Below are 142782 nucleotides of genomic sequence, written 5' to 3' on the forward strand. Positions count from 1 at the left end.
CTCCACCTTCGACAGCTCCCCCACTTGCTCCATCTCCCGTCGTCTTGCTGCATGTGGACAACACAGACTGCAAGTACAGAGGTCTCCAGACCCGAGAGAGCTCAGAGCAGCCTGGGTTGGGCGAGAGGCAGTTTGTTGCTGCTTTGCGGGGTCTCTGTTGAGGCCTAGAGAAGTCCTCTTCTACGGGCAAGCACACCGAGGGCAGGGCCGAGCCCCCTCTCCAGAGGCCTGAGCCCTGCTGTGATGAGAAGGCCAGAGGGAGGCGGTTTTGAGCAGCCAACATCAATTCTCTGAGAGTCTTCCCCCCCAGGTGAGAGGGTTCCTGCAGCGGAGAGAACAGGTTTAGCAGGAACACTCTGTAAGGAATGCACTCACTATCTGATTTCATGCTTGACAGCAGCAGGCAGGCGTGGTTCCCACTGGAGTCAGCCACACCATTCCTGCCCCCAGTGCGGGAGGCCTCGAGGCAGAGGTGGGCAAGGGGGGGGCAGAGGCTCCCCTGGCATCCCTGGCCCCGTTGAGGGGAGGTAAGCTGTCTGACAGTGGCATGCAGGTTGGGGATCTCTGCTTCACCTGCCTCGCCTGGGCCCTGAAGTGACTTAAGAGATAATCAATGGAATTCACCTTCTAAAAGCAACTCTTGGTATAAAGCTCAATTCTGGAGCTCTTGGCGGTTTGGGGATGAAAAGTCCATGGTTGCTGACTTTGAGATTTCATAATCTGCTTGAAATGAGTAACACACCTAAGCAACTTTGATACAACCCTGTGATAAGCGCTAAAACTCGTCTCCAAATACCCTTCAAGGGAGAGAGAAGAATTATTTCTTTCTCCGTAAAGAGGTGATTGAAAGAAACAAGGTTTGAGGGGACCCTGAAGGAAATGGAGGCGTTTAATCACTAAGTGGTGGAGAAGATTCGCAAGGGGGGTGGGGGCATGAACGGGTCATGAGGAAGCCCAAAGGTAAACTGAGGCCCAAAGCAGAAGTAGGAAGGGCATGGCCTAAGAAATATGGAGTCATCTTAGATGAGCTCGCTGGGTGGGGTGCAGGAGATGGGATTGCACAGTCAGAAATCAGCCTGTGGAGGCTGGGCTGGAGGGCTTAGAGTGCATCCTGTGGAGAGTGGGGGTCGCTGAAGGCTTTTTAAAACATATCTATACTAATAAAAGGGTAATATGCAAATTGGTCATGACACCCTCACAGTAACAACCGAACAGCAGGCTGCATGGGGCGCCAAGGCTGGCAGAAGGGGGGCAGTGAGGGGCAAACAGGCCAGCGGGGGGGGGGGCAGTTGGGGGTGACCAGGCCAGCAGAGGGGGGCAGTTGGGGGCAACCAGGCCAGCGGGGGCACAGTTAGGGGCAATCAGACTGGCAGGCAGAGGTGGTTAGGGGTGATCAGGCTGGCAGGCAGGTGAGCAATTAGAAGCCAGCAGTCCCAGATTGTGGAGGGATGTCAAAACTGGCAGTCTGACATCCCCCAAGGTGTCCCAGATTGGAGAGGGTGCAAGCTGGGCTAAGGGGACCCCCTCCCCCATGCATGAATTTTGTGCACCGGGCCTCTGTATTGATTTCAGAGAGGAAAGGAAAAGGGGAGAGAGAGAGAAACATCAATGATGAGAGAGAATCATTGATCGGATGCCTCCTGCATGTGCCTGAAACCTGGGCCTGTGCCCTGACCTCCTGGTTCATGGCTCGATGCTCAACCACTGAGCCACGCCAGCTGGGCTCGCTAAAGGCTTTTGATCAAGGGGGTGAGCAGATCAAAGCTGTGTTGCAGGAACACAGTTCTGGTGGAGGTGTGGACGGAATTGGAGAGGGGGACACACTAGAGCAGGGACTGGGGCTGGGTGTTATGAATGGAAGAGGGGGGAGGTCTGAGAACCACACGAGACGGCACACAGCCCAGAGGATGGCCGCCAGCCGCCAGCCTGTCTAGTGGAGTTCCTGACATCCAATCAACCGCAGAGTCATCGACTTGTTTGTGAAATCCTAGAGCAGACGCAGCCACAGAGATAAGCTCGGCGGCCTTATTTTACAAACAGGGAAACTCGGACTCCAGGCAAGTTCCAGTGTAATGTGTTTCACAGCAAACAGCTTTCACTCTTCTTGTCCACTTTTCACACAACCTGGAAAGGTGGTTTCTAATTAAAAATGCATTGGCTGTGCCCTGGCCGGTTTGGCTCAGTGGATAGAGCGTCGGCCTGCGGACTGAAGGGTCCTGGGTTTGATTCCAGTCAAGGGCACATGCCCGGGTTGCGGGCTCGATCCTCAGTAGGGGGCATGCAGGAGGCAGCTGATCAATGATTCTCTCTCATCATTGATGTTTCTATCTCTCTCCCCCTCTCCCTTCCTCTCTGAAATCAATTTTATATATATATATATCTATCTATGATGCATTAGATGAATGTTTTGTAAAAAGGCCAACCGAAGCATGAACAGATGGACACGGGGTTTCCAAGCAGGTGTCCCAAGGGCTCCCTGGGACCACGTCGTCTCAGTGCAGGGAGGCTCAGGCTGACATTCAGACACTGAAAAAGCACAACCTTCCCCCATTGACTTCCCTTTCCCTCCATAGGGTCCACTGTTTGCTGTTTGATTTTGTGCTTCTTTATCCTATAAAATACTGTGAGGCAAGGTCCTACCTGTCGCTGTGGCCATTTAATTCCAGACGTCGGTCTCACGGGATCCAGCCAGGAAACCTGTTGGAAAAACAGAGGCAGGGCCTGAGCGGTGACCTGTCCAGCACACGGAGACCGTAGCCAGGTTGTGTCTGAGGATCCTGGTGAGCCACCACTTCAGTAGGCCCATGCTCTCCGCCCCGGGCCAGCTGCACAGCCTCCCCACTGTGTGGAAGGTGGGACCGCCCAGGGCCGGGGTGAGCTTCTTCAGGTTCTAGTTCTAGGAGGATCTGCTTTGCCATTTCAGCCCCAAACGTCGGCCCGAGGCCCAGCTCAGACGGGAGTAGGGTAACAGGAGAAGCTCTGACTCCAGCAGCTTCCGTGGGACAGACCCTGGGAACAGGGACACTTCGACTCTTGGCAAAGGCGGATACAGGAATCTTGGAGGGAAAAAAAAAGCCCCCAAAACCTCTTATCTATGTTTCTAGCCCAAGAAGAACACAAAATCCAGAGGCAGAGAGAACCCGGAAGAATACAAATTCTATGAGACATCGAGCTCTGTGGCATGGCCTCAGACGCAGAGATGCCCTTGGAAGCCGCAGATACACACGCTGGGCTCATTATGCACCAGGTGCGGTGCTCAGCGTCTGCCTTTTGTTTGTTCTTTTATTTTTTCCAGCTTTACTGAGGTAACTGACATTCTACGATATGCTAAGTACGTAATGGAACAATTTGGTGTACATATGCACCGTGAAAGGATGAGTTCATTATATCCATCACCCTTTTTTTTTAGTGAGAACATTTAAGTTCCGCTCCTAGCAAATTTCAATGATACAATAGTGTTCTCCACTGTAGTCACCATATTGTACGTTAAATCCTCTAAGAGTTTCTTAGTCTTCCAAGCAATTCATTGAGGGAGGTTCTATGAATACCCCCACTTATCAGATAAGAAAACTGAGGCTCAGAGAAGTCAAGTTAATAGCCCAACGTGGTAAGTGGCCCCAATCTCCAGGGACGTACCCAGATTCTCCCACACACGGGTCCCCTATCTCCAGGGAAGTAGCCTGATTCTCCCACACACGGGTCCCAATCTCCAGGCAGCTGTGATTCTCCCAGGCACAGGGTCCTACCTTACTCTGTTCCAGGTTCCCTTCTCCCATTTTGCACAACTGCTTCTGGGGGTGAATAATGCTGGGGGCTGACACTGTGAGTCTCTGTGTTGAAGGAATCTTGACATTATCGAGATTCCCAGCAAATGCCACCTAGAGATGCTCACAGTGTCAGACCAGGACAGATGGAGGCCGCATGAAGGGCCTGCCCGTTTCCGGCCACTGAGATGCCGGTCAGTGTTCCAAGCGCGTCATCACCCACAGCTTTCAAGGACACACTGCTCCGTGCAGTAAGGTGTGCAAATCTAGTCCCTACGGAACAGACTTTCACAGGAAACAGGTTTCCTTCCTTCTCGTTGCCCTTAACCGGCCCTCTGGCTTTCCTCTGGGGACCTCGGCGTCTCACCAGAGTAGCATTCCATTTAAAGATCAAGGTCAGCACTGATATCCTCTGGTTACTGACAGTAAGAAAACAGAAGAAATGCAAGTAGTAAGTGGTTTTCTCTCATTTCCCTCTTTCCCAAGATTTAATTTGCTTCTGGTAACGGGTCACAAGTCCACAGGACCAGGTGGCGCATCCACCAGAAATGGCAACATCTGTGGGGAAACGCGTGTTTTCCTTGTGTCTGTGAACACAACGCACCCCTCTGGCCGCGGGCTAGAAGGAAGGGGCACTTCCCAGCCACAAGGTGAAGGCGCAAGAGGAGGAGAGGGAGGGCTCCCCTGGCACAGCCCCCATGGGGGAAGGAGAGGGGTGCCGGCTGGGCAGAGACCTGCCTGACAAACAGCCCCTTTGCCAGGCCGAGAAGGACCCCTCAGGGCCTCACGGGGGCACACTTCCGTGCAGCTCCTCGGGGCGCCAGGCCCGGCTCTGCGCTGCGTTTCAGAAACCGGTCATTTCAGGGTGGCCCTGGAGGACCGCCCGGTGCCTCCCCATGCTGCCCCCTCTCACAGCACAGCGGTCCCTGGCACGGACGGGGACGGTTCCCAGGGGTGTTCGATGGGGAACAGACCCCCAGAAGAGAACATGATTTTCCTAGGGCTCTCCAGTCAGTGAGCAGTCGGCCAGCTGTGACTTAGAGCCTGTGACCACGGAGCAGCCAGCTATCACAGACAAGAAACGTCCTTCTGCGAATACTAACTCCCCCGCTGAGCGTGTGCCGAGGGCTCAGTCACCGTTCCTTCTCCCAGGAGGACACACAGATGGACAATAGTCATATGAAAAGTGCTCACGGTCACTAACTATCAGAGAGATGCAAATTAAAACCACAGTGAGCCCTAGCTGGTGTGGCTCAGTGGATAGAGCGTCGGCCTGCGGACTGAAGGGTCCCAGGTTCAGTTCCAGTCAAGGGCACATGCCTGGGTTGGGGGCTCAGTCCCAGCGGGGGGTGTGCAGGAGGCAGCCAATAGATGATCCTCTCTCATCGTTGATGTTTCTATCTCTCTCTTCCTCTCCCCTCCTCTCTGAAATGAATAAAAATACATTTAAAAAACCCACACACAATGAGATGCCACCTCACACCGGCCAGAATGGCTACCATCAACTAACCCACAAGCAGTGCTGCGAGGGTGTGAGAAGGGCCCTGCGCACTGCTGGTGGGCATGCAGGCTGGTCAGCCATGGTGGGAAACAGTATGGAGGTTCCTTAGAACATTAAAGACAGAGCTTCGATACGGTCCAGCAATTCCACTTCTGGGTATTTGTCCAAAGCAAGCAAAATCACTAATTTGAAAAGACATATGCACCCCCATGTTTATTGCAGCATTATTTACAACAGCCAAGATACAGAAGTAGCCTAGGTATTCATTGATAGATGAATAGATAAACAACATGTCACACACACACACACACACACACACACACACACACACACAGAGGAATATTACTCAGTAAGAAAAGGAATGAAATCTTGCCATTTGCAACAACATGGGTGGACCTAGAGGGCATTATGCCAAATGAAATAAGACAGACAAAGACAAATACCATATGATCTCACTTATATGTAGAATCTAAACACACACACACACACACACACACACACACACACACACACACGTACAAACAAAACAAACACAGACTCATAGAATGAGAGAGTAAGCTGGCGGTTGCCAGAGGAGCAGGGGCGGGGAGGTGGGGGGGGTTGGTCCGTAGTCTTTTCGTACAGCTGTATCTCCAGTGTCACTGTGGCACGGGCTGGCGGAGGTCTTCGGAGGCACCACCAAACGCATCGCTGAAGTTCATGTTCCAGTGAATCCTTACTTTCCATCAACACGCAGAAGAATGTTGGGTCCCTAATCCATTGGCAACAACATTCTTCAATGAAAACAACTTCACTGGACTGATAGCTCGCTATTGTTAGGGTTCTCTTTCAGCGTCTAAGGACTGAGGCGTCTATAACACATTTTATCCCCCTGGGAGGCCTCGGGCAAAGCCCCAGCGAGTGCAATCTCTTTTCTCGGTAGCAGCACAGACTGAATCATGGTCACAGCCGGTGACATGCAGGGGGCAGACATCGCTGGCCCAAGAGGGAACAACAAATAGATATTAAAGATCACTGGGACCATGACCAGACTGAGGCGGCTCAGAGTGCAACACCTCTTTACCTTCTTGTGAGTGATTTACCCTTTCCTCCTGGAGTGTCTTCCATCTTGGGGCCCCTGCCCAGTAGCCTTCTAAAGCGTGTAAGCCGATGACATACACGGCATTCACGAAGCGTGTTCGTTTTCAGAGCAACCTCCGTAGCGGCTCACAGGGTTCAGTGCCTCATCCCCACCTGGGCAGGATCCTGACCTCCGGGAAGTTAAGTGACTTTCCTCGAGGTCACGCAGCTCGTTCAGTGCAGGGCCGGATTCAAGCCAGGAGCCGAGAGTCCAAATCCAGTGTCCCTCCCCCACGCACGGGGACTCCCGAAGGACACAGCGAGGGCAGTGGACGAGGCAGCGGAAGCCCCTGTCTGCAGGGAACAGCTTTTCTGGAGGCCCAGCTCTCTGCCGAGGACGGGGTACAGACAACCGGCCTGGGGGGCCGCTCCATGACTTCACCCTCTGCAAAGGGCTCTAGTCAGGCCTCTTGAGGTCTAGCCTTGACTTGTCCGCTGCATTGAATCTCCCTGGTCTCCGTTTCTCTGCTCATTAAACAGGGTTCATAATAATACATCAGGATTGTCGTGAGAATACGGTGAATAATGGACAGAAAGATGAATGTGCAACATGGAAGCGAGCAGAGCCTCACCGTGGTTATCTGCGCTGTCGTAAGCAGCAGGGCCAGCTGTGGCTCAGCTGCACCTGACACGTCCAGGGCCCGGGTCAATGCCGAGGGAGCTGGCAGGTATTCCTGCACCTGCGTTTCCAATCTGAAAACCCTAGGACATGTCATCTTTCTAATGTTGAAAATCGATACGGAGTGAGAAGCTGAAGTCCCCTGCCTCCCCTCCTGGCCCCAGAGCTAAGCTGCTGAGGGATTCTCCTTTCCTTCCCGTCGATGCCCTCCCTGAGCAGTAACACCGCGCCAGGCCAACGGTGGCCACGCCCGAGAGTCGAGTCGCAGGCGCTGTGAGACCAGGAACCTGAGGAGCCTCCAGCAGCCCCCGAGGGCCGGTGGTGCCTGCTTCGAGGCTGCGGGGTTAGACTAGAGGATGCGAGCCAGCCCCTGGGCCGCCACGGGAGTCTCGGCCACAAGTCCCGCAGAAATCACTGAACTGGTGGCTCACTCCAGTGAGGGAGAGAACAACGACTCTACCCCACCTCCATGAGGCACAGAGACCGGGAGGGAGAGCGAGCCGGGGTGTGGGGCCCGGAGGAAAGGCAGCCGGAGAATGTTTTATGTGGCGGTTACAGTGAAGCGCAATGTGGAATGCGATTAAAAACCAGAGAAGCAGAACTTACTCAAGGTCAAACCCCTGAAAGTGACTCACACCCATATTCTGTGGCTCCGCGGCCAAGGTCCTTTCCCAGGCTCCGCGCTGCAGGGCGGTTTGCCCTTTCAAAGAGCCGTGTGCTCTGTAATGTTTAACCAGAGTCAAGGCACTTCCTGGCCTCAAAGACACCCGGTACCGGTGACCGAGATGTGGCTGCGTGAGTGGGTTCAGAGTTCAGAGCGCGCCGTGACGGTGAGAACAACCTTGACTTCTCGGGGTGTGTCAGGTGCGAACAGGGAGGTGAGTGAAGGGTGCTTTTGTCCTATTTTCCCTCCACCCACTGAGGCTGCGCCGAGGCCCGTGGGGACCCCAGGGCCGCCCAACGCACTGGGCTTCCCCACCAGCGCGGACCAGCAGTGGCTCGTGATGCGTGGAATCTGCGTGTGCTACCGAGACACGATTGACCCTGTGATTAATAACCAATAACTGTCTGAGGGGATTTAGCTCAGCTAATGTTTCATCCACATTAGCACGGGATTTACAAGAACGACCGTGCCTTCATTCAGAGCAATGTCCTTCCAAAGGTGCAGTTGAGGTTCTTTGTGGCCGAGGGAGGTGGATTCCCGCATGACATGACCGAGGGAGGGGCGGGCCATCCCGGTGAGCACGTGGCGCTGGGTCTCCAGCCGCAGAAGTAAGTCCACTGCGCGGGCTCGCCTGGTGCTTCCCGTGGCCGGTGAGGGGCCAGGCCGCCGGGAGGGGAAGGCGGGTGCTGACTCTGCTTTTCTGAGACCAGGAGGCCACGTGGTGTGCGCAGCCCAGAGGGTCTGTCCCCCGGCCTGGTCTGCCCGTCCCTGCTGCCGCAGGAAGGAGCCTGCTGGGATGAGGGCCTTGGCAGGGCCACCTCCGCTTCCTGTCCCCCGGCAGCCACCGGGCGGGGGCAGGTGGCGGCGGGGAGCGGGGCTGCCAGAGGAGGGGGAGCTTAAAGAAGTCGGTGAGGAGCCAGAAATGAGCAGAAAGGAAGCCAGCCCTGAAGATGTCCGACTGTTTTAACCAACGAGCACTGTTATTTGGGCAGCAGAGCGCAAAGGCCCGACCAAGGAGAGCCCCAGAGACCACGCAGAGGAGGGCAGTGTTCGCGAAGGGGGTTCGGTGGGTCCGTGCCTGTCGCCGTTACACCCCGTTTCCAGGTGACACCCCTCCCCGTGCCTGTGTTCACTGCTCTGCGAGCACGCAGCACCGTGCCCGACACAAAACAGCATCAACAGACGTGGTGAGCGACCTTCCCGGCCCTGCGTGACGGGTCCGAGCGCCGTGTCCTGCTCTCCATGGTCACGTCTCAGACTGGCACAGGCCTCACGGACAGACAGGTGGACTGGTGTGCGGGAAAAGGCCGGAGAAGACTCAAACATGGACAATAACTCTGAGGAAGATGTGATTTTGTGTATTTCTCTCTGTTCTGCTTTTAACTTCCTGCTTTTCCTAACTTTTTATAGTTAAAAAAATATGTTCACTTTTTAAATGAAAAAAAAAACACACAAAAAAAAACCAAAACCCTAACAAACTTTAACAATGTAAAACCTTTTTGCTGGAATCCACCTATTTTTCTGAAACAATAACAACTATCTACTGACTTCTTACTATGCTCAGGGGGTAGAACTGTGGGCAGGTTTAGAGGCACATGTGTCCACATGTGTATGTATGCATGTGTGTATGTGTGTATACATAGTTATATATGCACACACATACAGTATATGTGGGCATATGCCAACAGAGATGATGACTCATTCTTCAAAAACTCACTGTAACCAAATAAGAAAGGCAAATCCTTCCAGAACAATCCGTTACATAATCCTCTGTGGACACTTGCAGAATGATTTCCCAGCTGATTAATCCGACAGCCTCGTCTCCTGCTGGGTTCACCCCTCCCACCCCTCCCCTTCCTCCCTGTCACCTGTCCCCGCACCCCCCCTGTCCCCCATACTGAACCCCCGCACCCTCCCTGTCCCCCATACTGAACCCCCGCACCCTCCCTGTGCCCCATACTGAACCCCCGCACCCTCCCTGTCCCCCATACTGAACCCCCGCATCCTCCCTGTCCCCCATACTGAACCCCCGCACCCTCCCTGTCCCCCATACTGAGCCCCCGCACCCTCCCTGTCCCCCATACTGAACCCCCGCACCCTCCCTGTCCCCCATACTGAACCCCCGCACCCTCCCTGTCCCCCATACTGAGCCCCCGCACCCTCCCTGTCCCCCATACTGAGCCCCCGCACCCTCCCTGTCCCCCATACTGAACCCCCGCACCCTCCCTGTCCCCCATACTGAAACCCTGCACCCTCCCTGTGCCGCATACTGAACCCCCGCACCCTCCCTGTCCCCCATACTGAACCCCCGCACCCTCCCTGTCCCCCATACTGAACCCCCGCACCCTCCCTGTGCCGCATACTGAACCCCCGCACCCTCCCTGTCCCCCATACTGAACCCCCGCACCCTCTCTGTCCCCCATACTGAACCCCCGCACCCTCCCTGTGCCGCATACTGAACCCCCGCACCCTCCCTGTCCCCCATACTGAACCCCTGCACCCTCCCTGTCCCCCATACTGAACCCCCGCACCCTCCCTGTCCCCCATACTGAACCCCCGCACCCTCCCTGTCCCCCATACTGAACCCCCGCACCCTCCCTGTCCCCCATACTGAACCCCCGCACCCTCCCTGTCCCCCATACTGAACCCCCGCACCCTCCCTGTCCCCCATACTGAACCACTTGACACTCCCGAACAAGGCGGGGTCTTACTGGTCTTCCTGCCATTGCACATGTCCTCCCAGCCAACAACCCTCATTCAAGACGCAGTGTCCCCTCGAACAGCAGCCCTCGGATGCCCTCCTGCCCCCACCTTTATGGGCAGCTGGGCCATCCTAGCCCCACGAGGGCCCAGCGCAGGCCTGCAGCCGGACCTGCCGATCCTGGCACAGTTGCCACGCCACCAGACGCTGGCTCCCGGGGGCATGCAGCAGGCCTGAGCGCCAGCACCCAGGCAGCCCCTGGCACCTGGAAGGAACCATCGGACTGCAGTGTGCCAGTCCCAGGGGCAGGTGAGGGACAGGAGAGGACCCCAGTGGAGGGGAGGGCACGTGGACGGTGTGTGAGCCCAGCCCGGACGTCGAGGACAACGGCGTTCCTGCAGCGGCTTGGCCGGGGTCCGGCCACTCGCCCCGGCCTCCCAGGCCCTCACTTTGCTGTTTTTACCTAGAATGTCATCTGACACAACGCTGCTGATATCTTGTCTGCCTCAGAGTCTGTGGTTTGGTGGTAAAAACACAGAAACTCATTTCTGTGCTGCCATGGCAACCACTGCCTATGAGAAAAACAAAGCCAAACAGAACAGCTTTTGTCCTTGCGCCCATAAAAGAAGAACGGCTTTGAGATGCTGAGAGGAACGCTCACGCCCCACACTCCAAGCAGCGCGATGGTGAGTAACTCGGGAACCTCGCAAACACGTGCCCAGCACCTGCCTGTGCCGACTCCACGTGCAGACGCTGGCGTGGCTCTCGCGTGGGGACAGGGGACAGCATGCCTCTCCCTTCTCCGTCATCCCTGGGGCACCAGACTCTGCCCCCCCCCCACCAGAGGGGAGGGCATTTATTCCACCTGCACAGGGGGGCGGGGGGCGGGGGGACTCTTGCCCCTCCCAGTGTCTGACTAGGCCTCACCAGGGGTGGGGGAGCCCCAAGTGAGCAGAGAAAGGGGCTTTCACGTGTGGAAGACGGGGTGGAGGGGCAGTAAGATGAGAGCTGGAAAAGGAGCGATGGAGACAAGAAATATGGGAAGGAAATGAACTTGAAGAAGATGGAAGAGAAGAGGATCGAGGACACTGGGAGGCGCAGGGCGGGCTGGAAGAGGGGACTGTGTGATGGGGAGAGCGGGGAGCAGCGCTTCACGGCATCCGCTGTGGGACGCTCCCGGGGACACGGCCTCCTGCTGAGCCCCGTAACCAGCACCAGGGCCTCGGCCAGCTCTCTGCGCTGCGGGCCTGCCTCGGCCCCGGGCAGGCGTCTGGTCTCCGACTCTCACCTTCACGGCTGCCGCTCTGTCTTCCTGGGGCTCTGGTCCCTCCGGGACAGGCTGTGGTTTAGAATTGGGATTTCTCAGCCACTCCCCACACAGTCTTTTTATCATCCCATTCAGGGAAATGAGGGAAAATCACTCATTCGTTTGCCTATTCGTGTATTCGTTTGCGGGTGCAGCCTGTCAAACTTAACATCTGAGAAACCCTTCCCCCGCACACGAGGCCTGCCATGGCCCTGGCTCCACCTCCGCTCTGCTCCCTCCACCAGCCTCTGCTCATTCCCCGGGGTGCTGGCTGTTTCTGAGCTCACCAAGCATCCCCGCCTGCACTTGGCCTTAACCTCGTGGTCCTTTCATCCCAGGATGCCTTTGGGGTGGATGTTAACGTGACTCCGTCCTTCAGTGGGTTCAGGCGCAGAGGTGACCTCCGGAAAGCCGGCCCTCGCACACCTGCTGAAATGGCTTCCCTTCATGTCCAGGCTTTGACTTTATTCTTCCATATCGCCCACTGCTACCTTCACCCACCCATCCATCCACCCATCCACCCATCCATCCATCTACCCATCCACCCATCCATCCATCCACCCATCCATCTATCCACCCATCCACCCATCCACCCATCCATCCACCCATCCATTCACCCATCCACCCATCCATCCACCCACCCATCCATCCACCCACCCATCCATCCACCCACCCATCCATCTACCCATCCACTCATTCATATTTGCCTTTTCACTAGAATATAAAAGGCACGTGTTGGGAGACATTTCTGCATGAGATGCTCATGTTTCTACAAGTCCAGACTACTGTTTCCAGTGTGTTCATTTGTAGAACAAGGATCAGGACAGCTTACTGCTCGTTACAAAAGATGCGGGCTCCCTGAGCTCCAGGCTTCCCTTCTGACATGCAGCCCCTGCGTGTGGTCCTGTCACCTGGCCCCCAGGTCCCCAGAAGGGTGACACCAGAGCAAGAAAATGTCGACACTCCCGCAGCCATACCAACGTGGCAGGCACCTTCAGCTTGCAAGTAGGACGAAGTGCCTTCCGTAGGCGAACTCTCTCCAACAGTTGACACTGAGCTATTTGCTTATACCTTGACTAGAGGCCCGGTGCATGAAATTCACGCACTGGAAGGGGGGGGGGTTGTCCCTTAGCCCAACCTACACCCTCTTGCAATCCTGGACCCCTTCAGGATTAGCAGGGGGATGTAGCAGTGCACCAAGCAGCAGGCAGCCAGGGAGGAGCCAGAACCGGGGCCGGACACCATGCCACTTGCACTCATCCTGGCCCACTGTGCCTGCTGCCACCACTCAGTAGCACTGCTGCGGAGTCAGGTGAGGCTCCCGCCACCACAGCTGCGCTCGCCAGCCATGAGCCTGGCTTCTGGCTGAACAGCACTCCCCCTGTGGGAGTGCACTGACCACCAGGGGGAAGCTCCTGCCTTGAGTGTCTGCCCCTGGTGGTCAGTGCACATCATAGCGACTGGTCGACCACTCGTTCCGGTCGTGCTGTGGTAACGGTTGCTTAGGCTTTTATATATATAGATGACGAGTCCTCCCCGACCCTCCCACACACACTACTCAGACCCCGTTTCTCTGTTAGGCACTTATCAGTGTCTAGGGCACGATGGACGGGAACCTGCCAGTCCGAGCCAGGACTCACTCCTATGTCACAGCTTAGGGACATTCCCACCTGGTGGGGCCCATCTCAAACCTCCCAGCTGCCCAGTTCCGCCCAGAAAGTCAGTTGAGGTAATCCCCTGCCTTTTGCCCAAGCCTCGAGGCGTTTTATTCTGTGTGCGAGGGTTATTTATAGACATTTCCCTGTGCGCAGACAAGGCTGAGAATTTACAAGGTTGTTTTTGGTGTCTCTCTGATCCTCAGCTGTCTTGAGAATGTCTGATTCACGGGGCCAGTGTGCCCAAGGCTGGAGGATCAGTTTGGGATCCCAGATTGCGACTTTGCCTGAATTAACCTAAGCGTGTTTTTAAAGAGATAAAATGACTTATTTGCATTAGTAATAAAGGCAAATGCACCAATACCATTCCTAAAGGCTTTACGTAACTGAACTTTGATCGTTCAAATTGTATCTCCCCCATTCAATTACATTATGATTTTAGAGGTAACTCTTTCTTCTCATTGATTAGTGGTGTACCGTTGGGAGTGATTACTGCCTATATTTTCATCCTCCACATGTTTATTGAGCACCTCTTATGTCCAAAGGATAGTGTTGGGCTTGCAATAAAGTAGGCAAACAAGTGCCTATATCCTGATGAAGAGAGAGCATGATGCCTGCCCTGAGCATAAACAATGTCAAGTATCTGTGTCAACACAATGCGGAGGCGTCAGACGCGGGAGGACCAGGGATGTGCTCAGTGCTGGCAGATCGAGCGCAGAGTGTGGCTCAGAGTCCGCCCTCGGGAAGAGCCTGTTTCATTGAAGACAGGAAAGAGAGCCTGTCTTGTTGGGAAGCGTCATTTCCTGTGGATCTTGAGGAACAGACTAACGCACCATCTCCGGGAAGGAGTCCAGCATTTTAGCAAATGCACGTGAAGGCGAGCGACGGACTTCGCTGCCCTTGGTCCCTCTGAGAGCCGCTTTCCATGGCTTTATCCCCTCCTTCTCTGCTTTATTACCAAACGGTGATTACACGTGATTGTGACACGTAGTAGTAATTACTGACGAACACGCTACTCATTGCTGCCTTCTCTGTTGCAAAGAAATAATTTTCAGGGTAACTAATGTTCTGTTTGCTTTTAACATTTTCAAAGCAAGTTAACACCCGAGGCCACTCCGGACAGAGCTGTGAAGCAAGGACAGTGACACTGGGTGTTTTTCCCAGGCAGCTCTTACTAGTATAACCTGGGAGACAACACTTGCATTAGTAGATGCTGTTCTTGGATCTCGACCCTTGAAGCACCGCTTCCTGCTAACCCATAGCTAATTTGCTTGATAAACAAATGACCAAAAAATTATATTGTAATGAGTTGCTTTTCTCTGATGTTCATATTGAAAGATGGCAGCCGGGGCCAACCCGAAACTCATGGCCATGCAGAGTCACGTGGTGACGGACCAGCTGGCAGCTGAAGCCCGTTCTACTGCACCTGCTATGTTCGCACCGTCTCCTTTGGATTCACAGACTGATAAAGCCGAAAGGGACGTTGGAAGTCGCCGAGCCTGACACTCTCATTGTAAAATAAGGAAGCGGAGGCCCAGGGAGGTAAAAGCAAACGTTAAGCAAGCAACTAAGCAAAACAAACCCAACTTATCCAAGGTCCTGAATACGCCAGAGGCAAGCTCCCCGCACCAAGCTGCCGGGACTCAGTGCAGGTCTCTGCCTGCAGAAGCCAGAGTTCTTAGCGATTTTAAAACCATCGCTTATCTCTTGTTCTAAAAATAGCTTAATCTCTAATTAAGAACTGAAAGGCGAACTGATGGTTAATGGGTTTCATTACATGAAAAACAGCCCTGGATATTAATTGTGAACCAATTATTCAGTATGATCTTCTCTCCGGTTACATCAAAGAGAAAGCAGTCTCCATTCTGCAAAACAGAAACACCAGTGGCAGCGTGACCCGGCTCGGGTCACACAAAGTGTGAGCGTCTCAGCTCGGATCGGGACTCAGATGCCTGGCCTGGCCTTGAAGGCTTCATCCTGCGCCCCAGAACTTCTCTAGGGGGCACTTATTTCAAACAAAATCCCCCACATGTACGTTTCAAACTAGTACATTAACCCACGCTCAGGCGCTCACGAATGTCCCCCGGTGACTGTCAGCTGAGATGCAAAGAAGCAGGTGCCTATGAGAAGCAGTTTCCGCCTGCTGGGAAGCCTCCGGGGCTTAGATGGACCATATGATTTGTAAGTTTCTACAGGAGTTTCTGAGCTTGATCTGTGCACCTGCGAATAACAACAGTGATGCAAACCACAGCGAAGGCCCCAGGTGCTCACCGACGTCCTGCCTGGCGTTCTCTCTCCTCCTAGGCCGCACAGGAATGACGTGGAGCTTTTGGTACCTGGATTCTGACAATGGCACAGCAGCAACAGAGCTCCAGAGCTGGCAGCCTGGGGCGGGCAAGCCCAGGAGGTAACGCCTGCTTCCAACCAAAGAACGGCTTGTGCCTCTGGAGCAGCAGATTCCATCTGAAACAGGCCTCCTCCTCCACCCTCCATACCATGTCCCATGCACCGTCCCCCTGCAGGTTTTCTTCCCAGAGTTCAGCAAAACCGGCTGCGCCTTGGGCCCCCGGCCAGCACAGGCGCACTGTTGGCCATGGCATGGTGGCCTGGGGTCCTAGGCCTGGAGAGGCCTCACCCATCATCACCTCCAACTTCCCACTCGAAGTAGCGTGAACTCGGGAAAAGGGGCCCCGGCCTGCTTGGATGCTTCCAGTGATGGGGAGCTCAGCCCCTGGGTCAGTCAAGCGAGGATTCCACCCATCGACAGGCAGGGCATTCGAGATCACCTTGGGGGAGCAGATCGTACAATCATAGCCTCAGCCGCCTCCTCCTCAGTTCTTCCTTCTCTCCTCCTCATTCTCTTCACAGTCTTCCTCTAAGTTGCAGTGTTTTCTAAGCATCCATTGCATTCCATGGATTGGCTCACACTTAAACGAAGGACCATAGAAAAAGTGTTCGGCCACCTTGGCAGCGGGCCATACTTATGGGCCATACTCAGGGGGGAAAGCACCAGTTAAAGATTTGGGGGAGGGGACCTTAAAAGGTGCAAGCAAAATCAGTTTGCAAAAAAATCTAATTGAATTATCTGTCCAGTATTCCTTAGATCCCTGGGGAATTTCACTTTTTCTGGAGGGATTACATCGGGCTGGAAAAGCTAGCTTTTGGACCGTGACCAGACTCCTTCCCTGCCTGTTATGTGTCTTATCAGAGACGTAGGGCTTAAACAAGGTGGGGGGACCTCTCTTTCTCACACTGGCAGCCGGGATTTACACTATTTTGCAATCACTGACTTGTCTGATGATACAATTCCCCTCTAGACATTGACTGGACCGCCCCAAACTGTCCGGTCGCTTGCATCTACGGGTGATACAGCCAAAGAGCAGGGCCTTGTTGTCCGTGCTCACTGAACCTCCTCCTCCGGGGTCCACCCCACAGGGCGCCACTCACCTCCACAGCAGCTCTGTGCAACTTGGCAAAACACCCCCGCTTGGAGGTGATGCAGCCCGAAGCTCCCCAGCGTGGTGCTTTGTGGGACGCAAAAGGCACTCCTTCCTCTGAGCAGGTGTTGCGCTGCGCCAGGCTGGGCCGGGAGTGGCGTGGCTTTGCTGAATCCACACAGAATCGAACACTGGCTGCTGGAACACAAGCCAACAATCGCCAGCGGTTCCATCCCAGCAGAGGTTCGCCTCCACCCACATTGCAGCTCCTTGTCAACCTCCAACAGGGAGGATGGAGAAGGCCAGCCGGCCTCTTAGCCTCTTCAGCGAGAGACACATGCCTCACTTCCGCTCACCTCCCGTGGCATGAACCCGTCGCTTGGAGACCCCGAGGTCACAGGGGCAGGAGTTGGAAAGTGTGACTAATACCCGAGTGGCCACTTTTCTGATACAAGGAGATGTCTGTGCCCGATGACTTCATAAGATGCATTTAGAGCAAGCCAAGTGGTCTTCAGTTGAACTGCGGTCATCTTAGGGACGATGAAAATGTTGCTACAAGTTCTTCACATCCACTCTGCACCCACTTTCCCTGTCTTAGTCCGGCCAAGTCATGACGTGAGATTCTGTAAAACATTTTGGAGTTCCGCTGGGCGAGCCATTCCACCACTCCACCTAATCATTTATTCATTGTCCTGGCTCTAGGGCACGAAGATGACTAACGCATAGTCCTTTCCTGCAAAGACAGCGTAGAATAACGGATACACGCCTCACTTATGCCAAAGGTAAAGTAATAGGTTCGACACTGGGATTGGCAGAGGGAGGCGGGGCTCCTGGGGTCCCGGAGAGGGTCAGGAAAGCTTTCGCTGACATATGTTTTGTCCAAATTAGGTCTGAAAGGATGAATGGGCTAGACAGGCAGGTTCCAGGTGAGTGCTGCTGAGGCACAAGGCACGCCCTGGGCACGGAGGCCACACGTCACCACGTGCCCATCATGAAAGCCACACGTCCAGCCGCGGAGCTCCAGCGGCAGCCAGGAGGGGAGCCACGAAGGGCATTCAGGGGATCGGTCGCTCCACAACCTCCGCTGGCAGCTCGCAGCCTGGGTGCTGGAGGCGGCCACTGTCCAGCAGCCAGCAGTCGGAGCCCCTGTTATGGCATCTCCCATCCAGGGAGCTGGTCCCTCCCCTTCGGCTGCCCACGGCCTTCCCAAACCCCGCCCTCTCAAAGCTGCTTCACGGGGCTGCCTGCTCGCGCCCAGTTCAGCCATTCCATGGACAATGAACCCGTCTCCCCCGCCCCCTGCTATTCGGGCATAGATGCCATTGTCCCGATTCCCTTACAGAATTAGCAGGACCATTAGTCACGTCTCACACCCTCATGACCCTCATGTTTTTTATGTATTCTATCTTTAACAGTTGACTGATTAGCAAGCATAATAACCTATTTTGTTCTAAGGAATCTGACTGATAACGATTGATAATGTGAACTCCTCCCACATTATATGTTTGCATAGTTGCTGTATCTTCAGTCTTCAACTCAAAACAACCCTTAAGGTGGGCATGCCAAGCGCGTGGCAGGTGAGCGGGTACAGTGTCCATGGCTGGGCTTCCATCGCATCCCTGCATCTGCCCGACTCTGCTTGTGTGGGAGTCAGAGTGTCAGAATCCCGTCCATCAGGGCCTCTGAGCAGCTCCCCGGGGGTGAGGCAGCCATTGCTGCAGAGAGGGAACTGGCCGGAAGGGCGCTGCCGTCAACCCAGGTCCTGGCTCCGTGAAATTGACCACATGCGTGGATCGGCATTTCTGCCTCTGGGATTCTCAAGACATAAGACCACGTGCATTCCTAGGTTCGGACTCTGATGTGGACTCTCACGGCTCGGCATGACCGTGGGTGACATCAGGAGAGGTGTGCTAGCTGGAGGTGGACCGGAAGTTCGGGTAGGCAGGTAGCATGTGCCTTAGTCCATTCTGGCTGCTGTAACGAAGTCACACAGACTGGGGAGCTTACACACACAGGAATGAAGCTCACAGTTCTGGAGACTGGGTGTCCAAGATCAGGGGCCAGCGTGGTTAAATGAGGGTCCCCTTCTAGCTGCCAACTCCAGAACCACGAGACATGAACTTCCTGCTGTTTAAGGGCCTTGTTTGTGGCAACTTGTGGCGGCAGCCCCAGCAAAGGAACAGCAGTGAGTGCAAGGGAACCAGCCCCAGCAAAGGAACAAGCAGTGAGTGCAAGGGAACTGACTCGGGGAGAGCAGCCCAGGAGGGAGCTGGTGAGCTCTGCTTAGGACACAGGAGGCGGGGACTGGGTCCCCAGGGAGCGCCCTGCAGAGCTGTGCCCTGTGGACTCCCCCCCTGGGTCACTGAAGAAAAAGGCTTCTTGTCTGAGCTGCCAGCATCTGGCTCTGCCCCGGCCTGAGGGCACTTTTGTCTGTTGCCATGCCAACAGAGGAGGTCAGAAGATTCAGGTGCTCTCTCCCTTCTGCCCAAAGGCCACTGTGTAGGCTCCTAACCTCACTTGTTATGCGTAGGCTTGTTTTCTTAGAATTCCCATTCTGAAGCAAAGAAACCATCACTTCCTCCTTCTCCCTGATCTCAAGGTGACAGTGGATGTCTATTGGCAGGAACACCTCCATGCATCCTGATTGTGTTAGGGCAAGTTCACTGACTAACGTGCTTTGTTTCTTTGTTATGCCCAGAAAGATGACACCTCAGGCTCTAAGCCAATAAATGCACTTCTTTCCTTCCTGATATCACACACACACACACACACACACACACACACACACACACACAGGCACGCATGCAAACAGACATGCACGCACATGCACACACATACACACAGAGACACACACGCATGCACGCACACACATGCTCACAGACACACACATGCACACAGACACACATGCACACACACAGATAGACACACACACACACGCACACGCACTCCTCTCTGGTTCTCTCCTGATCTCACCCTCACCCTCACCTGCCACACCAGCGCAGGTGTCCCCGGGGAGCTCAGCTGTCACACTTCAGACTGCTTATCTCATCACTATGACGACAGGGCCACCCTTAACCGTGTCCAGCTGCAGGAACAAAGGTAACAGACAAAACACACTCTCCGTCCATGAAGCACAGAAACAGGCGAGGATACAGGGCCTCATGGGGGGTCACGCCTGAGACTCTGCAATGGGCCCCTTAGCTGCCAGGTGCCCAGCTGCTCGGTGATGAAGTGACATTGATGATCTCGGGAGATTCGCGTACACAGTGACCATGAACACAGGTCCTGTTTATAAAGTTCTGAAGAAGGAAGCATTTAAAACATACCACGTGACACCCACTTCTGGCTATTTATCCAAAGAAATCCAAAATACTAATTTGAAAAGACATATGTGCCCCTATGTTCATTGCAGCATTATTTACAATAGCCAGGATATGGAAGCTGCCTGAGTGCCCACTGATAGACCACTGGATAGAGAAGTGCACATACACCGTGGAATATTACTCAGCCATAAAGAAGAATGGAATCTTGCCGTTTGTGACAGCACGGATGGACCTAGAGGAGAGTACACTAAACAAAGTGTCCGTCAGAGAAAGACAAATACCATACGATTTCACTTATGTGTGGAATCTAAAAATAAAGTAGATAAACAAAACAGAAATAAACTCAGAGACAGAGACTATTTTGATGATTGCCAGATGGGGGAAAAGGGGGAAGAGATTAGGGAGGACAACGTGCCAGTTATGAACAGTCAGAGGATGTGAAGTACAGCACAGGGGACATAGTCATACTGTGAAAGCCATGTATGGTGTCAGGTGGGGGATAGACTTATCGAGGTGATGACTTTGTAAGTTATATAAATGTCGAGTCACTATGTTGTATACCTGAAACTAATATAATATCGAAGGTCAACTATAACTGAAAAATAAAAGGGATTTTTTAGAAATATTTACTGGCTGAGAGAAGAACAGTGGGAGGAACTCAGGCGGGCGAGGTTCTGTAAGAGCGTCCCCATCCTAGCAGGGGCAGCCAGACCAGACACCGCACACATAATCCGTGTCAGCAAGTCCATCCACAGCACCTGTCCCACCGCGTGAGGAAAGCAGCAGGCAGGTGAGGGATGCCCCGGGCGGTGCAGGGGAGGGGTTAATAAGGAGGCTAAACCCGGGCTTGTGGAGCAGGCGCGGTAAGGGGTGGGCCACACAGGTATCGTAGGAGAGAAGGTCCCAGCACAGAGCAGAGCCAGTACCAAGCGCACGCGTGCCTGCATCTGTGAGAGCTAACGGTGCAGGTAAATAGAAGTGAGCCTGAGTAACATAGATCAGACCGTCAAACCTCAGAGGGAAGGTAGGGGACGGTGGGGGTACGGGGGCGAGATCAACCTAAGGACTTATATGCATGCATATAAGCCTAATCAATGGACACAGACAACAGGGGGGTGGGGGCATGAATGGGGGGGGGTTGGGGGTAATGGGAAAATAAGGACACATATGTAACACCTTAATCAATAAAGAATTTTTTTAAAAAAGAAGTGAGTCCTCTGAAACATTCCTCTGTTCGAGTAACTGTCAAACACAGAGGAGGCTCTGCTGCCCCGAGTATCACTCCCCCCAACAGCAGCACCTGTCAGTGAGAATCGCCTGTTTGTGTGCTTTGGGTGGTTTTCATGGTGTTTTGTCCTTTGCTCTGTTGACTTTTCCACCCTGAGGACTAACCCAAATACTGTACACGCACACATTCGCATTTCATTCTGATTGCAAATTCACAGCCAGCGCATGAAGATGAACACGGCCCTTCAAACTAGCGGGGAAGTATTGCATCTTGAATTCCCCAATCGTTCTTCACTCGCCCTACAAACTCCTGTCACTTAAAACAGTTAGCCCTCAATACATTGTACCTCCCTCTACATTTTTACAAAGTAAATATCTGAACAGATCACCCTAGGGCAGATCACAGAATACCTATAGAGAGATGAGGTAGGTTTGCAAAGATGATGAATAACCATGAAAGAAGGAACCAAAACCCTGCACTCTGGAATCCAAGGGACTTTTTAAGGGCAAAGAAAGACCCTCTTCCAGAAATGCATCCACGAACCTGAGCAGCAACCCCAGTATCTGCAGACTTTTCTGACTAAGTTTCCCTTTAATGAAGATGTTTTATGTTTCCCCCCGATAAAAGTATGTATTTATTTGCGATACAGTCACTGGTACTAATATATTATGTTTCATAAAATACACATGAAACAGAAGTAAAATGCACATTAATGTGAAAAGCACCTGAATCATTCCACCGTGCAGCCTATCGGATCATCTGCAGGCACCCCACGCGAGAGCCCGCTGGCCAGAGCGCGGAGAGCTGCAGCGGTCCGGCTCCAGGCAGCCTCTCGGGGCTCGGCTGTGTTTCGGCTCCAGATCGCTGTCCCGCCAAGTGCAAAACCACTGGACGCTGCTCCTGTCTCGGGCCTGAAAGCGGCCACCCCAAGCGGCCAGCCTGAGATGGAGACAGGGAGGCGTCATGTCAGTTTAAGGGACTGGAGGGGATAAATGCCACAGGCCCAGCAGCTCCCGCCAAGTTCCCAACTCGCCAAGCCTTTTGTGGGGCCCTGGAGTGACGGGAATGTGTGGCCATCCTGCCAACACAGCACAAAAACGGCCCCTCTCGAGGCAACGCTTTGATGCTTGCACAAGCCATTCCCTCTGCCAGGCAGGCCCTTCCCTGGCCTCCTGCCGGCCCGGCCATCCTAGGACTGCTGTGCGCGTGCCCGGGCCACGGTACGTGGTTTCCCACCGCGGGCTCCTCACGTAGAATTCGCTCTCTGGTCTCATGGAGAGTGCACATGTGTTTCTATCCATACATGTTTCTATTCACATAATCACATACCTTCCTACTGTTTAGGAAAACCGCTTTAAAGGCTGGGCTGGAACTCAGAGGACAGATGAAAGCCTAGAAAACTGGTGAAGGGATCATTGAATCCCCCTTTATAAGATGAACACAGGCACCATGTCATTGCCAAGGCATTCCATCCCCACCCAGGACAGTGCTGTGGTTAGTCTTTTCTTCTGTACACTTTAATGACTGTGGGGGGCGGGGGGAGGAGGAGATGAGAGATCTGATCAGCTGGGCTGAAATCAGCAATAGCAGGACCACAGAGCATGAGCTGAACTGCTGTGGGTGGGTTGCTGTGGGTGAGCAGAGCCCCTCAGAGGGGAAGCCCAATCCTCTCTTCAGGCTCTTGGACGACAAAGGGGAATCATTCGTCGGCTCAAGTGCGTCCCTGCACTCTCACAGGCTTCAGCCAAGCGCATCAAGACTCACCACCTGTGATGAAAGGGGTGGTAATAAAATATAGATACACTGTTACTTTATTTTATTTTTAATATATTTTTATTGATTTCAGAGAGGAAGGGAGAGGGAGGGAGAGCTAGAAACATCAATGATGAGAGGGAATCATGGATTGACTGCCTCCTGCATGCCCCCTACTGGGGATTGAGCCCACAACCTGGGCATGTGCCCTGACCAGGAATTGAACCATGATCTCCGGGTTCATAGGTTGACGCTCAACCACTGAGCCATGACAGCTGGGCCACTGTTACTTTAAAGTCACAATCACTTGTTTTCTATTCCAATAGAACATTTTAAGAAATCACCATTATTCACAAATCATATATTAAAATTTTAGTTTAAAATATATTTTAAAAAATGTTTCACCTTTAGGCAGTTTCCGCCTATTTCCAAATTAGAGCTTCAATCAGAGCATTTTTCAGGGACAAGAAGGAATTCCAAAAAATGTATTAAGTTAAAAGAAATTAGACTCGCCTCCCTTTGTTGGCGCAGAAGAACATTCTGGGCGGTTGAGTACCCTGGCACACACAGAAGTGTGCTGTGTACTATTTAGTACGCTCACCATCTGTGTGTTTAAGTCTACAGTGTCCGTGTTGCGGATCTGCGAGGTTTAATTGTCATACATAGTCACGCTCCTGGCCCTGCTCAGGGACACGGAGAGATAAGATGTAGAAGGGTACTCACACGTCTGTCTCCAATTCCCTGGAAGACTAAGAAGATGTGGCAAAGAATAGAAGTTGCTTCACAGACTCTTGAGCTTCCACAGGACTTGAGCATCAGCTATGCCCGTCTACCTACTGTATGGGTGAGGACCTGGGCTTCCTCCCGTGGCTCACAGCTCGTCGTGGCCAAGTCGGGGCTGGAGAGAAGGTCTGGCTGTTTGCAGGTCTCCTTGGTGTTTAACCAGGAGTGAACCAGGACTCCCTTTAAGCAAATAAGGAAGGAGAACATGGTCAAGTGTCGTGAAGGCTAAAAGAGGGAAGATTTCCTTGGTACAGTTGGCTCACTGCCAGTGGCTATTTATGTGCCTACAGAAAACCACCGAGCAGTTCTTACGCTGACTGTGGTTGACCCGCACGCCTCAGCCCTCTCCACTCCCCTGGCTCAGGCTCCAGACTGCACAGGCGACACCTCCCCGGGACCTCTCTCTCCCTGGCATCTCCCGCTCCCTGCTCCCTGGATTAGGTACCATCTACAATTCCAGACTTCTCTCTGCACACGTAATCACTGCTTGTAGACAGATCATTGCAACTCACTGTGTGCTGTGTCCGTCTCACCACGTGGACTGTGACTTCCCGGAGGGAAGGGCCAGCTTGCAGCACGCAGAGGGTCCGATGCATCGTGAGAGCCCGGCATAAGCTCAACACGTGCTCTCGGGCTGGTTCCATGATTACTCACCACATGAGTTCATGCGTGTGGAGTGCACAGCACAGTGCTTGGCACACGGGCATGAAGAATGCCAAGCAGCGAGTGACTGAATGGGCCTGAAGATCCACCCCATCCTGCGTTCCCACTGGTGAACACAGCGCTTCCGTGGGAGTTTGAGGGCGGGTGGGTGATCACTGGAATTTGCCAGAGGGACTGGGGGGGGATCTGATTTGGCAGCGCCTCTGAAGAGCCTTGCAGAGGGGGCGCGTTTATGTTGGCCTTGCAGGAAGTGCTGGAGTGACCTGTAGAAAAACCAGTCTCGCACGTGGTGCCCTGGGTCTTGAGCAAACAACCCAGGGCAACTGCTCCAAGGCGCTCTCCTTCCCTCCCTGGAGTTCATGTCCTCCTTAGTTTAAGACTTCGAGTCATGCCGGCTCCGTCCACTAGGGGTCAAACTTTCATGTACTGAGTCTCTCACCTCCACCCTGTTGCTGGCATAGGGAGGGACAGTCCTTCCTTCTTGGCTGGTGTGAAACTGCGGCCTCCTTGTGGCTTGCACAGTGAACCAGTGCCTACCCTCCTGTGGGGACCAGGGAGGAATGGAGCTGTTAAAGGGAGCGCTTTTCCTGTCCTGTGTCCTGCTGCCTTGGTCACCAGGCACGGGCCCTGGCATTGGCAGCCCGGAGCCCAGGGCCTTGGTGGATGGCTGATCTTGGCTGCCACCTGAGCGCAGCAGGCAGACGTGGCCGTGGTGGTTCTGACCGGATTTCTTTTCTGTTTTGCTTTTGTTTATGCCATTGCATTCATGAAGCTTCTCGTCCCCTTAAGCATCACTGAATTATTTATGAAAATTCTAGTTAATATTTTTGGTCTTTTATAGTTGACAACGTTGAAAAAAAAAAGATGCCAATTCTCTTCCGATTGATGTATGGATTCCATAGGATCCTATTACTCCCAGGGGAATTTCTACAGAATTGTCAAGCTGGTTCTAAGACACGGCTGAGAGTTCAGAGCACCTAGAATAGCCAACACAACTTTGAGAAAGATGGCTTATGCTACTTGATGTCAACACTTATTATAAAGCTACAGCGTCAAGACAAACAGACCAGTGAAACAGAGACCAGAAATATACCCACATGTAGATGGTCAATTGATTTGTGACAAAATTGCAAAGGGTAGTCTTTTCTATGAATTGTGCTGGAACAATAGGTTACCGAGTGTTTTTTAAAAAATAAACATAGATCCACATCTCAGAGCATATACAAAAATTAACTCAAAGTACATTTATAGACCTAAACGTAAAATTGATTTGTAAATCTTCTATAAGGAAATAAGACAAAATATTTGTGAACTTGAGTTAGGCAAAGATTGCTTAGCTAAGACACCAAATGCACAACTCGTAAGAGAAAAACAATTACTTGGACTTCATGAAAGTGAAACACTTTCACTCTGTGAAAGACACTGTTAAGATAATAGCCCTGGCAGGTGTGGCTCCGTTGATTGTTATCCATGCACCGAACGGTCGCCAGTTCAATTCCTGGTCAGGGCACATGCCCAGGTTGCAGGTTCGATCCCTGTTCAGGGTAGGTGCGGGAGGCAACCACTCGGTGTTTCCCTCTCACCTCTCTCTTTTTCTCTCTTTCTTTCCCCCTTCCTCTTTCTATTTATTAAAATCAATAAAAACATACTTTTTTTTAAATAAGCAAATAAACAGATAAGCTACAATCTGAGAGAACATATTTGCAAAGAAAATATCTGATAATGGTCTTGCATTCAGAACATATAAAGAAGTCTCAAAACCCAGTAATCCTATCTAATAAAAGGGTAATATGCAAATTAACTGTCACTCCATCACAAAGATGGCAGCGCCCATAGTCACAAGATGGCGGCACCCAGTCCTCTCAGCCCCGCTGGAGTCCCCCAGTCCCGGGGAGGCGGCTGCTGAGAGTGGGCAGCGTGAGCGGCCTGGCAGAATGCTTGCTTAATCGCCATGGTGACGAGGCAAGTGTTCTGCGCCCGGCTGCGGATGAGCCTCTGGGCCGTGGGCGTGGAGCAACCAGGCTCTGCAGAGAGCTACTGGCGCACAGATTCGTGCGCAGGGCTACTAGTCTATATAATAAAAGCCAGCGACCATGACAGCGGAATGACCAGAATGACCAGAACGACCGGTCACTATGATGCACACTGACCACCAGGGGGCAGACACTCAATGCAGGAGCTGACCCCTGGTGGTCAGTGTGCTCCCACAGGGGGATTGCTGCTCAGCCAGAAGCCGGGCTCACGGCTGGCAGTGGTAAGAGCCTCTCCTGCCTCAGCAGCAGCGCTAAGGAGCGGCGAGCCAAGTGGTTAGGAGCGAGCAGGCAGGTGGTAAGGAGCGAGCGGGCAGGTGGTTAAAAGTGAGGGGTTCTGGATTGCAAGAGGGATGTCCAACTGCTGGTTTAGATTGGGCCTAAACTGGAAGTCGGACATCCCCAGAGGGGTCCCGGATTGGGAGAGGGCACAGGCTGGGTTGAGGGACCCTTCCCCCAATGCACAAATTTCGTGCATCGGGCCTCTAGTAAAGAAAATAAATGGCACTGGGGAAAGAATTGAACAAAATTTCACCACAAAAGACATGTAGATGGCAAATAAGCCCGGAAGTGGAAGAGCGGGAACATGGCTGATGGAAATATAAAAGGCTGCCGCCACTCGGGGGGAATGGCGATTTCACAAAAAGTTAAACACGTGCCTACTAACCACATACAAGCTTTATTCCCAAAGGCTCGCACGTGGATGTCCCGAGCAGCTGCACTTGTAATCGCCTCGATCTGGGAACAGGCCAAGCCTCTCCCGACAGGTGAATAGACTGTGGTGCATCCAACATGGCATCACTGTTCAGTGACAGAAAGGGGTGAGCTGTGGAGAGGTGCAAAGGATGAGTCTCAGCATAAGCATGCTAAGGTAATGAAGCCACACCAGAAATAGCGCATGGGCATGATTCTATTTACAGAAAAGTCTGGAAAATGCAAACCCCTTCAGAGTGACAACGCAGGCCCGAGTGTGTCCTAGGAGGGTGGTGTGGGGCCTGGAGGGCGAAACGACAGAGGGGTACGAAGGGACTCAGGCCACTGACCCGTGGTGATGTCCCCCAACACCACCCTCGTGCTGGAGGGGATGGTCTCAGGGATGTGGTACAAGTCAAAATTTATCAACGGCACATTTAAATATGTACAATTTATCATAAACCAAGTATACCTCACCACAGCTATAAAAACAGAACTTCAAGAAGGCGAAGTGGTGGCAAACAGAGAAAAAGACAACAATAGCAACAAAACTAACTAGAGACAGACATGAGAGGGCCACAGGGGTGCCTGGGCCCTGTGTCCCCTCATTCCCTCCCCGGTGTCCCCTCCTCCCCTCCCCCATGTCCCCTCCTCCCTCCTGTGTCCTCTCCTCCCTCCTGTGTCCCCTCCTCCCTCCTGTGTCCCCTCCTCCCTCCCCTGTGTCCCCTCCTCCCCTCCCCCATGTCCCTTCCTCCCCTCCCCTGTGTCCCCTCCTCCCTCCTGTGTCCCCTCCTCCCTCCTGTGTCCCCTCCTCCCCTCCTGTGCCCCCTCCTCCCTCCTGTGCCCCCTCCTCCCTTCCTTGTGACAGAAGAAGTGTCTCTCTTCCCCCCACTTGGGCTCTGGGCCCCACCCCTGGGAGCTTCATCAGAACTGGGCTCCTTAGCTTCCTCCCTCCTGTGGCCAGTCTTTACTGTCCTTGGCTCTTTCCACCAAACACAAATGTGTTCTTGCTATCTTTCATTTTAAATATACCCTCTAAGGGGGTGCGTGGAGGTGGAAGAGGGCATAGAGAGGATAAATGGTGATGAAAAAAATTAAATTAAAAAAGAAATTAAAAAATAATAAATATATCCCTCAAGATACTTCCCTATACACACGCAATCACACCAACTCACATGCTTCTTTACAATCTCCCCAACTTGGTGAGTTCGGACACGACTCTGGGCCACACCGCTCATTAACCGGCTGACCGGATGGCGGGGATGTGAGGCCACCGCTCACTCAGCACCTGGACGCACACATCGAAGCCCCGACCCCCACGCGGCGCAGCCTCTCCTGGGCTTGCACAGGATCTCCCTCTCCTGAGTGCCCGCCTGCAGGCGCTGGGATGCCTGCCTCACCGCTTCCAGGCGGGTGTGAGACGGGGTGAGCGTGGTGCTGGGCGCCAGCACTGCCAGGAAGGCATTAGGCTCAGTCGGTGCCCAGCCGCCGGCCTTGGCTCCAGCCGCTCCTTCCTCCAGTCCCTCTCCTCCCGTTCTTTTCCAAGGGACCAGTGTGCTCCCGGGTGGGATGAGTCAGCACAGCCAGCTCCTCCGCGGAGAGCTCGCCTCATCCTCCTTAAACCCCTCTTGCTCTTCAGGCCCCAGAGCACTGCCAGGCAGCACGCCGACCCACCCCGCCCTGGGAGCACCCGCCCTGGGAGCACCCGCCCTGGGAGCACCCACTGGCACGGAGCATGGCAGCCCTGCTTACTCAGAGCTCTGCAATATTTTCTTATTCTCAAGGCCCCACTCAGTGTCTAACATCTCCCCCAAACATTGATTTCTTTAGAGCAATTTAATCTCCACACACTTAAAAAAAAAATCATCTCCCTGCAGTCCATCGATCAGTAAATCCTATATAATAAAAGCCTAATATGCTAAGTGTCCGGTCATCTGGTCAGCCATTCAAACAATCAAAGCATAATATGCTAAAAATATGCTAAGGCTGCTCAACCACTCGCTATGATGTGCACTGACCACCAGGGGGCAGATAATCAACCGGTCAACCAGTTGCTATGATGTGCACTGATCACCAGGAGGCAGTCGACCAGTCAACCAGTTGCTATGATGTGCACTGACCACCAGGGGGCAGATACTCCGACCAGTAGGTTAGCTTGCTGCTGGGGTCCAGCCGATTGGGACTGAGCAAGATGGGCCGGACACGCTCTGGAGCCCTCCTATGGTCCCTCCCCAGCTGGCCAACTTCCCATGTCCCTCCCCAGCCCTGATCATGCACTGGTGGGGTCACTCAGCCTGGCCTGCGCCCTCTCGCAATCCGGGCTGAGGGATCTCCCCCCCCCCCCCCCCCTGAGTGCACGAATTTCATGCACCAGGCCTCTAGTTAAATTATAAATACAAAGCAAACTCTACTTCTATAACACTTCTATGTACCTTACCGTAGGGCTACGACAGGGTGTCCCAAAAATGTATACACACTGTGAATGATTATACAGGCGGTGTTTGTTAACATAATTTCATTTTCAAAAGGTAAGAGAGCCTACAGACACTGTGCATGCATTTTGGGGGGACAGCCTGTATTAGGTGTTCTCTGGAACCAACCTCATACGTTTTGTGCTCCTGTTCCCTCCGGGGCCACATCCGTTTTCTTTTGAGTTATGTAAAGTTCTCAATGCCGGGCTGGGTTTACGGTTATTCCATCAACTCTGATCGGATCGCTGGAAGGTGGTCAATACCCACGTCCTTCCTATCCCCCTCCTCCTCAGATTGCATCTTCTCTGTCTGGAATTCCTTTCCTCTCGCCCCTATCCAGGGGGAGAGGCTCAGCTTCGACCTCACCTCCTCCAGACTGTCTCTTACTGCTTCCGCGTAAGCCATCCACCCCCTCCCGTCCTTCTCGGGACAGGACTGGGATTTAAGAGACCCGAGTGTCGATGACCAGCTGTGGGAACCAGGGCAAGGAGTTTAATCTCTCCGCGCTTGGTTATCTACGACTCTAAACCAAGAATACCAATGCCCAGCCCCTGGAGCCGGAGCCTGGATACACATGAAAGGCCTGATTACCTCTGGATGCGCTTCCCCTGGTCTGCCTTGTGCTCTAGCCCCTGGTCAGAGGGCCCTTCTCCTGACCTGGCTGGAGAAATCCCGGGAGAGCAACGGCTGTTCTCCTGGTCTTGTAACTCGCCCTGGGCTGGGCACACGTTGGAATGAGTGAGATGGAGTGTGTGTGGGAGCCAGGCCCTTCCTTCCACAGAGAGCCAGTGTCCACCCCACGCTAATGCCACAGAGAGCTCCCCGCCAGAACAGCCCAAGCACACGGGCCTTTTCCTCTGTGCACCCCAAGACGCTTTTCCAAGGAGAAGGAGGGGGGCGTCTCCCCTGATGAGTGACACGTGTTCAAAGCCGAGGAGCAAGGAACTAACATCATTCATCAAATGAGATTACAGACAGTCAGGAGACAGCAAGTCCCGATTAAACCAAACAACAGCCCACACCAGACGCACACTCTGTTTCAGGCTCTGGCCTCGCAGTCCGTTATCCCACGGGGTTCAGCGCCAGGAGGGAGCAGAGGGGCGGAGCTGGGGGCCAGGGTGGACGACAGGCCTGCTCTGGAGAGGAGGTTAAAGGGAGTGTTGGATGTTTATCTTCTAACCATGGAGGGAAGGTGCTCTCAATTGACCAAATGACTTCCTGGACCCACCATATGCTTTTGAAGGTCAAATGAAACAAGGTGGGAAAGAGTGGCACGTGGAGATGCTAGCATTCCACGGATATTGCTTCCTTCCTTGTTTCCCATTCTTTCCCATTTTCTCACCCCCCCACCCCGCCTCCCACCCAGCCTCCAACCATGAACGTAGAAAGAAGAGGATCAAACAGCACAGGATACATTCAGTTTTCATGTGGCTGATTTTTCAGTTTTGGACACATTTACTCTCTGAAGTGACTAAACGTTAGCATGTTCCTTTTGCTCCATATTTGAGTCTTTATAACCTGGTCTGCCTGGTTCTGGAGCTCATGGACTGGATGCTCTACTTGTGTCTCCTGGGTCTCCCCGGGGTCATAGGGAAGCTGCCAGGCGATTAGTGAAGGAATTGGCATGAGAATGGTTGGATGACGTGACCCAGCCAGAGGTCAGGAGACCCCACTCTGTCACTTCGCTCTTGCAATCCTGTTAGACTTCTGTGTCTAGAAGGTCCTTGGACAGGGTCTGGGCTGTCACTCTGGGGTAAGTTCAGCCAGAGCACAGGGGCTTTGCTCAAGCGTCATCAGAGCTGAACCTGAGGCAGCGCAGGCTTGATGGAGGAGCTTCCTTCGAACCGGCCCTGGGAGATGGCCAGGAGCTTGTTCCCAGGAGAAAGGGAAGGGCCACATTCCGGGCAGGGGAAGCTACAGGTGTTAAACCTTGGAGGGAAGAGAACACGGCACGTTTATCAAAAGACAATTATTCTGCCCTGGCTGGTGTGGCTCAGTGGGTAGAGCGTCGGCCTGCGGACTGAAGGGTCCCAGGTTCGATTCTGGTCAAGGACACCTACCTTGGTTGCAGGCTCCTCCCCAGCCTGGGCCCTGGTCGGGACTCATGCAGGAGGCAACCAATCGAAGCGTTTCTCTCACATCGATGTTTCTCTCTGTCTTTTTCTCTCTCTTCCACTCTCCCTAAAAATTGATGGGAAAATATCCTTGGTTGAGGATTAACCAAAAATTAAAAAAACACACACAACTATTCCCACGCTGGCAGGAGCCGCGCTGGAAGAGCAGAGCTCACACACGGGAGGCTCTTCTATGCGAAGACACTTGCACTTGGTTCTGCCGACGACGGAAAACTGCTGAGGGGCTAACCTGGGAAGAGGCAGGACCAGACTCAGTTTTAGTAAGAAAACCCTCACGGGGGTAAATGAGGATTCGGGGTGATTATTTTCTGTTGGCGGGCACTTTCCCTGAGCTCCTCCAACAATACCACTTATTTTATTAACTAGAGGCCCGGTGCACGAAATTCGTGCACGGGGGTGGGGTGTCCCTCAGCCCAGCCTGCACTCTCTCCAATCTGGGACCCCTCAAGGGATGTCCGACTGCCCGTTTAGGCCCGATCCTACTAGGATTGGGCCTAAACGGGCAGTCGGACATCCCTCTCACAATCCAGGATTGCTGGCTCCAAACTGCTTGCCTGCCTGCCTTCCTGATTGCCCCTAACTGCTTCTGCCTGCCAGCCTGATCAATGCCTAACTGTTCCCCTGCCAGCCCAGTCACCCCCAAATGCTCTCCCCTCCATATTACCTCTTTAGTAGATAGGGTTTTTTTCTTTAACATATTGGACAGTGTACCTGCCGTGGTCTTCACAAACCAGTAAAAATGTAAACCCAAACTAAAAGTGTCATAAAATAAACTTAAACAGGAATTTCATGAAAGGTGATATGATGTGGTTGTTTCTTCCTTAGAAAGGTGATATGATGTGGTTGTTTCTTCCTTTTTTCTTTCTTTTTCTTGATGTTTCAACTTTTGTCCTTTCTTTCTTTTTTCCTTTTATTCCTTTTCTGTCCTCTCTTTCTCTTAACTTTTCCGTTGGTAGAATTGTCAGTACTTGAATCTGTCTTGCTTCCAGAAGACAAAGAAGAGGGAAACACACAGTCATCTGAAGAAAAAGATGATCTATGATGGGATCGGTGGTGTTTCTGGTTTTGCTCTTTTCCTGGTTTGATTGTCATTTCTGCCGGCCCCGGCATCTTCAGGACTTGTGCATGGGCACTTCTTATTCATGTCTACAAAACCTCCCTGCCTTGGTGAAAACTGTAGGGGAAAAGGCCTTCCTGGGTGGGCTCAAGCCCTGCCCAAGGTGCTGAGGAACCAGGGTGGGGAGCACTCTGCACCACCTCTGCAGAGCCAACCTCCGGACCTCGGGGTACTCTCCAGTAATGTAACTGCAATGTCCAGGTTTGCCTTCAGAAATTAGTTGTAAGTTACTTCCCATGTGAAACCCTACCTCAGACATTTCCATGTGGTTCCTAAAGATTTTAAACAAAACCCATTTACCTCCCTAACCTGGTCATAAGTTTCTACCCAATGGGAGAGGTTTGCTGGGCAGCATCGCCCAGATATCACCGCCCATCTCGAATCACTCGGCTGGCGGCAAGGGAAGTTCCAAGGCTATAGTGTGTGGGGGGGATCACTCCATGGGGGTGCACCCTGACACCCCAGGCTGCCTCTTGGAGGGAATAGCTCTGGGGGGCACGGCTGCCTCCCAGGCCTACACCCCCCAGCTGCAGATGGGAGCTGATTTCAGAGGGGGCGGGGTGGGGGGGTGGGGAGGGAGGTGTATAGGCAGCTCCTGGGTCTCCCAGGCCCACAGCCCAGGCTGGGACAGGCAGCAGATGGCTCCTGCCCTGCACGGGCACCTCGCAGGCCCAATGCCCAGGCCGATGTGGGCAGCTGATCGCACCAGCCTTGCGCAGTCGCCTCCCAGACCCACAGCCCGGGCCTCCATGGGCAGCTGATCTTGCCTGCCGGTACTGGCGCCTCCCAGACCCACAGCCGGGGCCTCGGCAGGCAGCTGATTGTGCACGCCTTGCTCGGGCGCCTCCCAGACCCACGGCCCAGGTCGCAGAGGGCACCTGATGGAGGCGGCCATGTGCAAGCGCCTCCCAGACCCACAGCCCAGGCATCCGCGGGCAGCTGATCTCACTGGCCCAGTATTGGCGCCTCCCAGACCCACGGCCTGGGTTAGGGCGGGCAGCTGATTGCCCCGGCTGTGCTCGGGCGCCTCCCAGACCCACGCCCGGGTCAGGGCAGGCTGCTGATGGAGGCGGCTGGTCGCGGGCGCCTCCCAGACCCACGCCCGGGTCAGGCAGGCAGCTGATCAGCTGATGGAGGCTGCTGATCGCGGGCGCCTCCCAGACCCACGGCCCGGGTCCCGGAGGGCAGCTGATGGAGGCGGCCGGTTGCGGGCACCTCCCAGACCCACGGCCCGGGTACCAGAGGGCAGTTGATCGAGGCAGCCGGGCACGGGCGCCTCCCAGACCCACGCCCGGGTCGGGGCAGGCTGCTGATGGAGGCGGCCGGTCGCGGGTGCCTCCCAGACCCACGCCCGGGTCGGGCAGGCAGCTGATCAGCTGATGGAGGCGGCTGGTCGCGGGCGCCTCCCAGACCCACGGCCCGGGTCCCGGAGGGCAGCTGATGGAGGCGGCCGTGCGCGGGCACCTCCCAGACCCACGGCCCAGGTCCCGGAGGGCAGTTGATCAAGGCAGCCGTGCGCAGGCGCCTCCCAGGCCCACGCCCGGGTCCCGGAGGGCAGTTGATCGAGGCGGCCGTGCAAGGGCGCCTCCCAGACCCATGGCCAGGTTCAGGGCTAGGAGAGGATCTGGCCGGATGGCAAAGCCGCCTCCTAGGCCAACAGGCTGGGCTGCTCGCTGCCTGCTCTCAGCGGCAGCCTTCCCTGGGACTGGGGGACTCCTGTGGGCCTGAGAGGACTGGGCGCCGCCATCTTGTGTCTATGGGCGCCGCCAGTTTGTCGCGGAGTGATGGTTAATTTGCATATTACTCTATTATTAGATAGGTTTCTCAGAACTGTGAAAACGGGTGCTTTTGGTGGAAACTTTCATTAGAATGTATCTTTCGGTTATTTTTCTTTTCTGCCTTTCAATTTATCATCCAAAAAAAAGTTTGTTTGGTTGTTTCTTTTTAGTTAATCCTCACCCAGGGACATTTTTTCTATTAATTAATTAATTTATTTATGTTTAGAGAGCGTGGAAGGGATGGAGGGAGGGCAGAGAGACACATCAATTGGTTGCCTCCAGCCCGGGCACCCACCAGGGCTGGGGATCGAACCTGCAACCTAGGCACATGCTCTTGACCGAGAATCTAACCCGTGACCCTTCATTGCTTAGGCCAATGCTCTAACCACTGAGAAACAGTGGCCAGGGCCAAAAAAATATTTTAAATAAATGTGTTAGCCAAGGTTCCCCCTGGCAGAAAACAGTACAGCGTCCTCTCAGGAATTTTTATGCTCCGAGTCTTTCTCATTTATCAGAGATCCTCTATCCTTCCTCAAAATGGACATAGTCAACTGTTCAGTCCCTTGTTGGAGAACCTAACGGGAGACAAGGTTCTGCTGTTGGAACTGTTGGTAATGATTTTGGGGGAAGGCCATAGTTTCGCAATGTCGCCCTTAAATTCCTTCAAATTCTTGGGTGAATTTCATCTAGATTTAGTGATTTATTTAATTTAGTTTGACAATTTGCTGTAGGAAATCCTGTTTATTCCCAATCCTTTTATAACTAAGAACCAAATGGTACATAGATTATCTTTTCTTTTCCACTTAAAATTAACATTGCTTGGTGGATGGAATGAGACAGCTGGGATCCCATTAATCCGTGCCCAATGGAACACTCAGGCATGAACAGCGTTTGAACCTTGACTCCACTGCCAGGAGTCCCTGGAGTAACTGCTGGCCGGTCCATTGCACGGACATGGAGAGGATCATCAAACAGCCATCAGCTGAGGTGACCAGACAGCCCGACTGGATGGCTCATCTGTTTCTGACCCTCGACCTGACTGCATCGACTACATGGTCACTTCCCAGTTAGAAGTTTCAGGATGCCTGCAGCTTACAGACTTTATCATACCGATGTGTAGCTAATTTTGTGCGAAATTTTAGATTAAGTTAATAAAGAGACATACATATGAAGTCATCTATGTATGCAAATTCCTTTCATTTGTTTATTCATTTAGTTTATTCGCTGAGTCATAAATTGCCATGCACAGAGGATATACACTCAAACATAACCCTGTCTCTTGAGAGAAACGTAAATATAGGGTGTTCCCCAAAATGTATACACCCTTTAACAGCTGATAACTCACTTACTTTTCACTCCTTTTCAGGTTTAACTGATTTGACATAATGGGTGAAGCCAGACTAAGCTTTGAATAAAGAAAACTTATCCTTAAGTGCCACTAGACTTTTTTTTATGGGGATACATAAAAGATAAAGTTTATAATATGGAACTGGCAACAGTAGACAAATTGCGGGCACACAAACACCAAACAAAAAGTTTCTTGATGTTTGCTATTCCATTGCTTCGAATTATCAGCAGTGCCTGGACCAGAATGGTCATCAGTTTGAAAATAGGCTTTGACCAAAATAATTACTCATTTCTATAGATTCTTTTACATTTTAAAAAGGAACTGTATGTTAATAAACACTGACTTGACAATCATTCAAAGTGCGTATACATTTTGGGGGGACACCCTGTATCATGTTGAACTTTATAAAGATATGAATACGGAGAAAAAAATGTTGCTAAGGTACAATGTCAAAATCAGATAAGGGAGCCCTGGCCAGGTGACTCAGTTGGTTGGAATGTGGTCCCATACACCAAAAGGTTGTGGGTTCAATTCCTGGTCAGGGCACATAGGTTGCAGGTTCAACCCAACCGATCAATGTTTCTCACATCCATGTTCTCTCCCCTGACTCTCTGTCTCTCTATTTATCCCTCTTCCTTTCTCTCCCTTCCTCTCTCACATCAATAAACATATCCTTGGCTGAGGATAAAAGAAAAACGATCTAACTAAGGAATTGGGAAATGTTTCCTAGAGAAATAAATGTCTGGATTTATTTTAAAGGATCTGAAGGTGATCATTTGATTAAGAAGGTGGTGGAACAGAGTGAGAGAGGAAATTACAGTAAGTTTTGATAGTGGTCATATTCCCCAAGGACAGTGGGTAAGGACAAAAAATTCCTAAAGGTACAGAGTAATGAAATTTAGAGAAGAATGAAGTTGAGGAAATTTACATCTTGGCTTTGATTTTTCTACGTGAAGTAAGAGACAAGATAATTTGCTAGAAGTGAGGAGTAACGGGACCTATCTAAGATCTAAGGAGAGAGGAATGCATGTTACACATGTTGTTAAGGAAGCTTCAGAGCCTGAAGCGTGGATGGGTCAAGGGATTCCTGGGCTGCAGGAGGGCTGGCTGTGTGGGTGCTGGGCTGACCGGGGAGAGAGAGTGGGGCCCAGAGTGCTGAGTGGACCCTTGAATACCTGATGCTGAAGTAGCTTAGAGTACGGCGAGAGGACTAGGAGAGGAACAGGGATCAGGAAAGGGACCTCAGCCAGATGCTAAAGGAGGGTAGCGTGTCCTGGAGGCAGAGAGACATGTCCGAGAAAGGGAGAGAGAACTGGAAGTGCATCCTCTCTTGTCAAGAGAAACAACGCAGGTGGACCAGGACCAATAAACGACACGGGGCAAAGTCAATCCTCGCCCTCCTCCTGGTCCTGGAGAGGAAGGGATTGAGAAAAGGGTGCACTCGGGGGACGAGAGGTGGAAGCTCTGTATCAAGAGAGAGTCAGATGTGCTTTAAGGTTGAAGAATGTACACAAAGAAAATCAGGTTGTCATCCATGTCCAGCCCCGAGAAGGGTGACAATGCGACCCATGGCCAGGAGAAACATCGGTTGGTACAAAGAGACCCAGAGATGACGCTGGCCTACTGCCATCTCTAGATCCGATGACGTTGGTAAATGAGGACATTGAAACCTCTCCTGTACATATGAGCTCAAGGATGTAAAGGAAATGCAAACCCAATGAGGAGACAAGAAGGAGACACTAGAAAGAACCAAATGGAACTTCTAGAGATGAAAAATGCAGTGTCAAATGGAAACGTAACTGTGGGATTCAGAGTGGGTTAGAACCTAGGGCCCCACAGGACAGAGATGGAATCCGAGGAGAAGAGCTTGTCCCGAGGGTGTGGGTGTGGTGGCCATCCATTTACTTCTCTGTAAGGAGTTTACCAAAGCATGCTAACACTTAGTGAGTGCTTTCTACATGCTGTACTTGGTACTCGTCCCAGGAAATACCAAGATACATCAGACACAGTGTATAGTCATACAGGGAGGAGGCAGGAAGCAGACAACTGCAGGACAGAGGCTAAGTGCTGGGTGGAGGTGCGGACATGTAAGGAGGCCGTGCAAGAGCAGAGTCGGCTCTTCCCTGTCCCACCGAGTGAGCGCCCCTTCAATTTCACAGCCTCCATGCTCTCGGGCGTCACCTCAATCTGGGCCCGGGATGGGACAAGGTAATGACCGTGGAGAGAAGTGCTGGTTCCGGACCAGGCTGCCCAGGAGCCTGCTGCTATTCCCACGCCCCTGCCTGCGTGGCGGAGTCCACGTGTGGGGGCAGCTGAGCCTGTGGCTTGTGCAAAAGAACCGCTCATCTTGGGAGCCAGGGCTCCAGAGCCTCCTTCCCTGACCAACACCGCCTCTGAGAAACCAAACAAACACAGCGAATAAAAGTTAAATTCAGTGCACGGCTTCCTCCTCGCAGCAGCACGCGCTTCACAAACCTCTCTCTTCTCAGTGACCCCTCACTGGTCCAGGGAGGACCAGGACCATCTGATTCATGTGCTATTGTTATTTTTTTTGTAAAATACTTTTGTTTTTGCAGTCAAATCTGACATATATATATATATATATATATATATATATATATATATATATATTGATTACAGAGAGGAAGGGAGAGGGAGAGATAGAAACATCAATGATGAGAGGGAATCATTGATCAGCTGCCTCCTGCACCCCTCTCACTGGGGATCGAGTCCACAACCTGAGCATGTGCCCTTGACCAGAATCGAACCCGGGACCCTTCAGCCCTCTCTATCCACTGAGCCAAACCAGCTAGACCATCTTTTTAACCATCTTCAAACACACAATTCAGTGGCATTAATCACAGTCACCACGTTGGACAACCATAACCAGTATCTACTTCCAAACGTCTTACTCAATTCTTGTATCCATACTACGCAAGTGTGATTTAATCTCTCTTTACTGAATGGCTTGTTAAACTGATGCATGAATTAATCAATGGGCTGGGGCTGGACTATAAATACACGGCAATTCAGATTTCCTTTGCTGTTATGCAAAAATGGCAGCGACCAGAGGCTCTAATATTCAGACAAGTTGCAGCTGATAGAAGTGGGCAGATCAAGGTACAACCTTGAGAAAGCGCCTGCGCCCCTCTGCTTTTGTAATTCCCGGCAGGCGTCGGAGAAAGAAGCCGCACGGCAGACTCAAGACGGCCACCGCAGGCGACAGGTTCCCTTCGCCAGGAGACAACTTTCAAAGGAGGCGGCCGGCTGGCCTTCTGCCGGTGCTTTGACCCCCGGGGCGTTGAGGAAGTACTCAAAGATTTCCGATGTTAATAACTGTATTTTCTCTCTCTCTCTAGGAGGAAGCCAGGCTGGTCCTATTCCCGTCTCTCGTCCAGAAGAGTAGATGACAACAACCCTCTTCTCTGTGCTTTATCCACACTGAGCCTCGGGGCACTGGGCCTGAGTGTTTCACAGGATGGGGCAGGTCTGTCTGTAGGCGGAGACCGGGAGGGGAGGGCACAATGACACATAGAAATCTCAGGTCATACGGAGAAATCAACCAAGGCTTGTTTCATTCTAGTGAAACGTTTGCAGATATGCTAAGCATGCTGTCTCCTTCGCTAACACCAGCCTCCTTCACGCGGTGCTACGCAGGAGGACGCACTTCTCTGACCGGCTGTCTGCCAACCAGGAGGCCCGGGGGCCCGGCTCAGAGGCCGGAGGGGAGCAGGGCCCAGGGACAGACAGGGCACCGCGGGCAGGCTCAGCGCAGCCCCTCGGGGCTCCATGCCTCTCTGCATGTGTGGATATGTGTGTAACTGCCATGATCGTTATTACAACACAAGTCCCATCAATTCCTAACCTCCAGACAGACGTAGAAAGAGCTCACACCATCCCCCTCCCTGGGTGTGAGTGTGAGATCGGGTGCAGGCATGAGTCTCACACCGAACTCCAGCCCCTCTGAAGGCTCCTCCCACTGCGGCAAGAAAAACCCAAGTGTCACCGACATGTCCCCAGTGATAGGCTCGCCTCTTCCTGGGAAGCAGCGGCGCGGCGTGGCGGCGTTGCCGGGAGGGAGTAGGTGCTGGGAGAGAAGCAGCGGGCACCTGGGCTTCCTCAGCAGCCCGCCCGCGGGAAGTAAGAGAAAATGAGACCCCTGCTCCCCTCGAACTTGGGTGCAGGAGACGTTTTTTAGGAAAACTCAACCATCACAGATTCTTTCCCTTCATCACTCCCCGCTCTTCCTCATCACTAACTCACACACCCGTGTACTTTAGCGAGTCCGGACCAGAGACCCAGACAGAGACCAAACACTAAACTCCAGCTTCGAGTAACCGAACAGGTAACTGAGTGTTCTTCATACATGTACACCTCAGCTTCGGTGCACACGGAGATCATGTGTCATTTCTGCGGCCCTAAAGCATTGTGCTCCCCAAAAAGATCCCGAGCCCGGCTGGCCTGCAGGGCTCAGTGGTTGAGCATCGACCTATGAACCAGGAGGTCAGTTACATTCCCGGTCAGGGCACATGCCCGGGTGGTGGGCTCCATCCCCAGTGTGAGGCGTGCAGGAGGCAGCCGATCCATGATTTTCTCTCTCATCATTGACATATCTATCTCTCTCCCTCTCCCTTCCTCTGAAATCAATAAAAATATTTTTTAAAAAAAGATCCTGAGAGGAAGATAGGAATATTCACAGCAAGATCAGCCTAAGGCCAGGAGTTACTTTAGCTCACGGCGGGGGATGGGAGCGTGGGGGGGGGGGGGGGGGTAGAGACAATTTGGGGACGCTTCCTTTGAAACTCTACCTTTTCTTTGGTTCTTTTTAAAATATACATATTTTCTTTGAGAAAGTCACCCCATCGATTCGAATTACTCACTGCATCCTTAGCACAGACTCTTCTTAGAGAAAGAGAAGAGGGCGGGTGAAGGTCACATCCGCACGGGCGTCTTTGGGAGGCAGGGGTCAGAGGTTCTGGGCCAAGGCGGGCGGCCAGGTAGCCCTGGGAAGGGACTGCAGTCTGAGGGCTCAGTAAAGTTTAAGGAAAATGAGGGCCCCACATAAACCCCACCTTGGGGTTTGGCCCTGACCCAGCCCCATCTCTCCCCACCCTCTCCCTCCAGCGCCCTGGCCCTCCAGCCCCTCTCCCCTCCCTCCCTGGCTCCGGCTTGGGTCCTGAGCTGCGCCTGCTCAGGGACGGCCCCAGGGAGGAGGCTCTATGGGTTCCGCTGGCTTCTGTGCACAGGGCGGTCCCCACAGACGTGCTCTCCCCAGAGGTGTGAGTGGAAGAAAGCACAGCACGGCACAAAACAGAAATCCACTTGGCACTTGCTGCAGCCCAGGAGAAAACCACCTCTTGGAGGTGAGGAGGGGGGAGGAAGGAGCGGGATGATGGGGCAGAAACTCAGACCTGGAGCCGGTCCTGGCCTGGAGGGAGCCTGCGCAGTGGCCCTGCTCCTGCACAACAGCTTCTCCGAGGCTCAGCGGAGCTCTGACGCCTCAGGAGCTCTCAGCCCGGTTTCTCTTTCTTTGTGTGATGCCGCCTTAGAATCAGGGTGTGCCCCTCTGCCCACAGCGGGCTTGCACTGAGCTCTAAGTGGCCTCCAGGGCTGCGGCTGGAGCCGGAGGCTCTGCTCACTCCCTTCCCCCCACACTCAGGTCGCAGTGGGCATTCCTGGTGGCCTCCGGCTTAGAATTTAAGGTCTGTCTCTAAATGTCTCAGCCCTGGCAGCAGTGTCCTGGTTGTGGCCCAGACTCCTCGGCCTGAGTCAGTCAGTCCCCCTTCCGCAGACTGAGACCTGAATCACTAAGAGGTTTGGGATCTGCTATTGGAATGGGAACCCCATGAATGAGAATAGACCCCAATCCCTCTCTGAAGCAACACTCCCAGTAAAGAGTCGAGTCTGCCCTTTTTCTGTAAAAACCCGAGCAGGTATGTGAGGGTTTCCAGCCACCTGGCCTCTGTGGCAAGACTCCACCCCGTCCTTGTGGTGGGGAAACAGCCACAGCCGGGCGGACGCGTGAGTGGCTGTGCCCGGCAACCTTTCCCTCTGCGCAGGCGCAGGCGGGAGGGCTGCTCACCCCTGATCCACACGACCCTTTAAAACGCCGCTTTCTTCTATTTTCACGTGTTCCCTGTTACCACTATCTGCGAGTTACAAAGGCTCTTACATTTACATAAACTGCACTCATGTACTTTCCAATAATTTAAAATCATAACCTTACAGATAAAGAGCACAATAAGTTCCCTCTACATTCCAGCTCCTTCTCTGAACATGTGAGCCTATTTCACGCAGTTCTCATGTGTGTATGTGCTACAGTTTCCCTGTGTCTCACCCAGCACCCTTTTCCAGCACCGTAGCGACATGTCGGTCTATTCTGCTTACTTATTTTCAAAGCTCATGCCATAAGTATCTCATTACACTTATAAAGCTGGCCTGCAAAAAATTCTCCTATGGTTCAATGTTTGGATGTTTCCATGAGCTGGATAAACAAGGCTGCTATAAAAATCTTTGTGCAAGTGACATACAAGAAACTTCATATCCAAATGTAAATAAAAGCCACATTACTCCAGCTGGCTCTACTAATTATTAGGCTTGAAACATGGTCACATGCCCTAGCCAGCGTGCTCAGTAGTTAGAGCATTGGCCCGTGGATGGGAGGATCTCGGGTTCAATCCCTGGTGAAGGGCGTGTACCTGGGTTGCAGGTTTGATGTCTCACACTGATGTTTCTCTCTTTCTCTCTCCCACCCTATATCCCTCCCTCTCTTCCTCTCTTTCTAAAACTCAATGGAAAAAATATTCTTGGGTGAGGATGAACAAAACAACAACACAGCCAGATCATTTTTTTGAAGCAACCAGAATGCAAATTCATTGATTTGCCCATCCTGTTGAATAATCTATCAGAAACAACATTTTCTAAGAGATGTGATCTGATCTTAAATGTTTCTTAGAAGTCTGTAGTTGTCTACAGACATCACATGTCCCTTCCCAGATGCAATGATGCATCTTGTCACCATACAAGCTCACCTGCGCCCATGGCTTAGGCATTTCAAACTGCATTCAGATACCTTAGTATTCTAAATAAGACCGTTTCATTACCATGTCCACTGTGGAAAGGAGTTTTGTAAACAAGACTCCATAAGCACAAACACAGGTAGAAAAATGTTGGTTCTGACTACATAAACATTAAAGATTTCTCTTCGACACGGGCACAGCAGGCAGTGGTGACGGACGTGTACCATACTAAGACAAGGTTTCTTTTTTAAAAATATATTTTTACTAGAGGCCTAGTGCACGAATTTGTGCACAGGTGGGGTCCAGCCAGCCCTGCCCCCGATGGGGCCCATTGGGGACAGGGCCAGCTGGGGGAAGGGGTTGTGGGAGGGCTCCAGGGCATATCTGGCTCATCTCACTCAGTCCCGATTGGCCGGACCCCAGTAGCAAGCTAGCCTACCAGTTGGAGGTTTGCCCCCTGGTGGTCAGTGCATGTCATAGTGAGCAGTTGAGCGGCATTAGCATTACGCTTTGATTGGTTAAACAGACAACCAGATGACTGGACACTAGCATATTAGGCTTTTATTATATAAGATTGATTTCAGAGAGGAAGGGAGATGGAGAGAGAGCTAGAAACATCAATGATGAGAGAGAATCATTGACCAGTTGTCTCCTGCTGGGGATTGAGCCCGCAACTGGGGCATGTGCCCTTGACCGGAATCGAACCCAGGACCCTTCAATCTGCAGGCCAACGCTCTATCCACGGAGCCAAACCGGTTAAGGCTAAAACAAGGTTTCTTCAAAGTTTAAAATCAATGGGAGTTTTTCCTTTTTATTGAGTTTATTAGGATGAATGACACTGGTTAACAAAATTATACAGGTTTCATGTACACAATTCCACAGCACATCATCTGTACACTGTATTGTGTGTTCACCACCCCAAGTCAAGTCTCCGTCCATCACCATTTTCCCCCTCCACCCTCCTCCTTCACCTCCCTTCAGCCCTCCTCCCCACAGCACTCACCACACTGTTGTCTGTGTCCATGAATTTTTTCTCTGTTTTTTTTTTTTTTTTGGGGGGGGGGCTCAATCCCTCTACCCACTCCCCCACACCAATGTCCCCCCTGCCCGACAGCTGTCAGCCTTCTCCCTGTCTATGAGTCTGTCACTATGTTGTTAGTTCATTCTGTTCCTTAGATTCCACATGAGTGAGATCATATGGTATTTGTCTTTCTCTGACTGGCTCATTTCACTTAGCATGACACTCTCCAGGTCCACATTAGATTATAAAATGAATGCCTATAAATCATTGAAAAAGTAGGAAAATGGGTCAAGGATATGCACAGTCAGTGCCCAAAATGAGAAACCACAATGATGAAAGTTAGAGATTCTAACTTCACCCATATCTATAAGAGACATAAAAATTTAAACAACAGCATGATGCCACGTAATATCCACCAGTTGGAAAGCCCTTAAAATGAGAGGACTCCCACGTTTCCAACAACCTGTGGGAGACAGGAATCCACCCGCACAGCTGGGGGAGTGGGACCTGGCACCGGCGTGGGGGAATTCATGTCCGTCACCCCACAGGGAACATAGGCCTGGGGATTCTCACACAGGCTCAATGCGCAGCTTCTGGACAACAGGAAAGAGAGTGAGACAGAGCAGAGAAGGCTGGGAAGCAGCAGGAACCCACGAGGGGCTGCGAGAACCCTCTCACCTGAGGAGCAGTGAGCTTCTGTCCCCTCCACCTCCATGGGGCCGGCGGGGCCCCCTCCAGGCGCCTGGCCTGGCTGCAAGGCTGCCACAGGAGTTCCGGACATGACACATTACCTGAGCCCCTCGGCTCCTAGCAAAGGGGCCACGATGGAAAACAGTAAGGATTTCCTCAAAAAATTAAAAGTAGAGCTGCCATACAATCCAGCAATTCCACTTCTGGGGATTTACCCAAAGAACACAAACACACTCACCTGAAAAGATACATGCGCCCTAGGGTCACAGCAGCATTACTAGGAACAGCCAAGATATGGGAGCAACTTAGCTACCCATCAGCAGATGACTGGGCGAAGACAAATGGTGTATATACGGACTATTACTCAGAAATAAAAAAAAGAAGGAAATTTTGCCATTTGCAACAACATAGATGGACCTAGAGGGTGTTACGTTACGTGAAATAAGTCAGACAAAGACAAAAACTATATGATTTCACTCGTATGTGGAATTAAAAACAACAACAGCATACAAAAAATGAATAAACAAAACAGAAACAAAGGGTTGCCCAAGGGGAGAAGAAGGGGGGATGGGAATTTTGAAAAATAAAGAAAATGGGGGAGAGGGAGCCGAAGGGGAAACTAAATATAACAAGAATGGGACCTGTGGGGGCGAACATAATAGTGTGCCGTACATTGAGAGAGGTGTTTGATTCAATCCAAACTCTGCACTTAAATTCCAAGAAGTTAAAAAACAAAACAAAAAACCATACACAATATGGAGCAGAGAGTCCCCAGAGGCACACCAGGACCGGAGATGCTTTCCCAAGCGCAGGGTAAGTCTTGAGCCCGCAGGGCAGGAAAAGCAGATGGAGGCTGTTCTGAAATGCATGAACTGTGGTTCTCCCAGCCTGTGCTCCCCTCTCCAAGTTCCTTCCCTCTGCACCGCGCGGTCATGCGCCAACTGGGGAGGGAGTCATGACAAAGCTTCCTCCGGAGCGTATCCTGGAAACGCGCTTGTGTTCTCGCCTGAGCCGCATTTTCCATGTTTCTCATCCGCATGCTGGCGGTAGCAAATGTCTCTACCATGGCCGCTATCCAGGCAATCTGAGCAGAGCTTTGCTCCGGGCCATCTTCCAGAAGACACATTTGGATTCCACAGCTGAAGAGCCCCAAACTTTAAGGAGGACCCAGAGACTATGCGTCTTGAAGCCTTTGCAAGTGGAAGAGGGGAAGGGGCTGGCCGCCCTCAGCCGTCCTCCAGGCTGTGCTTTGCCTCTGGCTCTTATTACAGGACGCCAGGCGTTCCCGAGGATTTCAGGAGCAAGGGGTGAAGCATTGTGGGACAGGTATATATTTGTGTTCCGAACCCAAACTGGATATGAAGATGAGTTGGGTAGCATTTTCCTCATGAGCACTGTGTTCATGAAAGGACTGACGGGTGTATCTTCCCAGGGTGGGAGAAACACCATGCATGGACAAAGCCGCAGGTTTCTTCATAAGGTGGTAAGGGACCTTCTAGTCTCAATAGAAGTCCCATCATTCTTCTGGATGGTAAAATCTACCATGTTCAATATCTATGGTGTTGTAAGCTATCTATATATATCCTACCTAATAAAAGGGAAGTATGCAAATAACCATCACTCCGCTACGCCCACGATTGGGCCAGTGGCAGGCTGGGGGTGGGACTTGGGGTGGCCAATTGGGCTGACAGGATGAGCGGGGGGCAGGGACTCACGAGTCCCCGCCCCCCCCGCCCCCCCCGTTCCTTCCGCAGGCCCCAACGGCCGGCACTGCAGGAGGACCGATGGAGCCGGCAGAAGGCGCCAGTGGTGGAACTCGGGGTGGCCGATTGCATGGCTGCCAGCACCAGTTTTCCGCCAGCAGCAGTTTTCCTCTGGCCACCCGCCGATCGGAGCGCCTCCCGATCAGAGTTCCTCTCGGGGTGGCCGATCGCGCTGGCGGGAGGCGCTCCGATTGGCGGGTGGCCAGAGGAAAACTGCTGCTGGCGGAAAACTGGTGCCGGCAGCCAGGTGAAGGAAGGTCTATTGCACGAAACTTCGTGCAACGGGCTTCTAGTATATATATAAAAGCCTAAGCTACTGGAATGACCAGTCGCTGTGACATGCACTGACCACCAGGGGGCAGACACTCAATGTAGGACCTGCCCCCTGGTGGTCAGTGCACTCCCCCCAGCCGGCCAACTTCCCCCAGTCTTCCCCATCCCCTCCCGTGGCCGGGCCCCAGGCTGGGAAGGGGAATCGGGGTGGGTGCTGGTGGACCCAGCTCCTTTCCCAGGGGGGCCTTGGGCCAGCTTCCTCCTTGAGGCCGGTGGCCAACCTCCCATGGGTCCCTTCCCCCGGCGGGCAGGCCCCAATCGGCCTGTTACACAGCAGGCAGTAAGGGAGAGAGGAGAGGAGAAGGTGGCCAACTTCCCGTAGCCCCTCCCCCTGGCTAGCAAACCTCCTGCAGTCCCTCCCCCTGGCCAGAAGGTCCTGTCCCTCCCCCCAGCCGGCAGGCCCCAGTGGCAGTGCAGTGGCAAGAGGAGGAGCGGAGGAAAGGGGGAGGTGGGGAACCACGGGGTGGCAGGGTGCCGATGGTGGCGTTGGCATCTGGTGTCTGTTCCTTCCATGCCCAGCCCGGCAACCATCACCTCCTCTCCTGACCCCGCCTTTATCACAGACCAGGCCGAGAGACCCCACCCATGCACAAATTTCATGCACTGGGCCTCTAGTTTGTAAATAAAATCTCATAACTTTAACAAAACTGCTAAGTAGCATTCCTAGTTTACAAGTAAAGAATGGTTTCAGGGAGGTGCCTGCCTTGTCCGAGGTGACAGCTAGAATACAGCAGACCAAGCCAGGCCCACATGGGTCTGTGTGCACAGCCTTCCACCATTTCAGTGTTGGGGTATAAGCCTCTGTTAAGATACAGATGTATTTCAAGCAGCAGGTGGGAAACTAAGTCATTCCTATAACCTTGTAGTATTGACGGATCAAAATTAGGCAGATGTGGCCTCAGAAAAGGGACCTTGAAGGAACAAAGCACAGGAACTTTGTAAAGCTCCCGCCCTTGGACCACTCAGCATGTAAGGAGGACAGAAGAGTGCCCAGCACACAGGAGAGGCCCGGTCAGTACAAACTCCTCTCCTTTCCTCCTGTCCTGCATGAGGCGCACAGTGGAATGTGGGGGACAGAAGGCTGGACACCAGAGACCAGGATTCTAGGAGCGGGGGTCAAAGGCACTCCGCAGGAGTGACATGGCAGTCTCCAAGGGAAACGTGACCTATTTTTCCAAGCGCTACAAAGGTCAAGCCTCTCTGCTCACACAGGGTTGTTCTCTGTGCCATTTTCCAGCCGAGGCTGACAGTCTGGAAGCATCCTAAAGGTTCCGATTCCTTCTCATCACCTCTAAGTCCACCCAAGGATTGAATCTGCTGAGAAGGAGCCTATACTTTGTTCGTTGTTATGTGTCAGGAATAGTGGTGGTGGTGGAAGTGGTAGAAGTGGCGGTGGTGATGGTGGTGATGGTGGTGTTGGTAGTGATGACAGTAGTGGTGGTGATAGTGATGGTAATGGTGATGATGGTGGTGGTGGTGGGGTGATGGTGTGAAGGTGGTGATGATGGTGGTGGTGGTGGTGGTGGTGGTGGTGGTGGTGGTGGTGGTAGTGGTGGTAGTGATGGTGGTGGTGATGATGGTGGTGATGGTAGTGGTAATGTTGGTGGGGTGATGGTGGTGGTAATGATGGTGGCGGTGGTGGTGATAGTGGTGATAGTGGTGGTAACAATGTCGTGGTGGTGAGGTGAAGACGGTGATAATGGTGGTAGTGGTGGTGGTAGTGGTGGTGGTGGTGGTGGTAGTGGTGGTGGTGGTGGTGGTTATAATGGTGGTAGTGATGATGGTGGTGGTGGTGGTGGTGATGGTGGTGGTAGTGGTGGTGATAGTGGTGGTGGTGGTGGTGGTGGTGATAATGGTGGTAGTGATGATGGTGGTGGTGGTGGTGATGGTGGTGGTGGTGGTGGTGATAATGGTGGTAGTGATGATGGTGGTGGTGGTGGTGATGGTGGTGGTGATGGTGGTGGTGGTGGTGGTGATAATGGTGGTAGTGATGATGGTGGTGGTGGTGGTGATGGTGGTGATGGTGGTGGTGGTGGTGGTGGTGGTGGTGGTGGTGGTGGTGGAGGTGGTGGTGGTGATTGTGGTAGTGATGATGGTGGTATTATTATTTTCCCTTTTGGAGAAGTATCTTTTCTTGTATATTTTATGTTGCACAACATTAAGCATAGTGCTTTGCAAATAATAGGTTCTCAAATATAATTTTTGAAGGGATGACTGATTTTTTAAAATACTATGAGGTAATAAAGAGATGGCAACCACTGCAGTATTTCCCCAATTCTATGTAGGTGTGCAGTCGTCACTTCCCCTGTGGAGGCAGCAGGCTCACTGCTGACAAGGGAGGGTCTCAGGAATGGGAGCTCGGACAGTGCACCTCATTTCCCTGAGCCTCGATCCTTCTTTGTAAATTTGGAGTAATGATAATTATAATGCCCACTGCAAGAGACCGGTGTGAGGATCTGGGAAGATAGACCATAGCATATGCTTGTACTTTGCTGGCACTTGGGAAGCATCTTGGCAAATAGCTGTTCTTCTTCGATGATGTTCTGTCCTCCCACTCACGTGGCAGAATTTACTGTTCCTTTGGCATAAAAATTTGGTCATATTATCATGACTAAAGGGTTCTTATTATTTAACAATTATCCCATGTTTCTCCTTATTATATCTCATGTCTCTGTATCTATATCTAAATCCAAATGTAAATCATCTCTATCTGTATCTCCATACCTATAAAACAACTACTAGCTCACAGGTGCTCAATAGATATTCACGAACCCCTAAACCAACCCAAAATACATAGGTGGGTTTTTTATTAGATCAACAAGAGGTTGAGTTGGTCCATAAAGTGGCCAGAAAAGTGGGCTTAGGTGTGACCTGATGCTTTTGGGATAACTGGCAGCATCCCACACTCGCCATGGGTTTAATGAGAGACAGGACAGCTTAGCAAAGTCCTCAGTATATGGTACAAAAAGAGAAGATGAGAAAATGAATCAGTGAATGCTTGCCAAGGACACTAGGCTCTGGAGGTAAATAAATAAATAAATAAATAAAATGTTGTATAGCTGTGCGTGCTTGGGTGGACAGAATCTTTCGCCCGGGGGTGGGGAAAGGACCCTGCCTTCTGAAAGAATGAGTCAAGTTTCCAGACTTCGGAGACCAGAGCTCAGCACAGGCTGAAGGGGATTCTGGCCTCGGTGAACGCTGCTACAAAGGCAGGCGTTGCTAGTTTAAGGGACGTGATTAAGCTGCAGTGGGGAGAGGGTGCTGGGGGAGAGCTTAGGGGTCCTGCTCTGACTCAGGAATGAACCATGAGAGGGTCCATCCTAAGGGGCCTCTCTTAGGATGTGGGCGGTGCTACCTTCCAGGAGAGCATCGTGCAGAGGGGAGCAGGAGGGGGAGGCTGGGAGGACTCCCTTCCCAGCCGGACCAGGAGGATGTCTCAGCCTGACTCTCCAGGTGTGCCCTGGGTGAGGTCCCTCCACCTGGCCAGCCACAGCTTCCCGGTCAGGAAACCCGGACTCTCTATCAGTCACAGGGAAGAGATGGAGGCTGACTGAGCCTGTCTGGTTAAAGTGTTAAGCAAGGAGCAGGAGTTTTGACCTTGCGGCTCTGGAATGGCCAGGACGCAGAAAGCCAAGCTGCTTCCCGGGGAGGCTGACTGTGACCCAGGGCGGCCCAGGCTGGTTTAGTGTCACCAGCGCCAGCCGGGCCTTGCCGTTACGGCATTGCCTTGCGGGAAGGAACTGGGACATGGCTCTGGCTGACCAGCTGGGGCAAGGCAGTTTCCACCAGGCAGCTTAGAAGGAGGAGGCCGCGAGGACAGGGCCTGCTGGAGGGGAGACCCCCCCACCCCCCAGGAGCGGTACCGGCAGCCCCGCTCTGCCTGGAGACCCCAGCCTACAGGTGGGCTCGCAGCCCCCCAGGTACTGGGTGAGGGTGCGAGAGCAGGTGCGTGCCTCTCACGGCCTCCTGCAGGCCTCCGACTTTCCTTAGGTGACCCCACCTTTGAGCAGGGCACCCACCCCTGCCGGACAGCTCAGCTCCGTGTTTCTGCCAGCTGAGCAGCGGCCTCGGCCTCGGGGGCAGCTTCAGAAGAGGGAGAGCTTCCAATTTCAAACTGAATGGGCCCCAGCATTTATTATTCCTCGGGAGCCTGGGGCTCTCCTGTAATTTGCAATTAATATTGCCAGTGACCTTGATGGAGTGCCCTCCTGCAGAGCTCAGGGCCTGGGAGCCCTGACTTTGAAATGCACACCATGGACCAGGAACCAGCTCTACTGCTTAGCTCACCAGACCCCTGATTCCAACAGCCCGGCTGTAACTGGGAATCACGTTCCTGTAACCCCGAAGCCGAGGAACAAACACACTTTCTCTACTGCCTGGCACTCGTTAGATGCCCCACAAATGCCACCACCAGCCCCCACCCCACCCACCCGGACCGCGGGCAGCCTGTTCTCATCTGTGAGTCTGTCACTATTTTGCTTGTTAGTTCATTTTGTTCCTTAGATTCCACATGAGTGAGATCACATGGTACTTGTCTTTCTCTGACTGGCTCATTTCACTTAGCGTGGTGCCCCCAGGCCCGTCCATGCTGTGGCAAAGGATAAGAGTTCCTTCTTTTTTACCCCCAAGCCGGGGCATGGGAGGGAATGGTGGAGAGATTGATTTTAGAAGAAAAACCTCCTGGACATGCATAACAGTGTGGTGACTGCCAAGGTGCGGTGGAGGGAGGTAGGTAATTTTGTTAACCAGTGTCACCCCAATAAATTAAATTAAATTAAAATGGAAAAATTGCCCCCAGTGTAACGAGTGGTGGAATAGTGACATTACCAACATGGTCACGAAGCAAAGCCAAGGGGATGGACTCGCATGAAGAGACCAAGCTTGGGATGGGAGTTTGGGGAATGACTTCGGGATGGGAGTTTGGGGAATGACCTCGGGGTGGGAGTTTGGGGAATGACCTCGGGATGGGAGTTTGGGGAATGACCTCGGGATGGGAGTTTGGGGAATGACCTCTGGATGGGAGTTTGGGGAATGACCTTGAGATGGGAGTTTGGGGAATGACCTTGGGGTGGGAGTTTGGGGAATGACCTCGGGATGGGAGTTTGGGGAATGACCTCGGGATGGGAGTTTGGGGAATGACCTCGGGATGGGAGTTTGGGGAATGACCTCGGGATGGGAGTTTGGGGAATGACCTCTGGATGGGAGTTTGGGGAATGACCTCGGGATGGGAGTTTGGGGAATGACCTCGGGATGGGAGTTTGGGGAATGACCTCGGGATGGGAGTTTGGGGAATGACCTCGGGATGGGAGTTTGGGGAATGACCTCGGGATGGGAGTTTGGGGAATGACCTCGGGATGGGAGTTTGGGGAATGACCTCGGGATGGGAGTTTGGGGAATGACCTCGGGATGGGAGTTTGGGGAATGACCTCGGGATGGGAGTTTGGGGAATGACCTCGGGATGGGAGTTTGGGGAATGACCTCGGGGTGGGAGTTTGGGGAATGACCTCGGGGTGGGAGTTTGGGGAATGACCTCGGGGTGGGAGTTTGGGGAATGACCTCGGGGTGGGAGTTTGGGGAATGACCTCGGGATGGGAGTTTGGGGAATGACCTCGGGATGGGAGTTTGGGGAATGACCTCGGGATGGGAGTTTGGGGAATGACCTCGGGATGGGAGTTTGGGGAATGACCTCGGGATGGGAGTTTGAGGAATGACCTTGGGATGGGAGTTTGGGGAATGACCTCGGGGTGGGAGTTTGGAGAATGACCTGGGGGTGGGAGTTTGGGGAATGACCTCGGGATGGGAGTTCGGGGAATGACCTCATCGGCATTCAGACAGGTGGCCGCTCTGTGGCGCAGCAAAGGCACCGCTGCTGGGGCGTCCGCATCAGAACTGCTCTAAGGAGAAGGATTTTTAACTTCGCTATCAGAGGCTCAGGGTGTTGGGGATAATTTCATTCGTTCCACATGTATTTCCCTGCCCACCATGTGCAAAGTTTTCAAAATAAAGTAACTGCCGCACTGAGAGGACAGCGGCGCACACCAGGGCTTCCTCGCCGATTGGAATGATTCGGGGTGAGGTTTGCCCCGGACATTCTCGGGGTTCTCTCCACATTCTCCCTGCTCCCTCTCCTCCCACCACGCCCCACCTCAGCACACGCGCGGGTCCTTAGTCTCCATTTTCCTGATGTTGATCAGCTCCTACCTGCCCTGGCCCATTGCCTTTGGTTTCCTCAACGCCCAGCATTTGCAACACATCCCCAGGTGATGCTGATGCTTCGGGTCCTAGAAGCACTTTGAAAGCGACTGATTAAACCTTAGTTCTTAAAGGCCCCAGCACCTCTCGAGCAACCTGCCAACAACAGCAGAAATCCACACTGCAAATTAGTTACGCGTGTGTTAATACAGATACCCTTATACATAGTTTGTTGGGCAATTGTTTCTAAATTGTTATCATTAGTGACGGCAGTTTTGATGGCGTGATGAAGGAACTCACAGAATAGGAATCGGAAGAGCTGGGGCTCATAACCTTCCAGCTCTTAGATTTTGTGCCAAAAAAGTCATCCCAGTAATGCGTCACGGATGTACATCACAAGGTTGTGAGAAGGAGAATCTGGCGAGCCAGCTGAAAATGCAGAGTAAATTGTGACTGTGTCCGCTTGGGGAGCGATGCTCTGTGGGGCCCCAGGAGCTCGCCCCAGGCCTCAGCCTTCTGGGCCCTGAGACGCTGCCTGAGCGAGCGCGCCTTCAGCTCTAAGTCACGGGAACCTGCACCCAAACCGGCTGCAACGACAAAGATGCTTCCTCTGCGCATTACCGGGCGCCCAGCCCCGGAGCGCTGGCTGTAAGAGGAGAGGGCTGCAGGGAACTGCGGACGGGCCAGGGGGTTGCTGGGAAACAAGTGTGTAATAGAGATGGTGTTTACGATCATTTGCATTGGCTCTTGGAGCTCTTTAAGGTTAGGGTGACTCATAAGCCAGACCCAGGACACGGCATGTAACTAGCTGGGGAGCCTGGCGATGCCTTTTCAACCCCAGAGCAGTGGGTCTCCGCGGGGGCTGCACGTGAGGACCACAGGCAGGTTTAGGGTCCCCTGTCTGGGCGCTGCTCCACAGCTGCTCCTCTGGTGGGTCAGGGCTGGGCCTCAGACACTGGTGTTTTGCCAAAGCTCCCCAAGTAATTCTTTTTTTTTTTTTTTTAAGATTTTTAAAATTTGATTTTTAGAGTGAGAGGTTGGGCAAAGGGTGGGATTCATAGGGTGATCCCTCCCCACACCCACCCCCACTCCCACCCCGTTCCACAATCCCTTAGAAAGTCAGTGCTTAAACTTTGGTGTGAATAAGAATCACCTGGAAAACTTTATTTATTTTATTTTTTTATTGCAGACACCTGGGCATCCCCTCTGCGGTCTGATTTAGTAGGTCTGGAGGGGAGCCCCAGAATCAACACTTTCACCAGCTTCTTAAAAGTCTAAGATACAGTGGACCTCGGTTCTTGAACTTAAATCGTTCGTTCAGGAAGGCTGTTCGAGAAGCGATTTGTTCAAAAGCCAAACCATTTTCCCCATTAGAAATAATATAAATTGAATTAATCCGTTCCAGACCCCCAAGGGATTCCGTTAACCTTCCTTATATACAGTACATGTCTAATGGACTGTTTAATCTATAAACAAACACTTCCTTTCTTAAATTGATGGAACCGCCCCTTCCGGCCTCCCAGGACTCATTTTCAGCACTCATTCCCGGGGTGTCTCTCAGGTCAGCATGCAGTATCTTTGCTTGTTCACGTGTCACTGCCTCGGAAATGCTGTCACCTGCTCACTGCTTTGTCTTTATCCAAATCAACAGTCTTTCCACCTCTTCCATTGCCTCTGATCACTGCTTCTTTCACACCCTTAACAACATTAGCACTCTTGATGGTCTCTATGTTTTTTAAAATTGTGCTAATCACTGGTTTCCCCAGCAACAAAAGCATTCTCTCCTTTGTTTGTTGCCTGAGAGACACTTTTTGTCATGATGAGGTATCAGGAAGAAAGTGTTGTCAGGTTGAAAACCGAAGTTTGGTTTGACAACTGAGACATCGACATTTTTTCCATGAACAATTTAGTTAAGAACTGAATTTTTCAAGATGGGAGATGTTTGAGAAACAAGATTTGACTGTAATTGATCTACCACCACCATATTAGTAGACTTCCTCAAGGACAACCCTGATGAAAAATGGAAATGATTCATCCTTAGGAGACACCCAAAAAACTCAAAAGATTGAACAGCCAAATCACCAAAGAACACACATGAAAAGATGCCCCAAATCATTGGTCATTATGGAAATGCAAATCAAAACCTCATTGAAATACCACTAAAAAACTATTAACTTACTAAATGACTAAAATTTAAAAAGAGATTATGGCAATTTTGGTAGGGAAACACAATGGCTCAGCCACTATAGATTTCAGACAGTTGCTTAGAAAGTTAAACATACACTTACCTTATTATCACCCAGCAATTCCACTCCCAGGTATTTGCCCACATGACATAAAAATTTGTTCATATAAAAGCCTGTTCATGTTCCTCTAATCCTCCTCCCCCAACCCTCTGCTTCTGGTAACCATGCATCTGATCTCTTTTTTTTAGATTTTGGTGATCAAAGGGTTACAAACGTCCAGTTATAACATAAAAGATAAGTAAGTACTAGGGATGTAATGTACAACAAGCATGTCAAACTCAAAGGCTAACACGGGCCAAATAAACAAAGCATGCGGCCCACGGGACTCAAGTTTGACATGCTTGATGTGCACATGGTGACTATAGCTTAGTGTTGAATGATGAATAAGAAAGTTGTTAAGAGAGTAAATCCTAACATTTCCTATCACATGGAGGAATCCCCCCACCCCTTTTCTTCTTTCTCTTCTTTTTATTGTATCTACTAGAGGCCCGGTGCATGAAATTTGTGCATGGATAGGGTCCCTAGGCCTGGCCAGTGATCAGGGCCAATTGGGGCCTTCTGGCTGCTGGCCGGTGCCTTCTTTCATTCCACACCGCTCCCTGGTGGTCAGTGTACATCATAGAGAGCGATCGAACTCCCGGTCTCCTGGTCGAACTCCTGAGGGGACACTTTACATATTAGCTTTTTACTAGTACAGTAGGTCCTCGGGTTACATCGGAGATCTGTTCCTACGGCGCGACGTAACGCAATTTTCGCCGTAAGTCGAAACCTACCTACATAAGCACCTACATCACTCACATGGAGCACATACACAGCAGTAATGAAGTGAAACAGTAAAAAAAATGTTTAAAGAAAGATAACAATTCCTGACCTTTACTTGTGGTAAATAAATAATAAAAATCATGAAGCACATGTGTACATACATCAAAATGATGGAACTTTTTTTTATTATAAATAAATGGGAGATGGCGATGTAACCACAAAACGACGTACGTCAAGTCCGACATAACCCGAGGACTGTCTGTATATATATATAGATGATATAGATATAGATATAGATATAGATATAGATATAGATATAGATATAGATATGAGAAGACAGATGTTGGCTAAGCCTATTGTGGTAGCCATTTCACAGTATACATAAATCAAACCATCATGTGATATGCCCTAAACTTATACAGTAATGGATGACAATTATTTCTCAGTAAAACAAAAATATATGAAGTTTAAGTATTAAAAATGCATACATGGATATTTTTAGCAGACTTATCCATAATTACCAAACACTGGGAAAACCCAAATGTCTTTCAACAGGTAAACGGTTAACACCTGTAATACAGCCACACCATGTTACAATACACGCAACACAGAAGGAACGAAGAACCGACTGCAACCACGTGGATGGATCTCTAAAGCACTCTTCTGTGTGAGAGGAGTCGGGCACAAAAGACTAGATGTTGTCCAATTCCATTTATTTGACATTCTGGAAAAGGCAAGACCATAGTGACAGGAAGTAGGTGAGAAGTGACCAGGGTATGGGGTATGGTATGGGTATGGGGGACAATATGACCACCAAGGGGCATAAGTGGGCTTGGGGAGTGGATGGAACTGTTCTCTGTGTTAATTATGGTGCTGGTTACATGACTGTATGCTAAACGTTTAAACAGACAAATCATACCTCATGGAGGGAAGGCTTAACGTGAAGGAAAAGAAATCACACGGAAGGTTAAAAAGTGGCTTCACTCAGATTAAACTCATTCCGTATTTGAGAGCCGAGCCCAGTTCCTGGGGAGCTGGGTGTGTGTGTCCGGCAGCTTGGAAGGGGCTTGTATGGAGAGATAATGGTCCATGGGCCTCCCAGGGGCCCACATCCTCCGAAGGGGACTTGAGCTTTAGCAGAGCAGCCCTGCGCCCCGGGGCGCCACGCCCACCAGCGACCAGGCTTCCAGCCTTGCCCAGATCGCAGGGCTCTGGCCCTTCCTGGGTCCTCCTGGTGTTTGAAATTACTTCGGACACTTGTGCGGTCCTGGGAGGCTACTTGGAAGAACAAATACCAGGGCGTGCTGGTGGGGGTTGGTGTGGCAGAGAGAGGGGAGGTGAGGGAAGGGGCCCGACACGCTGCTTTCTCAGGTGAGTGTTTCTAAGGAGTGTGAAGCCGCTCGCTTTTATGATCCATCTGCAAGTCTGTTCTTTCTCCAAGGAGTTCCTTCCATCTGTGTGTTCCTGACATTTTCCTAGAATTCCACCTTAAAACGCGCTGGATGCACTGAGGCCAGCGCCGCGCAGAGCTTTGCCTAGACGATGACGGATTGCCTTTGGAGCCGGCTCCGCACATCTGGAAGCCACATGTCAACGGCAGCTGCATAAAACGGTCGGCCCAGCAGACCTGGGGTGACACTTCTTGCCAGGAGCCCAGACAGCATGAGCCTTGCTCTTCTGTGGGTGATTCTGCCGCTGGTCGCCGTGGCCTGGGGCCAGTATGGCGACTATGGGTACCCGTACCAGCAGTACCACGACTACAGCGACGACGGGTGGGTGAACCTGAACCGGCAGGGCTTCAGCTTCCAGTGTCCCCACGGGCAGGTGGTGGTGGCCGTGAGGAGCATCTTCAGCAAGAAGGAAGGTTCGGACAGACAGTGGAACTACGCCTGCATGCCCACCACCCAGAGCCTGGGGGAGCCTACGGAGTGCTGGTGGGAGGAGATCAACAGGGCCGGCATGCAATGGTAAGGGGGTGCAGGGGACCGAGGGACGTCGGGTAAGGGATGTCCCTGCACTTCGGTAAGGGACACCCCCTGCACTTGGGTAAGGGATGCCCCTGCACTTGGGTAAGGGACACCCCTGCACTTGGGTAAGGGACGCCCCTGCACTTGGGTAAGGGATGCCCCTGCACTTGGGTAAGGGACGCCCCTGCACTTGGGTAAGGGATGCCCCCTGCCCTTGGCCTGGGACTGTCACAGCATGTCCCGCCCCCGGGGGCTGCCTGACCCTCAGTAGCAGCACCCACTGAAGCCTGGGCAAGTCCTCCAGGAACCTCGCCCGGAGCTCTGGGTGGGTTTACCAGACTGGGGTCCACTGCAGTTTGGGGAAACAGACAACTGGACCCTCTCCCCAGACAGTTTGAGAAACACTGACTTAGAGCAATGGGTAGGGGACAGGGGACAAGAACCAGCAAAGAGAAGTGAAATCGTGGCTGCCTGCTGCCCGTTACACGTGCTCTCAGTTACTGGGATGGAGGGCCTGCCCCGTCCATGACTGGAGAGCAGGTCCCCAAAGGCTTCTAGGGGAGCTGCTGCTCCCCCCTGACTGGGCTCTGCCCCAGTCAACGGCCGGGCATGGTCCCCGCCTGTGCTTCACTCGCTGTGGGTGTGACTGGCCCAGCCCCATGCTGGGTCAGGAGCCTATCCCAGTAGCTACTAGCTGTGAGGCTCGTTACTCACGCAACCTGGATGGAGGCAGGTGTGCGGATGGATGGAGGCAGGTGTGCGGATGGATGGAGGCAGGTGTGCGGATGGATGGAGGCAGGTGTGCGGATGGATGGAGGCAGGTGTGCGGATGGATGGAGGCAGGTGTGCGGATGGATGGAGGCAGGTGTGCGGATGGATGGAGGCAGGTGTGCGGATGGATGGAGGCAGGTGTGCGGATGGATGGAGGGTGGGGCACCTGCCCAGGGAGGAGGAAGCCTGGCTGACATGTCATGTGGTGCAGTGGGTTTGGGGGAGGTAAAGCCGTGGGGGTGGGGAGCGTGTCACACTACCAGCAGACAGAAAATGATGGGCCATCAAGGGGGAAGATGCTGATGGGTGGAGGAGCCAGGCAAGAGAGGGGACCTCTGAGTCATACAAACAGCGGCCATTTACTGAGCGCTTACCCCGAGCAGTACCATGGATTCTCTTACTTAATGCTCAGAGCAAACCTGTAGGTGATTTTGGTGGATGGACTGAGGTCTAGAGATCAGGGGTTTCCTCAGCTGGAAAGTGGCAGAGCCAGGATTTGGGTTCCACGAGTCTTAACTCCAAAGCGTTGGTGCTTAACCACAGTGCTGGGTCACTGAGGGCCTGCTGCCTGCCCCAGAGCCAGAGCCACAGGACAAGGTCAGGGCCACAGGGCTGGACTCAGGGCCACAGGCCAAGGTCAGGGCCGCAGGCCAAGGTCAGGACCGCAGGCCAAGGTCAGGGCCACAGGGCTGGACTCAGGACCACAGGCCAAGGTCAGGGCCACAGGCCAACGTCAGGGCCGGGGGATAAGGTCAGGGCCACAGGGCTGGACTCAGGGCCACAGGCCAAGGTCAGAGCCACAGGACAAGGTTAGGACTGTAGGACTGGACTCAGGGCTACAGGACAAGATCAGGGCCACGGGACAAGGTCAGGGCCACAGGTCTGGACTCAGGGCCTCAGGACTGGACTCAGGACCACAGGACAAGGTCAGGGCCAGAGACAAGGTCAAGGCCACAGGTCTGGACTCAGGGCCTCAGGACTGGACTCAGGATCTCAGGACTGGACTCAGGGCCACAGGCCAAGGTCAGGGCCGGGGGACAAGGTCAGGGCCACAGGGCTGGACTCAGGGCGACAGGAAAAGGTCAGGGCCGCAGGCCAAGGTCAGAGCCACGGGACAAGGTTAGGACTGTAGGACTGGACTCAGGGCTACAGGACAAGGTCAGGGCCACAGGACAAGGTCAGGGCCTCAGGGCTGGACTCAGGGCCTCAGGACTGGACTCAGGACCACAGGACAAGGTCAGGGCCAGAGACAAGGTCAAGGCCACAGGTCTGGACTCAGGGCCTCAGGACTGGACTCAGGATCTCAGGACTGGACTCAGGGCCACAGGCCAAGGTCAGGGCCGGGGGCCAAGGTCAGGGCCGGGGGACAAGGTCAGGGCCACAGGGCTGGACTCAGGGCGACAGGACAAGGTCAGGGCCGCAGGCCAAGGTCAGAGCCACGGGACAAGGTTAGGACTGTAGGACTGGACTCAGGGCTACAGGACAAGGTCAGGGCCACAGGACAAGGTCAGGGCCTCAGGGCTGGACTCAGGGCCTCAGGACTGGACTCAGGACCACAGGACAAGGTCAGGGCCAGAGACAAGGTCAAGGCCACAGGTCTGGACTCAGGGCCTCAGGACTGGACTCAGGATCTCAGGACTGGACTCAGGGCCACAGGCCAAGGTCAGGGCCGGGGGCCAAGGTCAGGGCCGGGGGACAAGGTCAGGGCCACAGGGCTGGACTCAGGGCGACAGGACAAGGTCAGGGCCGCAGGCCAAGGTCAGAGCCACGGGACAAGGTTAGGACTGTAGGACTGGACTCAGGGCTACAGGACAAGGTCAGGGCCGGGGGACAAGGTCAGGGCCACAGGGCTGGACTCAGGGCGACAGGAAAAGGTCAGGGCCGCAGGCCAAGGTCAGAGCCACGGGACAAGGTTAGGACTGTAGGACTGGACTCAGGGCTACAGGACAAGGTCAGGGCCACAGGACAAGGTCAGGGCCTCAGGGCTGGACTCAGGGCCTCAGGACTGGACTCAGGACCACAGGACAAGGTCAGGGCCAGAGACAAGGTCAAGGCCACAGGTCTGGACTCAGGGCCTCAGGACTGGACTCAGGATCTCAGGACTGGACTCAGGGCCACAGGCCAAGGTCAGGGCCGGGGGCCAAGGTCAGGGCCGGGGGACAAGGTCAGGGCCACAGGGCTGGACTCAGGGCGACAGGACAAGGTCAGGGCCGCAGGCCAAGGTCAGAGCCACGGGACAAGGTTAGGACTGTAGGACTGGACTCAGGGCTACAGGACAAGGTCAGGGCCACAGGACAAGGTCAGGGCCTCAGGGCTGGACTCAGGGCCTCAGGACTGGACTCAGGACCACAGGACAAGGTCAGGGCCAGAGACAAGGTCAAGGCCACAGGTCTGGACTCAGGGCCTCAGGACTGGACTCAGGATCTCAGGACTGGACTCAGGGCCACAGGCCAAGGTCAGGGCCAGGGGCCAAGGTCAGGGCCGGGGGACAAGGTCAGGGCCACAGGGCTGGACTCAGGGCGACAGGACAAGGTCAGGGCCGCAGGCCAAGGTCAGAGCCACGGGACAAGGTTAGGACTGTAGGACTGGACTCAGGGCTACAGGACAAGGTCAGGGCCACAGGACAAGGTCAGGGCCTCAGGGCTGGACTCAGGGCCTCAGTCTTCATCCTGGGGAGGCTGGGATCTCAAGGTCACAGCCAAGCACAGCTGTGGAAGGTTGGGGACTGGCTTGGTTACCATGACTAAGGAGGGGCTCAGCCAGCTGGTGGAAGGGTGGGGAGAGGGTCACACAAGCAGTAGCAGGTGGGGGACCCTTTACTGGGCCTTCGTCCACCCCACTGCCTGCGGTGAGCAGACGTAATTATCCAAAACCCCTTCTGACCGCTGCCTGCCTCCAAGACTGGCATCTCCAGAGACTCCCGGAACCAGGGCCCGTCACTGGCACGTAGCCTGGGGAAGGCCCAGTTAAACTGTCCCTCTAGTCGCCCATCCAGGGGTGTCCTATGAGAGGGGCCCTCTTGGAGCCACAGCAGAGCAGCGCGCAGAGATGGCTCCTCACCCCCGAAGGAGGTGCCCGGGGCGCTGAGTCAGGAGGCCTGGATCTGGATCCTGGTTCTGAAGACAATTTGCCGGGGACTTTGGGCCTGGGGTTCAGCTCCCTCAGCTGCCGGCTCACTTGGGCCAGACACAGGCCTCGGCGGGCAAGCCCCCGCTCTGGCTCTGCTGGGCCCTGATACGCACTTGGATTTTCTTGCCTCTGCTGCTCTTCTTGTTTGTCTTTCTGTTTAGAGAAGGCAAGTGGTGATTGCTTTTCAACTTGACAACTTGTGACTGGTTTGTCATGAACTCCCAAAGGCCTTGCAGAAAAGCAGCAGAAAAGGGAGTGGGGATAACGTCATTTCGTTTGGCCAAGCGAGACGCTGACAGGCAGGGTCTCCCCCTCCGCTTGCTCCTCACTGTGAGTGTGCAGAGTTAAAGGGCCCCCCTTCTTCTCTGGGGAGTCCCCCTCACTAATCGCAGAGCACAGAATGCACAAATATAAAACAGCCTCGCAGGACGGTCACCCCTCCCCACAGGCTTCCTGTCTTTAGATAATCGTGGCTTTGAGTTCAGACTCCAGTCTCAGGATAAAGTCTGGCGGGAAGGAATTGCTCAGTGGCTGGGAAGCAATTACCTCTCCTGTCCAGGCTCCTAATCTGTTCTGGGGGGAGAGCGGACGGTCCTGTGCAATTTGGCTGCCTCGTATAACTAAAATAGCCTGCGGGGCTTATGTTCAGAGGGGAGATGAGTCTCGAACTCCAGCAAGAAAAATCCAAGTGCATTTCCAGGGCCAAGCAAAGCTCAGGGCCCTGGAGGCGGGGAGCCTTCTGGGATCGGCAGTCTGACCACTCTTTTCTCAGCTGGACAACAGTGCACGGGGTTTGCCGAGGACACTGGCTGAGTGGGCAGGACTCCTAACCGTGCTTCTACCGCGGCTGAGGGTCCAGGCAGCTGAGGGCCCACGTGGCTCAGGGGCCCATGAGGCTGAGGGGCCCACGTGGCTGAGGGCCCATGAGGCTGAGGGGCCCATGAGGCTGAGGGGCCCACATGGCTGAAGGGCCCATGAGGCTGAGGGCCCACGAGGCTGAGGGGCCCACATGGCTGAAGGGCCCATGAGGCTGAGGGGCCCACATGGCTGAGGGCCCACGAGGCTGAGGGGCCCATGCGGCAGAGGGAACCTCGTGGATGAGGGTCCACGTGGCTGCTTGCCTCGGCTGCTCGGCTGAGACAGGATCCTGAAGTGTGAAGGCTGCTCAGCTCTGACATGGCCAGGAAGCTTTCCTAGGTCCCAGACGTGCCTCGGCAGTTGTCTGGAATCTTCTCTAACTCGGGAGGCACAGGCTGTGGGACATGTGGACCTGCATGGAACAAGATGGCACTGGAATTTTGTAGGAGGTTAAACTCTGGTCTTAGAATCAGGAAACCTGGCTTCACAGCCCCGGTTTCCAGCACCACGTGGCTCTGTGGCTGTGGGCACGTGGTTCCTCCTTCCAGGAAAACAGGAAAGGTGTGGCACCACTTCAGAAGCTATTAGGCTGCTGCCAGGACGCTCACAAGAGAAAGAGCAGAGCCCTAAATCAACCCAGATCTAAACTAAATGCCTGTGAAGGGATCCGTCAAAACAAAACCCAAAACCCTCACAGACAGACCGCACTGTGGTGATTGCCAGAGGGAAAGAGGGCGGGGAAGGTAGAACAGGGTGCAGGGGCGATAAACGGCGATGCAAGGAGACTTAACTTAAGGTGGTGGACATACAATATAACATGCAGGTGATTGTTAGAGAATAGCTCCCCTGAAACCTATATGATTTTATTAACCAACTAGTGACCCGGTGCACGGATTCGTGCACATTGAAAGGAAATTAATTAGAAGAAAGATTCGTGCAGTAATTACATTACTGCAAAAAATTGCATGTCAAATAGTATATATAATATAGAATTATGAAATTTAAACACACATGCAATTGGCACCAGCGAGAGCTTTATATGTATCATGCATGCACGAGTAAACGTTTATTTTTAAATTGCCAGTGTGCGTCATATGTACTGGCCCGTGGGTTGGTTGGATGTACGTATGGTCAGTCACTTAGCCTTTTATATATATAGATGTCACACCAATAAGTTCGATTTAAAAAGAGATAGTTCAATTTCCTTATGTTTTCAAGGCTGAAGCCAAGCACTGTGAATGCTGTAGAAGCCACTAACAGGTATCCGCTCTAACAGGTATCTGCTCCAGAGAAATTGGTAAATATTGAATAAAAATAAAGGAATGAATGAATGAATCAGATGCCCGGCCATCACGGGCGGGAAGGCAGGCTTAGGGAACCCGGGATTGGAGGAGGCTGACTGGGCCCAGTGGCGTCCATGCACTCAGCAATCGGATCGGAGGGACCCCGTCCTGTCTGAAGGCACCGCCTTTCCCCTGGGCTTCGGAGAATCGCCAGAGGCAGCTCTGAGACCAAGGCGAGGTGTAGGCGGAGCGACAGTCCTGACTCAGGGTTCCGCACGCAGGTGCCCTCCATCCAGGCCACCTCCTCTCAACGCCCCCCCCCCCCCAACAACCTGCTCGATGTTTCCTGGGGCGCCCCTGTCATTTCCCGCTTGGTTTTGTATACTGTTTGTCTCCTCCCACACAGAAGCCTCATGAAGTTAGGAACTCTGTCTTCTTCGCCGCTGTGTGGATACTCCCCAGTGCCTATGATAGTGCTGGCTCATGGCAGGTCCCCCAAATGCACAGTGAAGACCAGGCCAGGCCAGCGGGAGCTTCAGGGGGTCCCGTCCTGCCATCCTCCTGAGGGACACCACTTTGCCGCGCCTTTGCTCTCGGGGTTCCAGGGTCTATAACGTGGGCTCAGCTTCATGCTCACATCTCACACCTCACTCTTGCTTGTTGCATTTGCCGCTGGGCAGGGTAGGCTTGTTAGACCCTCCAGAGCCTCTGAACTGTGCACAGAGCATGGCTGGCACCCTGTTATTAGGTTTCTGTGTCCTTGAAATCTCACTGTCCCAACGAGCTTAAAATCCACTAGTAAACCTCTTATTTCAAAACTAGAGGCCTGGTACATGAAAATTCATGCACTGGAGGGGAGTCGCTCAGCACAGCCTGCTTCCTCTCACAGTCTGGGAGCCCTCAGGGGCGGGAGGTGAGCCGACAATCAGGGGAAGGCGACGCCCCATCACACCTCTGCTGCTGCCACTGCCGGCAGTGCAAGCCTCAGCTGGCCCTGGTTACCTGAGCCTAGGGTGGTCTTGGACGGCTGGGCAGCCGACATCCGAGGCTTGCCTATGCCTCGGGCCGGCTCTGGGTGTCTGGGGGACTGAGGGGACTGGGAGACTCCGGAGGCAGGCGCACGACAAGGCCGCCCCAGCGAGGCTAAGGGAACTGTGTGCCGCCATCTTGTGGCTGTGGGCACCGCCATCTTTGAGGGCGGGGCAGTCAATTAGCATATTCCCTCCTTATTGGCTGTGGGCGCTGTCATCTTTGCAGCAGCGTGAGGGTCAATTAGCATATTCCCTTTTTATTAGATAGGATCATAAGGGCAAAGTGCCATGTGGTGCCCTGGTGCGTATTCTGGAGCAGAAGGGGCCTTGGTGGAAAAGCCGGCGGATCTAATTCCAGCCTGGAGCTGAGTGGTGTCCACGTTAACTCCTGAGGGTGTGTGCAGGCGCCCAAGCTGTGAAGGCCGACGCTGCAGGAAGCCAGGGGGAGGGTTCACAGGTCCCATATGACCTTCACGCATCTTCCAGGAACCTTAACGTTTCCAAAATGAAAGGATTAAAAGCAAACAGGATGCCGGCGGTGGGGTGCATATTGGGAGTTAATGCAAACAGAGCGTCACAGAATCAGGCTCCGCACTGGGGGGAGGGGTTTCAGGGGGGCTCCAATTCACCCCAAAACAAGGCCCTTTCCCCATAGACTAGGGTGTCAGGCCACGAGAGCTCAGCCACTGGAAAACCAGCAGAACGCCACGTTAACTAGAGGTGCTATTACCCAGCCCTCCTTTCCGTGGTGCTTCAGAGTCATTAAATATTCCCCCTGCACACCTTCCTCTGCTCCTTCATTCACGCCCAATGCTTATTATCTCAAATGCCAGACCCCAGGGCAGTGACCCTGAGGGACATACAGTCTCTTCAGAGTCACAGTCAAATTGCATTTGATCTTCGCAGCAGTCCTGGGGGCAGGCACTGCTGTTTTCCGTGTGTTTGGTACGAGGGGCGAGGGGCCGTGGCTCAGAAGTGTTGGGGCTCGCCTGCTCACAGCGCGACTGTGGCAGAGCCCAGGCTGGCGGCTGGGCCACTGCGCTGCAGGCAGAGGTTATTATTCTTGGATCCCATAGTTGGTGCCACGCTAAAGAAGGCATCACGTGCGCTTGGGGTGACCCCTGAGGACCAGGAGGCTGAGTGCCAGAGAGCAGCCAGCTTCCTCTCCACGTCCCTCCCCTGAGGACAGGAGTCAGTTGCCTGGGGGAGCTCCGCTAACATGGGTCCTGGCTGTGCCCTCGAGGACAGCTGAGGTTCACGGCTCCGGGACGGGATTTGTTCCTGTCTGGGTGCTTGTCAGACACAGTCTTCCCAGTCAGTAAGGGACCTCCAGAGCCACGATACCTCTATGTGCGTGCGTGCGTGCGTGCGTGCGTGCGTGCGTGCGTGTGTGTGTGTGTTTCTTTGAGCTTTACTGAAATAATGGAAAGATTATGAATTTTGGAGTCAAACAGAGCAATTCCCAAAAGGCAGCCCGACTACTCCCTGTAGGCAAGGTATGTCAACCCTCTAAGCTGCTACCTCTGCACAGACCAGTCCCGGGCTGTGAAGTTAGATGAGGTGACAGATATGCATCACTTCACTGCTCCGTGCCCTCCAGGGACTTACTGACCTCTCTGAACCCGAGTGTCCTGAGTACCAAATGGTGCTGGGCATGGGGAACGGACTATCTGAGCCTGTTCTGTAGGACTGTTTTGTTGGTGAAAATAATTAATGTACATACAAGGCCTGGCACATGGTGACTTCTCGGTAAAGTTGCTTACCCTTCGAGTATGACTACGCTGTGGGAACTGAAATTCGAAGAGACACCTAGGACAGCACTGGAAAATTATAAAGCTGAGATACAAATGGCTAGATTATCGGCCCCCGATGTGCAGTCTTTTGTTTGGGGAGCATACAGTTCAGTTACGATCTAGAAATATTACGTGCTCAGTAGGAGTGTCTTGAGCAGCTTCATATTTTCAGGGAGACACCTAGGTGGGTTACACCTCTTGGTTTCAACAAAGATTGGACTCATCGATGCCCAGAGCTCCAGCGGCTGAGCCTGCGGCCCTGCTAGGCCCGGGATGCTCTCTGGACTTCAGTGCATCTCCCAAGACCGTCTGGGTCTTCCTGGGCCTTTGGTAGCCTCCACCACATCACTGGGCAGGAGCTGGTGCCAGGGAGAATCTGTATGTCTCTCCGCCCTGCTCTATGTCCCTCCATCCAGGTTGCTCCTGCTTCCCCCTCTTGTAACCTGGTAGACAGGCAGCAGACTGAAAGCCTGGACATGGAGAAGGGAGCAGAGCTCTTACCCAGATGCTGGAGGGGGCGGGACTGCAGGGACAGTGGGACTGCAGGGATGGGGGACTGTGGGGATGGGAGACTGCGGGGATGGGGGGACTGCAGGGACAGTGGGACTGCGGGGATGGGGGGACTGCAGGGATGGGGGGACTGAGGGGATGGGGGGACTGCAGGGATGGGGGACTGTGGGGATGGGGGGACTGTGGGGATGAGGGGACTGCAGGGAGGGTGGGACTGCGGGGATGGGGGACTGCGGGGATGGGGGACTGCGGGGATGGGGGAACTGCGGGGATGGGGGGACTGCGGGGATGGGGGACTGTGGGGATGGGGGGACTGCGGGGATGGGGGACTGCAGGGATGGGGGACTGCAGGGATGGGGGAACTGCGGGGATGGGGCGACTGTAGGGATGGGGGGACTGTGGGGATGGGGGGACTGCGGGGATGGGGGGACTGCGGGGATGGGGGACTGCGGGGATGGGGGACTGTGGGGATGGGGGGACTGCGGGGATGGGGGGACTGCGGGGATGGGGGGACTGCAGGGAAGGGGGGACTGCGGGGATGGGGGGACTGCGGGGATGGGGGGACTGCGGGGATGGGGGACTGTGGGGATGGGGGGACTGCAGGGAGGGTGGGATTGCGGGGATGGGAGACTGCGGGGATGGGGGGACTGCGGGGATGGGGGACTGTGGGGATGGGGGGACTGCAGGGAGGGTGGAACTGCGGGGATGGGAGACTGCGGGGATGGGGGGACTGCGGGGATGGGGGGACTGCGGGGATGGGGGGACTGCAGGGAGGGTGGGACTGCGGGGATGGGGGACTGCGGGGAAGGGGGGACTGCGGGGATGGGGGGACTGCAGGGAGGGTGGGACTGCGGGGATGGGGGGACTGCGGGGATGGGGGACTGCAGGGATGGGGGGACTGCAGGGATGGGGGGACTGCGGGGATGGGGGGACTGTGGGGATGGGGGGACTGCAGGGATGGGGGGACTGCGGGGATGGGGGGACTGCAGGGATGGGGGGACTGCGGGGATGGGGGGACTGCGGGGATGGGGGGACTGTGGGGATGGGGGGACTGCAGGGACAGTGGGACTGCAGGGATGGGGGGACTGCGGGGATGGGGGGACTGTGGGGATGGGGGGACTGCGGGGATGGGGGGACTGTGGGGATGGGGGGACTGCGGGGATGGGGGGACTGTGGGGATGGGGGGACTGTGGGGATGGGGGGACTGCGGGGATGGGGGGACTGTGGGGATGGGGTGACTGTGGGGATGGGGGGACTGCGGGGATGGGGGACTGTGGGATGGGGGGACTGCGGGGATGGGGGACTGTGGGGATGGGGGCACTGCGGGGATGGGGGGACTGCGGGGATGGGGGGACTGCGGGGATGAGGGGACTGCAGGGATGGGGGGACTGAGGGGATGGGGGGACTGCAGGGATGGGGGGACTGCGGGGATGGGGGGACTGCGGGGATGGGGGACTGTGGGGATGGGGGCACTGCGGGGATGGGGGACTGTGGGGATGGGGGGACTGAGGGGATGGGGGACTGTGGGGATGGGGGGACTGCGGGGATGGGGGGACTGCAGGGATGGGGGGACTGTGGGGATGAGGGGACTGTGGGGATGCGGGGACTGCAGGGATGGGGGGACTGTGGGGATGAGGGGACTGCGGGGATGGGGGGACTGCAGGGATGGGGGGACTGTGGGGATGGGGGGACTGTGGGAATGGGGGGACTGTGGGGATGGGGGGACTGCAGGGATGGGGGGACTGCGGGGATGGGGGGACTGCAGGGATGGGGGGACTGCAGGGATGGGGGGACTGCGGGGATGGGGGGACTGTGGGGATGGGGGGACTGCAGGGATGGGGGGACTGCGGGGATGGGCGGACTGCGGGGATGGGGGGACTGTGGGGATGGGGGGACTGCAGGGACAGTGGGACTGCAGGGATGGGGGGACTGCGGGGATGGGGGGACTGTGGGGATGGGGGGACTGCGGGGATGGAGGGACTGTGGGGATGGGGGGACTGCGGGGATGGGGGGACTGTGGGGATGGGGGGACTGTGGGGATGGGGGGACTGCGGGGATGGGGGGACTGTGGGGATGGGGTGACTGTGGGGATGGGGGGACTGCGGGGATGGGGGACTGTGGGATGGGGGGACTGCGGGGATAGGGGACTGTGGGGATGGGGGCACTGCGGGGATGGGGGGACTGCGGGGATGGGGGGACTGCGGGGATGAGGGGACTGCAGGGATGGGGTGACTGAGGGGATGGGGGGACTGCAGGGATGGGGGGACTGCGGGGATGGGGGGGACTGCGGGGATGGGGGACTGTGGGGATGGGGGCACTGCGGGGATGGGGGACTGTGGGGATGGGGGGACTGCGGGGATGGGGGGACTGTGGGGATGGGGGGACTGCAGGGATGGGGGGACTGCGGGGATGGGCGGACTGCGGGGATGGGGGGACTGTGGGGATGGGGGGACTGCAGGGACAGTGGGACTGCAGGGATGGGGGGACTGCGGGGATGGGGGGACTGTGGGGATGGGGGGACTGCGGGGATGGAGGGACTGTGGGGATGGGGGGACTGCGGGGATGGGGGGACTGTGGGGATGGGGGGACTGTGGGGATGGGGGGACTGCGGGGATGGGGGGACTGTGGGGATGGGGTGACTGTGGGGATGGGGGGACTGCGGGGATGGGGGACTGTGGGATGGGGGGACTGCGGGGATAGGGGACTGTGGGGATGGGGGCACTGCGGGGATGGGGGGACTGCGGGGATGGGGGGACTGCGGGGATGAGGGGACTGCAGGGATGGGGTGACTGAGGGGATGGGGGGACTGCAGGGATGGGGGGACTGCGGGGATGGGGGGGACTGCGGGGATGGGGGACTGTGGGGATGGGGGCACTGCGGGGATGGGGGACTGTGGGGATGGGGGGACTGAGGGGATGGGGGACTGTGGGGATGGGGGGACTGCGGGGATGGGGGGACTGCAGGGACAGTGGGACTGTGGGGATGAGGGGACTGTGGGGATGCGGGGACTGCAGGGATGGGGGGACTGTGGGGATGAGGGGACTGCGGGGATGGGGGGACTGCAGGGATGGGGGGACTGTGGGGATGGGGGGACTGTGGGGATGGGGGGACTGTGGGGATGGGGGGACTGCAGGGATGGGGGGACTGCAGGGATGGGGGGACTGCGGGGATGGGGGGACTGCAGGGATGGGGGGACTGCAGGGACGGTGGGACTGTAGGGACAGTGGGACTGCGGGGACGGGGAAGGAGGTCGCGGAGAGCACCAGTTTGTGCACCTTCTCCTGTCAGACACTCGGAGAGCTGTGTACTGGCCTCCCCCTCACTCGCTGCTGGAATGGGGGCCGAACAGACCACTGCCCCACTCTCCAGACCCTGCAGCCCTGTCCGAGCAGGGGAGATACTCCTGAGGGGTGTGAGCGATGGAAGCGCAAATGAGACTAGACCATCGGAGGGCAGGGGCCTCGATGCACACCCTGATTTGCGATGTTGATCTGGAGCTGAGCTCCCCTGACGTCTCAGGCTCCTGTGCACGGGTGACCGCAGACCAGGCCCATCCCTCTCTTCTCTCTCAGCACGAAAGCACAGCGATTGCTAGAGAGCAGCCGGGAGCGAGTGTGCTGAAGAGTGAGGGACGGACGGGTTCAGTGCACATTTGAAGGCAGAGGTGTATGGATGAATAGATGAACAACACATAAAGGAAATATATTCAATGTCTGGTTTTGTCGGTGGCTTTACACACATTTGAGTGTCCGCAAGGCGCCTTCCACCCATCAGCACTGGCACCTCTTACTTCTGTACCTGCGGTATTTTCTGGAAACTTAACTTTACTTGGGAAACAGGGCTGCATTCCAGCAGCGGTCAGCCAGGCCGCGGCTGGTGGCCAGATGGGCAGGAAGCGCTGTGCTCAGAGGCGCTGAAGGCCTGTTCGCCTGGAAGGGCTGAGACCTCAGGCGCCGGGGGGTGGGGGGGGTCCCCGAGGCTCCGAGAGCAGCACCCTCTTCCCATGGAAAGAGCGGCCAGCATCCCGGTGGCAGTGGGACTTGGGCCGGAGAGGAGAGGGCAGCTTGGGAGACGGAAGGAAGGAGGGAAGAGGTGAGCCAGCACTGAGTCAGGAAGGGGCTGTGAAGACCCCTGGGGCTCAGTCCTAGACCTGCAGCCCCGCCCGCCCGGGCAGCGCAGTGAGAATGCAGGGGCCGCAGGGAGGGCTGTGGACAGGGAGCAGGGTGACCTTCTGTGAAGACTCAGACTTGAGTCGGTAGCGAGGGGACTCCTGGGTAAGGAAGAGCCCCTGGGGGGTGTTCCCAGCTCCCCACGGGCCGCCCCCGCCTGCCCAGCGCTCTCAGGGGCTTTGCCTGCTGCTCGGGGCCGGGGAAGGGGTACCCTGTGCTCCAGGCTCTGCTCTTGAGCAGAAGAAAAGGTCATGTGAAGGTCACCATTCACTGCCTTTCTCTTTTCTTCTTTTTATTTTACATTCAAGCAAAATGAAGCTTATTATCGTTTACTTTAAATGGCACGAACAATAAGACAATCTTGCGTTTGTAAATTCTAGATGCCTCTACATCCACCCATTTATGCGTTCTTCCACCTAACAGTGTGTTCACTGAGGGCGATCAGGGCAGCGTTCCCCAATTTCCTTCCGTTGAAAGAGTCTGAATCGTTTGAATTTTAATGGTGAGCATATGTCGTTTCTACAAATACAGCAAAGTCTTTACTATTTGCATAAAAGTGGAGTAAATTGTTCGGGATCCAGGTCAGTGAGAGAACGGCTGACGCGGCCTCGGTGGGGGCCGGGCCTGGAAGGGCGGCTGGCGTGTCACTGTCGCTGGTTCACCGGGCTCTTCCTTCTCTCCAGGTACCAGACTTGCTCCAACAACGGGCTGGTGGCCGGCTTCCAGAGCCGCTACTTCGAGTCGGTGCTGGATCGGGAGTGGCAGTTCTACTGCTGCCGCTACAGCAAGAGGTGCCCCTATTCCTGCTGGTGAGCCGGGGCCCAGCTCAGCCCTCCTGACTCCGGGGCTGGGGGAGCTGGGGGAGCGGGGCGGGGGGGGGGGGAGCATGTGGGGGGGGGCGGTGCTCTGCTCCAGGTCTCTGCCTTCAGATAAGCCCAACACAACAGGCTTCAAATGCAGCAGCTAGCATATAGGATGGATGGATGGATGGATGGATGGATGGATGGATGGATGGATGGATGGATGGATGGATGGACCAATCAACCAACCAACCAACCAACCAACCAATCAACCAACCAATGAAAAGGCTGGGAGGACATTCACACTGGGAGGGGCCTCACAGGTCATCCACCCGATGCTCCCACAAGGTCTTTTGGTAAAAAAAGAAACAAACAGAACAATAGAGCAAGGAAGTCACCTGGCTGCTGCCTGGGGGCCTCTAGGGGGGTGGGGGGGGACACATGACCTCTGCCCCAGTGCCTCTCCCTCCGTCACACCGACTTCCCATCACACAGAGGCTGTGGACCGGACCGAGAGCCGAGCTTGCCCCGCCGATCACAGGTCCGATCTGCAAACATCGTACATAATTACAGACACCAGAAAAGAGGCTTTGTTTTCTAGATCAATCTGCAATTCCAGTCTGAGGCTTTGTTCCTTCCTCCTCCCTGGGCTGACACCAATGTCCCGTGCCAGCGCCACGCTGCCGGGGAGACGGCGTGTACATGTAATTTCCCTGATAATGGACCCTGGGTGTTGACAGCACAACTTGCCCCAAGGTCTCGGTGTGCAGACAGCCAGGCATGTCTGCCTGGGACCACGGGAGCCACGGGTCGACGTGGCAGGTGGCTCTCACCGTGGTCTATCTCTACGCGGCGATGCCTCCAAGTGCGGCCTCGCGGGCTGTGGGTGTTCTCTGAGATCACACTGCCTTGCTCCAGGGTCCCAGGGGCACACTGTCCCGGGCACAGGCAGCCCCCAAAGCTGAGCATGTTTCTGGTATGTTCAGAGCCCACGGCAGCTGAGTCAGGGCTGGGCGATGGAGTGGCTGGATGACGGAGAGGGGCCGCCTCCAGCTCTCCGAGGTGCTTCCCTGGGGCCGCAGAGCAGGGGAGGCTGGGGTGGAGGCTGGAACTGCCAATCAAAGGCAGATGTCCTGCATCAGAGACAGGGGTTTCCCGAGGCAGTGGCAGGGGTGCCACCGAGCCTGGGCCCCTCCTCTCCCTCCCTTCCTCTCCCTTCCTCCTCCCCTCCCCTCGTACCCGGCTCCTCTCCAGGAAGTCACTTTCCTTTCTAAGGGGCTCAAGTCCATCCCTTAAAATGGCAGCCACCTGTCTGGCCATAAGAATCAGGAGAAAGGGACTGCACCGAAGCACGCTCACACTCGCTCACAGAGCTTCAGGGCGCGCTCGGGCCCACGCTGACACCCCGGGACTAGAGACCGTGGAGGTTGTACTGCGCCCTAAAATGTCGCAACCCCAAAGGCGCCTTTGCCAGGGCAAGCCAGACTCCCAGTCTGTCCGTAAGTCAGGATGAAGGTCCTGGGGACCAGGCCGTTGAGAGGGGGGAGGAGGAGCCTGTGACCTCAGTAGCTAGGCCTTCTGGAACCTTCTCTTCCCTGCCCTGCCCCAGGGCTAGGCTAGCAGCCGGCCTCCCACAGTGAGGTCAGCCTCCCTTTGTTACCAGGCACCAGACACAGTTTGCATGTAAACAACGTGTCTGGAAGAGTGAGACACGAAGGATCACCCACTCAGTTCATCCATCACACGTTAGGAAGACTCCCCCTTCGTCGGCTCCAAAGGGACCCACAGGGTTGGGCACCCTGGGCCGTCCAGGGGGCGTGTTCTGAGAGGACGGGGTGAATGAGAAGTCAGCCTAGAGCCGTGGTCAGCAAACTGCGGCTCGCGAGCCACATGCGGCTCTTTGGCCCCTTGAGTGTGGCTCTTCCACAAAACACCACGGCCTGGGCAAGTCTATTTTGAAGAAGTGGCATTAGAAGAAGTTTAAGTTTAAAAAATTTGGCTCTCAAAAGAAATTTCAATCGTTGTACTGTTGACATTTGGCTCTGTTGACTAGTGAGTTTGCCGACCACTGGAGAGCAAGGCGGGGACACCCCGGGCAGCGGGAGGGCTGGGGTGGGGCCTGTCCGATGCCCCTGGTGGGTGCCTGGGCCTCCGCGCTGAGGACACTCCCTCAGACGGGCGAGGGCAGGCCCTGCCCACTGCACTGGGTGCGTTGGGAGGACTCGGGGACCTTGATCGTGTCCGCGGTGCCTAATCAGCGCCAGAACGCAGTGTCTGCTTGGTAAGCGTTGGATGGATGTTGGAGCCGGTGCTTCGGGGGAGGCGGAGGGGAGAGGGAGGGGAGGGGGTGCAGAATAAGGTGAAGAGGCCCCGAAATGCATCATTTACTTATTAAGTCTGCCTCCCCTCCCCTTAGCCCTAGTCGCACAAGCAGAGTCCCTAAGTGGTGCAGGCACATAGTAGGCACGCAGCATCTGTGAGTGAATGGATGAGTGACTTCAGCCTGCTCCCAGTTCTGTTGTGGGGGTGAAATGAGAGCCCATCTGCCTGGTGCTGCCCCTGGCTAAGGGGCGCAGCGCTGGCCTGTCGGGGGGCCGAGGCCCCTGGCTAAGGGGTGCAACGCTGGCCTGTCTCGTGGCCGAGGCCCCTGGCTAAGGGGCGCAGCGCTGGCCTGTCTGGCGGCCGAGGCTCTTGGCTAAGGGGCGCAGCGCTGGCCTGTCATGGGGCCGAGGCCCCTGGCTAAGGGGTGCAGCGCTGGCCTGTCTGGTGGCCGAGGCCCCTGGCTAAGGGGCGCAGCGCTGGCCTGTCTGGCGGCCGAGGCTCTTGGCTAAGGGGCGCAGTGCTGGCCTGTCGGGGGGCCGAGGCCCCTGGCTAAGGGGGCGCAGCGCTGGCCTGTCGGGGGGCCGAGGCCCCTGGCTAAGGGGTGCAGTGCTGGCCTGTCGGGGGGCCGAGGCCCCTCCCTCACGGCTGCTGCGAGACCCTGCTCCTCACCTGCTAACAGGCTTTGAGGGGTCAGATGACCTTGCAGGAAGCCGAGCCGGTGACGAGCTGAGCTGGTTATACAGAGGAACGAGGAACCGTGCACTGGGCAGTGTGGTGGGTGTCCTGACACCGCTCCCAGGTAGAGGAGGGGGCTGGGGCAGCTGCAGGGTCACGCCTGCGAGGCCTGCGGCCTCTGCGCAGACCCAGGGGAGAGCGGCCCCCTGGGCGTCGACTGTCACTGGCTGGCCACCGGCTCCTGGCCCAGGAGAGAACACGGGGCGCGGATTCAGGCCGAGGCTTCGGCGATGCGGCGGGCAGGACACCGAGGCTCACGGTGTTAGGAAAGTTGTCAGGCACAGTGTGGGGGTGAATGGAGGCGAGGGAGGGAGAAGGGGAGCTGTCCACACCCCCGAGAGCGCTGTCTTCTGTGGCTTCTGCTCCGTGTCCCCACCCCCAGCACCGCTGCCTCGAGCTTCTCCTGTTTGTTTGGATCTGAGCCTAAAAGACTCCCAGGTCTTTGTGTCTCCACATTCCAGGACTTTCTCAGGATGCCCAGGCTTCAGGATCCCTGGGGCTGGTCCCCGCCATCCTTTAGAAACCACCTGTCAGGTTCCCCCAGGGCAGCCCACCAAGCAAGACGCTAAGGACTAAGGAGGACTGAACATGGAGCTCTGTGTGCGGACACAGCCCTGCGCTCACAGGCTGGTGGAGGGATGAGCAACTTTTCTGAAGTTCCTGAGACCCTCGGGGCTCAGGCGACAATACTGGCCTTTGGTCTGCCCACCCCCACCCTCACCCCCTCCCAACCTTGGTCAGCCTGCCCTCCCCCCCCCCCCAGCCCAGGCAGGCCCCTAATGGTCAAGAACCAAAGGATGGGCCAGGGCGGGGGAGGGGGGGGGGCAGAACTGCTTAGAAAGGCAGGAAAGCCCCTTTGCAGCATGTACCCCCCAGGAAGACTCTGCCGCTGCCTCTGTTCCTGGGTGTGCGGTTAGAGATGGCCGCTGCCATGGCTACCGAAGAGAATGGTGCTTTATCAAAGGGCAGCTTGGAGGAGCAGCCGAAGGGGTTGCAGCGGCACCTGTGTGCCGCGCCCGACCCACCGCCCCCCTGGGCGCCGGGACATTGCAGCGGCCTCTCCAGCCGGCCGAGTCCTGGCGTTGCGCGTCTTTCCAATGAACGAGGCCCCAGGGCGTCAGTTAGGCCTTCTTTCTCCAGCACCTCAGCGTGCTGCCTGGCACAGGGTACCCCCTTCATAAATGTCTGCCGTGAGTAAGCCTGCGGCAGTTTCCTAGGAACAGTAACCATGGTGACCCTGAGACGGATGCGATGTTGCTTTGTACTGAAAAGGATTTCTTTCACTCGCACTGTTTTCTCTGACCTCCCTGAGGGCCCTCCTGAGAGCGAACTGTTTTCCCACACTTCCCACGGTGAGACTGCCCAGAGCCCCCGTGTGAAAGCGCCCCTCTCGCCCTGTTCGCTGGCTGTGATGGCCTCCCAGGGAGCTGGGACGTTCTTCTCTCCCCCTGAAAAGCTCCTCTGAGCCGGAGCCCACAGTGCGGGGAGCTGGCTGAGGGAGCCTCTGTGTCTGCATGGGGGCAATCGGGGGTCAGCAACAGCTCCCTCTGCAGAGGAGCCAGCCGCCAGCTCCCGCAGGACGCGTTCACTGGCTTGGTGGGAGCCGGTGCTGTTCCCACTTGGGTGGGTGCCGTTTCTCCAGATGCGGCAGCCTCGCTGCTCTCTGGCAAGAAGGCGAATTCCTGGTAGATGCGGACACGCCGTCACCAGCAGCCCCACTGGGTTGGACACGTGTCAATTTTACACGTAGTGTTTATGCATGAGAATTCGCATTCTTAGCCCAGCCAGTCATCGGCAAACCACAAACACATGTTGCAGCTGAGGAAGCCACAACCTTCGGAGATCACGTGTAACCACTTCCAACCTCCATGCAGCACCAGCGACCGCGTGTGCGCGCGGACACCCCCACCCCCACCCCCACCCCCACCCCCACCAGCATGCCAAGGTTGTCCAGGCAGAGCCCTGGGGGGCCAGGAACTTACTGTTTCACACTGAGCATTGATTTTTTTCTTTTTTTTTATTATATATTTTTATTGATTTCAGAGAGGAAGGGAGAGGGAGAGAGAGAGAAACATCAATGATGAGAGAGAAAGAGAGAATCGTCGATCAGCTGCCTCCTGCACCCCCTACACTGAGGATAGAGCTGCAACCCTGGCACGTGCCCTTGACTGGAATCGAACCTGGGACCCTTCAGTCCGCAGGCCGATGCTCTATCCACTGAGCCAAACCGGCTGGGGCTGAGCATCCATTTTCTACTCTAAAGGCTTTTTCAGATCCAAGGCCTTCCATTTGGTTCATTAGATAACAGGTTGTGACCCAAAAAGTAATGCCCGTCCTCAGAATCAACACAGCTGACCTTCCGTTTCTCCCTCCACCTGAGATTCTCGGACTCCCGAATGCCGCCTTCTCCACGCCCAGCTCCTCTCTCCTTGCGCTGAAGTCACGAGCCAGAGAATGGGTCTGCATAGTTCCCAGATCACTCAGCTCACTGGCATGAAAACAAAACCAGAACATCCTTCTTCTCGGTCCACCCCAAAGCCCCGGGTCAAAGCTGATCTCTAACCGCCGCTCACCCCTCAGGCTTTAACACAGACGGGCGGTGTTTGCACGGCCTTTCCCGGGGGACCCTGGCAGGGAGGAGAGCCGCCTGCCGGCACCTGGTGGCTGCTGTCCCTCCCCGCTAGGTGCCTGCTGCGCACGCTCCCAGAGGCTGCTGGGAAGCCCAGCGGCCACACTGGGTCCTCTGAACGAGCTGAGGCTGTTAGTGTGGAGATGAGAGGTCCATGCTTTGGGAAAACAGGATTGGATGCTACATTTGCAGGCAGTTTGCATTGAGTGTAGATACTCGTTTCGGGGGGGGGGGGGATGGCAACAGCACCCCTGAGCTTGAGCGGAACCAATCGTCCCTTTCATCGGTCCGAGTGGCTGTCCCGTTAATTGTGCCGTATTTATTATTTACGAAGCAATTGGCTGTCTGCGTATCAGTGATGCCTCCCTCCCTACACTCAGCTCTGCAGAGCAGGCGTTTCAGAAATGTGGCCGGTTGTCTAGTAAGGATTGTCTAACCCGAGGCCAGGCCCTGCCAGCCACGAAGAACAAAGCAAACTGGTTACAGACCAAATCCGCTGCTTCACACCAACCTTGGTCCTCTCGTATCCCCTTTACGGGATCCTAGAGGCGATCATTCATTCTACCATTCATTAATTCATTGTGTCAGCCAGTGAATGGATACAAAATAACCATAACTCATAGACTTTGAGTCAGTTCCCAATAAAGATGATAATAACTTCTATTTATTGAACATCTACCCCACGCTCATGTTAGCTCCGTGGTCGGCAAACTGCGGCTCGCAAGCCACATGCGGCTCTTTGGCCCCTTGAGTGTGGCTCTTCCACAAAATACCACGGCCTGGGGGGGTCTATTTTGAAGAAGTGGCGTTAGAAGAAGTTTTAAGTTTAAAAAATTTGGCTCTCAAAAGAAATTTCAATCGTTGTACTGTTGATATTTGGCTCTGTTGACTAAGGAGTTTGCCGACCACTGTGTTAGCTCATTCACTTCTCACACGCAGAAATGACGACACTGTTACAGAGCATCGTATAGAACTATACATGATACACACAGAGGGAGCTGAGTGCACAATGACTTGTTCAAGGTTCCCAGCTCAATCCAAACAGGTCCAGCTGCCTCCAAACCCTACGCCCTTTGCACAGCACTGAGCTCTCCCAATCTCGATGGGAAATAAGACCAGCCTAGAGGAAGTGGTGGGTGACAACACAGCCAGCATCTCGTGTGAAAACAGGGAGGAGAGCAGTTATATTAGCTGGAGGGGAGAGGGAGGGGCGTTGTCCCCGCCAAGGTCAAAACCAGGGAGACCAAGATGGATGGACTGATGAAAGCCAAGCTGAGTCCAAACAACTGTGCTTGCTGACCGGCGTGGGCGTGGGCGGTGAGCAGGGCGCTCCGTGCCAAGACTGCAATTTGGAAAAGACTCAGGGACTTTCCTCTGCCAGTGTGAGCCGCGGATGTCTCTGGAGCTGTGCTCCCTGCGGTGGGATACACAGTGGAGCTTCTTGAAATTTAAATCTCCAGAAGGCCGCACCAGGAAGACGTGAACACAGGCGTGCGTTCTCACGCCCCGGGGTGCAGGGTCTCTCCCCAGGGAAGGGCGCTTCGGTGGCGGCAAATGCTGGCCATTCAGTCCCATTTGGCAGCTTCCCCAGCTCTCTGGGGGGAAGCCAGGCTGGCTGTCCCTTTGGGGGGCTCTCCTCTGTGTGTCACTGCATCCGAGGGTTAGTGTCTCATCGTTGCCAGAATAATTCCGACAGCTCCGATGCAGCGCCTGCAGGCTAACCTGAGGCGTGCGCATGCCCTGTAGCTTACCTGGGAGAGCAGGTGCGTAAGGATCACAAACGGCTTGGTTTGTGCAGAAACTTCTCGGCGATCCGCCTGTCAGAAAGGGACGTCCTCTCTGTGGCCGGGTGGAGAATGCAGGCCAACCTCAACACCTCGGTTCCACAGGAGCTGTCGTTCCCCCCCCCCCCCCGCCCCCATGGCCGGCACTGAGCGAGATCACAGGTGTGCATGCTGCCCGGGGCCAGTGCACCAGATGCCCCCCCCCCCCCCACCCGGGAGCTCTCTCATTGGTCAGCATCACGAAGCCAGGTGCCACACAGGATGCTGCGTTTTTAGCCAAAAGCGAACGAGATGGTGCCGGCAAGTCATCGGCATTAGAATGGGACGTCTGATATACGGTGCCGACTGGGAAGTGGGGGGAACAGGGTGCCCCGGAGGCAGCCCCGCTCTGGCGCTGAGCAGGCCGAGCCTGACGCGGGCTGGGGAGCGCTCGGCTCACTCTTGTTTTGTGGGAGCTGCGGGGCAGCTCCCAGGCACCCCGTTCTGGCTTGTTAACGTGTGAGCAGCAGGGGTCCGTGGTGTCGGGGATGCGTGTGCTCCCGTTTCCCGCCACGCCGTCAGTGGAGGGTGTGGCCGTGGCTGGCGCGGGGCCTGGGCGAGCCCTCGGCTGTTGTGCACCGTGGGCCGCGTGGCCGGGGGGCTCCAAATGTGCCCGTCGTCCTGAGTGCCGCGGTCAGGTGGGGGCAGACAGACCTGCTGCTGCGGACCTCACTCGAGGCTCGGCCGCTCAGCCACCAAGAGCAGAGGCGGAGCTTGATGAAATCTTACACACTGAGGGGCCAGGTTATGATGATCTCTGAACGCATAATCATCTGGCCACTCGGTGTACTTCTCCTGAGCACCTCATTTACTTGATATCAAAGATACTAGAAATCGTGCACCTGATCAGTATTCCCCTTTGCACTGGCTGATAGAAAGCTCAGGGCAAATAGGTGGTTGATCTCCAGCAAAAGTCTAGAATACTTTTGGTACCCATTTGAGATATAAATACACTGAGTGGCCAGATTATTATGCATTCAGAGATCATAATAATCTGGCCACTCAGTGTATACTATATATATTAGAGGCCCGGTGCATGAATTCGTGCATGGGTGGGGTCCGGCCAGCCTGGCCAGGGGGAGGGGACATGAGTGGTTGGCTGGCCTGCCTGCTGGTTGAACCCCTGGTCGAGGGGACAATTTGCATATTAGCCTTTTATTATATAGGATATACACTGAGTGGCCAGATTATTATGCGTTCAGAGATCATCATCATCTGGCCACTCCAACCCTCTCCTTGGTTAAAACTCTAATCAGTCCTCAGCCAAACCTGTGACACATAAACCCGCGTGTTGATCTAAGTGAATCGCATCTCCACTCGCCCTTTCACAGGAGTGTGGCGACGCTCTTGGCTCTGTGATACGTCTTGTCCCACAGCTCCCAGCTCAGTGCGGGCCACACGGGTCCGCGCCAGGTACTGACTCCAGCTGCGACTGGGGCTCATCTCAGGGCTTTAAGAGTCTGGGCTGAGAGGCGCCGGAGGGCAGTGCAGTTGGTTAGAATGTCGTTCCCATACACCAAGGCTGTGGGTTCAACCCCCGGTCAGGGCACATGCAAGAATCACCCAATTCTCCTTCTCTCTGAGGAGCCGTTACCGTCTCTCCTGCAGACGGCAAACAGTGTTGGGAGGTGAGAAATTGTAGCTCAATAGCCACTCACCCGATAGTGAAAGGAGGAACACGTGATCACCTAGGGCCGTGGTCGGGAAACTGCGGCTTGTGAGCCACATGCGGCTCTTTGGCCCCTTGAGTGTGGCTCTTCCACAAAATACCACGGCCTGGGCGAGTCTATTTTGAAGAAGTGGCGTTAGAAGAAGTTTACGTTTAAAAATTTGGCTCTCAAAAGAAATTTCAATTGTTGTCCTGTTGATATTTGGCTCTGTTGACTAATGAGTTTGCCGACCACTGGATTTCCGTCACTGTCCACACTCCTTCCCCTGCCCCTTAAGTCTCTGTAAATAGACTAAACTTGATCTCACGGAGTTTTCCTGTGTGTTTTTTGTTAATACTCACCCATGGATATATTTTTCCCATTGATTTTTAGAGAGAGTAGAAGCAGGGTGGGGGAGAGAGAGAAACGTTGATGTGAGAGAGAGAGACATCAATTGGTTGCCTCCCACATGCACCCGAACCAGGGCCAGGGATCAAGCCTGCAACTGAGGTACATGCCCTTGATCAGAATCAAACCCGGGACCCTTCAGTCTGCAGGCTGACGCTCTATACACTGAGCTAAACCGGCTAGGGAAATCTCACAGTTTTATAACAAAAATAAAACTAAACAACAACGAAAAATCAAGTAAATGAATACCTGGCTGGGACCGAGATGGAGATAGACCAATGAGCACACAGCACACCTTCTCCAGAGCCTCACCAGACAGCAGCACCCCCCACCCCCACCCCCCCAGGAGGCCTCCCAGACAAACTGTCCAGTACAAAGGGCCCTGTGTCTGGTCACTACCAAAAACAAAGCAATAGAGATGCTTGTTAAAGAGAGCATTGGGTAGCCCTAGCCAGTTTGAGCCGGCCTGTGGACTGAAGGGTCCCAGGTTCGATTCCACTCAAGGGAATGTACCTCAGCTGCAGGCTTGATCCCCAGCCCTAGTCGGGTGGCATATGGGAGACATAATCAATGTGTCACTTTTACATCGATGTTCCTCTTCCTCTGTCTCTCCCCTCCCCTCCACTCTCTTTAAAAAATCAATGGGAAAATATCCTCAGGTGAGGATTAACGAAACAAAAAGGAAGAAAGAAAGAAAGAAAGAAAGAAAGAAAGAAAGAAAGAAAGAAAGAAAGAAAGAAAGAAAGAAAGAAAGAAAGAAAGAAAGAAAGAAAGAAGGAAGGAAGGAGAGAGAGAGAGAGAGAGAGAGAGAGAGAGAGAATTGGGTAACTTTCTCCTTGGAAGCTTAAAAAGTCATCATTTTTTAAAATGCAAATCTCTCTCTCCCACTTTATTCCAAATGTATTTAACTCTCTGACTAATCTGAAGGCAGATCAGTAAAAAAATAAAAATCCTATCCTGATTATTAGTTAAATAGGTAGTTTTGGCAATTGGATTGAGCCACAGGTAGAGTCTGCCTCAGCACAGGAAGAAATACCTGGCAATTAGCTTTCATACATTGTATCCAAGGAGTGCTTCCGAGCTCTGGAAAAGATGTCACGTTCCCAGGAAGTGAGGAGACGCCTCCTACCCCGTCTCTCTCCACCCGAATGTGCATTATTCACATTCGCAACAAAATCCCGTTTCGTCGGGCCAAGGTCAGTCTAGCTTTGTCCAAACCTTCGGGGATCACAAACCAGTGGGGTCCAAGCGAGGCCCTGTTAGGTCCACTGACAAGTCGTTGGACGCTTTCATTAGAAAGGGGAAGTCCTTGCCCGGGGGCTCTGGGGAGGCACAGAGCAGACTTCTGACTTGGCCGAGCCTGGCTCCCCGCAGGCACACATAAGCGGAAGCACATGTAACCAACCCACACTGAGCTGGGCCTGGCACCCTGACGGAGCACAGCGATGTCCTGAGAGGAGAATCAGGGCCCCAGGACGGCGGCTCAGGGCGGGAAGGAAGGACGAGCCCCGGGAGCAGGCTGTGCTCACCTCCAGCTCACCCTGACTAACCATGGGTCTCGCTGCCTCTGAGCCCTGAGAGCCTCCTACCAGACCTTCCAGCTTGTCAATCCATCTTCCCAAGATGTGGTGACAGCCCTTGCAATATGAAGTCTACGTAACGGAAGGACTTTCTATCATCAACATACAAGGCCTGGTGAACCCAGACCCGATGAACACTGACCGTGGGGGTGCAGACGAGACTTTGGGGGCCATTTCCTACTGGAAGAACTATTAGGGTCCTGCGGAGCCCCAGTGGCGAAGCCCTTACGAGAGCTAGATCCTAGAGTCATCCCAGGGTGGACCCAGCGAACCCTAGTCACCAAGAGGCCGGGGTTGACTTAATCTTGGAGGAGGAAGAAGACACAGAACTGCTCGCATCAGCCCCTCCCACGCACCACCTCCCACACATATTTGTCTTCCCCCCACCAACGTACCTGTCAGGGAGCTTTAACGCTCCCATAGACCAGGAAGCTGAGGTGAAGTGACCTCCCAAAGCCACGCATTGACTCAGCGGCCACTCACCGTGTCCCAGCAGCAGCCGTGGCCAAGGCAGCCACCACCCGGGGAGCTCACCTTTCCTTTCATTTTTCCAAGCACCTTTTTATTGTGACTCACAGTAAAAGATACAGATTAAACTACCACACAACACACACATCATAAAACACACGCATGCATACATTTAAACTACCATACAATACATACATCATAAAACACACGCATGCATACATTTAAACTACCACACAACACATACATCATAAAACACACACATGCATACATTTAAACTACCACACAACACATACATCATAAAACACACGCATGCATACATTTAAACTACCACACAACACATACATCATAAAACACACGCATGCATACATTTAAACTACCACACAACACATACATCATAAAACACACGCATGCATACATTTAAACTACCACACAACACATACATCATAAAACACACGCATGCATACATTTAAACTACCACACAATACATACATCATAAAACACACACATGCAGCCCGGCCAGCGTGGCTCAGTGGTTGAGCATTGACTTAGGAACCAGGAGGTCATGGTTCGATTCCCGGTCAGGGCACATGCCGGGTTGCTGGCTTGATCCTCCGTGTGGGGCGTGCAGGGGGCAGCCGATCAATGATTCTCTCTCATCATTGATGTTTCTCTTTCTCTCTCTCTCTCCCTTCCTCTCTGACATCATAGAAATATATTTTTTAAAAACACACACATACATACATGTGAAACAAAGTTTTTACACATATACCCAAGAACTTATCCTTCGTGTGTGCAATGAATTCACTGATGTTTCCTATTCTATTTCTCCTTGTGTAAAGGAAATTTGCAATAACCAGTTACGTTGATTTCATGATCCCTAATGAGTCACTATCCGGTTTGAAAACATGGTTCTGGCTGACTTTAATGGGATGAACTAATATTGATATTAATATTTCTGCAAGGCCTGGGGCGGTATCGGCATCTTTCTCAGCGTCTAGCCTCCTGGCAGGGAGAAGGAAGGTGAGAGTGGAGGTGTTCCTCTTTGCTCACAGCCTGGCCGGTTGGCTAAGCCATCCATCCACCTCCGGGCTGGGCCCCAGGCCCCAAGGCCGCCCTCCGCACAGCCTGCCCCGCTGCCCCGCAGTAAGACGGGTCTCATCTTCCCCCCTCACCTCCTCTCCTCCCGCACAGGATGACGACAGAGTACCCCGGCCACTACGGCGAGGACATGGACATGGTGTCCTACAGCTACGATTACTACATGCGCGGAGCGACCACCACCTTCTCCGCAGTGGAAAGGTGAGCTTCCCCGGGCCAGGGGTTCGAGGAGCAGCTCGAGCTCCGTGCCAGGGCCCTGGCTGCAGGACTTACGAGCTGGGGTTCTCACTGTTGTGGTTTCCCACTTGGTCCGGGATGCAGGAGAGACTGGCTGGAGGATGGGAGGCGCTGGGAACTGACTTCTTCTCACAAATGCGTTGAGTGGAGCCACTCACCCGGGCCACGAGGGGTCCAGCCTGCTCCGGGGCGGGACACCCCCTCCTTGGTAGCCCATGATGCTCTCAGCTCTTCCCTTCACTCCATTTCAAAAAGCACTTCTTCTTCCAAACGTCAGCAGGAGAGGGCAGCCTGGTTGGAGGGGTACCCGCTGCCAGACTGGCCCCTCTCAGCGCTGTTTCTCCACACGACCCCTTGGGGCCGTGGGGAGACAGGAGGGGAGGGGCTGGAGAGAAGAAGCACGCCAACCTACCCGCCGTATTAGAAATGAAAGAGGGAAGTTTTAGTAACACAAAAGGCTCTCACTTTTTCACCCCCTTTCTCTCTCAGTCAGCTCCCCAGTCCCACCTAAATTCATCAAGGCAACACAACAAGCAGAAAATAAGAATTCTCCTCCCTACTAATGTGGAGAGAGGGGTGTGTGGGTAAATGCAGGTGTTGAAAGGTAGATGTGACCTACCTGTAGGCAGGTGAGAATCAGTTCGCCCAGCAAATGAGTTCCTGAAACGTTACCAACGCACGCTCTGCACAGAGAACAAAACTGACGTCAACTCAGTAAATTGTGGACGGTGATGGATTTGGGTGAGACTTACCTTCTGTGTATATTTATGTTTGTAAATGAAATGACATCTCACCTCACTAAAGTGCACTTATTCAATAAGGTCCACAATGTAAAAAAAAAACCACACACACAAAAAAAAAAAACCAAAACACGTTAATTAGCTCTAAAGAGGCTTCCTGAACAAACACGTTCATGTTACTCATAAGAGAACCCTCAGTTCTCCGTAGGGATCATTTTTATTTTAGATACATTTTAACTAGTTAAGTCACCTATTTACTAGAAGCAGCAAATTCAAAAAGGAACAGGGAAGATAGTACTTAGAACGAAAGTTGCTTCAGCAGGGAGGAGAAACAGCTGAATGATGTCACACCACACACACATACACACACACAGGCACGCACACGCATGCACACGCACACACTCTCGAATGCGCTCGCCTCAGAGAAGGAAAGACCTCCGAACTCAAAGGCCACAGAAGCTGGTGCCGTTCAGCCGGCGGTGTAGCCCCAAAGGGCAATTGGTAACAGGAGAGCGGGGTGCCCAATGTCTTTAATGACGCCTCCACGTCCACAGAGGATTAGTTCTGCGTCCCTGTGTAAAAGGCAGGGGAATCACAGTGAAGGAGGAATCCATCTAAAATTACTACAACGGAAATGGATTGGGGCAACTAAAATGCCCACTTCCTCCACTCCACGCTGGTCAAGGCTGAGCGAGTCTCTGCACTCTCACACCCACGCCCGCCCTCTAAGCAAACAGGCGACCGATTCCTGCCAGGCCCAAGGGCAGCCCCTGCCTTTCCCTTTCTGGGGTTAGGGTGGGTTCCTCGCCTTCACTCCCAGTGGTCGTGTTTCCCGAAGGAGCGTGCCACAGGGTCAGAACTCAGTCAAAGAAAGAACAAACGAGCAGGTGGATGGCCCGTCCGGAGACAATTCTTCAAGGTGAAATGTGGGCGGTGTTACCACATGCTGTGCTCCAAGCTGTTAGGGATGGAGCAGTGGGCGCTGACCAGGCTCCACAAACCAGCCCCCTAGTCAGTCCTCCAGGGCCACCGGGCTGGGTGAGGAAGAGCCCAGGACTCCTGACCTCACAGGCGGCCCCCCTCAGTCTTCTGGAGGCTTAAGGCCTGTCCTCTGAGGGAGTAGGGAGGTCCCTTCGGTCCTAACTGCTCCTTGGGGGGCTCACGGCTTTCCCCTCGCAGGGACCCTTCCCACGGAGTCCTTTCTCACCGCCGTCCTCTCTCTCCACAGGGACCGCCAGTGGAAGTTCATAATGTGCCGCATGACCGACTACGACTGTGAATTCGCAAATGTTTAGATTTGCCAAGAACCAGATCGGGGTGAAGGGGAGAGGCCGGAGGCCTGAGGGTGTCCACCTGTGTTAACTCCAGTTGGATCCCAGGAGCTTCCTGCCACTCTTCCTCCCCCTGAGCTGGTCAGCAGCTGCGATGTCAGCTTGCTAAGCCTTCCTGACAACTATCACACTTATAACCAAACCCACAATGAAGCCACGTTTCTCACTCTCAACATGCGACTGTTTTATAGGACTGACGAGGGCTTTCCTGCAGGCCGCACGTATGGGGTGCATGCTCACAGCCAGAGCACCTACTGTGTGCGTGCTCACGGCCTGAGCACCTACTGTGTGCACGCACAACCCGAGCACCTACTGTGTGAGTGCTCACAGCCTGAGCACCTACAGTGCGCGTGCACAGCCTGAGCAGGAGCCTGGTCCCTGGAGCCCCCGGGCTGAGAGTCCCTGGGAGCTGAGCGCAGGGCAGGTGGAGGAAGGTGGCAGGGAGGGGGTCTCTGCAGATGGGAAGCTGGGTCCTCTCGGGGGACAGACCTCCCCTTGAGGGACACGCTGGCCTGGAAGTTCAGGGCACCGCTCTGTGCTCCGGGTGAGGGGACTGGGAAGGGAATTGGGAACAGGAGGGCTGGGGTGGGGCTGAAAGGCGGGACTGGAGATTTCCCGGAGTGGAAGGAGGCTGTCAGCACGCCCAGAGTGCCAGGAGCACGGGGCTCAGCCTCCCGTCAGACAGAACGGGGAAGAAGAGGAAGGCCTGAGGCTGGACTCCGGTTAGGATGGGGGCGCGGGGGCGGGAGTGCGCAGGTTGCTTTGGGGAATGGGACCGGCTTTGAGTCGCTGGCACCTGGAGGCATAGCCAGGACTCCTGGGAGTTCTGGACTGGCCCGGATTTTCTGGATGGGAGAGGCTGCCCTGGGGGCCCGCTCCCCTCCAGTGTTAGTTTAGGGGTGTCCTTGGCAGAGGCAGCACCATCTCCCCCTCCCGTGATGTGTCTGTCCCCAGCCTTTGTACTCTCTTCATGATAAAAGGAATAAAAATACGAGCGTTCCTGTGCTGCAATGGGAAGAGCCAGCGTTTGCTCCCCCTCCCCCTCTAGCTCCTCAGCCATCCTTTCAGAAAGTACAGCTCCGCGTCGGGGTCTGGGCCGCGCACTGGGCGGGCACGGGGAGACCATGAGGTCAGCGACAGGAGTGGCTGGGGCCCGTCTGGAAACGTGCTGAGCGCTCATCGACGACTGGACACAGGGTGGAGCCGCAGCTCCCTGCCTCTGCCTCGAGCCTGGCTGGTCCTCAGCCCCCTCAGCCCCTCCCCTCAGTGTGCCACGGGCAGCCCTGGCCAGCAAGTTAGTGGGTTGGAGTGCTGTCCGGTACAGCAAAAGGTGGCGGGTTCAATCCCTGGTCAGGAAGGGTCCAGGAGGCAGCCGATCAATGTTTCTCTCTCTCCCTTTCTCTCTCTCTCTCTCTCTCTCTCTCTCTCTCTCCTCTCTCTCTCACTCTCCCCTCCTTTGTCTCTTTCTCTCTATCTCTTAAAGAAAAAAAGCCCCCCGTGAGGATTTTAAAAAAGAATATATCACATGCGTTTTTAACCACAGAAGCCCCTCTTTCCTTTAGACACAGTTTGCCTTTTGTTTTCAGATCTGTGCTGCCCTGTGGACCAGGAGAGCAGGCAGCCAGGCGGAGCCAGGAGAGCAGGTGGGGCCAGCCCACAAGCTAGGCACCGACCAGACGGCCAAGAAGGTGGGCCTGGCCAGGGGGCTGCCTGGCCGGGAGATCCCGGCACGGGAAGGGGAAGGCAGGGCTAGGATGGCCTCCTCGGCCTTCACTCGAGGTCCTTTCTCAGCTGTGTGGTCTCCACCCCGTTGTTCCCACCCCTCGCACAAACTTACTTGACAACAAGCCTCTCCGTGTTATTTCTCACAAGGGGAGCCATTAATATTGATCGGGGCCACAGGAAAGGGCTGCGCTGGGTGTGGGGCGAGCTCAGCTGGAAGGGGACAGCAAGGCGGCTGGCTGACCTGCAGCTGTGATGTGAGGGGGTGAGGGGGGGATGGAGCTGGGACCAGCGGCCCGGAGACCGCCCGCAGCCCAGCTCCAGAGAAAACAGCAGAGCGGCCCGGTGGGAGCCTGCGCCCAGCAGAGCGAATGGGGAGGTTTCCCCTCCGAGAGCGTCCCTGTGCCCACGGACCCAGGACAGCTGCAGCGCGGACATGATGCCCTCGGTTCAAACCCGAGTGACTCGTGCTTTCCATCGTACGTCAGTCAGGCGGGGAGAGCTAAGTCGGACCAGGCCTACGTCCCAGACCGTCTGACCGCACGCTCCCTCTGTGTTTCCATTGCTCCAATCCTCCCGCCAACGTGCTCCCCAGCCTCGGAGGAGCCACCTCCGCATTCCCCGGGACCTCGGCCTCGGTTGTCGTTGACTCCTATCTGTCCTAGGATCCTGTGAGCGCTATCATCCGGCCTAATTATTTACACGGGCTTTGCTGAGGTGTCTTCCAGAGGACACGCCGGGGGAGAGTCGAGAGCCTGGGCCCACCCCTGCTCTGACCGAGGGTGGCTGTGTCACCGGCCAGATCCCCGGCCACCGTCTCCTCACCGGCCTGGGAGGGACAGGAATCCGCTTCCCAACCACTCCCACGTGGAACGGGAAGAAGAGACGTGGGTCCCACCTCCCGGGGCCACGGTCTCGCAGGGAAACGTGAGAAGATAGACAGTGAAGGCGAGGGCCCTGCAGAAGCCCAGGCGGTGCTGGGCCCTGAGGGACAACAGGAACCCCCCACCCCTGCCCTCACCCCAACACCAGGGCCCAGGAAGTCCCCTCTCCATCCGGGCTCTTCAACACCGTCTTTATGGCCAATGGCTTTGGCCCAGACATGAAAGCCAACTTCTTTTTAGTTTCCTTAGAACCGTGGTTGGCAAACTGCAGCTCGCGGGCCACATGCGGCTCTTTGGCCCCTTGAGTGTGGCTCTTCCACAAAATACCACGGCCTGGGCGAGTCTATTTTGAAGAAGTGGCTTTAGAAGAAGTTTAAGTTTAAAAAATTTGGCTCTCAAAAGAAATTTCAATCGTTGTCCTGTTGATATTTGGCTCTGGTGACTAATGAGTTTGCCGACCACGGCCTTAGAAGAATACATTCTCCCAAAAGCCTCGGTGAGTGCATTAACTCAAAAGAGAACCTTCCGTGTGGACGTTTCCTCCTTCCACAGTCTTCCCTGTCGCCATGCAGCAGGAGCTGCCTGTCTCTGACCCCCCTTCTCACCCTCCTGTTGGGCAGTTGGACATCCCTCAAGGGGTCCCAGATTGGAGAGGGTGCAGGCTGGACTGAGGGACATACACCCCCATGCATGAATTCCGTACACCGGGCCTCTAGTAGTAATAATAATAATAATAATAATAATAGGCTACTCACTAATGATGGGTGAGTTGGAAAACACACCCGCCTAGTCACAATTGCCACTTACATGCTCAGAAAGTGTATGTCACCATACTCGGTGCCTGAATGCCAATTTGGGTGTTTTTATGGCCTCTGGGCTGTGAGCAAACCAACATCTGAGCGGCAGCCCAGGACTAGGCACTGGGTGGGCATGTGTAACCCTGTGCACATTTGGACGCTGTTGTTTTTCACCGGCAGACAGCCCCGGGTGTGCGTACAGGGCAGTGGTTTTGTTGGCTGTACCCCCTGCACCACAAATACTTCATGATGAATAAAGCAGAGCCCCAAGACAAGCCCTGGCACAGATGTGGCTTCATGAGCAGCCTCTGTGGCCCTGTTTCCCGTGTCACGCCCACGGAGAGTTTGCTGGTGGGTCAGCGGGTGCGGGCGGGGCAGGACAGCGAGGCCGCTGTTCGGAGCTGGGTGTTTCCTGACACGCGGTGCCTGGCGGACACTCATGGACTCTCTGTGACCGTGGACTGGGCTGACGTGGCTGACTCCCTGGGCCCCTTTTACTGGCAGACGCAGAAGTGAGCTCACTAGCCATTACTTCTCAGAAACATGTTCTTGGAAATCACACATGCTCTGAGGCACGCTGCCTGTCCCTCGCCTGGATGGTGCCCTGTCGGGCAGGGTGCTCTGCCCAGGGCTTCTGGGGGGCAGGGGCTGAGGGCTCAGCATCAGGGAGCACGGCGGGTGGAGGGTTCCCCCACGGACACGCAGAGGGGGGCTGCTCTTGGCAGCTCCGCGTGCACAGATGAAAAACCCACAGGCATCGCATGGGGGCAGGAAACCGAGAAGAGGTGGGCACGTGGAGAGTGGGGGCGGCGGGGGATGCACCCCTGCTTGTTCTAACCCCGAATCTCCATGGCTGTGCCTCTGCACATACGCTGACTGGCACCGACAAGGTGTCATTAACCCCCTGCTCTGTTCCTGCACACACTGAACGAGGCCAAGAAGCACAAACACACTCTTTTCCTGAGGGGGTGGGGGAGATGGGTTGTCCCAGATACGGAGACAAAAAGTAAAATCCAGAAAGTTTAACACATGGAGGAAGACAGCTTACACCCCAGGCAGCGAGCGATGCCCAGGCAGGAGGGTGGCTGTGGGCAGAGGGAAGGCAGGACAGGCGAGAAGAGGTTGGCGCCCGGGTGGGGGTGCGGGGGACTGCCTGCCTGAGCCAGCCATGGAAGTGGGGCGCTCCCCAGGCCCGAGGGAAACCTCGGGGACCGCGCGTCCCACTGCCACACCTCACCACAGAGGGTGGATGGAAATGCCTCGCCCAAGGACACCCGGGAGGGGTGGCAGAGTCCGGTCCAGAATTGGGCTCTGGGGTCTGAGCCTGGAGATGGTCTCCCCGCGCCCTGACCGGGGTTTAGCGAGCGGGAGGACAGGGACTCGGGCTGGCCGCCCACGCTCTGTGCTTTCCGTGGCACCCCCGTGTCTCTGGGGACGCTGCTGCAGCTACGTGGGCGGGTCTGGAGGTTTCTGAACAGAAGGCCCTGCTGCCCACGTCAGGGTCACCCCACTGGCGGAAGGGGACTTTGAACCCCGACTGTTCCCAAAGCCCAGTTTCTCTGCGACGTGACCTGGAGTCGGGGTTCCACTGAGCGAGGAACGTTTTCACTCTTTTATGCTTCCAAGCTGACGGCTGCCCAAGGAGACGAGGTACCCGCAGGCTCACCCGGCATCGGACGCGCTGCCCTCGGAGGGCGGGGAGCATCGGGAGGCGGGCGGGAGGTGGTGGGGTCAGCGAGCTCCTGGACTTAGCCCTGGTCGCGCAGCCGGTCCCCACCCATCACCCAGGGCAGCCAGCGTCTCCTGCGGCCGCAGCAGCCCTGTGTCTGCTCTGAAATGACTCCTGCACAAACCCCCGGTCCACGGACGCGCTCTGGGCCCAGGAAGCAGCTCTGACCGCTGGGCCCTGGGCCGTGTCTCCGCAGCTGTCTCCCGGGACGGGCTCACCCACAGGCACCCTGCCCTCGGCCGGTAGAACCCGGCACCTGCTCTGGGAGCTGAACTGAGCGAGGCTGACGGCAGACCGCAGCCACCTCCTCTGGGGGGCTCTTTCCAACAGAAGCCAAGCCGACTGCTAGGCTAGAAGTCCGTGGTGACACCAGTGCAATCGACATAACCAGCTTTCTACGAGCGCTGGCCGCGGTGGAGGGATGTGGAACCTGCCGGAGGAGGGGGCCTGGTGACTTGGGCTCTAGGCCGCGCTGTGAGGCTCTGGCTGCGGAGGGCTCCATCCAGGGGCCCTGGTCTCCTGGGGTGCCCACAGTCACTGCAGAGACGAGACCTTCCTGCTCGAGGGGCTTGGACGCTGAGGGAGGGTGAACACATTGAGGACCGTGTGCCGTTCGTTCGTTTGCAGCTACCTGTTCAGATCACTTCGCTCCCGGCACCGTCTTCGGGGCTAAGGAGGCAGCAGGGGACCATGTGGCACAGAAACCCCTGTGGCGGCCCCTTCGGCGTGCTCCGCGAGAGGTGGACAGACACGCGGACTGAAAGCAACGGGATGGGGCAAGATAGTTCGTGGAAATAAAGCTGGGGTGGCAAGACTTACACCAGACAAAACAGACTGTGAAAAAGGCTATCACAGCAGACAAAGGACCCAGCGGTTCCACATCTGGGACTTAGCCCAAGAACCCGAATCACGATATGGGAAGACACGTGCATCCGTATGTTCAATGCAGCGTCCCTTACAGTAGCCAAGATATGGAGGCGGCCGACGCGTCCCTCAAAGGATGAGCAGGTAAAGAAGCTGGGCATATACACCCTGGAACATGACTCGGCCATAAAAAAAAAAATGACTTCACTTACACGCAGAATCTCAGAAACCCAATAAAGGAACAAGCAGAACAGAAACACGCTCGCAGCCACAGAGAATATTTTGACTGTCGCCCGGGGGGAGGGGTGTTGGGTGGAAAAGGTGAAGGGAGTGAGAAGCACAGACTGGCAGTTACAGAACAGCCACGGGAGGTCAAGTACAGCCCCGGGAATAGAGTCAATAATATTGTAATAACTCCGGGGCACCGGGTGCAGCCAGGCTTATCGGGGGATCACTTCACAAGTTACATAAAGGTCTCGCCCCTGGGTTTGTACCCCCGGAACTAATATTACATTGTGTGTCAACTGTATATTGTGTGAAAACTTTAAAAAAGTTATTTTAAGGCCGGTAGCCACGGAGCTTACATTTGAGATTTGAGAGCCAGACACGAAGTACTTCACGGACAGTTAATCCCCGCCCATCCCGACCAGGGGGGGCATCAGATGATCGCACCTCCAAACCACAGGGCTGCCCAAGGTCTGCGTGCAGGTCTGCCTGGCCCCCGAGCGGGGCACCTCCCTGTGGGAGAGATGCGGGGGGAGCAGGAGGCCTCGGGGGAGGAGAGCCTGGCGTTGAACCCAAGTGACTGCAGTGCGGGCGCGACCCACGGTCTCACAAACCCTGGACCCGCAGGCGTCCTGCCAGTCTTGTAAAGGCCTGGGAAGCTTTCCATGGCCTTTTATTTTGTTTTACAACAAAACCACCACTGCCCTCTCATTACAGTGTTTCTCCGGGGAAATTCCGTCCTCTGCCTGGCACAGAGATGCGCTCTCTCTCTCTCTCTCTCTCTCTCTCTCTCTCTCTCTCTGGAGATGGCAAAGCGCGACGGCCTGGCTCCACGGGGGTGGCGTTGTGATGGATCACTGGGGTGCTGGACAGGGAGGCACCCACAGCTGCTGTATCGATCTTTCCATCCTTCTCTCCCTTCTCCTCCCTGAGTCATTGATGAAGGAAACTTGGCTTCAGAATCGGGAACCAGGTGCCGCCCCTGCTCCCTGGACAGTTAGGCCTCCCGAGCCCCTTGCTCCCCGCACGGCTCCAGCCGGCCACCAGGGGCCTCTGAGCCCGGGTTCTGGAAGGACGTGCTGCGGGAGTCTGCCCTCAAACTCCTGGTGCACTGCACGTTGGAGTCAGATGGCTAACCCGTTAGCTGGCACGACCTGGCCACGGACCACGTCCCTCCTCAGTTCTTCCTGCCCCCCCCCCTCCCACATCTGTTGCCAGCGGCTGTCAGCTGGTGGTGTGGTGTCCTGGGATTTCGTGGAGGTGATCAGTGAGAAGGCGAGTGAAAACCACTTCCCAGTGTGGACCTGATGCAGGGACAGGTAGCTGGCCCATTCCAGTGGAATCAGGGGAGAGTTCATGAGTCTGACTTACTCCTGGGCCACGCCACATCCTCCTCAGAGATGCCGTGGTCCCTCCCGCTGAGGGACATCTGCACGTGGGGTCCCGTGTTAGGAACAATGCCACCCCCAAAACCCGCCCCAGCTCCCCTTGACCAGTCATCACTGATCCACCCACCAGCTCTCAGCCCCAGATCCCTGGCCCCGGGCTGGGCTCTGATGCCCACACCTCTGCCTCAGCTCCAACGCCGAAGCTCCCAGCATGTTCAGGCTCCGTCTCCTCTGTCTCCACGGTCAGCTCTGCGGGCAGGTGCGGACGCATCTCTGTACTCCCGGGGAGCGGGCACGTGAAGAGGCACCTGGCACCCCTCCCAGGCGGACTGTCCCACACACCACTTGCCCCAATTCTGTCTTCCCAAGTCAGTCAGCTGGCGAAGCAGAAACCGGTTGAGGAATGAAATACCAATAACTACTCTTTGTGCCAAAACCACAAATTTTTCTGATTCTTGGACACTCTTCTTCACGTGCCTGGGCTGCAGGGAGGACAGCCCCCCTCCCGACGGGAAGGACCGAGCTTGTCCCCAAGCACCGCGTGCCCCAAGGTGACCCCTCTCCGCTTCCAGTCGTCTGGCTGTCGTATTGCCAGGGAGACAGGGGGTGGCAGGCGAGTTGGGGTCTGAGCTGCTGCCTGGGGAAGGATATAGCAGAGCCTTGAATTTAGAAGGTTGAACACTTAGAGCCTTTTGTCTTGTCTTCGGCTTTAGCCCCACTTCAGTATTTAGCCAAGCCCCTTCCCGGTCTGCTTACATGTGCCGTGCCAGCACAGCCAAGGGTTCGGTGAGCCTGAGGGGGCGCGGTGAAGGATTTAGAAAAGACAAAGAGAATAAGCTGGGTGTCTGTGGATCTCCTGTGCCTGGCTGAGGCCACAGAGAGAGATCCAGACGGCAAGCTGAGCCTTTATTTTATAGCCAGAGGTAAACAAGGTAGTGGTCACCATAGTTACAATGTTCTTGTGAGTTTCACTTGTTTTGGCAGCACTTGCTGCACCCCGCCCCCCCCCCCCAGCCCATTAGCTACCCAGATAGGATCTAGGGGGCATCATAAGGTCAAGCTTAATTATACTAAGAGGGTTGTGCCCTCTAAGCTGGGACTTGTTTGTGGCTTTGCCAACAGGTCAGTCCGAGGCTTAACCCGATAGCCGCTCCCTACACTCACATATACCATAAAGGAAGAACAACTGAAGTTTGGGGGGAATCCAGAGTTATCCGTGGATTTTCACCTGCACAGGGGTCGGTTCCTCTAATCCCTACATTGCCCAGAGGTCAACTGTATATATGTTCTAGTCATAGTAGGCTCTCAAAACTAGGTGTTAAAGCCAGGTAGATCCATAGGGCACAGGTGGAAATTCTAAACAGCATGAAAGAAAAAAGGTCCTAAAAGTACAATGACAGGAAAATTACACATCACCGTTTGACAAGAGCAGAGCCCGTTAGGACAACTCACACCGAAGTGGAGGTCAAAGGAGTGTCGTGGCACCAGTACCTGCTCAGATGTCGATGTGCGGCAACCGTTCCTCTGACCTGGTCCGGAGTTAGAGACGGGGCACTTGACTTATGTTAAATGCTGGTTAGAAAGCCCCAAATAAAATAGCTGCTAAAGACCACTTTAAGCCTGGAAATCTTCCTCATATGTGTGCCTTTGGCGTTTTTTGGTTCACATTACATTAGCCTGAGGATCGAGGCATTTGAGGCCAATGTGGTACCGCCTTCCAAGCTCACTAACGTTGGCTCTGCTACCCAACCGATGTTTAATTTATCCAACAAATGCTTATTTTGAGCACGTACCATAGACAAGATAACATGCGGGTTATTCTGGGCATGCACGGATGAGTCAGAGATGGGCTGTTAGCTCCCTCCAGGGTCTGATGAACCAGAACACAAGCAGCAGGCGCAGACGGAGTGAGTGCCTCTCAGAGCAGAAATCACGCTCCTCCTGAGGTGCTCATAAAACCTTATTGGCGCTCCGAGAGGCAGGGATGTCGTTGTATTTTAAGATTTCGTTTACGATGTAGCAGGATACAAAATTAACACCCGGAAACCGGCGGCATCTTTTTCAGTTTTCATTTATGTGTCTGACTCCCCCAGAGGGATCCAAGGGCTTTATCCGTCTGTGTATCTACAAGGCCAGGCATGTGATGGGCACTCAGCAAATGTTTACTGAAGGGGCGAATGAATGAGACTGAAGATTCTGGCGTGTTTATTTTTCAAAGTGAGGCATAGATCACCCTTCATTTGCATATTTCATATTAAATAAATGAGTATTTCCTTGAGGCAAAGGACCATGTCTCATGTTCTATTCTTCCCAGAACCTGGTGGGTACAGTTAATACACAACAAATATTTCCTGAATAAAATGAACGAGTTCATCCGGAAGGATGTTTTCACAATGCCTAGCAAATGAATAACTCTAATGTATTTGTCAAAAGCCACAGAAATATAAGCAGAAAAAGGATGTATGTTCATGTATATAAATTTACCTCAGTAAAAAATTTAAAAACTATGAAGTTTAAACAATAAAAAAGTTCATTTCACCACAAAGCAAAATATATAGAGGTAGGGTGACTACTAGGTCAGTTGATTTTTTTAAAAAATAGTTTACTGATTGCCCAGCCAGTGTGGCTCAGTGGTTGAGTGTCAACCTATGAACCAGGAGGTCAGGGTTCAATTCCCAATCAGGGCTCAATCCCAGTGGTGGGTGGGCAGGAGGCAGCGGATCAATGATTCTCTTATCATTGATGTTTCTCTCTCCTTCTCCCTTCCTCTCTCTGAAATCAATAAAAATATATATTAAAAAATAGTTTACTGATTTTTAGAGAGAGGAAGGGAAACATTGATATGAAGCACACCCATCGATTGGCTGCCTCCTGCACGCCCCCACTGGGAATCGATCCTGCAACCTGGGCATTCTCCCTAACTGGGAACCGAGCTGACAACCCTTTGGTGCCCGGGACGACACCCAACCAACCGAGCCACATCGGCCAGGGCAAGGCCAGTGGTCTAATAGCTCAGCAGCGGTACTAACGACTCAAGTTCTCTCTCTCTCTGTTCCGCCATTTCGGTGGGTTTATTTGTCCTCAGGGTAGTTCTTCCCACAGTTACCAGATTCTATAGTGTTTCCACCTGCGACATCATCCAGACGTGAAAACACCCCGAGGAAGGAGACGCCATTTCCTCTCTGTGTCCTCTAAAACACAAGTTCATTTCTTCTGGTCGCCCAGACACACCGTTCCTCATGTTCCAGTGGCCAGACCTGCCGTGTGTTCACATCTGGACCAAAGACTCCTGAGAGGACAGAACCACGTGACTGACTGAGAACACCAGTGTCACCTCCTCCCCTACCCCCCACCCCCAGCCGGCCCTGGCCGGCCTTCCCCAGAGGAGGCTGTATATCCTCACAAAATCAAGTCCACTAGTAAGAGTTTGAGGGGAAAAAGGATATAAATTAGGCAACCAACAGTAATGCATGGAATATGATTTTCAGGTATTAGATAATTAAATTTTCATTTATGAGAACCTGAACCCAGGTAAAGTAATTTTTTAACATTCCCTTCATCACCTCCATCCAGATGTTCTGCCCTTAAGCACCTCCCAGTTGGCCCAGGACACACCCACCTCCCAGGTGCCTCCTCTCCTAGGTCCAGGCCTCACCTACACCTACAGCCAGGACTTCTATCAAAGCCACCTAGACTCGCATCTATTTTTAGGGTCTGTCCTCAGCACTCTAATCGCTTATTTGGTTTCTATCACTTCCTTCTAAATCGTTGTCAAGAATCCTGGTCATGCTGTGTAACCAGACACATGTGCATTTTTGCAAGTTCCTATGGAGTAAAAATGACCGTCAATTAAAAAATAAATCTCATTTATTTTTTGTTTTTGTTTTTTTTTTAGAAAGACAGTGGAAGGGAGGGGGAGAGAGAGAGAGAGAGAGAGAGAGAGAGAGAGAGAGAGAGAGAAACATCAGTGACCAGAATCAAACCCGCAACCTTTCAGTCCGCTGCAGGCCAACACTCTATTCACTGAGCCAAACCGGCTAGGGCAATAAATCTCATTTCTAAGGACGGTGTGTTTGACCCTGAGGCAGATTGAAGAAAAACTGTGGGAAGAAAAAATTTCCTACAGGCCCTCTGGCATGTCCACATCATCTCTTCCACCGGTGTGTTTCTCTTTCCTGGACTCTGTAGAGTCTGGTTTTCTTGTAGCAAGAGTAGGTGAGGTTTTTATGACATTTATACAGCTGGAAAGCTGTGGGGAGAGGGGTGAGGAAAGAGGGATTGTGGGAAGCAGAATGTCCCACTGCCTTAAATGCTGTGGCTAAAGGTGCTGCGTGGCTCAGCTCCCCCTACAGGACGCCATGGGACATAGCAGCACATGCTTGGAGGGTACCATTTTGTTACTGTCCTGGACCCTTGGTTTCATTCATCCTGTCCTGAGTGATGTTATAAGAGCTCACGGTCATGGGCACCATCCCCAGCCTCCCTACACCAGAAACTCCCCTGGCCTCTCTCAGCCTTTGCCAACAGAATGAAATATCTGGGAATAAAATGTTTTCAAAATTAAAGAAATGAGCTGGACGCATTGCCAAGTGGTGAGCCGCAATGAAAAACTTCCAAGTCTCCTTCCAACTCTAAGATGCCAATGTCCCTCCTGCCAGGATCCAAGCTGTTCAGTAGGCCCTGGCCTTAGCTCACATCTGACCTATAAAAACTTTAGCGCCTCCGTCATTACACGGAAAAACAACTGCTGAATCTGGGACAGAGGGTAGGAGGCGTGTACGTCACTCAGGAAGCCTTCAGGCCGCCAGGCCCAGAGGTTCCCAATTGTTCATTCCAAGAAAAATTTCACACAGCCGCCCACACGTGGGGTATCGGAGGGAAAGTGAGAGTGAGAAAACGATAGTGAAGGGAATGCTCTCTGGTTTATGTTGCGTTATATTGAACTTAGAGCAAATGCAAGCAGCACAGAGTGAATTTCCTATTCCAGAAACCTCTTCCATGGCAGGCTGTAATTGGGCAGCTGACAGCGCCACCTAGCTGTCACTACCAGAGCCTGACACCCTATTTCCAGCCTGGTTTCGGGGTGTAGGATTGATTGGTCATGGCCCAATGAGACAGCTGGTTGCCATTTGATGATGAAAGCAAGCAGAGTCCCCAAAGGAGGTTTATGTGTAACAATAACTTATACTTAGATTATGTTGTCTGCAGTCCAAACCACCTTTTCACTAAAAGCACCTACACTCACATCTTCCTGTTGAACACAGGCGAGGCTGCCCTGCCTTCGTTTTGTTAACCAAACTGGCACACTCTGCATAGGTAGCCTCCTGCCTTCTCCGGACAGCTGTCAGCAGGTGGGGTCATAGACGAGGCGTCTGAAGTCACCGGTTTTGCAAGCTCCCCGGATGTATGCAAAAATCTCTAGGGAGGGCAAATGGTAACATTTCATTCTGAGTCACTCACATTCAATAATAGCACAGCTGCTCACCCAATATTTGTAGGAGGAGGCGCATGAGGGGTCCCGTAAAATAAAATCATGGATGACGTCATGCTTGCAGAAGACCAGAGATCCTTGCTGGAGGCATGATCCAGACGAAAGCCTGACAACTGCATTTTATGATGTGTCAGACAGGAAGTCCTTTACTAAAGTAAGCAAGGGTGGGGAATTATCCCATCACCCCTAGTGCTGGCGGGGGGTGGGGGGGCAGGCTCTAGATGTTAAAGGGGCAAGAAGGCCAGAACTGGGCTTCCTCCCTCTGATGCAGCCTTTGGCGGTACAGAGCCAGGCGGAAATATTTAAACACGGTGCTTCCTAGACGTTTGGGGGAATTACCCACCCTGAGCCTTTTCTGTGTTATTGCAAAAAGGAGTGAAGATGACGTTGTATTTTTATTTATTTATTTATTTATTTAGCAAATAGTCTTTATTATCCTAGGTAAATCCTGTGAAAACATCCAGGAGGACTAGAACTGTGTTCCGGTGCCTATTTGGATCCAGGGAGAGCTGATTAAGATGCGAGCTAGTGATTTACGAGGGGTGAAAAGTTCCCTCTCGCATTGCCTCTCCTCTGCGTCATCTGCTTCCGAAAATAGGGGCCATGCGTTTCAGCAGCGGTCCGGTCTGAAACAGCTGCTGCACTGCGTGAGGGTCAACGTCGAGGCGCATGAACCTGAGCGAGCCGAGGAGTCAGAAGGGGGCCGGTTCAGTGGTGCAGCGCCCTGCTGGCTGTCACGGGAAGGGACACCTGAGCCCGCGTTTTTTCTTCTTTTTATTATATTTTATTGATTCTTTACAGAGAGGAAGGGAGAGGGATAGAGTTAGAAACATCGATGAGAGAGAAACATTAATCAGCTGCCTCCTGCACACCTCCTACTGGGGATGTGCCCGCAACCAAGGTACATGCCCTTGACCGGAATCGAACCCGGGACCTTTCAGTCCGCAGGCCGACGCTCTATCCACTGAGCCAAACCGGTGAGGGCCTGAGCCCTCTTTCTTAAGGGCACATCAGGGACTCAGTCTTCTTACGGCCACTCCAAATAGGCCTGGGACCCCAAGCAGCGACCACAGGGAACCAGCAGCTCTGCCCAGCAGCCAGGACGGGGTGGACACGATGACCGGCCACGTGTGTCCACGCTGTGGCTGCAGCACCTGACCTCCGTGAGGAGTGCATTCAGGGCGTGGCCCACTGAGAGGCGTCCTGTCTCTCCCAGGCTCGGGGACCTACAATAGCCTTCCCCTGTGAAGGCCCAGAGGCAGCGGGCTGAGCGGGAGGAGCCCATCACAGGAGGCTCCAGCACTTTCCACTCTGACAACCTGCAGGGCAGGCGAGCGATGGACCTGAGCCCGGGGACAGGCACAGCGCCGCCAGGTGGCTCCCGGTCCCGGCACGCGAGTGGCTGCCACAGGTGCGGCCCTCAGCCTGCCAGGAAGACACTGCGCGGCGCAGGGCAGGGCCCGGCCACCCACTGGCACGGAGGACGCAGCACGGGGCTGAGAAGAGAGGCGGCTTCGTCCATCCACAAAGGCCCACATGTAAAACCCAGACCGACGGGAAAAGGGGCTTCGGACGGGCGGCGATGCTGACCTCTCCCGGCCCTGCTTCCTCCACCCCCACTTGCCAGGCCCTCATGCCACCCCCTCCCGCTGGCTGTGCAGGGCGGGCTGGCCCGGCAGGACGGGCACCACGTGAGAAGAGGCCGAGGAGCACCCAGAAACCGGCCAGTCAGGCGAGCACAGCGCCTGGGAGGGAAGAGGCCAGGAGAGCCTGCCCGGGGCTCAGGCACATCAAAGGCTTTGCCTGCTCCACCGGAGCTCCCACGGAGGCGGGGCCCCGGGGTAACGGGCAGCTCTCCCAATAGAATGATTTCTCCTCCGGGCCACCATCCGCCCTGCAGCGGGCACAGTCCTGCCTTCTGAGAATGCAGGCTCCTCCACGCCTTTCTTCTGTCCCAGGGCCCCTGAGCTGTTGGATGTGGCCTTAGCCTGCCTGACCGCATCCTCGGCCAGTCTCCTCCCACCCTCCCCCTCAGCATGTTACCCCCAGCATCTCCACGGCCTCCTTCTTCCTAGGTCCCCCTCCCCACCTCCACCCCCCCCCCCCCCCATCAGCCTGCCGTGGGAGGGGACGGTCCTCCTCTCTTCTGACGGGCAGGACTGAACTCCCGCTAAGAGCCAGGACAAAGGAAAACCTCCGGAGAGCAATGTCCTCTCTGAGCCTGCGATAAACTGTCTATTTTCTGAGAAAGCAGAAAAAGAAACGGTTTGCCTTTTCTGTGGTATTGGTGCAGAGGGAACCTGGCAGAAGCTGACTTAGGCTACTGTGGACAGACGGTCGGCACGAAGTGTAATACTCACCTTGCATATGGAGAAGTAGACTTCTGTCCCCCATCTCTAAGGGAGGGGCACCCCACCACCCACCCCTGCTTGCGCACGCGCACACGCTAGGCTAACGTTTGAGAAGAGTCGGTCCACACTGAGCATCTGAGGGCGCCAGGCGCTGGCCCAGGAGACGCTCTGAGAAGGAGCCTGTTTCTCCAGAGACACCTGACACCCCCCGGGAACACCTGATCCGACAGCTTCTCCCAGGGAAGGGTTTTCCCGAGAGAACGGGTTTCCTCCTGGACGGAGGCCAGCAGAGAACCGGGTGCCGCAGGCTGAGCTGAGGAGCTCCGTAAAGGTCATGGCCTTTCTGGGGGCGGCTGGGTGCAAGTCCTCCGAAGCCATCCAGCATCCCCTCTACCCAAGAGCACACCTGTGGATGCCCCCTCGGCTCTCCACGTCGTTTTGTCATCTGCCTCTCCCAGTGACTCCAGCCATCTGTCACTCCTCTCCGCGTGGTTCCAGAGGATGTAACAGGGGTCTCTCTTCAGCAAACCCTTACTCCTCCTCTGCGCCCCCGCCACGCCTTCTCCCTCCTCGCTGGACCTGCTCGGGTCTCTTCGGTGCCTCTGAGCATTAAGGCTGCGCTTCGGGCCCGGTGTCTTTCATCTCAGTTCTTCCACCTTTGATTCATGACCTGCTGCTTTACATGGATTATGGATAAAGGTCTTGAATGAAAGAAATGCTAATGGAGTTCATTCAAAATAAAACACTGAGAGAAAGACCAACAACAGACTACTAATTAGGAAAATATTGTATAGCAAAGGTTTCCGAGTTGGTGGCTTAGAATTCTAAGCACATTTTCTCGATGTAGCCAAGGTATACACATCATGTGATGCAGTTGAACAATGTAATCATTGCCCTGGGCGGAGTCAGAGAGCCTTGGGAACCGGCCTGAGTACCCAGTCATCACCTCTAGTGGGACACACTATCCCACGGGACACGCCCTCCTGACCTTGCTCACCGTGACCTTTCCCTGCAGTGGCAGGCATGATTGGTTTTGCTTGTTTGTGTAGGACAAGAGAATGAATGAATAAATGCTTTCGTTCATCCCTCAGCTGTTCCTTAAACAGCCACCATAGTCAGGTGCCATGCTAGGTCCTGGCAATATAGAGTTAGTGCTCACCATTAAGGAAGTCCAGGTGAGAGAGACAGATCAACAAACAGGGTATCAGAATACCGTGGGATGGTGCTAGAGGCGGAGAGAGTGAGAGAGTGAGCTCAATGCAGAAGCAGAGGCCCTGTGGAAGCCACTAAAGGGGCTGGTGGGGCAGAGGACGCTGCCAGAGGAGCTGGAAGGGGCGAGAGAGGTAGAAAGACAGGCTGGCGTCACAGAACCCAAGTAAGAAGAGCTCTTCACGGAGTGAGGGCTGATCGCACCTGGCCTGTTCAGGACCCACCTCTTCTCTTTGGACTGCATGTCGCCAGCCCAGACCTCGCCCCTGAACTCTGAGCACCCGCCCGCCCGTTCCACATCTCCACATGGGTGTCTAACAGGCTTGCCGCCAAATCGCCAACAATTAGGAAGAACATCGGGCAAGTGTACGGGAATTGATGTTTACACTCCTATTCATAAGAGCTAGAACCAAAACCTGAGGCGGGGGGGGGGGGGGGGGGGTGTCGGGAAGGCCTGGGGGAGGTGAGCTATAAGATTTCCCTGAGGTTGGCTGTAAAAGATGAAAACAGAGGAGGCACTAGTTTTGCAAGAGTGGATACTTGAACGGGTCCGTCCATTAACCAAAACTTGACCAGTTGATGGCACACATGGTTTAGGGGAAGACCCTAAGTGGACAGACATTCACTGAGCCCTCCAAGGGGGGAATCTTCCCTTCCGTCAGGCAGCATCCTGCTTGGTGGATGGATAGTTGCATCAGCACCGATAGGCCAGCTCTCAGGACAAGTGGTTGAGGACAACAGGAACCACTTATTTGAAAGGATCAAGTCTAAAGAAGCCAAAGACCCCCCACCTCCCATGTGTGTCTCATGGAAACCAAGAAAACCATCCCTGAGCCAGATGGTTCCCCTACGGTGGGTCGGAGTCCAAACTGTTTAATTGAGAAACTGAGGTACGGCAGGTGCGGGTGACATTTCCAGCAGGAAGCAGCCTGCTCCCCACAAATGCACTTCATGGGTAGGAATCAGTGCGTGAGTGTTGACCCATGAACCGGGGGGTCACGGTTTGATTCCCGGTCAGGACACATGCCCAGGATGCAGGCTCCATCCCCAGTGTGGGGTGTGCAGGAGGCAACCGATCAATGTTTCTTTCCCATCATTGATATTTCGCTCTCTCTCTCCCTCTCCCTTCATCCCTCTGAAATCATTTATTGTAAAAAGTAAAAGTAAAAAAAAAGGAAAGTGATCTCAACAGCACTTCCTCTTGACAGGTGTCCAGCTGGCCATCTCCAGTGCACGGGGCTGCAACGGTCACTTTCTAATTTGGTTCCGTTGCTTCTCGGGGGCTCACATTAAAACATGTTATGTGATGCCAAATGATGGAACAGTGCCATAGACAGAATTTTACTTTGGACCAATGGTTTCTTGATTTAGTCTGTTTCTTCCCAAAGAAAAGGTCTGTACAGTCCAGCCAGCTCTACCCCTGCCCCAGGCTCTGTGACGGCAGACACCTCCGAGGTTGCCCGAGAAACTCGGCTGAAATTGCTTGGTTTCCCCTGGGCCACATGTGCCGACGGTGCCTGGCGTACACGATCTCTTCCCCAGGAATGAGTCAGGAGGTAGTGACTCCTGGTTTGTGTGTCAGAAAGTTGCTTTTCTCAATGTGTTTAGGCAGGTCTTGGCCATTGACCATGGACTGACATTTCTACCAAAGGTCAGATTCGCAACCTGCCACCATCTGTACCGTCACCCTGGGGGTCAGAGGAATCCAAGTATACCTTCCACCTGCCATTGTCTCTGCTCAGGGCCCACGGAGAACTGCTGGTGTTCTTACCAGGATGAGACTGTATGCAACCTTTCACCCCACATCGGGTGCATGAGACACGGGCCTGGTGTCAACCACAGTGAACGGGAAGTCATTCGATGGGATGCCTGCTGGATTAGATAGACTTCATGCCGAGAACACGGACACAGGAAATTGGGGTGAGTAGAGATTATCCACATTACTACATATGAGGGCCCACTCACAGTAAGGCATAGCAGGGGACACAGAAATTAAGACGTAAGCTCCTTTTGGAGGAAAGACATTAACAGTTCCCATAAAAACAGAACAACGCTGGCAGAACATGATGATCGGAAAGCTAGCTCCACAGCCTTGCCACATGCCAAGGCCAGCGCGTCCTGGGCACGGAGACGGGCCTGGGTGGGCGGTGCCTCAGGAGCAGCCACTGCAGAATGAGCACGAAGCAATCCATCGGGGGTGATGGGGCACACGGAGAGAGGTTGGCACTTAAAAATGGGAGGAAGGATGCCCTGACCGGTTTGTCTCAGTGGATAGAGCATCGACCTGCGGACTGAAGGGTCCCAGGTTCAATTCTGGTCAAGGGCATGCACCTTGGTTGTGGGCACATCCCAGTAGGAGGTGTGCAGGAGGCAGCTGATCGATGTTTTTCTCTCATCGATGTTTCTAACTCTCTATCCCTCTCCCTTCCTCTCTGTAAAAAATCAATAAAATACATTTTTTTTAAATGGGAGGAAGGAAACAAAAACACATGGGTAGAGGAAACAGCAAGGCCAAAGCTGTGCAGGTAGAATCGACCCAGGAGGAAGCAGGTGGTGATGGGAAGAATGGCAGAGCCACCAGCTCGGTGGCCGTGGAGTAGAAATCTGCAGATGTCTGCTGCTGAGCAGGGCGGAGAAAACCAGCTGCTCGGCCAAACCCTAAGTGAGCGGTCCCGACCCTAGTGCCCATGGGCCTGGCCTCCTGCCGCCCCGTCCTCTGCAAGGCTCACGCCGCGCAACCTCTCTGTGCCTGATTCCCGGGTGCACGTAGAGCAGACACTGTCGCCCGACACACTCTAAATTGTGTTACGAGAGGTCAGGACCCTCTTTCTCTTGGACCATTTACTAATCGTCATTATTTTAAAAACTCCAACAACACTTCCTGAAATTAAAATAAAACCAAAACAATACATTGACTAAATCAAGCAACATGATCAGAGCTAGATTTGAAAAAATGACCTTTATGCAGTTGAAAAGACACCAAAAAATAATACTCATAAACTCTTTGACTTTCAGAGCCGCCTGAGGACGCTCCAGACCTATCACTGTCTCAAATGACACATAACGCAAATCTCTGAAGAGCGGCACCCCGGAGGGGTGTTGGGGAGCCTATGAACTCTGCCAAACACCGGGAATTCACATGCTTTTCTTTCGTTCATGAATGTCATCAGATTCTCCGAAATCACTGACGTTGATGTGCCCTTCTGACTTCTGGCTGTATTTTACACATTTTATCTTCTTCTACTGGTCACCCCCATAGCTTGAGCTTTAATCCTAAATAATGACACTCCATTCCTACCCCTCCTCTGGCCACTCTTTCCTTCTCTTTTCTGATCTCTTTCCATTGTCTGTTGCTCATTCTAACTCCCTCTCCAATTTCCCTCTTTCCCACGGTTCATTTAAGCCACAAGTGACTTCCATGTTTCTCATCTCCCAGAGCTAAAGAGGGTGCCACATCCACGTTTAAGCTACTTCATCTAAGTCCCAGCCTTCTCCTCCTTCCACACTTTTGTACACCAACCCCACCCTTCCCTCCAGCGGTGCTGGGGAGTCCCAGGGTGAGTCACTGTGATATTAATAATGCCCCTGGTGTAAGGAGAAACATCACTAATCACCATCAGCGAGACTCGTGCCCCTGAGCGGTTTTCTCCGAAGTAGGAACCAGCGGGCACTGGGATCTTCCCCTCACCCAGCTCAGTGCCCCTCGGGACAATCGCAAGCATTTTCTTGAGATTAGGGGAACAGAAGAGGAAGAAGCCAATTTCCTGTCTCCTGAATCTGTGGCGAGGAGGGTCTATAGGGGGCCGTGCCCAAAGCTAGGAGCAATCAGAACATTTTAATTCACATTTATTTTGCTCATGGTTCATTTTTATTATTCTCTTCTAATTGGAAGAGAAGCCAGTGGCAGGTATTAAGGTCTTCAATAATAAAGGAACCAGTTTGTGAGCACAGGCAGGTTACATCATCCTGAACCCTGCCAACCATCCCATCCTCAGGGAACTGCAAATCGCTGAGATTAAGCAACTTGCAAAAGCCACCGAGCCCGTGAGGGATAAACCCAGGGTTTGACTCTCCTTTGCTTTCCCTCACGCACGCTGCCTCGTGTTACAGCTCCAGTCCCGTCTTCCTGAGTGAGAACATGAGCCCCAAGAAGACAGAGAAGAGACTGGCAGTGGCTTAAGTGTCTGAGAGGGGCCCCTCTGGCCAGCTTCCCCTGTGAGTCACTTTCCTATCCAAATCTGAGACTCTCAGTAACTGGAGATCTGGTGTCTAATGCGCATCCGAGTTTAAAGTGTACTTTTTTATTATTGACTAGAGGCCCGATGCACTAAGATTTGTGCAAGAATGGGCCTTCCTTCCCCTGGCTGCTGGCACCGCCTTCGCTCCGGCCCGGAGCCACCTTTCCACCTTCCCACACTGCCCAGAGGCCCGGAGTGGCTGGGGCGGTGCGGAATGCCTGCATCGTCACCATGGCAATGATGAAAGTGTCCCACCCCCCGCTGCTCAGCACCTGTGTATGCAAATTAACTGCCATCTTTGTTGGGTTAATTTGCATACTCACTCCTGATTGGCTGGTGGGCATTGTGAAGGTATGGTCAATTTGCATCTTACTCTTTTGTTAGTGTGGATGAGAGAGAAAAAGAGAGAGAAACATCAATTTACTGTTCCATCCATTCTGCATTCATTCAGTGCATCGTGTATGTGCCCTGTCCTGGGATTGAAGCTGCAACCGTGGCATAATTGGGACAATGCTCTAACCAGCTGAGCTGCCCGTCCAGGGCTTCAGTGTAGATTTTGACAACCTGCTACTTTATCCTTGGCATAGGAGTGGGCTCCATTTTTGTCTGCCTCTACTGGGCACTTGCCTGCCTAATTAAGTCTATAGGCCTTTGTTGATGGTCCTGAAGAGTAAAAGTGATTTCTGTCCATGGAGAAGAAGGAATTTCCTACTCAGGGATGCACCAACATTTCTAATATCACAGCTATCGCTGTTAGATCCACACTGTGCACCTAGTCCTACTCATGTTACATTGCATACATTGACTTCCTTAATGTACATCATCTCAATGGTGGGTAGGTGTGAGCTTCTCTATTTCACGCTTCAGAAAAGTACGGTTCTTAGAAGCTGAGCAGCTTGGCTAAGTTCCCAGGCTGGCAAAGGGTCTCGGCCCAAGAGCCCACGCCTTCCTACCACCTGACATCACCTTCTCGTCACAGGTGTGATGTGTTCATAGACACGGACGTCATTCCTGTTTAAGAACCACACTGATCAATCTATTGGCTTTTGTTGTTTAAGTAAAAGAAGTTTGGCGGGGGGAGGGTTTAAATATATTTTTATTGATTTCAGAGAGGAAGGGAGGGAAAGAGAGAGAAACATCAATGATGAGAGAGAATCATTGATTGGCTGCCTCCTGCACGCCCCCTACTGGGGATCAAGCCCGCAACCGGGGCATGTGCCCTTAACTAGAATTGAACCTGGGGCCCTTCAGTCCGAAGGCCGATGCTCTATCCACTGAGCCAAACTGGCTAAGGCAAAGAGAAGATTCTTTACGGTCTGAAAAGAGACACAAAAAACAATAAGCGAGTAAGCCCCAGCCAAGGCGTTATGGATAAAATAATAATAATAATGTATCAGTATCACTGTTTCTGAATATGTATTGAGCTCTCCTATCTGCCAGACACTGTTTGGATATTAATGCTGAACTATCGTTACGCTTATTTTTCACAGCTCGCAGTGACAATCTAGGCTGTAAGCTGACCTCCTAGCCCCGTGGTCGGCAAACTGTGGCTCGTGAGCCACATGCGGCTCTTTGGCTTCTTGAGTGTGGCTCTTCCACAAAATACCACGGCCTGGGGGAGTCTATTTTGAAGAAGTGGTGTTAGAAGAAGTTTCAGTTTAAAAAATTTGGCTCTTAAAAGAAATTTCAATCATTGTACTGTTGGTATTTGGCTCTGTTGACTAATGAGTTTGCCGACCACTATCCTAGCCCATTTGTTGGCTGGTGGGGTTTTTATTGGGGGAGAACATTTTATCTGAAGCCTATTTTACTTAAATCACATCCAAACTTCCCTCCATCCTCAGCTGCCTCATTCCCTGACGCCTCTTCCCTTTAAGAAAAGCACCAAATCCATCCACTGGTCTATTAAGTCCCCGGGCATAAGGATGCCATGGCAATGCAGACCCGGCTCGCTGACTGAGGACCCCAAGGCCCATCCCCTCTGGGGTAAAGGGCACTGGCTGGACCGCGTGGAACCGGCTGGCCCGGCACAGCTTTGGGTTCTGACAATTCGTCGCAGTCCAAGGCCGGCTCGATGGACGCCGCCGACAGGCAGGAAGCGCAGGCGTTCCGGGGAGCCGTCTTCAGTCCCAGCTCCCCTCCGACCCGCCTGAGTGTGGAGCTCGCAGCCAAGAGCTCCAGGGGCTTTGTGTGCGGCAGGAAGAAGGAGACCAGGAGGGGAGCGATGGGGGCACCCTACCTCCGGAGGAAACAGCCCTGCTCCCTGTGTCCCTCTCCAGGGCTGGCCACCGACCCCGAGGCCCTGGGCGGTGCCCGCCCGGCCTGTCCCTCGTTCATTCAGTCTTCCTCTCTCCAGAACTAGAGCCTCACACCTCTCCCTCCGCCTTACACCTCCAGCTCCTCTCCTTCTCAGCTGACACGCTTCTTCTTCGCCGTGGGAGTTAGAAACCGCCAGGAAAGAGCTCCCCCAGGCGCCCCCGCCTCTCCAGGCAGCTCCACGCAGGAGTCTGCTGAGCCTTTTTGTGTGGACGCTCCGTGTCCCAGCTGAGGTCAGCCCGGAGCCACACCCTGGCCCTCCCCGGGCCCTCCCCAAGGATTTGGCTCCCTCCAATGTTTCATCTCTTTCCTCCATCACGAGATTTCCCACCTGCACACAAACATCCGATGCGCCTGGGTGTCAGCCCGCCTCTCAGCCCGCGCTGCCTCAGCCACGGCCCCGTCTCCTGGTCCCTCCCGAGCGGCGTCCTCAGGAGCCGTCTGTGCAGTGCCTGCTCAGCCAGACTCTCCTTCCCAGCGTGCCTCGTCCTGAAACCACTCTCGCTGAGGTCCCCACCCCCACGCAGCCAAATCCGGGTTCAGTCTCACGCGAGGTCCCCTGTGACCCAACAGCAGCATCTGACCTGAGGGTCATGGCTTCCCTCCTGCATTGTTTTCTGGAACATCATGTTGGTTCTTTTTCTCCTTTGTGGACGGCTCTTTGTCAATGTCCCTTGTTGGTTCCTCCTCACGTCCCTGCCACCTCGTGTCCCCAGGACGGGGCTCAGCCCTCGGATGCCTCCAGACGTACCTGCTCCCTTTCCATCTCCTCATGTCCCTGCCACCTCGTGTCCCCAGGACGGGGCTCAGATGCCTCCAGACGTACCTGCTCCCTTCCCGTCTCCTCCCGTCACAGATTGAACGCGTCTATGCTGGTGGCCCCCTAGCTTTTGTCTCTGACCCACTCTCTCTGAACAGCAGCCTTACAAACACAACTGCCAGCTCACACTCTGCCTGGGTTTCCAATAGGCATTTCACATTTATCATGCCGAGCATCCCGTCCCCACGCCTGCTTGTCCCGCGGCCTGTCCCATCTCGGTGAATGATAACTGCCTTCTGCCGATGCTGAGGCCAAACCTTAGCGTAACCCTGACTCCTCTTCCCCTCTTCCCCTCTCCTCCCTCGTGGCAACACGTCCTGTCACCCCTCTCTCCGGTTCCAGCCAGACCATGTATGTAACACTCCATTCCTACCCCTCCCCAGGCCCTGCTCCCTTGCTGCCCGGGGCCCCACCACCGTATCGCTTTCCTGACTCACGAACTGCTTCCTTCCCGTTCGCTGTGGTCTGCGCTCTGCTGGGAGAGCGATCTTCCCACCGCCGGCCAGGTGGCCGCTCCCCTGGGGCCTCCGCTTCTCCTGTCCCTCAGCGTCAAACCCACGCCTCCCATCTCAGTGGCCGTGGGATGGCGGGGCTTCCTGTGCGTGGCCCAGCGTGGAGGCGTGGTGTCGACCGGACCCTCCCGTGTGACATGCAGACACGCCAGGCCCCGCCCTTCCTTTGAGGTGCTCCTCACTGAGGAACCCTCTCCCCATTGCCACAGCCAGAATGAGATCATCTGAATTGTCTGCTGTCTTTTGTCTTTCACCACTTTCGTTGTTAGTATCGGAGGCCTCTTCTCACGTCCCGATGGACAGCAGTTGACCGTCCAGCTCATGGGCTGCCCTTCAGGAGTAGGATGACCCCAGGTCCCTCCACGCCAGCCCCTGCTGCGGTCTGAGGGTCCCCTGGAGGTGCCCCTGCTTGTGGCTTGTTCTGATGAATGAAAGGCTCCCCATGGGGGAGCGGGAGCAGCCGGGGTGCGAACTGAGAGCCAGGGACAAGCCTGCTCTCCCTGTACTGGGGTCACTCCCTCACTGGGTACGTTGTCATCAGCCTCCAATCGAGGGGGGCGGGGTGTAAATGAAGACCAGACACCTTCCTCCCTCCCAACTCCCTCCTATGAGGTCTCCACCATGAACTTCAAGCTCAGACCTAAATCAGTGTCTGGATTAGTTACCAGCAGGTCAGCCTGGTGCCGTCTCCACCCACCTCAGCCCGTGGCCCTGCCCAGAGCAGCCCCCTGCTGCCCTACCAAGTCTTGCCCCGGAGCTTGCTGGGAAGGCGGGTTCTGAGGCCCCAGGTGGACGGAATGGCAGCCTGCCCGCCCACAAGGTCCCCGCCCTGCCCACTCTGGTTTGGAGGGGCGGCTGCTGTGGGGGCGGCCGAGGAAAGGCTACCTTGGTGGAGGGCTCCCACTCCACTCTGGGGGTCTCAAGGCAAGTTCCCACCAAGAAGTGACAGCTAAGCTGGGCCTGAAGACCCACCCGCGGGACGGAGAGAGCCCTGCTTGTCCTCCCTGCCCACACACACACACCCGGCTCTGCGGCCACACTGGCCCAGGGGCCCTCCTCACACCAGGAGAGGGACACCCCAGTGGCCCATTCCTAGAACAGCTCCCAGGCCTGGTGGAGTCGGAGCGGCGTTTTGGAAGGCTTTTTCTCAGCGTCACTTGGACAGAGATGACTGATAGGAACTGCACTCTGCGCCCTGACTGTCAGGCACTAAATATAGACTGTGCACTCGCTGGAGGAGCTAAATTTAGCAGCACAGGCGAGGTGGGGGAGCTTCGGGGGAGGGGAGGGACACGCTGGGGGCTCTCCTGGGACTGGGTGGAAACAGCCCTGCTTCGGCCCACGGTTAAGGTATTAATTACTCCTGCCCGGGGAGGAGTGGCCTGGAAATTGCATCCTCGGCTGATACATCTGGCAGAGGGGTTTGCTGAGGGTCATTTTCCTGTTTTAAGATATGCAGATGGGGAGGCGTCTGTCTGCCTCCATCTGATTAGTTTGCTGTCACTGATGAGCGCGCTGGTCCTCGGTCCTGGCTGAGCTCGGACCTCCTGGGGGGCTGTTTCTAATTCTGTCCGCACCGCGCCGCCCCAGATCGGCTTCCAGCGTCAGATGAGACGCGCTAATGATTTAGCCTGAAGGTCAGAGAGAGAGTGGATCTCTGATGCTGCCAGCCGCGCTGCCCCGAGCTCCCTTTCTGGCGGCAGATCCCGTGGCCTGGTGCACTTTGGGGGAAGCCACGTAGCTGCCCCTCTTGTTCGGTTGGGGTGAAGGGGGAGGCAGGATCCCTGGCCCCGCCTCTGTGCCGGGCCCCTTAGTATCACAAACCCGTGGTCCTCTGCCCGCAGGGTAGAGAGCGTTCGTGGGCATTTTGACTCGGTCTTTGGGTAACGACAGCTGGAAACAGGCTCTGGCCCCTACAATCACTGTCACTGTTAGACTGAATTGCGTGGCCCGAGTGAGGAAAGCATCTCCTTGCCTGCCCACGAATAAATTCTATTTGGTTGATGCCATGGTTTTCCTTCACTTCCTCCCCCGGCCCCACGCCCCCAAATCAGGAGGAGCCAGAGGAGCTCCATGGCGGATGCCCATGTCACCGCGTCACAAGCTGAGGACCCTCCATGGCCATTTCTCTCCTCCCAGCGCTGCCTGAGCAGCTGGCTGGTCTCACCGCCCAATAAAGGAGAGGGAGAGTCGGCCACTGGCTGTTAAATGCCCTGGTGCTCAGCATTCGGGGGCACAGTCAAAGGGACTATAACCTAGGGGCTCCCCAACCTGGAGAAACACAGCCGACTCCCTGCTAGGACCTACGGGCAAACTCAGCATCGAGTTCCTGGGAAAACCCTCCAAGGAGTCTTTTTTTATTATTGACTAGAAGCCCGGTGCACGAAATTCGGTGGGATCGGGCCTAAACGGGCAGTTGGACATCCCTCCCACAATCCAGGACTGCTGGCTCCCAACTGCTTGCCTGCCTGCCTTCCTGATTGCCCCTAACCGCTTCTGCCTGCCAGCCTGATCACCCCCTAACCACTCCGCTGCCAGCCTGGTTGATGCTTAACTGCTCCCCTGCCAGCCTGTTTGCCCCCAACTTCCCTCCTCTGCTGGCCTGGTCACCCCTAACTGCCCTCTCCTGCAGGGTTGATCACCTCCAACTGCCCTCCCTTGCAAGCCTGGTCCCTCTCAACTGCCCTCCCTTGCAGGCCGGGTGCCTCCCAACTGCCCTCTCCTGCTGGCCATCTTGTAGTGGCTATCTTGTGTCCACATGGGGGCAGGATCTTTGACCACATGGGGGCAGCTATATTGTGTGTTGCAGTGATGACCAATCTGTATATTACTCTTTTATTAGATAGGATAGAGGCCTGGTGCACGGGTGGGGGCCAGCTGGTTTGCCCTGAAGGGTGTCCCGGATCAGGCTGGGGTTCCCTTGGGGCGTGGAGCGGCCTGAGCGAGGGGCCTGTGGTGGTTTGCAGGCCGGCCACGCCCCCTGGCAACCCAAGGGGAGGCCCTGGTATCTGGAATTTATTTTCCTTCTACAATTGAAACTTTGTAACCTTAAGTGGGTGAGCCCGGCCAGGGTGTGCGGAAAGCTTTGCTTCCCCTGTTGCCGCCGGCAACCCTGGCCTGCTCTCTCAAGCTCCATTCTGCCGCCATTTGTTTGAATTTGTTTACCTTCTATAATTGAAACTTTGTAGCTTGAGTGGAGGCTTAGGCCTGCAACAGCTATGGAAAGCTTGGCTTGCTCTGTTACCTGGGAAACCTTGTTCACTGTGGCTGTAGCCATCTTGGATTGGGGTTAATTTGCATACTCGCCCTGATTGGCTGGTGGGCATGGCTTGGCTGGTGGGCATGGCTTATGTAGCGGAGTGATGGTTAATTTGCATATTACCATTTTATTAGAGAGGATAATACGTTTTTATTGATTTCACAGAGGAAGGGAGAGGGAGAGTTAGGAACATCGATGATGAGAATCATTGATCTGATGCCTCCTGCACGCCCCCTACTGGGGACTGAGCCCTCAACCCGGGCATATGCCCTGACCAAGAATCGAACCCTGACCTCCTGGCTCACAGATCAATGCTCAACCACTAAGCCACACCATCCAGGCTCCAAGGAGTCTTAGTCACGCTGATTGCCGCATTTCTACTGGCTGACTGTATCCGAAGTAGCTGTGGAAAGTCTCCTATTTCGTGGAGACTGAATATGTTGAGGCAAGTGTGGTTCATAGACTTAGGCGCCCAAAGGAAGTCCAAGGACCGAGCTCTCCTAGTTTGCAGCCCAGTGGATCAGCGTCCATCGAACCACAAGGAGCTTCGTTCTCCGTCCTCCCTTCTTATCGCACCCCGGAGGCCTGGGCGAGACCCCCAGAGCTGCTCTGCCTCTTGAGCCCTCATCAGGCCACAGACTCTCTGAGCAGCTGGCAGCAAAGCAGCCTCTGGCTGCAGCTGGGCTGGCATCGGCGCTGCCTCTGGCCCGTCGGAGGCAGTCTGGACCCTCGGAACCGAAGGGGCTTGAGAAGGTAGCGTCCCTAACGTAGGTTCACCTCATTTTATACAGTCACCTGACAAGTGTGAGTACCTTTCACAAATAAACCTCCCCTCTTTCCTACATAAAAGGCATTTTATCTCTAGATGTATCCTCACTTTTCGGGGACATTCCTGGGTGCTATTTGGTGAAGGCCTGGCGTGGCCAGCAGGCTCTCTGGGAATTGCGGGGTTCTATGGGTGCGGATCTTCGGTGCTTTTGTCCCAGGCAGTCCAGCATCCCCGCAGGCGCAGAAAAATCACAAAGCACACGACTGTCTACAGAGGGGCACAGGAATTCTGGGTGGCACAGCTGACGGGTTTCCAGCCTATAGGAAAGTTAACTCCAAATATCATACTCAATGGCACCATAGACTATAAATCAGGTTCATATTTATTTATGTTTTAAAAAATATTTTTATTGATTTCAGAGAGGAAGGGAGAAGGAGAGAGAAAAACATCAATGATGAGAGAGAACCATTGATCAGCTGCCTCCTGCACGCCCCCTACTGGGGATCAAGCCCACAACCCAGGCATGTGCCTTGACCGGAAATTGAACCATGACCTCCTGGTCCATAGGTCTACGCGTAACCACTGAGCCAAGCTTGCCAGGCTGTTTTATCTTCTATATATATAAAGAGCTAATATGCAAAGTGTCCCCTCAGGAGTTCAACCAGGAGAACGGGAGTTTGATCACTCACTGTGACATGAACTGACCATCAGGGGGCGGCACGGAACATGACGGGCAACCAGAGGTGGTGGTGGGGCACTGAGGGAGCGAGGGAAGGAGGAGGTGGAGAAGCGGGGGAGGTGGGGAGGCAGGGAGGCGGGGAACCTGATCGGCCCTGATGGCCAGCCAGGCCTAGGGACCCTACCCGTGCATGAATTTCGGGCACCAGGCCTCTAGTATTTATTATGAGTTCATTTCAGCTTTCCTGATTTTCTGTGTGTGTGTGTGTGTGTGTGTGTGTGTGTGTGTGTGTTCTTCAAATTATCCTTTAAACAGATTTTAGCATCTTACTCATTCCCTAATTAATTCATGGGTTAAATAAAATGCTTGAAATTTATTCACACTGCATTTGTATGTGAGTCATGAGTTTCACCTTTTCAAAAATTGCACTTTAGCATAACTATTTTGTTTAATGTTAACAGCTATTATGTCATATTAATAATCATTCTCTGTATCAACCTTGGTTTCCATCTTCTTAAAAGGAACGTGGCGAAGGAAGAAAAGTTAACTAGCACATTAGACTTGCAGAGCGTTAACACAGAAGGGCTGTTTGATGTTTCCTGACTCCTTTTAGGTAAAGGAAGGGGACAGTCACGTGTGTTCATACTATTTTCCAGGTACTTTGACATAGGCTGTCTAATGTATACCTCTCAGCAAACAGGATGACATTATTGTGGTGATCATACTTACTCTGTGCTGGCCACTGTTTCAAGCTCTGTGCTCACATGAACACCCGTAGGCATTGCAGCAAGCCCGTGCGGTAAGTACTGTTATTACCCCCATTTCCCAGAGGAGGGAACCTAGGCACCAGAAGGCTCAGCACTCACCTGCGATCACACAGATAATGGTGGTTCTGTGTTCCGACCCAGGCCGTCTACCTTCAGCGTTCCTATTTGTGATTTAAGCCCATTTCACAGGTGAGAACACTGACGGTGAGGGACGTCATTTGCCTAGAAGCACAAAGCGAGCCAAGGGCAGCGCCAGCGCCTGTGCCCAGTCTGCCTGGCGTTGCGGCCAGTTTTCTCACCGGAGCGAGCAGAGAGAAGCCAGTGGCGTTGGACAGAAGCCGGTAACACGCCTGCAGAGGCCAGGCAACCCCACCCGTGTCTCTGCGGCAGAAACGCAGCGGAGGGGGGTCATCTGCGTTCCCTCCGGGTGTTGGGGTGCCAGGTTCCCGGGTTTTGTGCATCTGGGCCCTTGTCCCGTTTCTCACCTTTATCCCCCCAGACCCAGAGGCTGCAGGACGCCCGGAAGGGCCCAGCCCCCTCCCCTCCCCCCTCCCCCTCCCTCCTCCCCCCGCCACCTCCTGCAGAACGAGTTCAAATGAATGTTGTGAGGGGGCAGCCAGCTGACTGCCGCCCGGAGGCGCTGCTCAGGGTGAGGCCTGCGGAGCATGGACCCCCGGGCGTCCAGCCCAGGCCTCGGCGCTTCCCCGGGCAGCGGAGCCCTGCTCAGGGGGTCCCGGGTGGGGAGTGGAGCATGGGGAGGGAGAACCTGGCGGAGAGGCCACGGAGGGCGCTGCCTCCTCTGCGGCGGGGCGGCGGCTTCAGCTCCTCCGCTGCCAGGCAGCCCCCCTGCCTCGGCCTCTCCCTGGGTCTCCTCCCTCCCTCCAGGCTGCACACGCCGCCCATTGCCACAAACAGTCCCTGCCAGGCAGCTTCCTCACCCCACCCCGCCCGGACACCGCCAAGCTGGGGCTCTGCGCCCCGCACCCGCCCTGCACAGCCCTAGCTCAGTCCCCGCCCCCGCCGCTCTGCCCCCCACGGGCTCAGTCCCCGCCCCCACCGCTCTGCCCCCCTCGGGGCTCCACGCAGGGATCCGCATTGCGGTGCCGCCACCGCTCTGCCCGCCCCCCTCCTCCCACCCATGCCGCCTGCACAGCTGCGGGCGCTTACATAAGCTGCAGCCTGTGGCTTGGTCATCCTCTTGGCTATCCAAGCTCCTGGGGAGACAGCAAACCCCGAAATGCTACCAGACCGCCCTCCCCGCCCCCAGCTCCCCCCGCACCCCCACCACCACCGCCACTGGAGCTGTCAGGTAGTCACGCCTGAAACAACCACCCGCAGCAGCAGTGCCTGGGGCGGGCGGGCAGAGAGGCGCCCATCTAAGGTGGGGGGTGGGGAGGAGAGCTCCCCTCCCTCAGGAAACAGGATCCTCCTGGGAGAGGGGCACCTGAACACCTGCACCCCTCGGCTGGCACCCGCCACCTCTAACCGGCCTGGACTGCCTGCCAGCCCATGGCCCCAGGAAATCGGGCAAAGTCACAGACCTTTTTGCAGGGACGGACTGGTTTGTGCTGAATCTCCTGTTACTCCCAGACCACTGACTCCCTGCCTGCTTCACTAGCAGGTTCCCCCTGGACACGGGGGAATTGCCCCGGGCAACGGGACAGCACCCATTTCCTGCTGGGAGATGAGTGCCACCACCCGGCCCCCTCTCCGCTCCCAGGGTCTCTGCCTCGCTCTTCCATTCCCAGCCCCCCCCCCGCCCCCCGCCTCCGAGTCCCACACGGGGAGCCCAGCCCCACCTTGTCCTACAGAGCAGGGCCCTCAGCCCAGCTCACCCACCCATCTGCCTGGTTAGACTAGACAGCAGGGTCGGACTCACCCCGCAAGGAGGAAGAGGTTCCCTTTGGAAACCACTGCTCCTGAGCCACCAAGCCCCCTCCCCTCCCCTCTCCTCCCCTCCCCCTCCCCTCCGGCTACCCCATGGGGCTGCCACTTTCTAATAAGAAGCCCCTGTGCAGAGGGTCAGCCTGGCAAAACCGAGTCCTAAACAGAGGGTGGAGGAGCAGGGTTCGGGCTGAAACAGCATCGGGCCAGCGCCTGTCACCAGCCACCTCTTGTTCTGGATTAAAGGGAGGACACGGGGCGTTCAGCTGGCAAAGCCCCGGGCAGACTGTACAGTTTGGTCACCCAGCGCAGGGGGAAGGGAAGGGCAAAGCGATTTTTTCTTGGCGACTTGAGCTGTGGACGGAAGGATTTTTCCTTCCCAAAGTGGAAAGGAGGCGGGAATTCGCTCCTGGCGAGTGGCGAGGAAGAGGGCACCTCTGGAAGAACATTTTAGGAACTTGGCAAGTGGGCCTTGGTGCTGGGGGTTGAAGCGGGACAGAATTCTGTGGGCAGGTGTCAAGACATCAAACGGGCTAATCCCGTTCTGAACATTTAATCTTCAGCTATGCCTTTTGTATGCCAGTTGGAATGACATGAGCCTAAAAAAAAGGATTCCATATCCGGGACGGCAGAGTGGCATCCACACATCCACCCAGCTGGGACCTGGAATAGTAAGTGCCGCCTCCTGCGCGGCATTTCCTGTGCCTTGGACGTGGGTCTCTGGGAGGCGGGCAGCGGAGTGGAAAGAAGAGCGCGGCCTAGAGTCAGGGCGCTGAGCTGTTTCCACCTCTATTTTCAGCTCGATGTACAGTTCCCTCCGACTGCCCGACCTTGGGCAAGCCCTTAACCTCCCCTCACCTCTGAAATGGAGAAGGCAGTTCCTGCCCCGGCCTCCATTGTGAGGGTTAAATGAGGTGGCACGGGCTTCCGAGATCTAACAGGCTACACCCTCAAGTCAGTCCCCAGAATGCCTTCAGTCCCCGTGGCCAGGCGAACCCACTTTTCGCCCCAGCTTTGGGCCTCATCAGATCCAGTCCACTTGGTTTTTTATGCGTTCCCTTGTGCATCTGTACATTCTTGGATGGAGCTCCTTGAACTCTGGAGGGATAAGTTAAATCTCTACCCAGGTGTGCTGGGACTGAATTTACACCTTTAAGAATCTCGTAGTCAGATGGTGAGACACCCAGCGTGAGGGGTGGGTGGAGACCAGTCATGACCAGAGGCCTAAAGGCTGTGGCAACAACTCAGGTTCAACTGACCTCAGAAGAATTTCCGAGTCTGAATCCCTGAAAGGTCAGCGTTGGAAGGTGGAGCAGGAAGCCTGAGGGCTGGGTACCAGTGCTCTCTCTGCCGCCTATTACGTCAGCGCTCCGAAGTTCAAGTCCATCATCAGTTCTCAGCAGAGTACACGCTGCCTGTCTGTGAGGTCAGGAGAGGGATGAGAAAGCTGAGATGGGATATAAAGGTGGACACAACTTAAATAGAGCAGTTTGGGCCAACCAGTTGGGGAGCAGGAAGACTATTTGCCAAGTGGTTCCGGGTGATAAGCAGAGACTCAGACTCCCAGGATCCATTGCTCAAGCCAGTGCTTATTCTTGGCTTAAGGTCATGGATCCACAAACCTGTATTACAGGCCTTACTTACTTGGCCAGGAATTAATGAAATTATAGTATCATAACGTCTGGCCCTGTACATTTGATGAGTTGTACAAGATATACAGTCCCACGATGAACTCTGTAAGTTGCCCTGGGTCTACCAATGTGTATCTCTCCGTGAGAGCTCTGTGGCCTGTCCAAATGAGGTTTTTGGTTTTTTGTGTGTTGTGGTTTTTTTTTTAATGTATCTTCATTGTTGTAAGTATGATAGGTGTTCCCCTTTTTTCCCCATTGACCCCCTCCACCCCGCACCAACCCCTGCCAGGCCTTCACCACACTATTGTCTGTGTCCATGGCTATGCATGTATGCATGTAAGTTCCCCAGTTAATCTCTCCCCACCCCCCACCCCGCCTTCTCTCTGAGATCTGACAGTCTGTTCCATGCGTCCATGTCTCTGGATCTATTTTGTTCACAGTTTATTTTGTTCATTAGATTCCACATAGGAGTGAGATCATGTGATACTTGTCTTTCTCTGATTGGCTTGTTTCGCTTAGCATAATACTCTCCAGGTCCCTCCATGCTGTCTCAAAGGGTAAGAGATCCTTCTTTTTACTGCTGCATAGTATCCCATCGTGTAAATGTACCACAGCTTTTTATCCACTCATCTGCTGATGGGTACTTGGGCTGTTTCCAGACCTCAGCTATTGTAAATTGTGCTGCTATGAACATAGGGGTGCATCCATTCCTTCTGATTGGTGCTTTGGGTTTCTTAGGATATATTCCTAGTTGTGGGATCACTGGGTCAAATGGCAGTTTCATTTTTAATTTTCTGAGGAAACTGCATACTGTTTCGAAAGTGGCTGCACCAGTCTGCATTCCCACCAGCCGTGTATGAGGGTTCCCTTTTCTCCACATCCTCGCCAGCACTTGTCATTTGTTGATTTATTGATGGTAGCCATTCTGACAGGTGTGAGGTGATAGCTCATTGTCGTTTTAATTTGCATCTCTCTGATGATCAGTGACTTTGAGCATTTTCTCATATATCTCTGGCCATCTGTGTGTCCACTTTGGAGAAGTGACTATTTAGGCCCTAAGCCTATTTTTTAATTGGGCTGTTTATCTTCCTTTGGTTAAGTTGTATGAGTTCCTTATATATTTTGGATATTAACCCTTTATCAGATGTATTATTGCCAAATATGTTCTCCCATACAGTGGGCTCCCTTTTCATTTTGTTGATGGTTTCTTTTGCTGTGCGGAAGCTTTATATTTTGATGTAGTCCCATTTGTTTATTTTCTCCTTAGTTTCCTTTGCCCTAGGAGATGTATCTGTAAACATGTCGCTATAAGAGATGTCTGAGATTTTGCTGCCTATGTTTTCTTCTAAGATTTTTATGATTTCGTGACTTACATTTATTCTTGTGTACGGTGTAAGTGGTGTTCTAGTTTCAGTTTTTTGCATGTATCTGTTCAATTTTCCCAACACCATTTATTGAAGAGACTTATTGACTCCATTGTATGCTTTGCTTCCTTTGTCAAATATTAATTGAGCGTAATGGCTTGGGTCAATTTCTGGGTTCTCTATTCTGTTCCATTGATCTATGTGCCTATTCTTGTGCCAGTATCAGGCTGTTTTTATTACTGTGGTTTTGTAGCATAACTTGATACCCAGCATTGTGATCCCTCCAATCTTGTTCTTATTGCTCAAGATTGCTGCGGCTATTCGGGGTCTTTTTCTAGTCCATATTTATTTTTGGAGAGTTTGTTCTAGGTCTGTGAAATATGCCACTGGTATTTTAATAGGGATTGCATTGAATCTATAGATTGCTTTGGGTAGTATGGACATTTTAATGATGTTGATTCTACCAATCCATGAATGCAGTATATTCTTCCACTTGTTTATATCTTCTCTATCTCTTTTTTCAACATCCTGTAGTTTTCCGAGTACAGGTATTTTTACCTCCTTGGTTAAGTTTATTCCTAGGTATCTTCATTTTTTTTATTGCAATAGTAAATGGGATTATTTGTTTAGTTTCTCTTTCTGAGAGTTCATTACTGGTATATGAAATTCCATACATTTCTGGGTGTCAATTTTGTATCCTGTTGTCAAATTCATTTATTAAATCTAGTAGTTTTTTGGTGGAGTCTTTAGGATTTTCTATGTACAATATCATGTCATCTGTGAATAATGACAGTTTTATTTCCTCCTTTCCAATTTGGATGCCTTTTATTTTTTCTTCTTGTCTGATCACTGTGGCTAGGACTTCCAGTACTGTGTTGAATAAGAGTGCTGAAAACAGACACCCCTGTCTTGTTCCTGTTCTTAGGGGAAATGGCTTTAGTTTTTGCCCATTTTGAGTATGATGTTGGCCATAGATTTGTCATATATGGCGTTTATTATGATGAGGTATAATCCCTCTATTCCCACTTTGCTGAGCATTTTTCTCAAAAAAAGGGAGCTGGGACCAGCCGGTGTGGCTCAGTGATTGAGTGTCGACCCATGAACCAAGAAGTCATGGTTCAGTTCCCAGTCAGAGCACATGCCCAGGTTTTAGGCTCAATCCCCAGTAGGGGGCATGCAGAAAGCAGTCAATCAATGGTTCTCTCTCATCATTGATGTTTCTCTCTCTCTCTCCCTCTCCCTTTCTCTCTCTGAAATCAATAAAGACATATTTTTTAAAGGGTGTTGGATTTTGTCAAGTGCTTTTTCTGCATCAATTGATATGATCATGTAATTTTTGTCTTCCAATTTGTTTATGTGATGGATCGCATTTATTGATTTGTGAATATCACACCAGCCTTGAATCCAATGAGGTTTTTTAATTTGGATGATGGATGCCATCTTCACTGAGAGACTTGCTGAATTTCTTTCCTCCTGCTTAGTGTCTTTCTTTGCTTCCTGATGTTTTAATACACTTTCATTTCTCTTTTGTCAAGGGAAGGACATGAAGCAAATTTCCAGGCTCATCACTCGCCTGCTGCAGGTGGCTGTTTATTCTCAGAGCAGCTAATAGCCAGCCAGACAGGCTGGGCTGAGGGAGGAAGCAAAGCATGAGAAGTGACAGCCGTCCGAAGTCTGAAGTCCGACCTGAATCTGGAGTATCTCTGAAAATTATAATCTACGTCAAAGAAAAAAACAGACTGTAAGTAAGAGAAGGGAAAACAATAGGCTTTTACCCAAAGTATTATGTTTTCTATGTAAAGGAAAACATTCCAGGAAATGAGTAAATTGCAAGTCATTTAAGAACAGACATCACGTCTTACATGACCGTGACAGGGACTTCGGCTTGTTGCTAAGTACCTGGCCTTTACTTAACGCCTGTTTTTTAGCTGGAAAACGGTCACGTGGAAAGAAGACTGCATTGCCCACCAATTGCAGCTGAGTTGGGGCTGTATGACCACCTTCTGGGCAACGAGCGATAGGAGGTGATGTGGGCAACTTCTGCAAAGTGTCGTCTGGAGGGAACATGACTTCCGCCCCTCTCCTCCCGCTGCGTGGATGTGGGTGCACACTGGGGAGCCGAGATGGAAAGACTGGGCCAGTGGATGCCACCCTTGCCTGGCCTGCTCCACGCCTGGTTTGGCTGCTATGAGAAAGAGAAAAAGATCTCCCTACTGTAACCACCGTGTTTTGGATTAATACTCCTTGGCGATGCACACCTACCACCTTAGGGAGAACACCCTGCCTTCACTCAACAGCCACAGCTGTCACAGATACCACCGGCTCAAATAATAAGCTGCGTGTTACTTCCCTGGCGTTTCGAAAGGTTCGGTGTTTGGGAATCTCAAGGACATTGATACAGAGAGAACTGGGCCATGATTCACTTTAATATGATGAGCAAAGCAGCCTGAGGGAAGGGCAGATGGATGAACGGATGGATGGATGGGTGGGTGGATGGGTGGATGAATACAGATATACAGACATACATAGACAGACAGACAGACAGACAGACAGACAGACACAATATACCATCCAGCAGAAAGGGCGCTGAGCCAGGACTCAAGTACAGGCGGTGTCACTGGCTGGTTGAAGCGTAAATTGGAATTTCTTGGAAGCAATTTGCCAGTGTATATCACAAATGCTCGTTCTCTTTTATACAATGATCCTATTTTTTTCGGGATGTGCTCTAAGGGAAGAGTGTGGACAAAGAGTGCTGTGCAGCTGGGTGTGGCCACCATGTCTAAACCTAAGGCCGCACCAGGACACATACGCAGTGAACCTGTGTTGTTTGCACGAGTTGAATTTCACTGAGGAAATAGCTTCTCACAGGGATGTCAGGCTGGGACACCAAGGCACAGAGATGGGGTGGGGGTGGGGGTGCACAGGCAGTGGGTGTCTGCTCCAACCCCGGCCCATGGCTCAGTCCCCAGGGATTGAGGGTCCCCACGGAGGCTGGAGGAGCTGTCTCCGGGGATGAGACAGGCCAGGCGGCTCGGCTCAGTTCTCAGAGCCCTGTGTGCTGGGAGAGCCTGGGTTGGGCTCAGCACAGAGGGCCTGGAGGCGCACCCTGTCACCCTGCGGGCCTGCGCCTGCCAGGATCAGAAGCCCCAGGTGGAGAGCGGCCTGGAGGCCCTGGTGGCCGCCCCTGCAGTGGTGGCGGGGACGTGCTGCCCCCTCGTGGCTGTGTGGCTTGTCGGCACAGCAGGGGGCAGGAGCTGGGAGGGCTTTGTGAGCTCCCCTGAGCTCCCAGGAGCTGAACGGGGCGTGGCTAAGAGGCACAGGGTGGGGACAGAGCCACCAAGTCTAAGTTGCCACTGTCCCCTTTGTGGCCGCAGATCAGGAGATTAACTTAAATGCACAAAGGTGGGGAAGTGATAAGGCATGTTTGTCTCATAACCCCTGCTCTTCATGATGTATGCAGCTCAGCACCCTCCCTGTCCTGGAAGGCGCAGGAAGCTGGGAACCTGCTCCCGTGGATTCTGTTGACAGCAGGTGTCTGTTTGGACATCCCCAGGGGCTGACCCTCGCGAAGTCTGAGAAGCGAAGGGTGGCAGAAGCTCCGGGCGTGTGGACGGGCATCGCGGTGGCTGCCCTGGGTTTTGCCAGCAGCTCTGGGTGCTGCGTGCGGGCAGCGGAGCTCAGCTCTAGGGCCCTTTCTCCCCTCCCCCCGCGCCCCCCCTCCCCCCGCACTATTTGTGCTTCTCGCTCTGGGACCTTCCTGCCCATCACTGCCTTCCCCCGGGGGCATGTGCAAGGCTGCATAAGCCACATGGCCCATGGTAAAGCCCTTCGTGCTGAAAAGAGCTCAGAGTAGCTTCAGTTTTCATAACCAAATCCTGGCTGACACTGCCTATTGGTTAGCGCCTGGGTTCTGGGAGCACCCAGACTCCATTCAGCCCTGAGATGTGCACTTAATTCTGTGAAAACTTGAGGAAGTTCCCTAACCCTTCGTTTTTCAGTTTCTCCACCTGCAAAATGGGTTGATAAAATCACCTACCTCTTCAGATTGTCACATGGGTAAAATTATATGACATATATTAGCATCCTTAAACATAACCTGTCATCATTATTGAATATGGCAGAACCATTAAAGGGAAGGAAAATTGCTTATCCAGTATAATCTCAACCATCTGAAATACACAAGTAAAATTACACAAAACATGTTTTCTCTCCAGTAATGGGTTTCCAGGGCGATTGGATTTTCTATTGTATATCCTTCTTATATCTGTTAAGTTGTGTACAATAAGTCTGCATGTACTGCTTTATAAAAATAACTAGAGGCCCGGTGCACGAAATTCATGCATGGGGGAGGAGGGTGTCCCTCAGCCCAGCCTGCACCCTCTCCAATCTGGGACCCTTCGAGGGATGTCCGACTGCCCGTTTAGGAATCCGACTGCCCACCGGGATCGGGCCTAAACGGGCAGTCAGACATCCCTTTCACAATCCAGGACTGCTGGCTCCCAACTGCTCGCCTGCCTGCCTTCCTGATTGCCCCTAACCGCTTCTGCCTGCCAGCCTGATCACCCGCTAACCACTCCCATGCCAGCCTGATTGATGCCTAACTGTTCCCCTGCCAGCCTGTTTGCCCCCAACTTCCCTCCTCTGGTCACCCCTAACTGCCCTCTCCTGCAGGGTTGATCACCTCCAACTGCCCTCCCTTGCAGGCCTGGTCCCTCTCAACTGCCCTCCTTTGCAGTCCTGATGCCTCCAAACTGCCCTCCCCTGCTGGCCATCTTGTGGTGGCCATCTTGTGTCCACATGGGGGCAGCCATCTTGTGTGTTGGAGTGATGGTCAATCTGCATATTACTCTTTTATTAGATAAGATAGAGGCCTGGTGCATGGGTGGGGGCCAGCTGGTTTGCCCTGAAGGGTGTCCCGGATCAGGGTGGGGGTTCCCTTGGGGTGTGGGGCGGCCTGGGCAAGGAGCCTGTGGTGGTTTGCAGGCCAGCCATGCCCCCTGGCGACCCAAGCGGAGGCCCTGGTATCTGGAATTTATTTTCCTTCTACAATTGAAACTTTGTAGCCTGGAGTGGAGCCAAGCCTCCTGCTTGCTCTGTGGCCAGCAGCCATTTCTGTTGGGATTTATTTACCTTCTATAATTGAAACTTTGTAGCCTGGAGTGGAGGCCTGGGCCAGCCAGGGTGTGTGGAAAGCTTTGCTTCTTCCATTGCCAGGAGCAACCCTAGCCTCCCACTCTTTCCAGCTCTGTGGCTGCTGCCATTTCTGTTTGGATTTGTTTACCTTCTATAATTGAAACTTTGTAGCCTTGAGTGGAGGCTTAGGCTGGCAAGGGCAAGTGGAAAGCTTGGCTTCCTCCATTGCCTGGGAAACCCAAGCCTCCCTCCTGCTCTCTGTGGCTGTAGCCATCTTGGTTGGGTTTATTTGCATACTCGCTCTGATTGGCTGATGGGCGTGGCTTGTGGGTGTAGTGGAGTGATGGTTAATTTGCATATTACTCTTTTATTAGGTAGGATAACATGCAATAGTATCAAAATAGCCTATAGGGAAGTTACTTAAACATACGTTGTCTTCCACATTGCTCACAAAGTCAGTGTCCCATGAAAAGACAGCACCGAAGTGTACCGCCCTGTATTTCCCCGCCTGCGGAAAGGTAAACATGTCCATCCTCCAGGTGGGAGCAGTGACGCCCCGTCCGGGAACTGCCCCAGGTGGGCTGAGGGGAGGCCAGAGTCTGTGGAATTGTCCTGGCGAGACTGTCCCACTGACTGCGAGGGGAGAGACCTCCCGCTGGGTGCTGCGTCTGATGTTTTATTCAGAAGGGGTTTCAGGGTCTCAGGTGTCTGCTGATGTTTCGGTTTGTCCTCAAGTCCCTCTCATTCACGTTTACCGTCAGTTCTGTGAGACTAGGGTAGCCACACTGCCAGACTCATGCCTCCTGCTGCACGGCTTAATTATTAATTATTATTGGTTGTTGCTTATTAATTATTATTGGTTATTGGTTATTAATTATTAATGATGCCCCCTTGCTTCCGAAAGTGTCTCTGTTCAGACAGTAATGCACGCGTGCCCTCTGTGCACGACCTGCCCCAAGAGCCGCAGCCTGGCTTCGATGCGCTTCCCGGCTTGAGCGGCTGCGTCTCACCCCCAGGCCACCTGAGTCCGCCACACCTGAGTGGCTTCCTCTCTCCTGGGAGCAAGCACCTCCTTGGAAAATGAGGAAACCGATGGTGTCAATCTGTGCCACATCTCTCTCTATACACATGCCCCCCTGCTAAGAAATGCCACGCAGTGTCATCCATCACCTGTAACCCTAGGACCCCATCTTGTTTCGCTTTCTAGCACCTGAGCTGATACAGCAGCCACCTGTGGAACTGAGACAAACCCGACTGAGCTGAACTGGCCTGGACTTGCTGTTGTTGCTAAGAAAGGTGATGTTCGGGCTTACCTGTCAGTCATGTCTGCTATTTCCCATCTTGAGCAGAAATGTTGTTTGGGTGGGAATTTGTATTTACTGTTAATGTCCTTCTCGTTTCTCACTGCACCGGGAGAGCGTCAGCACGGAGCAGGCACAGCCGCCCATCGGTCCCCGGCGCGGGGAGAGAAAACCGCAAAGATAACGCGCACACAGCGCGTTTGCTGGTGCTCAGTCCTGACAACGTACAGCCCGGACCTGCCTCTTCTCCGGTCCCCGGCCTCCTCCCCGCTTTCCCCCGTGAGTGTGTGCACGCTCCGCTGCAAGACGCAGCACGAGTCCATCGGAGGAAGCCCATTAACGCCGTCGGAAGGTGAAGGTGATGGAAACACGCCGGAAAGGTCCTGCAAACACTCAGGAAAAGCCAACAAGCCTGTCCCACGTGTCCAGGGCCAGAGGGGTGCCCCGGGCTCCTACAGGGAGGGGTGAAGTGGCCTTGCGGTCACAGGAGACGTCTCCTGCCAGTGGGAGGTGGTACCAAGGCCTTGAGGACCCAGATGAGCAAGAGGAGGGTGGCCTGGGCAGAACCACACCAGGCGGGCGGAGCTGCGGGCCTGGCGGACGCTCTGGGACCCCCAGTGGGGCACCGAGGCAGCAGCATAACCCCATGGCAAGGAAGGCAGGGAGAGAGTCACATGGCGTGACCCAGGGTGTCCCAGTGCTGACGGGGACAGTGATGGCTGCGGGAACCAAAGACACGGGGTGGGGGGGGAGGGGGCCTGGCCTCGGGCGTCAGCCTGACTCAGTCTCCGAAAACCAGGGGGAGGAGCCTCCAAACGGAGAACACGCTGCCGGGTCCCAGTGACGGGGCTTGAAGTGAACACGATTAGAAAACAGCCCGGCGTCCCTCACACCCACGTGTGGGCCGCTTGCTGATGGCTCGGAAGGGGCAGGGGTGGCGCTTGTCTCCGGCCGGCCATCGGTCCTGTTGGGCACGTGACCTGCAGAGGTGGCCTTGTGAGGTGAGGCCTGCAGTCACCACAGCACTGGCCCAGACACTTCCCTATCGCCCAAGTGCACCCGACACAACCTTCCCTGCCGCCCAAGTGCACCTGACACAACCTTCCCTGTCGCCCAAGTGCACCAGACACAACCTTCCCTGTGGCCCAAGTGCACCCGACACAACCTTCCCTGTCGCCCAAGTGCACCCAACACAACCTTCCCTGTCGCCCAAGTGCACCCGACACAACCTTCCCTGTCACCCAAGTGCACCCGACACAACCTTCCCTGTCGCCCAAGTGCACCTGACACAACCTTCCCTGTCGCCCAAGTGCACCCAACACAACCTTCCCTGTCGCCCAAGTGCACCTGACACAACCTTCCCTGTCGCCCAAGTGCACCTGACACAACCTTCCCTGTCGCCCAAGTGCACCTGACACAACCTTCCCTGTCGCCCAAGTGCACCCGACACAACATTCCCTGTCGCCCAAGTGCACCTGATGCAACCTTCCCTGTCGCCCAAGTGCACCTGACACAACCTTCCCTGTCGCCCAAGTGCACCCAACACAACCTTCCCTGTCGCCCAAGTGCACCTGACACAACCTTCCCTGTCGCCCAAGTGCACCTGACACAACCTTCCCTGTCGCCCAAGTGCACCTGACACAACCTTCCCTGTCGCCCAAGTGCACCAGATACAACCTTCCCTGTGGCCCAAGTGCACCCGACACAACCTTCCCTGTCGCCCAAGTGCACCTGACACAACCTTCCCTGTCGCCCAAGTGCACCTGACACAACCTTCCCTGTCGCCCAAGTGCACCCGACACAACATTCCCTGTCGCCCAAGTGCACCTGACGCAACCTTCCCTGTCGCCCAAGTGCACCCGACACAACCTTCCCTGTCGCCCAAGTGCACCTGACACAACCTTGCCTGTCGCCCAAGTGCACCCGACACAACCTTCCCTGTCAACCAAGTGCACCTGATGCAACCTTCCCTGTCAACCAAGTGCACCTGACACAACCTTCCCTGTCGCCCAAGTGCACCCGACACAACCTTCCCTGTCGCCCAAGTGCACCTGACACAACCTTCCCTGTCGCCCAAGTGCACCCAACACAACCTTCCCTGTCGCCCAAGTGCACCTGACACAACCTTCCCTGTCGCCCAAGTGCACCCGACACAACCTTCCCTGTCGCCCAAGTGCACCCGACACAACATTCCCTGTCGCACAAGTGCACCTGACGCAACCTTCCCTGTCGCCCAAGTGCACCTGACGCAACCTTCCCTGTCGCCCAAGTGCACCTGACGCAACCTTCCCTGTCGCCCAAGTGCACCTGATGCAACCTTCCCTGTCGCCCAAGTGCACCCGACGCAACCTTCCCTGTCGCCCAAGTGCACCTGATGCAACCTTCCCTGTCGCCCAAGTGCACCCGACGCAACCTTGCCTGTCGCCCAAGTGCACCCGACACAACCTTCCCTGTCAACCAAGTGCACCTGATGCAACCTTCCCTGTCAACCAAGTGCACCTGACACAACCTTCCCTGTCGCCCAAGTGCACCCGACACAACCTTCCCTGTCGCCCAAGTGCACCTGACGCAACCTTCCCTGTCGCCCAAGTGCACCTGATGCAACCTTCCCTGTCGCCCAAGTGCACCCGACGCAACCTTGCCTGTCGCCCAAGTGCACCTGACACAACCTTCCCTGTCAACCAAGTGCACCTGATGCAACCTTCCCTGTCAACCAAGTGCACCTGACACAACCTTCCCTGTCGCCCAAGTGCACCTGACACAACCTTCCCTGTCGCCCAAGTGCACCAGATACAACCTTCCCTGTGGCCCAAGTGCACCCGACACAACCTTCCCTGTCGCCCAAGTGCACCTGACACAACCTTCCCTGTCGCCCAAGTGCACCTGACACAACCTTCCCTGTCGCCCAAGTGCACCCGACACAACATTCCCTGTCGCCCAAGTGCACCTGACGCAACCTTCCCTGTCGCCCAAGTGCACCCGACACAACCTTCCCTGTCGCCCAAGTGCACCTGACACAACCTTCCCCGTCGCCCAAGTGCACCCGACACAACCTTCCCTGTCGCCCAAGTGCACCTGACACAACCTTCCCTGTCGCCCAAGTGCACCCAACACAACCTTCCCTGTCGCCCAAGTGCACCTGACACAACCTTCCCTGTCGCCCAAGTGCACCCGACACAACCTTCCCTGTCGCCCAAGTGCACCCGACACAACATTCCCTGTCGCACAAGTGCACCTGACGCAACCTTCCCTGTCGCCCAAGTGCACCTGACGCAACCTTCCCTGTCGCCCAAGTGCACCTGACGCAACCTTCCCTGTCGCCCAAGTGCACCTGATGCAACCTTCCCTGTCGCCCAAGTGCACCCGACGCAACCTTCCCTGTCGCCCAAGTGCACCTGATGCAACCTTCCCTGTCGCCCAAGTGCACCCGACGCAACCTTGCCTGTCGCCCAAGTGCACCCGACACAACCTTCCCTGTCAACCAAGTGCACCTGATGCAACCTTCCCTGTCAACCAAGTGCACCTGACACAACCTTCCCTGTCGCCCAAGTGCACCCGACACAACCTTCCCTGTCGCCCAAGTGCACCTGACGCAACCTTCCCTGTCGCCCAAGTGCACCTGATGCAACCTTCCCTGTCGCCCAAGTGCACCCGACGCAACCTTGCCTGTCGCCCAAGTGCACCTGACACAACCTTCCCTGTCAACCAAGTGCACCTGATGCAACCTTCCCTGTCAACCAAGTGCACCTGACACAACCTTCCCTGTCGCCCAAGTGCACCTGACACAACCTTCCCTGTCGCCCAAGTGCACCAGATACAACCTTCCCTGTGGCCCAAGTGCACCCGACACAACCTTCCCTGTCGCCCAAGTGCACCTGACACAACCTTCCCTGTCGCCCAAGTGCACCTGACACAACCTTCCCTGTCGCCCAAGTGCACCCGACACAACATTCCCTGTCGCCCAAGTGCACCTGACGCAACCTTCCCTGTCGCCCAAGTGCACCCGACACAACCTTCCCTGTCGCCCAAGTGCACCTGACACAACCTTCCCCGTCGCCCAAGTGCACCCGACACAACATTCCCTGTCGCCCAAGTGCACCTGACGCAACCTTGCCTGTCGCCCAAGTGCACCTGATGCAACCTTCCCTGTCGCCCAAGTGCACCTGATGCAACCTTCCCTGTCGCCCAAGTGCACCTGATGCAACCTTGCCTGTCGCCCAAGTGCACCCGACACAACCTTCCCTGTCAACCAAGTGCACCTGATGCAACCTTCCCTGTCAACCAAGTGCACCTGACACAACCTTCCCTGTTGCCCAAGTGCACCTGACACAACCTTCCCTGTCAACCAAGTGCACCTGACACAACCTTGCCAACCCAGTTGGAGCTGCAGAATCGGACTGTGCAGCTCAGCAGAGCAGCCAGCACTGGGTCTGACTCTGCTCCTCTGCCCCAGTGGACAATGTCCCCCGCGGAGCTTAATGGGACATTGCTGTTCCCAGCGTAAGCTTAGCAAAGGAGGTGCCTCGCAGACCAAATGGAAAGGGCTGGTGGGACCACATGCGTTCCAGAAACCACCACACACGCTGCCCTGCTCCATATGGCCTAGTAGCATTGGCACCTGATCCTATATTTGCAAAAGTAAATATATTTCCTTTGTTTTTAAGAGCAGTTTGCATTAATATATTCTCTGCTGCAGTAGATTTGTGTGCCGGCCTGCCTTGCCAGACTCTAGCTGGTAGCTAATCTACAAGAAGGGATTCTGCGGGTGGGAGGCGGGGCCGCAGGAGAGTGACACAGCAGAGCCCTAGGCTCTCAAGCACACGCTGTGAACAGCCACCTGGAGAACAGGTGGGCTGCGCCTCATAAGCCCTCTCTCGGTTCTCCTGAAATTAGAGTCGCCCCCCTAGTTCAGGCCACCCATGAATCATTCTGCAGACACCCCCTGGGAGGAGATAAAATTCTCTCTAGTTGGAATTATCGAGTGGCCTCTATGATTGTCCCTTCTCCCAACATCTCAGGGTCATAACGGAACCCACCAATCACAGAGACTGGCCACTTACTCACTGGACGTGAAGGCAAGGGCTCCTGTGACATGGAGGCAGGACAGAAATGGAAAATGCCAGCCTGTGCCCCTTTGGTTTTCTTTCTTGGGGCTGTGGGCGGGGCCAGGGACAGGGGCTGTGGGCGGGGCTGTGGGCGGGGCTGGGGCAGGGGCTGTGGGCGGGGCTGGGACAGGGGCTGTGGGCGGGGCTGTGGGCGGGGCTGGGGCAGGGGCTGTGGGCGGGGCTGGGACAGGGGCTGTGGGCGGGGCTGTGGGCAAGGCTGGGGCAGGGGCTGTGGGCAGGGCTGGGGCAGGGGCTGTGGGCGGGGCCGGGGACAGGGGCTGTGGGCAGGGCTGTGGGCAGGGCCAGGGACAGGGACTGTGAGCGGGGCTGTGGGCGGGGCTGGGGCAGGGGCTGTGGGCAGGGCTGTGGGCGGGGCCAGGGACAGGGCTGTGGATAAGTCAGTCTCAGCAGGCTTCCAGGGTTGCTTCCCACAAAACGTGACTAGCCAGTGGATGCTTTGTATGAATTGAACCATCATCTCACTTTATTTGTCTTGTTTATTTCTTCAATAAAGTTAACCAATAATAAGATTTTAAAGAAATGCCTGGTCATGACAGTTACTATTTTTAGAGTATGGCACAACATTATATATAGTCCAATTTATTTATTTAAATATGTTTCTATTGATTTTAGAGAGAGAGGAAGGGAGAAGAAGAGAGAAAGAGAGAGAGAGAGAGAGAGAGAGAGAGAGAGAGAGAGAGAGAGAATGAATTTATACTGCCAAAATGGGTAACCCTGGAGGAAAATAATGCTTTTAGTTGCTTTTAGTTGAAGATCTGTGCTTGTGAATGTGTGAGCACCTATGAATGTGTGTGTGTTCGAATCTCACGGACCTAAGTTTTCTTTATTTTGCTCTTCTTACATTAGAGTTAATGGTCTTCATCAATACTTTATTTTATTTTATTTTGATATATTTTTGTTGATTTCAGAGAGAAAGGAAGAGGGAGAGAGAGATAGAAACATCAATGATAAGAGAGAATCATTGATCAGCTGCCTCCTGCACACCCCCTACTGGGTGGGGATCGAGCCCACAAGCCAGGCATGTGCCCTGATCGGGAATCAAACCATGACCTCCTGGTTCATGAATCAATGCTCAACCACTCCAGCTGGGCTCTTCATAACTGCTTTAACTTCCTTGAGTTTCTGCATGTCAGCAAGATTGGTGTAGCATAAAAAGAAGGTGTAGCTGCAACATCTTGGCTTCCTACAGTTGCTCTAGCTTTAAGGAATGCACCCCCTTACTCTGTAAGCTGAACTAAACACATTTCAGAAAAATTAAAAATTCCCAGCACTTCCATATATCCAATTTAACATCAAGATTAGAAGGACAGGGATATGTAAGATAGATGACCCCAGTTCATCATAGACTCTTTCTTCCTCTAGAACATAATATATCACATCTTCATAGCAACCCGGGTGATTTATTAGTGTAATCTGAGGAGAGCTGTACCTTCTTAAATTGTGTTTTTGCTCAAAAGGTGTACACACAACATAATCAAGGGAAGAATAACATACGTATTTAATCTAAGCTCATCTCAATGTCAAGAGACTGTTATTACAATTTCCTTTCTTCTATCTCTTCCTTTCTATCTTAGAAACATTCCCCAAATGCAGATGTCCTTACGGACACGGTGATGAAACGGGGACGCTCTGAGCGTATTAATCAGTGCCAGGGAGACAGAAAGGCCCAGAGGGAACGGTGACGCCTTGGGTGATGAGCGGGTGGCCCACCTCTCCTCCTAACGCCCATTAGGAAACCATCCCCAAGCCCCCACCGTGTGTCTCTCCCTTTGTTAGTTCTGAAGGTAGAGACGGTGCCAGATTGCAGACAGCGCTTCTCCAAGATCACACCCACTGCTCAGAGGGACGAGCAACAACATCCCCATCTTCTCTCCGAGTCCAGGGGTGGAAGAGAGGCTGTAGCCAGGAGGCCCGGGCTGAGAGCCATCGCCATGGTCACCGTGGAGGGGAGCGTAAGTCTCCTGCAGCCAAAGCATCTCCACTGCAGGTGGAGACCCACAGAAACCTAAAGGCTACTCTGAGGCAACCATGGCCAAGAGGCGGGAAGCTGGTCCAGTGTCCCGCCCGCCGCTGTGCCTCCCCACAGGGGGGCGGCAGAGAGAGGAGCACGCCTGTCCTCAGGCTGCAGCTCTCATGACAAAATAGCTTTCAGCCCCAGGCAGTACATTCCTACCGCATCTCCAGGATCCACCCCTCCCCACCCCAGGACCTGTTGTGCATCTCGTGGGTCAGTGCCAACAGGGGGACTGAGCACCAGCCCTGAAATCACTCATGCGTCTTTCTCAAGAGGGTGAGAAAATACCTGTGTATTTGTGCATAAAACCACACGCCACGTGTAGCTGGTGGTCGCTGCAGTTAGACGCCACGTACCCTCACATGACCCCTGTGGACGGGCCCACCTGCTGACAAGCCCTCGCGTTAGCTGTGCTACTGAGGATGGTTTGCCTCCCGTCGTGGGCCACCTTCGAGTCACCAGAGCTTCAAACACACAGTGTTGGCCAGTGTGTCAACAGAGGACGTCAATGCGAGAATTTCTGCAGCTTTGCCTGTAGGTGAGTAACACCCACCCCTCCGGTTTCTGGGGAAGCGAGGGGCCTGGCCTGGGGAGCAGACCCCGATCAAGTAGGAAGGACTTAGATTGTCTCCAGGGCCAGGGGCACCACCACGCTGCCTCCTAGTGGGTAAGCAGCCAACCCAGGGCTGTGGGTGTGTTTTGCTGAAAAACCCTTATTTACGTCTATTCTCGTCACAAAAACAATACCCGGTGCAGGATCCTTGAGTGAGGGGCTCTGGCTGGGCTCCCCCTTGAGTTCTGAGAGCCTGGGAGGAGCTGCGCCCCTCTCTGTCCTCACTGGCAAACACTCCTCCAGTCCCCGCCTTCCCGCCCCACTCACCGGCCTTCTCTGTTGACGCTTCCTTCCGTGAATTAATGCAAATAACAAGGTTCAGGAAAGGACCTTTGTCAGAGAGGTAATTGGTTTTGTTTCTTGTTTTCAGGGCATCAGCACAACGTGCCACGTGTTCCCCCGGGGTGCGCTGGGATCCTTTTACTTCCATGCCACCGGCTTCCGCACGCCGACCTTGCCTTTGACAAGATGGATGGAGAAACACGCCTTGGTTAACAGGAAAAGGATTTTCACGCCTTTCATCTTCCCTCGTAGCAAGGAAGCTATTCATTATCGGAATCGCACAGGTGATTGTGATTAATAGTCTATCAACCCCATGGAATTAATTTTCCAAGGTCGCTGTGAAACATTATCGTCTTCCATTTCTAGCCACCCTAAATCTTGCACCTTGAAAACAATCTGCTACCTCTAAATTTTGTCAAATTTAACCCTCTTGTGTCTCAATAAAATCCAGCCTTGCCCTAGCTGGTTTGGCTCAGTGGATAGAGCTTCGGCCTGTGGACTGAAGGGTCCTGGGTTCGATTCTGGTCAAGGGCACATGCCCAGGTTGCGGGCTCGATCCCCAGTAGGGGGCATGCAGGAAGCAGCTGATCAATGACTCTTTCATCATTGATGTTTCTATCTCTCTCTCCCTCTCCCTTCCTCTCTGAAATCAATAAAAAAATATTTTTTTTAAAAAATCCAGCCTTAAATATAAAAAAGAATGAATGAAGCAATGATTTTCTTTAATTTTCTACTGAAATATAACACACACATAAGACAAACATAACAGAGGAGAGAATTTTCATGAACTGAACACACCAGTATGATCAAGATTCAGAAACAATTTCAACTCACTCTGGATCTTCAATGCACTCTACTAGATCTTACAAGTCTATCACATGGAATGTAACCTTTTGGGTACAGTCACATTCAATTATGTGAATATAAGTTTTCATCCAAACATACAAAAAACCGTGTAACAAATATCAAAGGATTGTTGTCTCAATGAGGTGTAGCCAATGTAGCCACTGGATTCCTCTGCTGTTGTCAGTCAAAATATTTAAATAATTCTGATCCTTGGGACCCAAGACAACTTCTTTCAAACATGCACAACATTTAAAAGTGTAATGAAGGCCCTGGCCTGTGTGCTAACTGGTTAGAGGGTCGGCCCGCTCACCGAAGGGTTCAGGTTCGATTCCTGGTCTAGGGCATGTACCTGAGTTGCAGGTTCTATCCCTGGCACCCCAGGGTGTGTGCGGGAGGCAACCAATCAATATGGCTCTCTCACATCGATGTTTCTCTCTCTCCCTCCCTCCCTCCCACTCTCTAAAAATCAATGGGGAAAGTATCCTCGGGTGAGGATTGGCAAAACAAACAAACAAAAAATAGTCACATGAGAGAATTCCACTCAAGGGAGAAAAACATGGCAAACGAGATTGAAACAGTCAGGGCAGCACTAACAGCCACGTTGCCGGTTGTTTGCGGTGGAAGTAGGAGCCCGGTGGAGAGCTGTGGGCGTGGATATGCACACGCCCGCTTTCCTCACCCATTTAGATAGGGACACCCTCCACGCCCCACAGCACAGCGCTCTCGGGAGGCCGTCCTGAGGAAGGACATGAATCTTCTTCCCACGGTGCGCAGCCCCTGGAGGCGCCATGAGGACAGAGAAGCAGGCTCGTGCTGCAGGCTCCTGGGCTCCGGCTGGGTCCTGGGTCCGAGCCCCTCACAAATGCTCCGCCTGCCTGGGCGGGGGACACGTCCATCCAGGAGCACCCGAGGCCCAGACGCTCCCTCCCTGAGCAGCCGCTGGGATCGGTGTAATGTCCGCGCTTGTGAGGACTCCCGTTTCCTGCAGGTGCGGGTGCAGATGTGCGATGTATCTTTCTCACATTGATGTTCTCTCTCTGTCTCTCGCCCTCCCTTCCATTATTCCTAAAAATTAATGGGAACAAGACCCGCTGGTGAGGATTTTTTTCAAAAGCAACAAACTAACAAAACAAAAACCTCATAGATACAGAAAACAGAATGGTGGTTACAGAGGGGAAGAGGGCGAGAGAAGGATGACAGGGGAAGGGGGTCAAACACCGTGATGAAAAGAGACTACACTCGGGTGCTGAGCGCACAGTGCGCAGGCGCCATAGTATAGAAATGCGCGCCTGAAGAGTGTGCCTTATTCACCAGGATCGCCCCGTGCATTTAGAGAAAAAGTGGGACCAAGAAAAAATAAAGTAACAGCACAGGCAGCTTCCAGTCTGACTGCAGGGGGCAGTGCGAGCACAGATGGGCCAGGAGCAATTTCCATACAAATTGTTAAATTTCAGGGTAAAGGTGAGTACAAGGTGCCACAGGTGGATGAGAGGGGTCACGGCCATTCATAAAAAATTAGATGATTGATAGATATAGATAGATAGATGATAGATAGATAAATAGATAGATAGATAGATAGATAGATAGATAGATAGATAGATAATAGAGATAGAGATAGAGACAGACAAGAGATAGATAGATAGATAGATAGATAGATAGATAGATAGATAGATAGATAGATAGATAGATATAGATGATAGAGAGATAGATAAATAATAGATAGATAGATAGATAGATAGATAGATAGATAGATAGATGATAGATAGAGATAGAGACAGAGACAAAGACAGAGACAGAGATAGAGACAGACAAGATAAAGATAGATAGATAGATAGATGATAGATAGATGATAGATAGATAGATAGATAGTAGATAGATGATAGAGATAGAGACAGAGATAGAGAGATAGAGATAAAGACAGACAAGATAGAGATAGATGATTGATAGATAGAGATAGAGAGATAGATAAATAATAGATAGATGATAGATAGAGATAGAGATAGAGACAGAGACAGATAGAGATAGAGACAGACAAGATAGAGAGAGAACTATCTGTTTCTTAAATTATTTCTTTGAATGGAATTGAATCCACTAACCCACAGGGGTCCAGTGAGTAGACTCAGATCCTACCTAAACGAATTAAAAACCTCCAGTCAATTCGTCCCAAGCCATGCACACTACTTGGTTGAAACCCCCGGCGTCCCGGACACCACCCTGGAGGACGTGAGGCTAACCAGACGTGCACAGCCGTACCTTCTGCCTCGGATCATCACCATCTCATGACACCTCTGGGGTCTGGGAGGCCCATGGGAGACACAAGGCACAGTCCGTCAGGAATCCGTTCTCGGCTCCTGGGGCGTCGCTGCTCCGCCCTCACGAAGCGCCTGTGTCCTTCTGGGGGTGTGTTTCAGACCAGCGCCCACCGCGGTCGTGGGCAGAGACGATGAGAAGGGAGGGACCCACCTCCCGCCAGGAGGCAGCCCTTCCGTGGCCTCCGCTCCGGCCCGCTGCCCGGATCACAAAAGGGAGCTGCCCTCCGAGAACCTCCGCCGGACCCTGACATTGCCGAGGGCTGGACCACAGCTGGTACTGCCTCCCTTCAGGCCCTCGAGGCCTGTGGTCCTCACTGTGGGGCGACGGGCGGCAGGGCATGCACACCGCCAGCCGCCGGACAGCAGGGCCACGAGCATGAGCCAACCAGCAACTTAGTGACGACACAGCGCAGCGTCCGGGTCAGCGGCCGGATGACCGTCCGACGAAAGCCTCACTGCGAATGGTGACCGCACTGGAGAAAGGTCGCAGGTGACAGAGTCGGGGTGTTCAAAGCAGAACAGCAGGACCTGGGCGAGGGCCGAGCGGTGCGACTGCAGGAAGCACAGAGACAGCGAGCGTCGCCCCCTGGGAAGAGCATGATGGCCATTTGGATCCTGGATCTTCCCGCCCCGAGGCCAGCCTTTGCTGCCCTGACAGAGAAGCACTGACGCGCTGTGCTTCCTTCCTGGGGAGAGCAGGTGGAACAGCGCGAGGGAAAACCTGCAGAGGGGACGTGCCCAGGGAGGGACCCTCCATGGGGACCAGTGACGCGGGGTTTCCCCTGGTTCCGTGGAGAGAACTCCACGAGAAAGATGGGTTGGAAGGGGTCTGGAACTGTTGCCACTGTCACGGGGTCACGGGGACCCCTGGGGAGGGGACCGGTCAAGCTGGAGCCCAGAAGGGGGACTGGAGCGTCCCTCTGACGGGGGGACTTGGAATCAGAGAGATGGAGCGTCTGAAGTAATCTGAAAAGTAATCACATTAATTTAAATCTTAGAGCACATGTCCTTATGTGACTAGGGGGTTAAGATTTTCTTAAGTTTCCTTTTCAAGGCCTGTGTGAAGCAATTAAGGAGGTGACGCAGCTGTGAATCCAGCAAGCAGAACCGATAAGCATGGTCAGGCCGACCCACCAGGAGTCAAAACATCATCCCATCAACATCCTCTCATCGCCTGATGACTAAGGACCAATGGCTGACGTCTGTTCCCTGCCTCAGCCCAGCCCCTTCCCCCTTACAATTGTGTCCCCTGCACTTGCGGTAAGACAGGATTTGATGCTTGTAAGCACCTGTCTTCTTGTTGGCCAGCCTTCTCAGTAAACGCCTTATGGGATTCAACCCTGCCTTCGTTATTGGACACAGCAACAGTCAGCCCGAGCCCACCCAGAGTTCCCAGTAACTCATCCCCAGTAAACACCTCTCCAAACCTCCCAGCATGAAACCATCAAAGGGAGGTCCCGTGGGACCGAAATAGATCATGAGTGACATGTTACCCGCCCTCATACACAACGAATGACTTTGGGACGATCCCCCAGAAATAAATATTTATTCATTAAAGCAGCTGAATGAATAGGAAAACAGGAAAAGTAAAAATACAAGACAACCATTTCAGAAAAGGTGCCTATAATTTAATCAGTCCTTTAAGGAGAAGGCTTGCAAGGAGACACCAGCCGCTGGCTCGATGGGACGAGGCCACTACCTGGCCTGGGTCCCAGCTGTCCCGGTGGGCTGCTGGGCTCCCGTGGGCTTGGTCTGGTTCATGTTCACCCTCCTGGACTTGTCCACGGTCTGCACCACCTTTTTCACCCAGTCGGCTTGCGGATCGGCACAGACTTTAAAGCCACGTTTGGTGATGAATCTGTGATGTAAGGAAAAGGCAGACGAAGTGAGCCGCGTCCCAGAGCCTGGGCCGGGAGTTCAGGTCAGACCCCCGCTAAGAGCTCTTGCAGAAACTCCTGGACGGACCCCGAGCCCACACAGGCAAAGCTTTCTCCTACAACCTGTTTTAACACAGAGGAGGAGTCTCTCCAGGCGACACCGTAACCCCGGCTCCTCTCTCGGCAGAGCCCCCGCTGGGCCTGTGACATCATCTGGCCCAGTGACCACATACCAGCACCTTCCTTTTCAAATCTAATCGCACTCATCCCATTTTCTGCACAAAAGGTGCTTTCTTTATCTTAATTTCTTTGAGCAACGTTGTAGTTATTATATGTTGGGAAGAGCTGCTATTCTGAAAATGAGGTCCTGAGACAATGCAGGCTAGTTTTTGGCACATTGTCTGGAGATATGGCCACTGGCCACATGGCATCCACAGGAAGGGGAGGGGCCCGGAGGATTCCATCTGAGTGCGGCTATGTGGTCAAACTCTCTGAACTGGACCCTCAGCACTGAGCACAGTGTCCTCGGTGTAGCTCAGTCTCCTGCTGAAACTGACTCGGAGAGGAGGAGGATGGTCCTCATCTGGTGCCGCATTGTGGTGACAATCACTCTGTGGGCCGCGAAGGGCAGGGTGACGGTGGGGAAACCCGGGGGCCGCCGGCTGAGGGGAGGTCTCCTCCCACGTGGCCGTGCTTCCCTGCAGAGGATTTCCACCGCCCGGCCCGGCCAGCCCAGCCGGGGGGACACTCACATGACTGCCCTCATGGGCCCCTCCTTGATGGTGTAGGTCTTGATTTTGTTCACGGGCAGCCGCCGGGTAGTCAGACTCACACAGATTCGCTGATCCAGGACCTCACTCCCCACACCTGGTGAAGAAGCCGAGCAGACAAAGATACAATGTAACTGCGATAGTACAACCGTTACAGTGTTACCA

General features: G+C 54.2%; 2 protein-coding genes and 1 long non-coding RNA gene across 3 annotated transcripts in view; 2 read left to right on the plus strand and 1 right to left on the minus strand.

Annotated features, from left to right (window-relative positions):
* Positions 1–10284: 10284 nt before the first annotated feature.
* LOC307093598 lies at positions 10285–21170 on the plus strand. The gene is made up of 3 exons (XR_013812992.1): positions 10285–11054; positions 17469–17548; positions 17655–21170. It is a non-coding gene; the product is annotated as an uncharacterized lncRNA (long non-coding RNA).
* Positions 21171–41369: 20199 nt separating this feature from the next.
* DPT (dermatopontin) lies at positions 41370–87743 on the plus strand. The gene is made up of 5 exons (XM_079761868.1): positions 41370–41450; positions 57593–58080; positions 72308–72433; positions 85230–85337; positions 87342–87743. The coding sequence occupies exons 2-5, from the start codon at positions 57776–57778 to the stop codon at positions 87406–87408; spliced, it is 606 nt and encodes a 201-aa protein (XP_079617994.1). The 5' UTR covers positions 41370–41450; positions 57593–57775; the 3' UTR covers positions 87409–87743.
* A 53922-nt stretch (positions 87744–141665) lies between these two features.
* Positions 141666–142782, minus strand: part of LOC307093848 (lymphotactin-like) — a gene marked incomplete at its 3' end in the record, with an annotated part of 3424 nt that continues 2307 nt past the window's right edge. Inside the window, exons 2-3 of the mRNA XM_079762142.1 lie at positions 142600–142714; positions 141666–141828 (exon numbers count right to left, since the gene is read on the minus strand). Of these exons, the coding sequence (XP_079618268.1) occupies positions 141666–141828; positions 142600–142714 (278 nt within the window). The remainder of the gene's footprint in view (positions 141829–142599; positions 142715–142782) is intronic.

Source organism: Cnephaeus nilssonii (genome assembly GCF_951640355.1).
Source record: "Cnephaeus nilssonii genome assembly, chromosome: 21".
Classification (NCBI taxonomy): Eukaryota; Metazoa; Chordata; class Mammalia; order Chiroptera; family Vespertilionidae; genus Cnephaeus; species Cnephaeus nilssonii.

Excerpts from the sequence above, each read along its gene's own strand:
- DPT (XM_079761868.1), top strand. The coding sequence starts at position 57,776 with ATGAGCCTTGCTCTTCTGTGGGTGATTCTGCCGCTGGTCGCCGTGGCC. Across the intron at positions 72,434-85,229 it reads AGGTGCCCCTATTCCTGCTG|GATGACGACAGAGTACCCCG; the intron begins GTGAGCCGGGGC and ends CCTCCCGCACAG. Across the intron at positions 85,338-87,341 it reads ACCTTCTCCGCAGTGGAAAG|GGACCGCCAGTGGAAGTTCA; the intron begins GTGAGCTTCCCC and ends CTCTCTCCACAG.